This window comes from Varanus komodoensis, unplaced genomic scaffold (genome assembly GCF_004798865.1).
Source record: "Varanus komodoensis strain SLA01 unplaced genomic scaffold, ASM479886v1 scaffold11, whole genome shotgun sequence".
NCBI classification, from domain to species: Eukaryota; Metazoa; Chordata; class Lepidosauria; order Squamata; family Varanidae; genus Varanus; species Varanus komodoensis.
The window spans coordinates 4368684-4494799 of record NW_025335317.1 but is presented as its reverse complement, the minus strand read 5'-3'; the positions used below and the strand labels follow the sequence as shown (position 1 = coordinate 4494799).

Sequence of the window (126116 nt, the reverse complement as noted above, 5' to 3'; positions counted from 1 at the left end):
TGAGAATTTGCTTCTGGCCCCACATCCTGGCAGAAGTAGGGATGCCCTTCCTATGTGCAAGGGTACACGGTAGTTGGGGAAATGGGTTCGGGGTGGGGGGGCAGTAAAGAGTTCAGCAGGCTGGGCAGATGAATCGTCCCCAGATTTGAGCATTAGCTGGCAGGTGACTGCCCCATTCAGAATAGTCCAACACTTCCCGTGCACGAAGAGCTCTCAGTTGTCATGAGTCAGCACCGGTGTTTGCCACTCAGGACGCAAATGGCCAGATGAGTTTGTATTGCTGCCCTGGAGGGTTGCTCAGCTTCCGTTTGAACAAGGAGCCTTTTCCCACTCCATGCCTTCATGCTGCACGTTTTGATCCATGTTTCGCCTTTGTTTTCCGAGAAACGTCCAAGGGAAAGCAGTGTTAAACTGCCTTAATGGAAGTTGAAAATGGGATGCCTCCACTAAGAGGCATTACCCAAAGCATTAGTAGATCTCAAGCAGGCCTTCTCATTATTGTGCTCCACTGCATGGTGGCCACTTGAGACCACCGCTTCCTTGTATGGATTTTGTAATGGGCAACTAATAGAAAATCAGTTCAGCCAACACAAGACTGCATCTTTTGCGGTGCCATTTGCAACATCAGCTGACCAACACCGCCCATTTCCTAGGGCTTTTCAGGCACTGTTGGGATTCTTGCTCATTAAATGGGTACTTGTTACACCTAGCCTGCGTATCTTCCCTTGTGGCTTCGAGAATCATTTTTACACTACCCCCAGCAAGCTCGGCTCCCATTTATTCAGTGGAGCTTTTTCCACAAACTTAAAACTGCCAGACCATGCAAAAAGATGACAGTTCTTTCCCAGGCATCTAAGGGCTGGTCCACGTGTGGAAATTCCCCATTTGTCTGCATCAATGCCAAGTGAAGGCACGCATGTCGGAATGAGCACACAGGTCCAGCATCCCAACCTGAACGGTAATTCTGCCTCAAATACAGTGCTTTTCACCGCAGTTCACACACTGAGTGGCAAACCATCAGGTGTGAACATACCAACCTTTCTTCTGCTCAAAGTAGTTGCCATCACAGGAGTAGCTTAGATAATTTATCTGCTGCTAGAAATCAGGGCACCCAGATATATAGATATGGGACATCACCATTAAGAGGAGATGCATATATATATATAAACTATGTGTGTGTGTGTGTGTGTTTAGACTCTCAAACACACGATTTTGAAATGAATCTTTTGCCCCATCCCTACTTTTAGATTGGCTACTGCCTGCCATTGCCTGCTTTGGGGTTTAAAAAGAGATTTTCAAGCAATTCCTGAGTCTTCTCAGATAGCAATTGGAAGATGGGATAGTGGCAGCTCCTGCTCAGAGCCCGTCTACAGTACTGGCAGACACAAAGATCACATGCCGCCTTTGAACATCCTTCCTGCAGGGAAGAGGTGTTTGTTATGGAAATACAGCTTCCTGAGGCAGCATATGGAAATTAATTACATAATTAAATGAAACTTCACGTAAAGCCACCGAAATTTCTGAAAACTCCAGGAATGAAGTCCTTGGAGACAGTCAAAACGGATTCTGTGAGTTGTTCCTCAGAGATGTTATTCCTTGAAGGCCCGAAGGTGGTAAGAGCTGGGCTGGGTGCAAGGCTGATCCCAATTCTGGGGGCCCTTGAGCAAGAGACCCTTGACGCTGCCGCCTCTATTGCAGTATGTCTACCTTCCCGCTGCCATTCCCACCAGGTATGGCTGCTGCTCATTCTCTCACCCAAGCCAGTGAGCATCAGTCGTCCATAAGTCAGACAATGCCTGTACCGATGGTGACCTTTCACGGTAATTCTGATGTTTTCCTGAGCTGGGACTGCTCTGTGGATTTTGCAGGATTTGAACCGAGGGAGAAACATGCCGCTAGGCCTCAGGAACAGATGGGAGGGCAGTTGGAGGCTGAGTGAAAAAAGAGGCTTGCTATCTGTGTGTGTGCTGGATGTATTTTACTTGGCTTAGGAAAAACATGACCCATTCGGGTTACTTTATAAGAAAACAATACCGCTATTTATGGCTTAGTGGAGTTCTCCACCTTCTCAGTACCGCAGTGCTCTTGGCCAGAGCAAGTGATGGCTTCCCATGGTGAAAAGGAGCATCAAGGCCAAGGGGCTCTAAAGACTGGGCCCCTGCTGGGCCCTAGTCCCAAGCCAGATGCCCAAACATGCCTACCTTTGCTGCCAGCCCTGACAGATTGCTGCACCTTCAGGACAAACACCAACTCATGCCACAGTTCATCCCACAAACCAGCAAAACCATATTACCACTTTGCCGTTGTAAACGGCCCTTTAATGCCGTTTCAAGCCAGTGCCTCTGCTGGGCATGAAATAAATCGGTTCTACTCTGCAGGGAGAGAAACACTGCAATTGCATAGCGCCTGTACATGGTGCATCGGCACACGGCACGCTCGGTCCCCTGGTCGTTCTTCAGGGATGCTTCCCAGTCCTGCTTCCCATGCTCCTGCACAAACCATCTGTCCAGACACGGCATTTCTAACACAATCCCTTCCCATGCCCTCCAGTTCCCTGTTATATTTAGCCACCCCGCTCCCCACCCTTGGTGCTCACAGAGAACTATTCCACCCTCTGGGCCTGCCGTGCCCATCACTGGTACTGACAAGCCTTCCCCAGAGCGGGGTCACATCAACCACATCGTGCCACTGGCTGGCTTCAATTCAGCCGTGCGGGTTCGTGCTGAACTTGTTCACTCCGGGGTGATTTAACCACTCAAGGGGGGGCCGATTCGCCGTGCGCCAAGAAGTGGAACTTGACTGCCGTTGCAGCTGCGCCTGCGGACTCAAGCAGCTTCTGGCTGGAGACGACCTACTGAGCTGGCGACAGGGGCACATGCCAATGTGTGGCAAGATAGGAGCAGGGCTGTTCCTTGCTCATCCATGTCCCATTGCGGGCACTCCACACGGGCAGCGCTCGTTCAGAGAAGATGGAGAATGCACGGTGGTGTCATCTGTAACGTGGATGTTTGGGGCAGCTCCAGAATGAAGGGGCAGAGTCGCTGCTTTTGGGCCATCTCGATCTGATGTTCATTATGTTTTGCTTTATGTTATTTGGTTCTGCCCATTATCACTCTTAAGCCATACCGGCGGTGCAGAGTAAAGCTTAGAATAGTCTGTGATGCCCCCACCTCTTGAATCTTGCATGAATTTCCCTTCATGTTGAAGATTCTCTGGCCGGGATCTCCAGCGTGACAGCTCTGGACAGTCCGTTCAAAATGCCCATGAGGAACACCGGAGGGGCTCTCACCCGTCCCTTACCCCTTTCCGGTCTTTCTTAAAGAGCGTGCAAATGCTTGTGCGTGTTGTGCCTATGCGTTTGTGTGAGAACTCGTGTGCGGACCTGCAATGGTGAGTCTACCAAGGCAGTGTCTGGGAGGGGGGCACTGCAGCAACGCCACGATGGCGTGGCCCCCACGGGGCTGCGGAGAACCGCGCTTGGTTCTTTGCTTCCTCTCTGTAGCTGTCCAAAAGGGCCTTCCCAAGAGGAACCACCGCTGCGAGGCAGCCCTTTCGCAGGGGCTCAGAGCTTGGATGACGAGCTGCCAAGACGCTGGTTCTTCTGAAAACAGTGTAGGTTTTCTGACAGGGACAGATGCATTTATTCGAAACAAAACAAGTGATGGGAAGCTGCAGCAAACCCAGAAGGGTTTCTAATCACTGCAGGGTCGAGGAGACAGCGGGAGGACGGAAGGGAATGCGGGGAAAGGAAAGCGGGACAACCTCGGGGATTCAGAGAATCTGTCAGCCGCACTATCTCGTTTCTTCCTAAGGCGGGTTGATGCAGTGTATGAACCCAGCCACCACCGCGGTCAAGAACATCTGAGGACTTGGATACTCTCAGGCCCAATTCCCTAAGTTTCCACCCCAGCCAAATACCCTGGCAACCAGGTCCAGCTTTGTGCTACAGGCTGCCTTGGACACCCATGCGCCTTTCCCTTTATGGCAGGCTGCTTGGACGGTTTTTACTGGGTGCTTGTATCATCTTCCTCTGGCGAGTCCTGAGGGCCAGCTTCTGCACACAAGAGTGCCCCCTCTCCCCACCTTGACCCTCAGCACCCACCCAGAGTTACCCCATGGGGAAAGAATTGCTATTTGCGTTGCTCCTCAGCGTTTTCTTCGACCCCTTCACCTAATCACACACCAGCCAGAAAACTCTTCTCCCTCATGATTACCGTGGGCTAAACCTCACCTGTCATACTGTAGCTACCATTTCCGAATGGCTTCTTCCCACCACGCAGGAGCTCTCAACCCACCCGACTCAATCGACCTGATCTGAGGCCCCTCATACAACTGCTAATACGATTGTCTCACAGTCCCCATTTAGGATCTCACTGGGCAACTATTACGCAGGCCTGTCGGCGACAAAGCAAGCCCTCAAGCCTACGGAGATGCATTCTTGCCACCCAAGGCACCACTGTTTGTAGAAAAATTGGAATGAGTTAGCCTGACTTTGAAAGACAGGGCCTTGCATCAAATTAATATATTGACCTGAAGGCATTGCATATGTTTACTGCCAAATCCTCTTGCAATATTTATATATGCACATTTGAATTATGTACTTGCTTTCATAAATGACTGCCATATTAATCACACTGGCTTATTGCTATGAGCCAAGGTTGCTCTGAAAATAGAATGTGTATATTCTAACCCACCTCATTTCTGCTCTGATTTATTTGCATATCTCTTGCTCTGAACTTGTAGATGTGTTTATTTTATATAGCGATGAAAATGGGGTTTTGAAGAGTACCATAACCAAAGCGATGGGTCCTTGTCTGAAAGAGCTTACTGCCTAAATCAGGGGATGCCCCGGACAGCATCATTAGATACCTGGAATATGCCACAAAGGAAACCCTCTCCCCCAACCTTTTAATATACACACATGGATCGGTTTGAAATGTATGCAAGTTTCTAGTGATTATGCAGAGGATTCAACAAAAGAAGACCAAATAGCCTAGCAAGTATCTATTTGAAGTTGGCATCTATATGCTACTCATTCACATATTTCAAAATATTGTACATTCCTTAGTCCATAGAATTACAGGAGCAGAGTGTTTATCCTTCCAATTTAGAGACATGGGTTTTCTAGCTGTCCAAGACACAGGATCCATTTCCCCCTCCATTTATTCATTTCCACGAAACAGATGAATAATTTAAATAAGCATGTGCATCAGTGAATAGCGAAGGCTTTTCCAGTAGAAAGTTAATCCATGTAGCAACTTCCTCCCAAAAAAGAGGCAACTACTTCTTAAACATACATTTTAAAAAAGCATTGGGTGCATCGCTCTGCCAGCAATTAGCCAAAGTTGACGATCCCCTATTAGAGAGATATTGAAGCATCCAACAGGATGGCTGAATGAGAAGCCATAGATGGGACAGGGAGATAATGAAACCATGATCCACTGATTATGCACTTTGCAGTGGTGCTCACAGCAGTTTCTCAAATTGCCAGATGCGCCCAACAGGTCCAAGACCCGCTATAGGGCATGCATCATGATTTCTGTGGCCCCTGTCAAACACATATTCTAAACTACAAGTGGTTGGCTGTCGCCATACAGAAATCTGGGTAGTGCTAGTCCACATTTACCGCATGGTGGTGCATCCCTGTATCATGAGGCATTCTGAGTCTTCCTGCTTGTCTTAGGGCTACCTCTTCATGGTAATCCTCAAAGGTGTCCCATCTCTAAGCCTGTGGTCCAGGTATCACTGAGATGGCAAGCATGGGTCTGATTGCAACTTGAGGTTGAGGGAATACTGCTCCATGCAGGAATATTCCGTCTGCATCATTTTCTACAACAGGTGCTAGTCTAGCATCTTCCCAGAGGTCGTGGGATGGTTGAGCCCCTTCTGTCTCACCTGGAGAAGCAGCTGGGGGTTGGGAGTCTCTTGGTGCTTAACACTTCTTAGGGATTTTTGCATGCTAGTCATACAGTGGGGATATAACTAGCCTGGAGTTGCTACCAGAGGAGGAGAGGCAAAAAAAGTACTGTTTGTTAAAAAGCAGTAACCAGGAATAAGTGCCATCCCATTTCGCAATTGCAGGTACTTCTCTCACTGGAAGCATACACTGATATGAAAAGGAGGATGAGAGAAGGAGTCTCTTCCCTTGTTTACCTGCTCTGTGCATTATTGAGTAAAGTACCCCCCAATTGGAAATGAATGGGGAGAGTTCTCTGCAGAAGTAGCATCTTAGCGGAGCCAAGAGAGCTTCCGTAGATTAGCAACCTCAGTGGTGACGTGGTGGCTGCACACCGGTAATAATGTGTGGTCCTTGGGCTTATGCCGGCACCGGTGGACCTGCCAGCGATTTGCCTGAATTCACAGCACAAAGGATGGGAAGTGCATTACAGAGATGTGGCTGTTGGGAACCATCAGATGGGATCCTTGAAGAAGTCACGCTCTGCCCACTTAGTGCCTTCCAGAGGTTATGGGTTTCAGATCCCATCTGCCCCGGCCAGCAGAGCCAACAGTCAATAATCCCTTTGTGCTGCAAAGCATTGGTGTGGGAGAAGAGGAAAGCTGGAAAGTGATATATTGTGTGTAGCGTGACTCCAGAGGTTGTGTGTGTCTGGTCTACATACAAATGCCACCATCTCCACCTATGTATCTGAACTGATTTCAAAATCACACCCTTGAAATGCCTTCATTTTTTTTTTAATTTTCCACAAGAAGAGCTAAAAAACGGAACGACCTCCAGCCACGCGTCTGTCAGCTCCTGCAAGCAGAACAGGATATCAGTGTGTAATGTGCGGTAAGAGAAGAAGTCGTTCAAATGTCATTTGCAGGAGAGGGAAGTAATTCGGTGGCCAGGCACGCGTGTGACTTTGCGAACTCTCCGGTCACACGCCCAGCCATTCGCACCGGGTGCTGCTCAGGATGCGGTGCCTGTCCTGCTTGCTCTGGGCTTCCCAAGGTGGCATGGAAACATTGCTATGTCCAATCTCTTTCATCAGATTGCCCAGTAATGGGAAGGTGTTTCTCTTCTTGAGTGGCCAGTTTGGCCCATTAGGAAGCCGGATGCCACATCAGCCCAGAATCCTCTGACCACCTGCCTCCCTTGCTCTCCTAGAATGCTCCTGGCACTGTGGACCTTCTGGGGCAGCGAAGATGGAACGCCATTCCAGCAGCCTTCATGACTGCACCACTTGCGACACAGCACACGCTGCACCAGGATCCGTGCCTAACCGTGACTCCGGCTGCTCCCGCGGTCACACCTTGTCTAGTGCACACCTCACTCGCCCAGTCAGTCAATGATTCATACCACCAGGTACAACCTTCATATTTCAACTGCATCTGATCTAATGGAAGTCCACTGGAAAACCAATGAAAGATGTGAGATGCCATATTTATGGGGAAAGATCCACTGAGTTCAATTAAACATGAATGGATCACAGGGAGAGGTGTCGCTAGTATACAGTTATGCATGGAACAGAGGCAGTGGATACGTTTCCCATTCCCCTTCCTTGTGCTCATCATACTGGAATCTGCCCCCCCCCAAATGAAGTTGGGTGAAGTTGGGCCCCCACAAATGAAGTTAGCAGAGGATTCAAGATAGGATAAACAGCACCCTCCCTCAACACAATGCAGTCTAATTAACTTACTGAGATCGCTATCCCAAGATGTGATGCTAGACATTGGCTTAGCTCTCTTTAAAGGGGATTTGGATTAGAGATGGATAGATCTATCCACAGACATTAGCCATGATAGATAACGGGAACCTGGTTTGGTGGCAGTGCAGCTCTGGAGAACAGAGAACAACGGAGAAGGGCTGTTGGCTTCGTGAAAACATTTGACGCAACCACTGTTTGAAAGTGATACTGGGCCAGGTTTATCTTTGGTCCTCAATGAAGTATATCACTCATCGGCCACTATACAGTGGAGAGCTGGACACACCTAAGACCGAATGATATCAGCTGCCTTTGACGAAATATGTGTAGGATTGGAGTGTTCCTGTGAAACAGGAATGTGCACATACAGGTATCAAAACCAGAAGGCGTTTGGCATGGCCTCTCCATGCAGAAAGTCACCCTTAGTGCCTGCAATCAGACCAGAAGAGGATCAAATAGAACATTCGGATTATTCCTAATGTATGTGAAGGTGAAAAAAGAGAATTCTTTGCTTTGCTCTTGGGTTCAGCGTGTTTTACACCAAAACTAAGTGAGCATAAGATTGTCACTCTACTGTACCCCTAAAGCCAAAAGAGGAAACCAACATGTTTCTGTCATCTTATCTTGGCTGGGTCACCCCAACTGTGGAATCAGCTCTCCAGAGAGGAGCACCTGGCACCAACTTTGTATCTATAGGAACCAGTTTAAAACCTTTAAAAAAACTTTTCCCCAGCATTTCAATTGTTAAAGAATCCTGTCATTTTATACTGTCCTTGAATCACTTTGTACTCTTTATTGTTGTATTTGTTTATCTATGTACTTTGACTATTTGAGGTTGGTTTATGTTTATGCATATTATGTTACATTGTTCTAACGTATTGGGTTTTTTAAAACTTGGTTGTAAACCATTCCAAGAGCCTGTAGGCTAATCATGGACAGTACATAAAAACTTTAAATAAATAAGTAAAATCTATGCTCTGTTCTTTTTAACTAAATAGAAAGGAAGTTGTCATTCATGACAGCAGTCCTTTACATTCCTTTAAAAAGGGATTTAGCAAATTCATGAGGGCCAGATCTACCAAGATCTATTTGGCCACAACTGCAGAATGAAACCATTGTTCAGAGGCATAACCAGCTATGGGGCCAAGAGTGGACAGCTTCTGAGCTTCCAGATGTTTTCTGAATTGCCTTGTTGAGAGAAAAAGGAATGAGAGGGGCTTCCAGGATTTTCCTTGGAAGCAAAAATGACAAAACTTAAGCTGCCCTACTTTGGGCACATCATGAGAAGGCAAGACTCCCTGGAGAAGAGCATCAAGCTAAGGAAGGCTGAAGGCCGATGAAGATGACCCAGTCTGAAATGGACTGAAGCCGCAACCCCGAGTGTACAGGAGCTGAGCAGGGCTGTGAAGGAGGGACGGGGCACCGAGAGGGCTCTCCTTCACTGGCGTGCTGTAAGTTGGAGACGACCCGACAATTTTTGCAAACAGAATGCTGGGCTGGACCGCTCTGTGGTCTAATGCTGCAAATCATCTTTCCTTACATTCTTACGAACTTGTCCTTGGTTTAGCAAGTCACATATAGCAAAACCTATTTTTATCCTGATTGCCAACAGGCAATGGTTGGACAGCTTGGAAGAAATATATACTGCTCATTACTTGGGACCTCTGTGCATGATATTCGTTGCTGGTTTATGTGGACCAAAGAGAAATAGGGTCAGAACTAAACATGGGTGATATGCACTTGGTTGCCACCGTCTGCCTATCTAGGCCATGTCCGTTGCCCGGCCACAGGTAAGTTACCACGTGTCACATTACCTTGCCTGGGGGACCAGAGAGGGGGCTGCCATTTGCACGACACTGGCAGTCATCCACTTATTGCCACCTCAAAATGAGTGGGCACCGTTGTCAGAAGTGTCCACGGCATGCATGGCAAACTGGATTAATCAAGTAGTACCGCATATTCGACCACATATTCACTGGGTCACCGAGGATCTGCCTTCCCCATGGTTGGAACTGCAGCTCCTTTCAGCCCTGACCATGGCGACCAGGGCTAATGCGAGGTGTAGCCCAAAGCACCTGGACAGCACCTGGCCCGGAAAGGCCGCCTTGGCCAAGCCTGACCCCTTCCTCCGGCAAGCGGGGCTCACACAGATCCGCTCCTGCAGACTCGCGGGTGCGAGGCGCTGCAAACGCCTGGAAGCTCCGCAGAAGTGCCACGTACCTTCGGATCACTGGCTCAGCCGGTGGGTCTCGCTAACCCCGGCAGAGCTTCCCTGCAAAAGGTGAGGGCAGCGCTCGGGCTCGCGCCTCCAGCGACGAGAGAGGCGAACCGGGCGAAGTTCGCCCGGCGCGAACTTTCCTCCCGGGACGCCGTTCCGGGCGCGCTGCCGCACCTACGGGAAAGGTGGCGGCGGGGCGGACTCGCCGCCCGGCTCGGCGACTCCCGCGCGGAGGCAGGGAGCGGCCGGGAGCTCCTCCCCGCGCCGGCCTCCCTCGCCATTCGCCCAGGCCGGGGCGCTCGTGATTGACGGGCCGGGCGGGCTATGGCGGAGGCCGCTGCGGCGGCCAGCAGGCGAGGCGCAACTTAGGCGGGCGAGGCGCGGGCGCCAGCGGGCAGCGTCCCGGCATGGAGCGAGGCAGGGCCGCGGCGCCGGCGAGCCCCGGCGCCCTCTCCCGCGGGCGCGCCTGCTAGGGCCGTCGCGGCTGCAGCGGGCGCGGAGGCACCGCGGGCGTCCCGCTTGGCTCTGCCCCCGCTCTCTCCGCTCTTTCTCCCTCTCCCTCTCTCCATTGCTGGGAGGAGGCGGGCGGAGGCGGGCGGGAGGCGCACAGGGCTGGCTGGCTGGCTGCAAGATTTCCTCCCGCGGAGCCGAGGGGAGGCGGATACAGGCGCGCGGGGAAATGCATTTCCTGCACGCAGGAGAAGCTGCAGGAGCGGCCCCAGCCCAGCGCAGCAAACATGGCTGCGTGCGGCGGCGGCGGCGGCGACTCCTGAGACGCGGCCCTGGGCGCCACTGAAGCCTGCTCCCCGCCCGCCCCCGCGGACACCCAGCGCCGCCCGGCCCTGCGGACAACTCCGGGGCGGGGGAAGAAGTCGGGCCGAGCCTCCCGGGGGGCGATGCAGTGGGGAGCCCTTTGTCCCGGCCGGAGCCAAGTCGGCGCTTGCAGCTGAGCGCAGCCGGGAGGCGCCTGCCTGCGGCCGGGCTGGGGGCAAGCGGAGCAAGCGGGCGCGCTTCGGGAGGGCGCGCGGGATAGGCCCGGGGGTGCCCCCCGCTGGGCGGCGAGAGCGGCTCGCCCGGCGCAGCCGCCTTCCCAGGCGAGGCGCTCGCTGCTGGGGAGGCGCTTTGCGCCGCAGCGACCTGCCCGCTCCGGAGTTTGGGGCCGAGGCGGCGCAACAGTTGCTTCCCCTCCTGCCTAACTTTGCGCCGAGTGTACGCGGAGGGAGCCTCCCTGCCGCCCCCCGAGGTCGTCCGCGCCGGAGCGGCCGCCGCAGGGAAGCCATGTAGCCGCGCTTGGAGGGGTCGGGTCGCCGCCGCGCCGCCCGCCCGCCGCGCCGCCGGAGCCCTTTGTCTGGACGGGGAGGGCCGGCGCGGAGAAAAGTTGCCGAGCTCCCTTGGCTTGCGGGGGGCGGGGCCTGCGCGGGGGGGGAGGGGAGGGGAGGGGAGCGGCCCGCCTGCGCGGCGCGGCGCGGCATCCTCTCCCGCGGCGGCGCCCCGTGCGCGCCCGGCGGCGCGGCCATGGAGCCCAAGCATAAGGAGCTGCTGGCCCAGTGTCACCAGAGCCTGGCGCAGGCCATGACGGAGGTGGACCAGGTGATCGCGCTGCTGGAGGCGGCGGGCACCCTGAGCGCCCGCGACCTGCGCGAGCTGCACGAAGCCGGCGCGGCCAAGGCGGGCGGGGAGGGCGGCGACGCGGACGCCGGAGGAGGGGAGCGCGCCTCCGCCAGCGCCGGCAAGGCCGACCTGCTCATCCAGCTGCTCCTGGCCAAGGAGCGCGACCATTTCCAGGACCTGCGCGTGGCCCTGGAGAAGACGCAGCCGCACCTGCTCTCCATCCTCTACCTGAACAGCGGCGTGGCCGGCGCGCCGCCCGGCGAGACGGCGGGTGAGTGCGCCTGCGGGAGCGGAGCGGGGCGGCCCGGGGGCGCGGGCTGCCCGTGCAGGGACCGGGCGGGGAGGCGGGCCGGTGGGGCGCCGCGGGGCCCCGCGAGCCCCGAAAGTTCAGCCGGGGGCGTGGCGCTGCCGGCCTGCGGCTCGGAGAAGGGGACGCGCCGAGTCGCGGCGCAGCGGGGAGAGCGCCCTCGCCGCGCGCAGGGGCCGGTGCGCCACCGGGAATGCGGGGCCGCTTCAAGGTGTTGCCCTGCGGATGCGGCCTGCGCGCGGAACAAGGCGGGACATCGCCCCGGAGAGTCCTCGCTTGGCGGGCCGGGCGGGGGCAAAAGGGGCCGGCTTTGCGGAAGGCAGGGGCTTCCATCGGGCGACCCCCGATTGACTGCGGGAAGGGCTCGCGTGCCCCCTTCTTGCATCGGGGACAGGTACCGCCGCCAAATCGCCCGTCTTCTTAAAATTGCTGTTTCATGGGCGCGCTCTTGTTGGAAGCGGGGCAGCGTGCTTGTTGTGGGGAGGGAGACAGCTTGCAGGCGGGGTGCCACAGTGACCGTAGACGTGGCTTTAGGGCCCCCACTCAGGAGGCGCTTTAGCCCCTCTCCCGTTGCTGGCGAGCATGTGCAAATGACAAGCATCGAGTGTTCAAGAGGCTCGTCTCAGACTTTTCAATGCACTGCAGGCTGATTGATGCACACAAGCAGGGGCTTCCTGGTGCCTCCAGTGGAACAAATGGAGAGCTCTGGGGGAGGGGGGGGTTCTCATGCACCCCTCCACTGGAAGAAGGTGCCAGCGGTAAGGAGGCCTTGTTTGCCTCCTTTGCAGAAACTGAGCCCCAGGGCAACTGCCACCGCTGTTCCCAAGGCTCTGCCCATGCTGTAAAACTTGGCCAAGCCAGAACAGCCAAGCCCAAATTTGGTTCCCTGCCAGTAAGAGGAGGGGAGGTGACCCCGTGCCGGGTCTAGATGATTCTGGTGACATCGCTGTCCTTCTGCTACCTAGTGTGTTTTGTAATTACCTTTCCAATTAGGAATAATACCGGAAATATTTCAGAAAGTGCTTTTGCGTGTTTGAAGGCATTTCACACGCCTTCTCTCAGCCGTCTGAACAACCACAGTGGAAGGTAGGTCGGTATCGCCGTTCCCCTGCCGCCGGTGGAGGGCTAAGGCTGAGCGGGGGCTTGCTCGCCAAAGGCCTGCCGGAGAACTCGCGGCAGGAGTGAGTGAGTGACTCGGTTGTTCCCACCACTTGCTACGTCACCCAAACAGTGGATTAGTCCTCGATAAAGACATTTGTTGTTGTATGCAGCAGAAGTGTATTATTCGGAGATATAGGTCTTTAGATTTTTTGTTTCATTCCTTGCCTAAGAAAAACTGTGGCTAAGGTGCAGCCGTCTGTAGCATGTGCACGGAGACTTTGCAAGCTGCTCCCTCTGCAACATCGATGGCCAAGAAGGGGAAAGATGAGCATTTTTGGCTCCCACTTGCAAGTTTTTTGATCCTGACTGAAAACCAAACTGCTCCAGGAAACTGCTAGTACTGCTTTCAAGTAGTTTGTGCTTGGGGCATATTTGGGTCTTTGTTGCCATCAGCTTTTTGAGACCTGTATTTGACTTGCATCCTTACTTCATTTTTTAACCTGTTGATTTATTTTATTATTATGTAAGCCACCGTGAGAGATTCCTTTGTGAATTTGGGAAGGCAGGTGGTAGTTCCTTCTGATAAGTAACTCCAGGCGCTTCCTTTGCAAAGTCAGGTGACCATGATGAATGGAGGGTTTTTGGGCTGCTTTGGTAACATTGGAACTCGGGGTCACCTAGTGAGGAGGACCGGAAGAAAGTGGAGCCCTGACCAGAGAAGGTGCTTCTCATCAGTCACACCATTTATTTTATGGAATTGCCTGCCACAGGTGAGGGGGTGACTGCCCACGAGGATGGCGAGAAAAGCGATTTAGGCAGAATCAAGGAGGGTGCTCATCCAAGGCGCCTTTTCATGATGGCACTGAATCACCAGCTTTGTAGGTAGCATGCCTGGGACTTCCAGCGAGAGAGGGGCTTCTTGTCCTGTCCGTGGGCTTTGCAGAAGTGTCTGGCTGAGCAGGGTGCTGAACCAGGCCTTTGTCCTGTCCCAACAGGGCTCTTCTTAGGCCTTCAAGCTGCGTTTGTCGGGATGCATTTCCCCCCACCCTGGGTCATGCTTCAAAGTTGCGCTCCAAAGAGGCTGCTTTCTAAAGTGCAGTCTGTCGTTTCCTCCCTGGACAGGGAATTGGACTGCATTTCCTAATTGGAGTGACAGAATGATTCAGCTGCAAGCGATGCAGTTTAAGGCCCAAATTGCCCTCCAGCAGAGGAGGCTGGTAGAAAACAGGCTTGGCTAAAGTAGCAAACCCTGCAGAGATGCTGCAAGGAACCACCTCCGAGGAGGGCACTTCTCCCATTGGACTATGAGCCAACTGCTAGTGCTCGCGTTGGGAATTTGTAGAGTTGGCGAACTCTGTATCTGGCATGGTTTTTCTCTACTTACTCTGTGTCTTTCCGTCCCTACAATGTGGACAAGTGTGACATGCTTCTTTTCACCTCCGCCGCAACACCGGGCCTCTGCTTGCTGAGTAATTGCAGCTTGTATTGCGTTTCTAGCTGGTAAGCTCCATTTTTAATGAATGCCTTTACCATCTCTGGCATAGCAGAAACGGTGTGAGAATGTTGATCCCTGGAAAACTGAACAACAAACTTTGGTCCTCCTTCAAAAATTCCATGGCTGCCAATGACAATAAGCTGCTCAAATCTTTGGAGCTAATTGTAGTGGTGAGGTTGTTTCTGTTACAGCCTGACTGAGCAAAAAGCCTGACAGAATATGACAGGCATTGACTCTGTGGAGGGTTCGACTCATAACTCAGCCATCCTGCATGCTGAGACTCTTTCCTCTTGTGTCTAGTTATGAGTCTGTTAGAATGAAATTATCAGAGTATACCTTTTCCAGATTGTCTCTGTGCAGTAACTCTCTACCAGAGAAATTGGACAAAATGTTTATTTGCAGACTGTCTCAGAAAATCATGCTGCTTCTGTGGAGTTGTGTGGATGTAATGTTATCTACGGAGTGGCATAGGTCAGAGCCCAGTTTTGCATGCACAAGTGCACTGAACCCCTGCACAAAACAAAAAAGAAAAAAAAATCCTTCCCTGTTTGGAGCCAACAGTTTGCATTCGGTTTGCACATTCATTTTTAGCCATGGTTGCAGGCTCTGGTTAGTGCTGATTTGCTGTATCCATAGGATTGACCCTGGGTGCTGCTAAAAAGGGAAGGAGAAGAAAGGAGTGGAATTTATGAACTAGAGAAAGGAAGGACTGTGAGAAGCATCTCCCAGCCATGGTTTGGAGGCTGGACAGCACTGCTCCTGCCCTAGTCCAGTATCATTTCGATTATGTTGATTAAAATAGATTAGTGATTATTATTGTTCTTCTGGGATTCTTATATTGGTTTCCCCACCAGTTGTGAGGTCTTTGGGGATTCTCATAACTCAATTTCTAACCTTAAAAGCATTAGCCCCTTTCCTTGTCCTATCAAAAAAACCCCGTACTGTTGCATTTTTAGTTGCCTTCGGTGTCAGAAAGTACTTCCTGATGGTTAGGACTCCCAGGATATGGAATGGGCTTCCAAGGAAGGTGGCTGAGGCCCCATCAGGGAGGACATTCGGGGAAGGATGGACAGCCACATGTTGGGGATGACGTGAGCAGAGCCGGCTGGAGCTGGGGGTCCAATTAGATGGTCCAGGAGATGCCTTCTGACTCGCTTTGATTTTACGTTTCAGCAGGCAGGGAGCAATGACTGATGGCCCCCACAGTGGATAGTCATTTGTCATCTCATAAAACAGTTTTTGTTTGCATTGTCAGCTACAATAAATGTTTTGAAGAGCGTGGGTGTGCTGAGTGGGTCTTAAGGCGTTGTGGGCCAACACATCTGGAGAGCAACAGGTCGGGCAGGGCTGAAATGGAAGGAGACTTGAACCAAGACTGTATACAAACAACTAGTGGGAAAGCTACGTCTGGTTTCTAGGTCTCCTTCACACAAGGAGTGACAACTGCACATTTGGACTTGTATAAGTCTCTACTTCCTCACTCTTTGGATAGACATATCCATCTTGGGATGATTGCTTGTTTCATCAGCCAACTGTTTCATTCTTATATGTCATAAGATTTTGTGGACCATACCCTTTTCCTCAGATGGATGAGTGGTTATGCTCTGTTGGTAGATTATACAAGCATGCACACACACACTCTGACGAAATGGGCTCTCTATGCCAGAAAAGCGTATTAACAGATCAGATGTCTCAAGGCCCTTTGTTGATTTTGCTGTAGCAGACTAATCTGGCTCTCCTCCTCAACACTGCAATTGCAACTGCTGTGTGTATTAGCTTTGTGACACTTTTGCTTAGATTTGAGGTGAATTTTGTGTAAATAGATGGCACTTGTGCATTCAGTAGTTCAGACATGCCTAACTGATGGCACTTTTCCTCAAAGAACTCTGGGAACTGTAGTTCTCTGATGATTGTGAGTCTTCTCTGTGGGGCACACAAGCTGTCTCACAAACCACTAGGTTCTGGCATTCGTGGAAACCTTACCATCTCAGAACATCACACAGCTTGGATAACCAAGTCAGCTTCACTCGGTTGTCGTTGTGAATGAGGGCAGCTCTGTGCTCTTTCACGGCAATTCCCAAAGTGGAAACTTGTCTCTTAGTGTGATAAAGATTAAGTGCAAGCAAAGCATTTCTGTTTGTCTATAGGATGACGGAAATGCATACATTTGGCCTGTGTCACATTCGTTTCCATTTGGCTTGGCTTAAGGCACTTTTCCTCAACAAGCTTTTCCTTATTTAGAGTATAGTTAATGAAGGAATTTAGGGCAAACACAATTAAATTACAAGCTTGTTTGGCTGCAGCCAATCCTCTGTTTGAATATGCTTGCCGGAGTTTAAAGTGATAAACAGTTTGCTGTGCCTTGAATTCGTTGATGGGAACCAAAACGTTCTGGCTACTGCTCTCCCTTGTGAGTAATCTGTTAATATTTTAAGAGTTTTATTTCATTATTAATTTGTGTAATTGGCAGTCTGACATAGTACTATTTTAGGGAATCACCGTGCCTAAAAATTGTCATTAAATTATCAGGGCTGAATTCTTTGAATTTTGTATTTGTGGGACTACAGACATCCATTTTCACAGGAGAAAATTCTGCAGAAATCAATGTGGCAAGTGCTTGAGGAAGGATACGCAGACCTGGATTCCATGCCTCTTACAACTGCCGGGATTGTCTTGCCTTTGTTGTCATAGTGCTTGTAAAAGGCAGGAAGGAAAAGAGAAGGGACATTGACTGTTGTCTCACGTAAAATTATTTGGCTAGCCTAGAGAGACTTGTGCGTGTGTACACGCACACACTGGTACACGCATGAGAGTGAACCAGCTTCCAGTGCCAGGAATCCCCATTCACCCCCCCCCCAACTTAGAAGCGACAGTGTGGGCAAGCGGAGTCTTTCTCTTTGCCTTGGGTGCTTTGTTCATAGCGGGAACGGTGGCCCCTTTGCTCACTAGGAAGCACTTGCCGATCTCAGCCGCTCGCTTCATGGTAGGAAGGACACTCGGAAGTAGATGAATGCCATCTGTCCTTGCTTATATGACAAGGAGTATTTACTATTGATGCTGCACGGCCATTTGGGCTAGAAAGATGCCCTGCATCCTGTGGGCTGCCTCCTGCATTTTTGCAAGTGGAAGAGCAGGGAAGAAATGGCAGGGCTCTCTTCCTGTTCCGTACCCTTCGCAAATCCCGCTGCCATGAAGCAAAGGTCCCATCCGTCCCACCTGTGGGAGCACTTGGCTGCCGCAGAAGGTGTGACTTGGTGCTGGCTGGTAAACCAGGCCAGCTTTTGCGGGCACTGTGCCCCAGGCTTAGTTCTGGCTGTTCAGGTCTTCCAGTCCCAGCTGCTTCTTCTGACTGCCTTTGCACCTTGAATCCAAGCACAGAACTGGGAGCAAGATATTTTGCTTCAAAAACGCGTGGTTCCTGCCCCGACAGAGGGAAAGAAAAAAAGTAATAGGGGAAGGATGCGAGCAAATGCAGTTGAAGATGGGTTGCCCAGCAACAGTTATGACTTAAATATGTGCTAGAAATTCATAGCAAGCTTTTGGTGTTAGCTGACACATACTGTTGTGATAAAGAGCCTTAATGGGAATATGGACTCCTGAACCCAAGGTGCGTTATCAAACTGTCCCACTGTGCTCTAACAGCAATGCACTTCACTGGTGGCCTGAGGATTGCAACCTTCATTAATTGAGCTGAGCTGAATGTTAAAAAGTGTTTCTAAATTTAGAACATTGTATCTAAGAGTCTAGTAGGTCAGCTGTAAGGAAAACAACAATGGGAATTTTGTATCAGATGACACAGCAAAATAGGGCTCAACTTGCAGACTCTCTGGACTGTGTTTTCATGAATCACAGCAGCGATGCAGTGCAGCTGGCCAGATCACAAATTAGTGACTCAGGAAGACGGGATCTAAACCCGCTAAATCTTAGCATATTCTTCCAAGGCAGTGACGATTTTGACGCTCAAGTTTGTAGAGGAATGAAAGAAGAGCCCTCCTGGATTAGGGAGGCTCACCTCGTCCAGCATGCTGTTCACACAGGGGCCGATGAGATGACCCATGCCCAAGTTCCCTTCCATACCCATGTTCCCCAGCAACTGGCATGCCAAGGCGTGATACCAGAGGTCATATGTGGCTACCATGACCTGTAGCCATGGAAAGCCTTGTCCTCCATGAGTTGACCCAGTCTCTTGTAGCGTCTTCCAAGGTGGTGGCCATCACTACCCTTGCGGCAGGCAGTGACTGCCACTGTTGCACCATGCCCTGGGTGAAGAAGTCCTTCCCTTTGCCTTTCCTGAGTTGTCCTCTGTCCAGCTTCCCGGGATGTGACTCCAGGGCCTATTGCCTACTTCCTCTATGGCACAAGCAAGTTTGTGTTCCTCACGGTGTCCCCCTTCCATCACTCATCTTTTCTGTGCTCTAAATATTGCAGTCATTTCCCACAGGGGAATCTCGTTCAGCCCCTCTGTCATTTTGGTTGTTCTCTCTTTTTGTGGTAAAAGGTAAAGGTTTCCCCTTGACATTATGTCCAGTCATGTCTGACTCTTGGGAACGGTGCTCATCTCTGTTTCCTAGCCGAGGGAGCCAGCGCTTGTCCACAGACAGTCTCCGTGGTCATGTGGCCGGCATGGCTAAACACCAAGGTGCACGGAACGCTGTTACCTGCCCACCGAAGTGGTGCCTTTTTACCTACTTGCATTTGCATGCTTTCGAACTATGAGTTGCTTATTCCTAGCAGGGACTCTCTAGCTTTGCCTGCTTGCTCCCGATAGCCTTGGTCCACCTGCTGTGACCTGCACCACTAGAGGAAGCTTCAGGGGCTGGTGGAGTCGGAAGACCTGCCACTCCTCAACTAAAGAGGATGTCACGGGATCCATCAGCCAGTTAGTCGTGGGGAGGTGGGAGGAGGAACTTAAGTGGGGAAGATCAACTCAGTCGGTTGCCTGAAGTGGCATGCCACATACCTGCTAGCAGTTGAGGGGAAATTGAAGGTGTGGATGAAAGAGAGGGCATGGCATCCTGCAAGAGGGGATTTTGTGGCACTGGTGGAGCTGAATGCATGTGCCAGGACAAGGAAAAGATCTATCCCAGCCAGAGGACTAAGTGAGCTTGTTGGCATTCGGCATCCTTCCTTGGGCGATGAAGAAGAGACACCCCAAAGGCCTCCAACAGAGTCCAGGGCACAGTGTTGCAGGTTGATTGTAGAAAGGTCACGTGGCTCCTGCTTGATCAATTGTGAAGATCACCAGTGTGCATATTTGCAGCTCACTTTCTGGAGGTACCAACTGGAAGATGGCACTCAACTGGATTCTTCTGCACTTTTAATGGCAGGCGCCAATATGTGAGGAAGAACCCAGATTCTCTACTCCCTCCTCTGAGAGTTTTCAGGCTTTGGCTGTGCATTTTAATTTCTTTAAAAGTGTGCCTACATCTTTTTATTAATCACAAATTCATTCTCAGACTGTGGAACACTGTGCTGCCAAAGCAGTGCCTCTTTCACACACGAGGGAAGATATTAGCAGATCCGACGAAGTCCCAAGGTTTGCAGAAGTGCAAAACGCTGCGGAGGAGAGAGGAATGCCGGCTGGTCAGGGTGGTGGGAGGAGGGGAGGTAAGAAAAGCTGCCTCGAAAGAAAGCTTGACTGGCTGCAGTCTTGAACAAGAGCATCCCTCACACACCATCTTCTTGCAGGTCACTCTTGCTTAATTTATTTGCATTTTTGTTGTGCCTGTCAATGACTGGATTGCTGTCATTACCATGTTTATGGTTGTTTCTGTTATTGATTATTCAAATTCTTCTGCGGTTTGATTCGTTTTGATGATTCAGTTTGAACAAAAGTTCATCGTTATGGAATATTGCATTCAAAATTGAGAGGAACCCACTGTGAGCGAATTAACTGGGTTACTTGACTTAATTTAGAATCAGTGGTGCAGACAATGGGATCTTGCCTCAATATGGCTGGTTTTCATTTATCCCTGCAGCATTAGTGATGCTGCAGAAATCTGGGAGAAAACCTAGGAGTCATGGAGCAAGAGTTGGAGTGCAATATTTCTGGGAATATTCATACCCTTCCCTGCCCTCAATGGCACTAGAGCTGTGAAGGCCCAGGTAAAATAGAAGGAAAGCAACTGGGGACGGATCTGGTCCCCCTCCTATCACTTTTTTAAAAAAATATGAAATAAAGACCTATAAAATATTCTATCTTAAAATGATATCTGATGCATTGAAAGGTAGTTGTTAAAGGTATTGTTTTGGTTGACTTTACCAAAATATTTTCTAGATATGATGCAAAACTGGTAAGACTAAAATGTTGGGTAATTATAGTTGCTGATTAATATAAACATGGTACGTTTTCAAATGCTCTGACCTGCTTCGGATCCTTCAACTTCTATGCCATGTGAAAGGGACTGATCTGGGAGAAGAAGGACATGCACCAGTTCAAGGAATGGGGGAAGCCAGCCAAAGCAGAGAGAAGCCTCTTCCAGCCCCTGGAAAATGCTGGTTCTCTGAATTCTCCCCAGGACAATCATTTCGGAGCCTTTCTCTTTCAGAAACTAATTCTGATTGAAGAAGACTGTTGGAACGGAAGTCCTTTCAAGGGAATTGTCCCGATCCTTTAAATAACAGGGCACATGTTTCTTGTGACTAAGTTTGCATGGGCTTACTGTGCGGCTTATGGCATTTGGTAGCAGTATTGCTTTGGCAGTTGGTGTCACTCCAATGTTCAGCACATCATCCAGTTTCATGGATCATCCTGTTAGGTTGACACGGGAACTCGGTTGGGGTTACTCCATTGCTGACTCTGGGAAGGAGGTACAGCAGGAATCCTTAAAATTGCTGCTTCCGTATCTGGATGACACTGATTGTATGAATTTTGTTGAGGAATCCAGTACTGAAAAACTTCGTTTTGTTTACTGAAGCCTTGATGGTTTCTACTTGCAACTCTTATTTTATTTCCTCCTTCCTCACATGAATGTTCCCAACTGTCAAGAAGTCAATTTAGTTTGGTCTGTTTTAAGTTTATTGCTGCATCTGTGGCAATAAATAATTATTCCTTGAATGCAGTTAACGTAGTTACACTTTTCAGTTTTACCAATCAGTACTGCTTTCCGTGTGTATGTTGCATTATTATGCTCTTAAAATAGAAAAGTGAGTTTGGATGCTACGTATTCCATTTTTCAGCTTTTCCTCTTAAAAAAAGAAGCATGGGATGTGTTCTTCTTGTCCCTAGGCACCCAGTTTCTGAAACATCCGCAGATTTCTAAGTACTCTTCCCAATCTGTGGGATAGAAAGTCAAAAACCAGTCAAGATTTTCAAAAGCAGAACTGTTTGCTGACTAGCGTGCTTGAAATTTGCCATCCTTTCATTCAGTGCCATCTGAAACATCATGATAAAACAAGGAGTTGCTTTATAGATGGAGCTACTTTTTCAAACACTGCAAACAAAACATATCCTTGATTTTAGATATTCTGGCCCAGCACTGCCTTAGTTAATCTGAGCTATTCAAGCAGAAGACTTCTTTGGAGTCATGCTTTGCATCCTTGAAGGTATGCTTTTGGTTGCTTTACATTTCCTCAGATTTCTCTGCTCGGGAGTTAAAATGCCTCACGGGAAGTAGCTGTTAAAAATATGTAGTGTATGAATAGGTAGATGTGATTTAGGATATACAGATTCTCTTTTATAATCAATCATTTTATAATCAGATTCTCTTTTATAATCAATAAATAGATGAATGAGCCATGGATCGGTCACAGAGTAGGTGCATTGTATCAAAAGAGGCAACATGCTGTGTGTTCCAGTGTGAAATCAGGAAACACCATCCTTAAAATGTGGTCAGTTTTGGTATAATCAACAACTGATCGCTCCCAATATACAGGTTTTAGACACCTGCAGTGGTGGAAGTCCAGAGCTTGTTCAGGCATAGGCAATGCCAGTTTGGTCAAGGCAAAGTTTGTAAAGGTCTGGTGTAATGGCTAAGGATGCGGGGCTGGGCATTAAAATGTGCAGGCAACTGCTGCTGTGGCCTCTTGCTGCTTGTCTACTTGGATGCTGCTGCTGCTGCTGCTACTGGTGGTCTGCTCAGCTCTCCTCTTCTGTCCTGGTGGAGCATCCGTGGTTTGCTGGTTGCAGGCATCAAATTAAGCCAGTTCAGCTTCCCTTACCATAGGTGGCGCCATCATTCCTGTCCCAATGCAGAGGTCATTGCCCAAGGTTGGCTGCTTGCCCCCTCTGTTTCCAGCTCACAGAAGTAGGGTTGCGTGAGCCGCCCCGAGGCTTCGGCGAATGGGGCGGCATAGAACAGGCCACTAATAGATAATGCATGTAAGTCTTCAAGCAGTTTGTCTCCATGATGACAGTACTCATGGGATTGTTTGTGTGCCAGCCTTGCTAAATCCTGTAGGGTATATTTACCGGAGCAATTGCTGCAGTAGTCATTAACTGTGATAATAACTACAGGAGTGCTCAGCTACAGCTCAAGCACAACACTCTGTTCATTCATGCAAATCAACCCCAAGCATGGCTTAATTACAGCTGCTACTATGCAACTGATTGTATATCTGTGTTAGTATGCATGGAAGCAAAAAACGACCACTCTGCACATTTTTATGTAGCCAACAAGGGCCGGGAAGGCCGGAAATGCAACAGTATTTGAACCAGCGTTGACTTTTGACTGGAGGGTTTTGTATGCATAACAAAATATTGATCCACACAGTTGAAAATTTATTCCTTGCTGAACGTGTTTTTGCAAACTGGTGACAGGCTGACGTACGTGATCATTGCGTTTGTGTTAAAATGTACGCTGAGTCCTTCTGGTCAAGATGCTGCTGGCCCTTTGCCTAAGTGCGGAGTTCAGAAGTGAACTCTCCATTGAAGAGTACACGCATCCTGCAGAGTGTCACTCTTGATGGTTATGCCATCCCACGTGGCTGCCTTGACCTTCCAAACGCAGAGGTTTATGAGGATCAGCCGAGTGCAGGGGAAATGTGGGGCTAAGCGTTGCTTGCTTGGTGCTACTGCCCGGCAAGACACATGCCAGCTCACTTCAGCTGCCTTGGTCTACCCCTGCTTGTGATATCATGCCAGATACCCGGTCAGGGCATTGTCCTTCCTCGCCCTCCGGAATGTCCCTGTGCCAGCTCCAAAGTAGCCCTTGAGACTTTGGAGCGGCAACTGAAGGTGCAAGGACCATGCAGGGAGGGCTCAGTGCAGCTCAAGTCCCTGTTCCCACTCTGAAACACGTTTTCGAGGTTAGGGGTAGGACTGTGGCCTATCCTATGGTAGTCTTGGTAGCATCTAGAGGCCAAAGGATTGCAGCTCTTGCAGCTCAGTCCTATTCAGCTCTGTTCTCAGTGAAATAGGTATAGGGGTGTAGCCCTACTCATTCTTTAAAAGTAATAACTGATATGATTTGAAGCAGGGATGGGCAACTTCTGCTTTCTGGACATTTTAGCCTGCAGTTCCCATCATCTGTCACCACAGGTCATGCTGGCTAGGTTGATGGGGCTTTAGCCAAAATATCTGAAGAGCCACATGTTTGAGGCCATTTGTTTTAGGGACTTAAGAGCTCTTTGTATTATATTATATCTCCATCCCCACTTGTTTGCTAATCTTGATTATCATACTCTTTGGATTTGTCATGCTCAACCCCTGTCGGCCTGGGTTAAGTTGGACTCAGGAATGTCCCTGAAATTTCTTTGATAACTTTAATTAAAATTACTAAGGATTTTCCCCCTAAAACAGGTAGTGTGTGTGGAAACCACTGAGAAATTGTTGGACTGGGTTTATTAATATATCTGCTATCCTAATTTTCCTCCAAGCAAGCTATACAACCCAAAAAAGGAATTCAGAGTGATGGCTCCAGATTTTGTGAGTGTCAGTTCCCATCAGCCCCAGCCGGCACTTCTTATAGTCAGGGATGCTGGGAGCTGCAGTCCAGAACATCTGTAGAACACCTGATGGGGAAGGCCACTGTAGCCATTCCATCTCAGGTCATGGTGGCAGGGATGGGAAACAGTGGGTGGTGCTGTTAAGGAAAGAACTCTGCGGGTGGAGAGCTTTTAATAAGAAACCGGAGTTTTGGGCTTCCACTCCGAAGCAGTGATGTGATCCTTTTCTATTCAATTCCTGAAACATGCCAATAGTGCCCAGAAACCATGTTAGAGAATCTTCCCCTGCTTTGTTGGATGATTTATTGCTTGAAGTTGTAGCCGAACAACACGCTGTTGGTGTCCAAATGGGCATTCAGGCGCTCGCTTCATTACCGAGAAGTAAATTTGAATGCAGCTGGAGGTTTAAAAGGCACCTCTTGTTTCAAAGTTTCGTAGATGCCTAAGGAAATAGAGCATGTGTGAAGAAACCCCAATGCCAGGGTTGTTTATGGGCCATAGCACAGGGCTGTTGCAATGCAGCCGGTGACGCCAAGCTGGCAGTGCCATTAATTCCCTGCTGCATGTTTTATACCCTTGTAGCAAAGCAATATTTTATATAGCCTACCGTTAATGGATGGTACCATCAAGTATGGATTGATATTCAAATGTATTTATTTCAACATTTCATTATAAATTATGTTGTAACCAGGGGCAAGTTTTGTAATTATCCGGGGCTCTGGCACAGGGGATGAAAATTTGCACAATTTTGCATGTGCTCTTTTATCTATTCAAATATATGCATACAATGACAAATGGTTATTATAGCTGTAATGTTCACTTTGACTCCTGGCTTGCTTGTTTCAGGACAGGACAGAAGTGTGCAGTGCTTGCACCTGCTGGCTTTTTGCACTCTGGGCACACACGGTTCTCCTTGGTTTGCTGGCCCAGATCCAGACGGGGAGGCTGAAGTGCTGGGACCACCCAAGGGTGGGAAGGCATCTCACATGTCCACCTGTTGCCTGCAAATTGATCATGGCACTCAGGCAAGAGAGAATGAGGAATGCATTGCGGAGTGTAACAGCCCGTGCTCCCAGGTGGCACTCTTGCGCAAGTACTGGAGAGGAGCCCCCATTAAACCAGGCAGGGTAGACATCCGGGTAAATCCACATTGTCTTCCCATCTCCTCCATCACAAACAAGCCAACAGCACCAGACAGAGACCTTGGAGTTGGAGGAGGTTTCTTTCTTGGTACTGGTGCCCGGGACAAGATGGAGAGGCAGAGAGAGCCTCTACCAAGGCAGCGTCTTGTCTTATTCCAAAAACCTTATTTTGGTAGTTTCTGGGATTCCAGAACACGCCGCTGTTCCTGCTACCACCGTTCTTTAGTTCCAATGTCTTGAAAACCTAAAATTGACACCAGCTGCTGTTTTAGCAAGTTTCCAACAACCAGCTTTGGCTAGATGCAGATACTGGGAGAGTAAATCCCACTGAAGTCAATATGACTTACCTTGTGAGTTGACGTGTTTTGGATTACACAGCAAATTTGATGCAAGCATGTTTCTTTGTCTGCAGGCCTCTCCGTAGCTGTTGTGCTCCAAGTTTTCCTTCCTTTGCACATTCAAGGAAACAGACAGTTTCTTTGCAACTCCCCCCTCCTCCTTTATTCACCAGAGGAAACCCAAAAAGGCAACCCTTAGAAAACTTATCTCTCTGTATGAACAGAGCAGTTGGTTGAACACAATCTAAACAATGACTTCCGGAAACCCTCCATTTGAGTATACCTGGGCCTGATTCCTTCCGAAGGGCCTGCTTGGAAGCAAACACACCTGTTCTGTACATCTGTCCTCTAGTTGTCTTGCCCTCCTCTCCTGATGTCATGCCAATGGATTCCCACACAAAGATGGATCCCTCAGACATCCCTGTCTCCCCGTTTTGTCATACTAGTGTTATAGAGTGCTTATAGGAATGAGTGCTCATTAAGGAATGAGTGCTCATACCTTAACGTTACGTCCAGGCATGCCTGACTCTAGGGGGTGGTGCTCTTCTCCCGTTTCCTGGCCGAGGGAGCCAGCGTTTGTCCGCAGTCTCCGTGGTCATGTGGCCGGCATGGCTAAACACCGAAGTGCACGGAATGCTGTTACCTGCCCACCGAAGTGGTGCCTTTTTATCTACTTGAATTTGCATGCTTTCAAACTGCAAGGTTGGCAGGAGCTGGGCTCATACCTAGGCATATTACAAGTGTTTTTCAAACTGTATTCCAGACAGAGATGGAGGAGAAAATAGTTTAGTTCATCTTTTAATACAAACTTTCCTATTTCTGCTCTTTCAAATGACATGTAAGCCAAAACTTCGTTATTTTTCAAAATTTGTACTTCTCCAAATATTGCAGTGGGATTCGCCAATCCAAAAACACTCACAAAATATATATTTTGGGGGAAGTGCCTTTAGAAACAGATTTGTGCATTAGGAAGGATGTCTATATTAGAAGAACACTGCCCAAGTATGTAGATGAATTTTCAGGATGAGCTGAAGTAACATCGAAACAAAGCGAGTCGGAATGGGCCTCCCGGGCCACTTAGTAAGTAAGATTGGCAAGAGAGAGAGAAACCAAGATGGACGGCGTGGGCTGCTCCTCCAGCCAGGTAACACTGCGTCCCTCTGCTGGGAAGTGAGGACCAGCCTTCCTGGAGGCAGTTTCTGCACAGCAACAGCCCGTCTTCTTGTGCAGTGCGTGCACACCTGCTCAGCAGACCTTTGTGCGGTCAGCATGTAAGGGGGCTAGAATCTATTTCAGAATGCACTGGAACATGCTGGGGTTTTGTGGCAGATGCCCGGGGATTCTTTGGCAAGGCAGCTCCATGGGGAAAGGGGAGGCAAACTTTTGGGAAGGCAGACTCACCCGCTACCGTTTTGGTGACCTGCTAGAACTCAGTAACTCTACACCAACTTGCTAATTTTCCACTAAGGTCACAGCAAGCCTTTTTGTTGCCATGCAGGCCGGCCGGCAGCAGCAGGCCGACTGGTTCAACGGCCGGCCTGTCCCCGCTAATGTGGAACAAAAGCCCTTTGTTGCCTGCCCGGCTGTCCAAAGTGCATTGTCAGCAGGTTGCTATGTTTAATGGGTCTTTATTTTTTATTTTTTTTAACGTGTCAGCCGGTATCCCAGTGACTCAGACTTCAGTATGTTGTGCTGTTTATGATGAATTAATACTTAGAAATCAAGCTGTCCAGGAGCTGGTTTTGACTTGAATGAAATCAAGAACCATCTGGCAGATATTTCGTGCTTTGCGTGAAATAATGCTGCATTCTGTAGTCGGCATCTGTAGGCACTATTGGTTTGAAAACAGACATTTATTCATGTCTCATGAATTCTGCTGTTATTAGCACTAATCAAATAGACTTTTGTCTTTAAAATCTTCAGCTTCTGGTCTTACGTGTGGCCAGAGTTCCACTTGCAATATTAGTACAAGAAAAAGCTGACCTAGAAGTAAGAAAATGCATCCCTTCAAGATGTTCACCTCCTAGCAGCCTTCGCCATCATCTTGGCCCTGCCTTAAGCAATACGTTGATCTGTAACTTTTGTATTTTAGTGGTTCATCTGGTTACATCAGGGATAAAGCCCCTTATCCTCTGAGCTGTAGGGGAGGGCCTTGTGATGACTGATCATTCATGGAAGTCCTCTAAGTGCACCTGGTTCAGCCACCTGAAACCATGAAGTTCAGTAGATGTCCTGGCACTGGCTTTGCTGAGCTGAGCTTATTTCTTCGAAGATTAAACTGGATAAACCCACCTTTTGAACGAGAAACAAAAAAGAAATGAAATGATCTGTCTACATTTAAACCTCTCAGCTTTCTGAACGCCCAGCCTCTCAAATATGGGGGGTTGCCAGATGCACAAGCCTGCTACTGTGTTTGAATAGTCATCATCTTCCCCACCATCTTTCCTCCATGGCTGCTTTTCCTCATCCCGCTCAGTCTCTGGAGCTTGGGTTGAGAGCCCCATGGACTCTTCCTGGGGCGTTGGCAAGGCAAACAAGGGGCTTCCATCTTCGAAATGCTAAAGCAGGGAAGGGGTAGGGCCAATGGGCCCCACAGAAGCAGTGGATAGGTTCTCTCCTGCAAATTGCCCCCCTCCCAAGTCATTTTGGTTTGCTCACCTGGCTGATGGGAGATGTGCAGGGAGACGTTTGCAAGGAAGACTCCTTGGACTTGGAAGGTTTAGGGCTCCTCTGCTGCCTTCCTGCCTGTTTCCCCCAGCAATGGCGTCTGACTTCTGTAATGATGTCACTTCAGAGGCGGTAGCCAGTTTCATGGTTTGTTCCCACGGGTTTTAGCCCTCTTCAGCCACAGAAAGGAATGTGAGTACAGTATCAGTCCCTGTGGCTGGTAAGGATGGTCTCTTCCGCCCAATGGCCGGAGCTCTCCGGTTGGTTTGCACCACATTGGCTGAGCCTCAGGAGAAAAAGTACTGTAGGAATCCAGACTTTGAGCTTTGCCTGCCCCACTGAGCAGTCCCCATTTCCACACACCACTGGGTCTTTCTTCCCTGCCAAGGCAGCATGAGAACTGGGTCATACTCGTGTAGTTGAATCAAGCCGCCAAGCTGCTGTATGCGAAGGACTATTATGCTTAAATATCCCATCTCTTTAATGTCCGTTTTATTTGGGGATAATTTCCATGGAAGTGCTAATTGCTACAGGGCATCTAATGCAGGTGCATTTGAAATGTGTCATATTAGGCAGCATGAGGGTATAATTTCCGGTTTTGAAAATTATGCTCCCTGATGACTGCCTTGAAATTAAAAAGTACCTGGTGATTAATTGGCAATGAACAGGCCATTGAGGGATTATTGCATTACAGAAAATATGTGACTGTTTTAAAAAGTGCATTTCTTAAAAGTGAAGTTGCTTGGAGACCAGTTGACTTCTGTTTGTTTTCCTTTTTCCCTCCCCCTTCCCAGTCTGGTGTTTGTTTTTTACTGTTTCTTCCCACACTGGACAATAACAGAAGAGCAAGGACTGCCTAGTGTTTGTCTCACGGCTTTGTTTTTCAGTATGACTTGTTCAACAAAATATCCACCTTATATAATAACAAATCTAGCAGATCAGTTTAAGACCATGAAAATACTGGTTGCAAACTCCCATGTAAGGGTGTGGGCTGAGTAATTAGAACCCAAATTTGTAACAAAACAAAGAGCCTAATTACTGAAATTATCATATAAATCATGTATGACATGTATATACATGGAGTTAAATACAAATAAATAGAACATTGGTGAATATTCCATGAAGCCATGGTGCTGAGGATATGTGAAGAATTGGCCTTCTTTCTACAAGTGGATAAATTCAGCAATTTTGCTTTTAGAGTGGCTTCCACCACTCCTGCAACTGTGAAGCTTGTTTTGTCCTATTCTGGCATCAGTGTGCAATTTTTAAAAAATCCACATGACATTTGTAGAAACTTGACCTCTCACTGTGAAAAGTTATAATAATTCCTGGCATCTAAAAAAAAGGCCTAATGCAATTGTTTCACAACACAAGTTGTTAGCAACGTAGCTGTCAACGCTGTTTATGATTAAAGCGTCTTAACCAAGTTTATTTGACAATGTTTGGCGAGGCAGTCGACCAGACCTTTTTGACCGATCAAATGCTCAGCCCTGCCACTTTCATTTTAAATCTTGTTATAAAATGAGAGCTGCCCAGCATCAGGCAGAAGTGAGATGTCTCAAGGAAGCTGTCCAAGGCACATTTAATAGATAGGTGCATCTTGTCTGCACTGCTTGTTCTGGTCTGTGTACTATGTTTTCTTCCCAGTTGGCATTTCCCCTTGTCTATTTTTCAAGCAGTATTTTGGAAGGTTGCTGAAGAATGTCCCAGTCCAGGTGATCCATGATGATTGACCAAGCTGGTAGGGAAGTTGGGAGCTGCAGTCCAAAACATCTGGTTGGGCACAGGTTTCCTATCCCTGTTCTAGACAATTTTGCAAGGCAAAAGCAGGTATACTTTCTAATTCGATGCCACTGAGACTGTATATGTACATCATCATGTTTTGGTGGTACATGAAGGTTGTTTGGTTGTTGTTGATTCTTTAAAATACCGATCACATGGACTTCCAGTAAGAATTGCCCGGACAGAACAGACCCCCCAAAATCAGGCAGAGGTGCTTTGTGTCCTTGCATTGCAGGAGGGCAAATCTGGATCCAGTCCCAAAGTTGGGGTGGAAAAGAAGGGTGTGGTGTTCCACTGAAAGTTGGTGTTCTTCTCAGCTGGTGACCCAGTGCTGTAAGAGCTTCAGCTACTGGGCAGTATGGAAATGTAACACATATATAAAATTATATTAAATAACCACATTATATTAATTAAACTCTAGTTAATCTATATTTAAGTATATTAATTAACCAAAGCAGCAGTGCTGAGGTTCTTAATGTGAAGACAGATGCATTGCTGTAAGGAGGAGTCCAGGTGGAAGCATAACCCACAGAGCTAGGCTGAGTCTGAAGGACAGACGCCACCCTCTTGAGTGGCAGAGCTGGGTCAGTGACCAGCCTTTCACCTCCCTCAGAGCATCAGGTAGATTGTCCTCTTGTTTACATTTCAACCGCCATATGCACATTTGCTTATATGCATCTCCCTTTTACTGGTGGATGCATCTTGGTGATGCCATCAAGTAGGGCCTTCCATCGCCAGCTTGTCTCACTGATCTACAAAACCAGGTTTGCCTCACCAGAGCTTGATTCGGATGAGGAAATGGTGGGTTCATACTAACTCCAGTGAAAGCTTCCCTACATGCTGCTCTGAAGCTGGTGCAGCATGGGATTAAAGTTTTAGTCAAATCCACACCTTCTAACTTAGGGATGTGCAATCAGAAACACGTGTGCATGCGCTTACGTACTTGCACAATAAACCATGAGAACCTGCTGATGTTGCATACTTGAATTTTTGGAAAGATGTTTCTGTGATATGTTTCCTGGTAGCCATGAGAAAATAAGGATCTGACATGCTTTCATTGTGCATAGGAAGCTTTTTTCAACTGCAGGGTCAGTTCTGCAGGAAAGTTGTCCTGAAAAATGGAGTTAGTTGGAGACGTCAAGCTTTCTTTAATTCATTTAGACCAGCCACATAGTCTACGATGCTGAATCCAGTGAGAAGTCCCCTGGTTTTTTAATTCCATATCTTTAGTGTGGCTTTCATTTTAAGGGACTGTTTATTTTATAACTATATGCCCTTGGGAGGTGCTCAGTTAATCAGAAGAGTGAAGCTTAATGTGTGGGTACAGCTGTTTCCGTGGGAGGTTTCCAGCCAAATCAGTCGAATGCTAAAGATGGTTGACAAGGGTGTGAGATTCCTAGTTAACATTTTCTCCAGTTCAGTGGCTTTGTTCCATTCTTAGGGAACTCTGGGGTTCTTCTCAAGCTTCTCAGGTTAGATGATTAATAGGAGGAAGCCTGCCTGGGCATCTCCAGCGAGTCACTCCTGTGAGGGGCAACTTAGGGAAGAGCCCTTTCAGCAATGGTACCCCAGTTGAGGAGGGCTCTCCCTGGAGAGGGCTGCCCCAGCCTCTTCTGCGGACCTCTGGCATGGGCAGAATGCCATCTGGTTTATATATTTATATTATTTTATCCATTGTAGCTTCCAGCTCTTTCTATGCCCCACTGTTTATGTTTTTAGGCTGTGATGCCCTTTTATTGCTACCTTTAAAAAAACTGTTGATGTTGAATTCCTTTTATTCCCGCTTGCAACTTGCTCTGAGAATTCAGATAGAGGGTGCCTGTGAAAATGAAGACATCATAAAGGGTGTGCGAAGAGAGACCGAGGCAGCTGGGTCTTTTCATCCTGGAGAGGGGACCTGTTAGTGACATGCAGGTACATGAGGGGGTGCCACGCAGAGGTGGGTCACGACCTTTTCCCCCCTGCAGTGGAGGGCAGGACGTGTTCCAATGGAGCCAAGCTCAGGGAACCACAATTTAGGGTGGCTGCCAGGAAGTATTTCCTGATGGTTAGGACCCCGAGGGAATGGAATGGGCTTCCAGTGGAGGTGGTTGAAGCCCCAACAGTGAGGCTTTTCAAGAACAGGCTGGACATGCACATGGTGGGCATGTCATGAGCGGAGCCAGCTGGAGCTGGGGGTCAGACTAGATGACCCGGGAGACCCCTTCTGGCTCGCTCTTAGCCTATGTTTTTATGAGAGGCATGCTCTTGGTCAATGGGAGGAGGCATTAGTGAAGCCCAAGAAGTCTTTGATCCACACACACTGACTGTCCATCCTAGAACCTGCCCTCAAAACTTCTATCCCCTGCAGGGTCTCCTTGGAACTGGTCAAGTTCCTACAAGGAACAAAGTTGGAAAATTATTGCATCAGGTGGCTACTGGTTAGGAAGCCATTTCTGAAGAAGTCAGCCCAAATTGTGAGTATCCTTCCTATTCCTCTTAATGAAAAGCCTATTCCAAATAGCTCTTTTAGCCCTCAGTCCTGTAGTTGCAGCGTTAGCACATCTCTGCTTGGCGGATTTTTTTTTTTTTTAAAGAAGTCTAATTGTCCCTGAAAGAGGTTATTTTGCAATTTTTACTATTAAGTGCTGCAGTGGATTTGGTTTTACAGGGATGATGCAGATGTTTCTAGGACTCAGAACAGCCTCTTAAATGGAAATTGTTGCCTTCTCCCAGTGCAGCCTTTTCCATGGTTCTTAACTGTAATGGAATGGTATTCCATTTTGTTTATATCCCATCTTTCCAGAAATATTGTGCGCAACAGTGTGCACTGAAATGGCAGAAGAATATAAGTAGATCCGTGGCAGCATCTCTTGAGACGGGGCAGAAAAGCTTCCAGCACTGAGGACAGGTTGAAGAAGACCAAGCCATGGAAAACAGCAGTAGTGAAATTACACTGAAACTGTATGCTGACGACATCATCATCACATTTTATACTGCCCATAGCCAAAGCTCCCAGGGCAGTTTACAGCCATATATTTAAGTCACCCACCCAGATTCTAACCAGGCCTGACACTGCTTAGCTTCCGATAGAGGCACGTTCATTACATATATTACTTTAGTGCTTAGGAACTGCTCTGAATATGTAAAGGACACACGCCAAGTTCAGAGTGGAGAGCGGGGATGCCATGCACGCAAGATCCACCTTTGGGACTTTTGAGGAAGGCCAGGTAGTGTGCTTGTTCCTCTGCTACTGGCCAGCTCAAGGCCTGAACTGGACCTTGGTTAATCCAGAAGGAAATCGACAGAGTTCCATTAGCATGTCAAAATTATTTATTTATTTAGAAGGCTTCTATGCCGCCCCATTCGCCGAAGCCTCGGGGCGGCTCACAATAATAAATAAATAAGAACAGGATAAAACAATGTAATATTAGTCAACCTGGCCCGAAAAATAAAATAAATAACATTAACAATTAACAATTAAAATAGCGTTTGAATAAAAAGGTCTTCGCCTGGCGCCGAAAAACAAATAACGACGGTGCCAGGCGGACCTCTCTGGGGAGTGCATTCCATAGATTGGGCACCACTGCAGAGAAAGCCCTCCTACTTACTCTCCTAATACCCTTCACGGAGGGTTCCGGAGAAGGGCCGCTCCCGCTGATCTCAAGGGCGGACGGGCATATATGGACGCAAGCGCTCCTTCAGGTAACTGGGACCCAAGCCGGTAAGGGCTTTATAGGTCATAACCAACACCTTGAATTGGGCCTGGACTTCAATGGGAAGCCAGTGAAGCTGATGGAGAACTGGAGTCATGTGAACATAACGCCCAGTCCCCATCAGCAGCCTGACAGCTCTATTTTGAACCAATTGAAGTATTCGGACCGTCTTCAAGGGCAGCCCCACGTAGAGCGTGTTACAGAAGTCAAGTCGGGAAGTCACCAACGTGTGTGTCACCGTCACCAGGCAGTCGTCCTCCAGGTAGGGACACAGCTGATGGATCAGCCGAAGCTGAAGGAAAGTGCTCCTCTCCACTGCTGTCACCTGAGCTTCCAGTGAAAGCTCTGGGTCGAGGAGCACTCTCATGCTGCGGACCTTGTCCCTAAGAGGGAGTGCAACCCCATTCAGGACTAGGTTCAGGTCCCCTTCCCTGAAGCCCGATCTGCCAACCAACAGGACCTCTGTCTTGTCTTGATTGAGCTTTAGTTTATTGGCCTTTGTCCAGCCCATTACCTCGGCCAGGCACAGGTTCAGTACAGCCACTGTCTCACCTGGATTGGTAGAGAACGAGAGGTAGAGCTGGGTATCATCAGCGTGCTGATGATTCCGCAGCCCACAGCTCCTAATGACCTCTCCCAGTGGTTTCATGTAGACGTTAAACAGCAAAGGGAACAAAATGGATCCCTGCGGTACTCCATGGCATAGCTGCCATGGCGCAGAGCCATAGTCCCCAGCACCACCTTCTGGAATCGGCCATTGAGATAGGAGCAGAACCACTGCAAAGCAGTGCCTCTGACCCCCAATCCTGCTAGCCTATCCAGAAGGATACCATGGTCGATGGTATCGAAAGCTGCTGAGCGGTCCAGGAGAACCAACAGGGATGCACTCCCCCTGTCTTGCTCCCTGCACAGGTCATCGTACAGGGTGACCAAATTATAAGACATGATGCAGTTTCTGTGCGTGATAGATCTGTTAGATCTTAGAACTTAGTTCTGTGTCCCCCTACAAATAAAAAGTTGGAAAAATTAATTGCTCCAGTGTTTCCATAAACTTGTTGTGGACAACTCCTAGCTCAAACAAGAGTAAGGGGTACCCCTGTTGTCGCTATCACCTTGTTTTGAGAATGGATGTCTAGACTGGTTCATTGATGAACTGTATCATTGCTTAATGTACTAACTTTCAAGCCATGGTCCAAGAACCACTGAATTTCTTGGAAATGTAGTGGCTGTCCAGGAGAAGGTTACAGTGGTAGATCAGCTTCCCTGATTGATATGGAACCCATCACAACTGAGTTTTCCCTGCAGTGGTTAGCCGTAGGAACGTTATGAAGAGGTTAAGAAGTAAGGCATCTCCCATAACAGGCAACAATGACAACGCCTTCCCAGCATGCTGCATCACAAGCCCTGGAATATGCCCCCAAGTGAAAAGCAGAGCACAAAGGTTCTGAAATGTTCCTCAGAGGATGAGCCACTATGGATAGAGTTGCAAATCCACTGGGTTTCACAACACACTTTTGGGTGCAGTTCAGCGATCCAAGTCAGCCTTCTGAAGTCCTAATGGGGTTCTTTTCATATTCATCTTGTTTACACCTGTCCCATATACTCAGATAGAGGTGTCAGGTTTTCCTGTGGGATTTGTGCCAACTTCACTGCTAATTCAGAAGGCAATTGGATTCCATGGTGATAAGATTAACTTTCCCTTAAGAAAGTAAATACTGTGTGGCATCATACACTGGGCTCTTGCTCTTTGGCCCTGGCCCTTGCCTATTATGCTATATATGATGAGCTTTAGAGGCCCGCTCGCTTTCTCTAAGTAAGTGGCACCAACTGATTACCCCCACGGAAGCATGGCCTGTCCATCCCCATGGAACCGTGGCATAGAAGTCTTCACCTTCCCTCTGCTCCATTCTCAACAGCACGTTGGCTCATCCAGCCTTTCGTATAACGACCTGGACACTTTATACCTACTCAGTCTGGTCAAGGGATTAATATTCTGTTACTCACATGGAACAACATAAAAGGCTTCACTTCTGGACAATTCGTTTTCTTTTTAAAAATCTAATACATTATTTAAGAATCCAGATTGTTGAAGCAGTTTATATTTGTGAAAGAAGACTTTGGATCCCACCTTCTGAACTGCCCAGAGACCTTCAACTATTGGGCAGTCTATAAAATAAATAAATGTTTAGCCCGCCTTTTCTGCAATGAGAAAGCGTGAAAGTCAGAACATCTCATAGGGAAAGGGCTGGACTTGGGGCAACCTTTACCTCCCAGCGCCCCACCCCTGCTGTGAATGGCGCACGCCAGTGTTTCGGAAGTGTAAGAGCTGGTTGAACGACAGGCTGTCAAAGAGCCATGCTATACCAGCCAGGCTTGCTGAGGGACGTGACTGGCTACATCATGCATGCATGGTTGCAGATACTTTGCCAGCATGCACCATTCCTCCCATTGTGATAATATGGAGGGTTCCATGAATTTCATGGGGAAGATTGTCTTGAGCCCTTATCTGGAGCAGCATGGTTGGAGCACGATTGCTCTACAGGAGCGTCATATCCAGCCAAAATCACGAGAAGACTTGAGGGCCTGTAGAGTGACTGAGCCAGGTTTAGCAGGTGCAGCCGAGTGACCCAGCCACAGCTGGGTCTTTCTCCTCCTAAGCAGACAACTGCCCCAAATAAACCCTTCCTCATAAGCATGCCTGGGGCAAAGGAATCTTCTGGCATCCAGGAGGAACTCCAGTGATGGTTCTGAGCATTGCACCTGACCCACTGGCATCCTGCAGAAGACTCTGCCGTCACAGCTGGGCTTGGGACAGGGTTGAATTTAGGAGACTGAGATGGTGACATGACATAGTGGCTGCTGACATGGGGCCCATTAGGTTGCTCCTGGTTACTGTAGGAGAGGTGCTGAAGATCCTCCAAAGATGTCTTTCCTGGGCCTGGGTTGGCAAAGAACTTGACAGAGACCTACGGTCACTTTCTGGGGAGATCTTCATTACTTCTGTGTTGTTGCATGGGGCTGCTGTTCAGTGGGAAGAACAATACTGTGGGGAGAGTTTCCAACTTTCTTCCGTCTCAAATTCTCCTAATTTTAAGTTGTTATTTTTATTATTACATATGAATTGCTTAGAAGAGATTTTGTAAAAAGATTTTAAGAAACAAGTCCGTCTTGCTTGCAATCTTATAGACATGACATGAGGGGAAAGGGATGGAAAGGAAAGAGGAAAAAGAGATAGAGACTAAACATAAAAATAGAAACCCCAAAGCTTTTAATTAAAAATAAATAAAGTCATCTCACATAACCCACATCTTTTAATTTAATGACACTTTCTCCAACTGCTCTAGGAAGAGAGGTTTGCTAGATTTGTTGAACATCATTATCATCAACAGCAGCAACAACCTTTGATAGGATTCTCTTAGTTCTAAAGTCCCATCAAACTCTAGTGTAACAAGAAACTGCATTAGGGTGAGGCTGTGAAGTAAACAGGGTGCAAAAGCCCAGAGAATCTCAGCCTTCATTTTGAGCAGCTGATTGAATTCTGTGGGACAGAGTGAAAGAGCTGCAGTTTGGTTCACAATTAACCCCAAACCCGGCTCTCATTGTGGACAGGAAAGTAACCAGGAAATTGCTTTAGCATTTACCCCACTGTGACCTAGAAGTGTACCCCATAGCTTCCCTCACAGAGGCAGATGGTTGTCACTTAAGATAGTTAAGGAGCCAGGAAGCTGTGTGCAGGACAGCGAAGCTGGCTGTCTCCCTGAGCTCTGGACAGCAAGGCTCTTGCACTGGGGTGCAGCAAGGTGTCGGGCACGAAGGACACCAAAGCTTGCCTGTGCGTGCCAGCGATGATAGCAGCTGGCCCTTTTGCTAATATCCTGATAAATGACTACTTACTGGTAGGAAAGTCGGATTTGGACTTTGATTTAGGCTAACTCAAACATTTTTGAGGAGTTGTAAAGTTCTTTTCTTTTCTCCCTCCCCTGCCATTCAGGTTTGTTTTACCAAAGAATAGTCTGAGCCACACACGTGATAAACTTGCTGCAGCCAGCAGTTACGGACTTGCCCTCTGGCGTGTTTTGTGGTGGGAAATACCCAGTTCCCAGCATTTAATGAAAGGGCTGGATGCAGTAACTCACGAACAGCTTAATCTTAGAGAATTAATGTTTGCTTTTACGTAGCAGAGTTCTAGGCCTTCTAAATAGCAGTGTCGTCACTTTAAAACGGTGGAATCTGATCCCTTTGTTCCTCTGTCTGTGAGTTATACAGTATCAAATGAGTTTACAGAAATGAAAGGTTGAGTTCCCATTTCAGTTAAATGCACGCATTCCAAATGGATGAACAGATCATTTAAACAAGCAATTTGGGGCTTGTTTAGATAGGAAATATCCTTACACCTCCCAGCATTCCCCAACAGCCATGGGGAATGCTGGGAAGGGAACACTAGGAGTCATTTCCTGTCTATGTATGCACAGTGTGTGGTCTTACTGGGATATTTGTTGATCTTTGACACTTGCTATATGGAATTCAGCTGTCTTTGATATCAGAAATTGGTCACTGGGATGAAGGTTTTGTTCGGACTGTCTGTGAGGCAGAGAACTCCTCGGAGAACTAGGAATGGCTACAGCTCTCTGCTCACAGAGTTATATCAGAGATTCTTGAATATGAATTCCTGGGAATGTCCTGAAAATGCATGGCAGGTCCAAATTACACGTGAGGTCCCAAGAAACAGTCTAAAAGTACCTCATACAGTCTGCTTAGAATCATAGAGTTGGATGGGGCCAGAAGGTCATCAGGTCCAACTCCCTGCTCCATGAAGGGCTCCAAGATACACCATCCCTCTCAGAGGGCTGTCCAGCTGCATCGTGGATGCCTCCAGCGTGGGGGAGCCCACCACCTCCCTGGTCATGGGTTCCACTGCCATCCTGCTCTAACAGTCAGGAAGTTCTCCCTGATGTCAAGCCAGACTCCGGCTTCTGCTCACTTGAGCCCATTATTCCATATCCTGTACTCTGAAATGCTTGAGAAGAGATCTTGTCCTTCCTCTTTGTGACAGCCTTTCAAGGACTTGTAGAATGCTATCATGTCTCCACTCAGTCTTCTTGACGCTAAGCACGCTCAAGGAATGTCTTGGTAGGATTTTGAAGGGAAAATGACTGAGGGTCCAGACTGCAGGAAGCAAAAAACACTGAGTTTGCTGTTTAGCTTCGGGTACTGCACATCAGCCTAACAGGTTGAATCTGCTTCACTGAAGGCCATTTTTACTTTGAACTTGGGTATGATATGAGACATGTGAAGGAAGAGAAAAGAAGCTTGTGCCTTTTTCTTCTTGCTTCTTGGCACTTCAGATCCATGCTGTGAAGTGAGAAAATTCACACAGCAACTATTAAATTTGTTAGAATAAAAGGAGTTGGTTAACACTTTTCCTTCTGATCCAGTCGAGACACCCACAAACTGAAATTATGGAAGAAATAGGAGGGGAATCATGGCGACATCCTTGGGAAGTTTGCCTACTTCGTATGTTTGGTGTTCTGGACAGCTTAATAAGGAATCTTTGACAGGCCCAATCAAAATAAAGGATGCCACATGGGAAAATTATTAAAATACCTCTTTCTGTTACCACCTTGCTAATTTCTCATCCATAAAGTTGTCAGTGTAGAGCGTTCAAGACTTGATTAAGCCTCCCTTGATGGTGCACAGCTGAGACGAGCCGCCTCCCACCGAGGGCGAATATGTTTCAGCCAGTATGTGGTGATAGGAAAATGGTGCTGTGTGGTATGAGTTGCGCCTTGCGCATGGGCTCATCTCCAGAAGTTGCTTGTACCGAGCTCACTCCTGAATCCGGAGCTCTGAGGGGGAACTCAGAGCTCCGGATCTGCAGAAAAGACTCTCCTTATCCAGCAAAGTGGTTGCGACCTCCTTGCTTTATATAACAGGTTTTATCATTTATATTAATAACAGTGTGATTTTGTTTAAAAGATCACAAGAACCCTAAAGCTTATTTTAAAAGTAGCACGTTACTTTTCCCCTCCCCCTTTTCCCTTTGCTGTTGGCTTATCAAGTATTATCCGCCGAACAAACATGATCGTTTCTGAAAGCTTGCGCAATGCCATGGCCTCCCTTTTTCAGCCTTGAAGGAGATGACTTCTGCAAGTACCTGGCTGGCAAGCAAGATTTACTGCTCAGAGAAATTGAGCGCAAAATTTGTTGTGCTGTAAAGGTTAGATGCACATTTTACATTGAGCAAACAAAGAGGATTAACCCTCCAGTCCTTAGAAAAACAAAACAAAACAAAACAAGGTGGAAGGTTCCTCTTAACCCACTGTATATCCCTTCGCATTTCCCTGTTCAGACATCATGCCAAACCACGGTTAAGGAAGATGAGCTATGGGTGGCATGATGCCTGAAATGCCAGGCCATGGATACAGCAGTTAGCACTTTGCTGCAGAGCTTCAGAGAGAGGCATGAGGCAGCGGGACAAGGATATGGAAAAGGAAAGCAGGCACACGGTTCTGAATCAGGGTTGGGCTGCTGTATTAGATCTGTATCCCACCTTTTCCTTACAAAGCAGCTCCCATAACACTGCTCCTCTGTTCTCAATCGTTTCCCCACAACAACAGGTCAGGTAGGCTGGACTGAGTGTCTTTGACTGGCCCAAAGTCACCCAGTGGGCTCCGTGGCTGAGTGGGGATAAGAACTCAGATTACCTGCGTCCCAGCCCTCCACACTAAACCATGCTGCGCTCAGCATGACAAATTGCGATACGGAGACAACCCTTGTATTAACTCACCCAGCCATTGTCATTTGTTTGCAGCATAAATACGACTGTTGAGTGAAGACCCCTGTATAAGACTTTTCCTCAGCACCACCCGGTTTTTATTATAAATCTGTTCTCTCCTCTTGTAAAACATACACACAGTGTAAAACAATGTGCAATGACCACGTGCCCATTTTTTCCACGAGCCGGTATTGAAATCCTTCCTGTGGCAGCAGATTCCGCAGCCTCTGTTAGCCATGTGGAAATATTGATCAGCCAAGCACCCTTTCATACCACTGCAGCCTCGGGGAAGGCTCAGTTTCCCAGAAACAAGGCCATTTGTTAGACTGACAGCCGTTGCTCAATGTCCTTTGTCTTCTGACACACCAGTGGTGAGAGATGTTGCTGTGATCGCATTATCCATCATAGATCTTGGTTTCCAGCATGTTATCCATTGTATGGGGTAGAAGAGAACAAAAATGAAGGTCTTTTTTTCCTGGGCCTCATAGTGGTGAAAGTAGTGTTTACTTTGCCACTAAGGATTCTCGGGGGGATGTTACATTTTTCTCAGTGCTACTGGAAAGGACTCCCTCTCCAAGTACTCTTGAGCTCACCTTGCACAAAGGCAAACTGACTAACCGTAGTTTTAGCCATTGCATCAATGCCATTCATAGTTTTCTTTTTCCACAGATTGGTCTACTCCCCTTTTAACCACATCCAAATTGGCGGCCATCACTCCATTTTGAGGAAATGAATGGTTTTTGTGTTGAAATACTTTTTTTATCTGTCTGTACTCTCTCCATTTAGCTCCATGGGATATGTTTAGCAATATGTATTTGTTCTAGAAAATCAGTTGAGTGTTATGCATTAATTCTACTTTCTTAGAAGGGAGGAAAATGGCTCCCTTCCCACTTCCTTACACCTTTTGTATACCTCTAACCTGTTACTCAGTTTTCTTCGAAGCTGAATGATCTCAGATGTTCTCCTGCTTCTCAGTTACTGTCTTGGTTTGTAGTTTCTACTCCTTGAGGTGCATTGCCCCACAGGTGCACTTTCTTAACCTCATGCAATGGATATCGTTTCTGGGAAGTTCTCTTCCTCAGGACTGGGAAGCTGGTGCAGCAATCACACACATTTGCATATCCCACTTCCAATTACAGTGGCATGTAGTGTGTTTGGTTTCGGCCAAGAGGTTGGTATGCAAAATGCTTCTCATTATTTTTGAAAAGCGTCGTGGTGAAATTATCACCTTACAAAAAGAACTCATTAAACGTGACAAAGGTTAAGTGCATAGTTTCTTCTTTCTGCAAGACTTTCTTGTTCCTTCTACTCCTGATTTCTTTAAACTGTAGTGGCATTCCTGCATTGTCCTCTGGGTCAAGCACAACTGAGAATACTGCTGGAATGTTCCACATGTGCATCCATAGCATTGTTTTAAACACCTCAGCCAGCAACCAATATGAGCCCATTCTTGGGAAACTGCCACAGATGGTGTTAATATGTGCTCACCTGGGTTATGGACTGATATTTAGAACAAATATGTTAATGCTTGTGTCAGGCACATGAGCTAAGCTTACCATGGCATTCTTGGGTAGGTGAAATCTCTGGATTTCAGTTGTTAAAATGATGTTTAATTTGTTTGACCTGAGGGCTCCTGAACTTAAAATACACATTCATCTTCAAATTAGTTGCCGTAATACTCACACAACTCTTCCTGTTCACTGTTTCTGAACCTCACGCCACAGTTTGGAAACAGGCACAGAAAAGCACAAGTGAGCCAATTTTCAGACAGGCACCTTCCGGCACTCACTTTTGGCGCAGTTGCGGACGAGCAGGTCAAGCGAAACCTCCGGTGTTGGCAGGCCCTAATCCAGTGTCTGGTTTATGGGGCATGACGTGGGGAGCTCCGAAGCATACCGCAGTGTGCCCACCTGCCAATCCCTATTCATGTTTTCACACACTGGCTATTCCTGGTGGCTCTTGCGTCCAGATGTAGCAGCTGTGCAGTGTGCTCACCAGTTCAGAATGGAGCCCGGGGCTAAGTCATGGCTCTTCTTGCTGATCTTCAGTGGAGTCTGTAGTGTGAGGTTTTAGGAGTCTCAACTCAGAGCAGTTTTGCCACCTGCAAGTTTACAACTTGATCAGGCACCAGTGGAGGTTTTAGGATCTGGCGCTTTGAAATACCAAATAGTATTTGTATCCCGGGCCAATAGACTAAAGGGAGCTATAAAGGGCAACTATTACACCAGCTTGCGTGGTGGAATCCTTACCTCCATGTGCTTGGACTTGTTCCCACAGTTCCTGGTGAGTCCCATCCTGGGATGGAACTTGGTGCTTTTCCTCCAGTGGAACTCCGGTGATCAGATGGTGCATAGGACGAGTCCCATCCGTGTGGGCGCTCCCTCCTGCCTGTCACGTGTATTTAATATTCAGAAACATGCTAAGTCTCCAGTACAGTCTTTCCCGAAAAGGAAACGGATCCTGTAGAAGGCTCCCCTGAAATGCCCCCGTTTTTCCAGGTAGCAGGTCCATGAAACGGCATATTGGTTTAAGTCATGTCTGAAGAAAGCAGCCTCCAAACACCAGTGTGAAAATGGCCTGAGTGTCAAGCACTGTTTTGCAAGCAACTTTTACCTTGATGATCAGTGCACTTACCCAAAAGAAATAAAAAAGAATTTAACACTTGGAATTGCTGTGAATTTTACTGCTTCTGACAAATGTGGTAGCACAAGCTTTTAATGCAGTGTGGCGTGTCCATGTGAATATTCAGCTCCCGGGGCGGGGTTTTTTTTTTTCCCTGGTGATGTGAAAAGGAAGGGGAGCCTCATAAACTGGATCGCTTCCTGCGTTACTCAAACTTCTCCGGTTCTGCAGGGCCCTGCCAGTGTCAGTTCAGTTTTAGGACTGAGACGTGAATATCCGTTTGTCGTTCTGCCCCTCTTGTGACCCTTTTGTCAAGAGCAGTGGAAGAGCAGCAAGGGGTTTCCTGGCAAGAAGTCCAGTTTGCACAATCATGGAAGCTGAAGCAAGCCATCCTGCGTGCCGGCCACATCTCCCAAATTAGGCACACGGGCCTGGTTTGCCGCATCATGTGCACCTGGGTGACATAGCTCGTTCGGGGTGGGAAGCAACCGCAATGACCCACGGGTGGTGTGGGGCTATTTTCTGCCCACCCCAAACAAGCTCTGTGATTCCGGTTTAGGTGATGCAGCAGACCAAGCTGGTTGGACAGTAGGGGGAGTCCAGCTCACGCAAAGCAACAAGCCGTCATGGCCTTTTCCTGCTGCCTTGACGCTGCATACCAGCAACGAGTGGAAATGGTAGATGATCTAGGGAGAAATCCACCGAGTTCGTTTATCATTTGCTGAAGAGGTGTTGGCCAAGCTCACACAACCGTGGCAGCATGGAGCCCACAGTGGCTTCTCTGCCCAACTCCCTGTGTGCTTTCTGAGTATGGCGTGATTTGCGTAATGGCCCTCGCAACACACCGTCTTCCCTGGTGAGGTACATGGTGGGCCTGGCTCCAGAGCACCTCCCCAGAGCCCTATGGCAGGGCTTTGAGGATGCTTCAAAGCCACCCTTCTGCACACCTGGCGGCATTCAGATGCAACAGGATGCCACACAGCATGGGGGTAACTAAGCTGAGTGCACGGTGCGTGAACTGAGCTCAAGTGGAAAGGGAGCAGACGCTACTGTGACTTCTTTTTCTCCTGATTGCCTGAACGACAGTGAAACCCACCAGCTGCCTCCCTTACCGGGAGTTAATTCAGTCCCACGGAAGCTGACACAGAGGGGAGAAAGCAAGGGGAAGGGCTGTGACTGTGTGGCTCCCCAGAATCTGGCCCTTTTCTCCTTACCAGACCTCTTCCCAAGCTCGACCTTCACTCAGGAACTGAGCCGAGCCTAGAGGAAGTCCACAAACGCTCGCGGAACTCTGGTCGTGCAACCGACAACCTCCTCCTACCACGCTGTGTGGCTCAAACAAAAGTTGCAAGACACATGCAAGGAAGAAGGGTTCTGCTTGTGCGCCATTCACACATGCTTACTTCCTGGCACCTGCCCACACAAACACTGGGTGGATTTTTCACACCAAACACAGATTCCGCACAGGTCCCTCGCTAGGGCCTTGTAAGCCTCAACAGTTTGTGGTGGAAATGGCCAGCGAGGAGAGAGGTCTTTGGTTAAAGGTACTTGGTGTTGAAGCAACCCTTCTTTCTTCCCACTGCGGCTGTTTTTCCTTTTAGGATACATTAGTGGGAGATGGCTTAGTAGACCTCACGCATAGCGATGAAATCCCTTTCTGAATAACACTGCAGTTCCTGCCATTCATTGGCACGTGATTGGCTACAGCTGTTGCCTTACTCCATCCGCCCACAAAAGAATTGGCCACACTTTCTCATTTTCGGATGCATTTGACCAAATAGCTGACGCTGTCCAAAGCGTGGTTGTAACGGTTGCAGTGGGCCTTTTATGGCCAGAAGACACTGGAGGTTGACGCAACAGAAGGAAAGGAGCCCTTCCATTTAATTCCTTTTCGACTGCTGTGTTACTCGCTTCCCCCGGTCTCCAAAGCACTCTTCTCCTGGCTGCCATATGGGCTTTCTTTGCAGTTCTGTGCCACCAGCTGCTTGTGCTGGAGCCTGCCAGCTCTGAGTTGCCTGATGGCTGGGACTATGATCTGGCAGCATTAACGAGGGAGGGGAGGCATTTTAATGCTTGGCGTTGCTTTGGTGGCTCAGCTCAGGCATTAGGCTTCTCCTTCCTCTCTGCACTCATGCAATGAAAAGACCTGTGATCCCGTGACACGAGTAGAGCTGCAAACCTCTAAACGGCTTGAGCGCTGGATACCTGAAGGAGTGCCTTCCCTCCTGTGTGTCTGCCCACCCCTTGAGATTGGAGGCAGAGGCCCTTCCTTCTCTGGGAACCCTCTTTGAAGGAAATTAGGAGGGTGGCTACTCAAAGAAGGGCCTTTTCAGCGGTGGTGCCCCGACTGTGGCACATGCTCCCCAGGGAGGTTCACCTGGCACCGTCACTCTATTGTTTTCGGTGTCAGGCAAAGACCTTTTCATTTCCCCAGTATTTTAACATTTAATTGGTTTTATCCTTGTTTTTATCATTATTTATTGGATGCAGTATGTTGCTGTTGTTATGGTTTCTTTGTTCTTTGGCTTTTTGTTCTCTGTAAGCTGTCCGGAGACTTTTAGTAATGGGACGGCATAGAAGAACTTAAATAAATACATAAACCTACCGACAGAGAGAATTTATGAAGGGCAGTTGTAGCAACCACAGTGGCCTAGTGAGAGCTGGGGGTTTGCAGGGGCAGTGGATGGCTTGCAGTGCTCTGCCTTGGAGCAAGGGATGGGGAAACTACTCTTGGTAAAGTTCTCCTTTCTGTGAAGTTATGCTCATTGCTTCTGTGTTATGAATGAGTGCAAGCAACCAAGAGTCACACCAAATGGATACTCTACCTTGCTTTGTGCTTTTGCAAGGCTACTACAGAAATGGATCCTACGGTGGTTGGATCATATCATTGGGAATCTGTACAGGTGGATGGATGCACTTGGGTCAACCGAACAAAGCTTAAGTGGAGCGTTTGTGAGCCTAAGTCTTGCTCCTGCTCAGCTTCCCAGCCTGGTTGCCTGATGAAAATGGCTGCTTGCCATAGGTGACTAGGCGGGTGGCTGTTGAGAAGCAGTAGAAAGGGGCTTGGGCAGTGGGCGGAGAGGTTCCTAAGGCTGCCTGTGCTTGCAGACAGTGCAGTCCCATCATAAGGAGCAACCAAGTAACTCTTTTTTTCTCTCTTTTTCCAGGATCAACTTACAGTGTGCTGTCCATAATGCCGTCGGACTCTGAAAGTAGCAGTTCTCTTAGCAGTACTGGTAAGAAGAGTGCTGGTTTCATGGTGGCTGGGTTGTTTGTTTTGAAATGCATGTGAATCTTGCACAAACTTGTCTTCTCATTCATTATATATATAAATACAATACCCAGAAACTCTCTGCTCAGGTGCTTTAGTGTGATTAGGAGTGGTCATAGCACGCATGTATTTCTGTGTGTGTCTGTTCGAGCACCTTCCTTGTATTACTGTCTAATATTTCGGGCAAGTCATGGGACTCCACAGGATGTCTCTGAGCACCTGTTTTAGCTGGAGTAGAATTTCCAGGATGCAGGATTAGGGCTGGAACAGAACAGAGCTGGCTCATGAGTGCCTTCAAGAAGTCTGTGTGTGTGAGAGAAGGGAGGGCTGGACAACAGACCTTTCATTTTTCTTCTCTTCCTTTCCTCTGCAGTGGATTGATCCTTGGAAGGGGAGGTAGCTCAAAGGAAGGCTGTTTCTGAGTCTTATCCTCCCGTTACCCCATCTCCAGGATAGATTTGTTGGGGAATGAGCAGCTTCTCCATGCCTTCCCTTCCATCAGACCTTTTGGAGGAAGCAAGGAGGTTCAGACAAGAGCTCAAAGGACCCAAGTCTTCTCTCCCTCTTTGGAAGGAAGGGAAGACTCCTCCTTCTGCTGCTTCTTGAGTAACTGTAGTGAGGAACCAGACATTCATCAGATAGGAAAACCTCTGTGACTACTACAGGAAAGTGTGGGAGGGTTTGTTGGACAGGGCAACCCAGAAGGTGCTGTCGCTGTGGTCTGAGCTCATAGCAAAGGCTGGTGCCTTGGTTGTCCCACATGGTGATGCCTTATACTGCTTACGCCCGAGCGGTACCCTCACAGCCCAGCCAGGATTCTTCTGAAGACTTCAGACGAGGGTCTTTGAGTTGCTCTCTGCTTGTGGCTTGTTCCCCACTGCACAGTGTGCTTATGGGATGTTGGAAAGGAGGTTCAGGTTACTGCAGTAGAGGATTGCTGTCCGTCGAGGCTCCCACAATCCCTGCATGCAGACGTGGCCACTTTGGAAGTAGGTGGATCTGCCGAAATCCTGGGAACAGTACACTTGTCCCAAAAAGTCCCAGCTGTGAACTCGTCGGCTCCCTCTTTCCTTCTGTTTCACAGAACTGAAATTGAAATCTTGGAAGGGCAGTTCTTCCATTGAAACTTAACCAGTCACAGAACTGCAGGGCTTCTAGATAGCCTTCTACCAAAATGGAGGGAGAAGCATCTGCCCATGTACAGCGTGGAATCCAAACTGGAAACCCCCCTTCTGTCCCTCCATATTAGTCAAGCTTCTGACTGCACCTTCAGGGTGGCTCTCACTGCTTGAGGGCAAGAGGGCAGGAAAGCCAGAGACCCTCTAATGGGGCAGCTCACTTCTCTCCCTCCTGCCTCACTGAATCAGAGAGTTCTTCTTGCATGACTTCCCCTACCACCCTGAAAAGCCTTCCTCCCTTTGCAAAGCAGGCAGATTCTCATAGTCTGCCTGAGGCACTTCGCTAGGTAGCCCTGAATTGGTCGACTCCTCCAGCCCTTCCTCCTCCTCCGCCACCGCCTCCGAATTGGGCAGAACGGTCTGAGCAGGTTGCCACAAGCAAGAGACGGGCCCCCTCACCAGAACTCATCCCCTTCTCCCACCCCAGCGACACTGGTCACAGGAAAAAAAAAAAAATACCAGGCTGTGTTTTGAAATATTTGCAGTTTTGGATGTGCTCCAAATGCTGGAAGAATAGAGTGTAAATTTCAACAATTGATCCTGGAGATCATGAAACAGCAGGCCTTTGGAGTTCATTTTGTAAAACCTTTACACAGCTCTTCAGCTGTGTGAGCTCACAGCAGTGCCGTGGGATTGACAGCGCTGGTTTGGTGCTGTGTGAAGTTCACTTGCGTGCGAACCCTGACCCTAACCCTCCCCTCCCGCCCTCCCGCTCTGGCTGGAGGCACACCACTTCTCTGGTTTGGCCTAGTAAACTGTGGATTGCCTCAAACCAGGGAATGAGGGAGGAATTGCAACGGAGCAGCAGCCTGGAGCTGTCCAAATGCTCCTTCACATAGTGCCAAACCACGGTTTGGTGTAGCGTTGAACCACCTTAGTGATATCCCTGTACCTCGAAACAGTCATGGCAGGAGAGCATGAGACCTGTAACATGGTGGGCTTCAGTGTTCTGCAGAACCATGAGAAGTTTCTGTGGACTCTCAAATGGAAAATTTGCAATAACAGACAACCATCCTTGAAAGCCAGCTTGTCCTTGTTTACCCAGATTTTCTGGCAATATATAGAGACAGTAGGATACTGGGTACATTAAAGCAGAGGTTCCGAACCGCTTTTGCCTCTGTGGCCCTTCTCGTAGTCACTGGTAGCTAGAGGAAGGTACTTTACCATCTGCGTTCTGTCCCCCTTGAAATGTGGCATGACCGTATGGTGGGGCATATGGCCCATGTTGAGAACCACAGCAGTAGAAGGTCTCAGCTCATGCAGATGATGCTGAAGACCAGTAGACCTTGCCAAGGTCCTTTGTCCATGGCGCATTTGCTGATGAACGTGCTTGAGAATCACATGCAGCAGGTGCCGGAGATCTGTGGCAAACACATCCACGTGGAAGAAGGGGTTCCTTGTCCTGAAAATATTAAGGCATCCATGTAACGTTTTCTGTTAATGTAGGGAGGAAAACTTGTGGCCCTTCAGAGGTTTTGTCTTAGAACTCCCATCATTCTTAACTGTTGGCTATGCTTTCTGGGGCTGATGGGTGTTGAATGGAGTCTCTTGTCACATGCAGGATCCTAAGGGTGTTCAGTCTTTTCCTGTCCAAGGTCAGGGAGAGTGCCGGTGGAGACAGCGCTGTCTGAAGTTGCCTCTCCATGTTCTTTGACCATTGGGAAGAATCACTTCTAAAGAGATCTTTGCAAGCTCTAACATCTGAGAAACAGTCTGGGCTCTAACAGCTTGAAACTACCATGGCATGCACCCACTTTCCCTTCATTGCCATGAAGCCAAGCCCCTGCTATGCAACCAATATGTGAAGGGAAGGATATGAATTCTGAATAATACTCATTCGTTTAGCCTGCCCCATTAGCCACAAGGCTGCATAATACTGGAGCAGAATGCACACACACACACACGGTCCCTAAAGGAGACCTAGTTTGAAGTCAGTAGAATCCCTTTGCGGTTCTGGATAAGGTGCTCCCAGGCTGCCTAATGCCTGCACGCTGGATCGAGCAGTCAAGTAGGAGACGAAGGGCCAGCTTGCAGGAGCGCTGATCTGTCTGAATAGGGGCCCGTCCAAGCTGGTGTGTGTGATGGACTCCACAGGGTGCCTCTACACTGCTTCTCATGCAAACGTCCTCTTTGAATTTTGGCAGCTTATAGTGGACATTATCAGTTTCAGGCTGGCTGGCTGGCTGGCTGGCTGTCCATCCGTCTGTCCTTCCATCCTCCCTCCCTCCCTCCCTAACGAGAGAAACCATCCCTGCTTCTCAGCGTGCAACCCGTGCTCCTTGGAGATGTCATGTCTGCGTTCTGGATCTGTGCTGATTCTGGTGATGTCCTTTGCGGGGCTTCCTCCTCCCCACTGAAACTCTGCACTCCCTCAAAATCTGTTCCAGAGTTGTGGGGGCGGGGGGCAGTTACAGGAGATGCTAGAGAGGAGGGCATGATCCACTCGCATGGCATTGTCTTCCATTATCTAGCCTTATTTCAAATTTATGTCCCAAACCCTAATACTTTTTGAGAATAATCTTATGCCAGGAACTGAAAATCCTTGGTGAGAAAGGGCTTGAGCAGGTGCACTAAGTGGAGTCCAGCCCCGGGTTCTTTTTCCACCACCCACGTGCTTTGAACATACCTCTATTCCAGGTACTGTTCCTGCCCCTAAACCCAGGTTCAGAAACCAGGTAAAGTCACACCTGTCCTTTCTCTCCAAGATAAAAGGACTGTCCCCTTGATGGTTCTGTGTTTAATCAGAGAGGCTCTTCTTTATAGTCCTTTAAATATCAGGTAGAGATTTCTATTCCCAAGCCTTTCTATTCCCAATTCTATTCTATTCTATTCCCAAACCTGTGGATTTCTCTTGGCAGGTCCTCTATTTGTTAATTATCTCCTATCATTCTTTTCCATGCTGAAAATGTTTCTGCTGCAAATTGCTATTTTGTGGCATTTTAATTGTATTTTATGATTTTGTGCTGCAAGCTAAATGGAGAACAATGTTACTGGACGGCTTTGTATAAATACAATGACTGAAATATATGTTCAGCATTTTTGCAACAAGAACTGGTAACAAAGATTTTTATTTTTTTTAACCATCTGGCCCACAGCTGTGAAACTTGTAACTATGTTACACCAGTCAGAACATAATATGTAGAAGCTTCAGATCGTATTATTAAGGGGGCAATTGGTGGCCAGTGCCATTTTGAAAAAAAAGGGGGGTGCTTCACTTTGGTTGACCTCATGCAGAGGATAGTAATTAAGTGGCACTGTTTTAAACTCTGCACACTGTTTTGGCCTGTAATCCACTTGGATTCAAACCTCTTTGCTCCCTGTCCTCAGAAAGGGGGTGCAGCAGTTTCTTGTCCTCACTTCCAGCCCCTTTTGGGAACCAAGACATGTGCTGCATGGAAAGGAATGTCGCACTTTGAGTTTTAAGGTTTTGGCTCCCCATGGAAGATGTAGGAAGCAGTGGGGGAGCAAGGGCACTGGCAAGTCTTCCTCCGTGCTCAGGTGTTCATCTTGGGCTGCTGCGGGTCTTGGAGGCAGAGGACCCCCAACCCCAGAGCTGGCTGTCAAGACAGCCAGATGCTCCTCTCTCACAGGGTGGGGCTTCTGGGTCAGGGCTGCTGCCTGCCTCCATTCGTACAGGTGCGAGAGCAAAGGTCAGTCGGAGACCTGCCACAGTCCTCCGGTGTTGCGTCCTCCACTGTTAATTTCCGCTCCTTGTCTAGTAGGCAAGCAAGAAGACGTTTTTGGTAAGCACTTTCCAGATGAGGCTTGCACCTCTGGCTCCCCTCATCTGCCTTCCTTCTAGGGCTCAGCCATGGTGAAGAGGTGGCTGCCAGTGGTAGAACTAGCTGTGTGCCCACACGCCGTTGGGCACTATCGGTCCTGTAATCATGCCTAATTTTACCTGCCCCCTTTTTCAGGTACTTGCACTGGTTCACTGGCCCTCTCTGCTTTACCTATTGGGGGGCATTTTGTGGGTACTTTTTTAAACAGCTAGTATGAGTTTCTAGAGCTGCAGTCATTCAGTCTTCAGCTCCCCCGAAAGCTAAATTGTGCATGGGGGTGTGAATTTCATATCAAATACACTTTGTGGATAATAAATGTGCATGTAAATACATGGACATGAAAACCAGATGCATGCACTTTCTGACAGCTGCCAAACTGCAACTTAACTTCATTTTGAATTATTGATAACTTGACGGCTGTGTTCCGACCTTACACTAAAACCAATTTTAGAATAATGGGAATGAGCCTGGTGAGCGTCAGGTAACATCTGGAAGCATTCCCTTCCATTTTGCTGAACTGCAGCTGGTTGGGTTATCCACGCAGACAATCTATAGTCAGTATTAGCTGTCGTGCCTGTGAAAGAATCCAACTTGTGGTAATCAGCTCGTCACTCTCAGTCGGGACAACATCACAGACTGTGATTAAGCAGAACGGAAGCCAAAGTTTCCAAACTCCTACTTTCTGCAGTGCAGTCGTTATTTATCATAAATCTTCCTCCATCAGCTTTCCAAAGTTCTAGAAGGTGCTTGAAATATCACTGATCAAAAGTGCTCATGGCCGTGGTCCTACCTGATTCTCAAAAGGTAGTGCAGAACAGGGAAAGAACCTTGAAGCAGCACACCTGGCTCAACAGGTATGCTCTGGGTCATGTACTCATAAAACATCAGGACTTCCCATTAGCCTCAGTTCCATTTTGCCTTCATTCTCCAGTTGTCCTCATCTGCCCCCTCAAAGCATCTGTATTTACCTTGTCAGCCTGAACGTCCATGTCTTAGGCCTGCACATGTTGTATGCAAAATCACGTTCGCAAGTTAGAACAGTAAGAGAACTTCAGTGACTAGAGGGGAAACTCGCTTTCTGGAGGCCAGCCAAGAAGTACTCACGCCGATGGGGGCTCCCGCATGAGTGTGGAGACTAAAATATGAGTTGTGAAGTACTTATTGAAGTTGACAGACAAGCTGCACTTGGCAGCAGTTGGTAGTAAATAAGTTATGACAAATCCATTTTGTCTGAAAAGAGCCACGTTATTTAAAGGTGGGAGCTAATTTGGAAAATACAGCCTTGGTCTCCAGGCCCAGGCATGGTTGAAGGCATTTGACTGGCTGTAATAAAGGATGGAGAAGCTGTGGCGTGCAGATTAATTCAGGTGGAAAAAGGAAGACAGATCTCGACTGCACAGGTTGCTTCCTTTACAGTGCAGTGAGTTGTCAGACGATGTAAAAAAGCTGTTTAGCACTCGGCTAGAAATGTCCTTTGTAAGGGAAGTGATGAACAGTGCAAATCTCCCTACTCCCCCCGAAAAATTAAGCTAGAGGGCTACTTGTAGCATATGTCATGTCACACTTGATAAAGCTCCAAAACCTGTTGTGTTGTTGAAAAATGCAAGCTCCTGATTAAGATGAGCTGGGAGGAGCAAGTGGGCTAACTTTGGAGGGTAGGTAAGACCAAGACACGAGCGGTAACACTCATTTCACCTATGGAAAAAAGCAGGAACTGAAATGAATGGGCCCTGATTTTTAAAATGTGCTTCTGTCAGCATCGTGACTTCCATTTGTTCCATAATGCTGTTCCATCAGCATTTAACTTTTATAACCTTGAAAACCTGTGAGAATTTGTATAGCAAAGCAGGGAAGGCAGCAGCTTGATGGGAGAAGGCAAGTTTGCACATCTTTTTTTTCTGAATTATACACCCAAAGCTAGACAGGAAAATGTGTCAAATGTGTTTACCAATACCCGTGTTGTGCAGGAACAGTTGTCAGGATGCCAGAGGGTGTGTTCTCTGTGACAACCCAGGGTTAACCTCTGTGAAAAGGGCTAGCCCAGGATTCAGCACAAACTACAAGAAGAATGGCAGTTGTGGAAAGGAAACAGTCTTCAGAGAGTCGGGCTAAAACTTATCTGGTTGGATCACCTCTTTCCAGTTTGAGGATCATTAGATTGCACATGATCTTGAGAGCACGTGATAGACCAGAACTTCCCCTGCAAGCAAAAATGACCAAACTGAGCTGTCCTACATCAGGGCACATCTTGAGAAGATGAGACTCACTGGAGAAGTGATCATGCTTGGGAAAGCTGAAGGTAGAAGAAGAAAAGAAAGGCCAACGATGAGATGGATGGACTCCACAGAGGAAGCCACAGCAATGAATCTAGAAGTGATGAGTGGGGCTGTCATGAATAGGACATTTGGGAGAGCTTTGATTCATAGGGTCACCCTAAGTTGATGATGCCTTGACAGCACATGACAACAGCAACTGTAACAACCACCACAGCTCAGCAGTGTTCAGCCAACCATTAGTTTTGCTGTTAAAACTATAGTTCTTAGAATGTCATGATTTTGTAAATGGAGAGTGGTCATTTTGGGCAACTTCCTAAGCATGTATGGTAGTCACAGGTCCACCTGCTTTGCATCTGTACAGGAGGCAGCTTACAAGAGGTAGTCCTAGGAAATTCATAAATCACAGACTTGAAAATATGCCTACTGGCAGCATGTTGCCACCTTGGCTCACATGATAGATTGCTTTGAGTTTTGAAAACCTTTGTCCCAGTCTGTATCACTTGCACTGTTTTCTTCCTCGGCATCAGGTACGACAGGGAAAGCATCATCACCACCACCAGCAGCTGTGGATGTGAGGCAGATGAATGAGAAACTGGAGACCATCTTGTTTCAACTCCGCCAGGTTACCCGTGAGCGAGACGAGTTGCGGAAGCGACTTGCCCTCTCCTCTCCTGGGTCAACCTTTGATGACTGCAGGTAAAAGCATGAATTTTTGTCTCTTTCCTGGACAGCAGCTATTTATTTATTTTTTTAAAAAAACCCACAATTTTCTTTGTATACAATAGACCTGGGTGAAGCATCTAGTTCTTTCATCCATAGGTTAGCACTTTCCAAGACTTCTTGGATTAATCAGTTTCGTTTGTGCAATTAAGCAAGTTACTCTTACGTGTTATGGTGAATAAGGTAGTTCAAATCCTCATTCAGTCACCAGAGTCGCCCTCTCAGAGACTCTGAGCTAGCTAGTCTTTCCCATCTTTACATAACTCACAAGGAGCTTTCTCATGATCAGCAACCTGAGCTGACTGAAGGAGGAGCAGGATGCGAATGAAGGAAATAAAGTGGCATAGCAGGACTATGATAATGCTAGTTATGGTCCTTCACCAGTCACAATGGTGCAGGAAGACCTCCTGCAACAATACAGGAGAGGCTGTGACCAAGGCTGTGTGCCAAAAAGATGCAAAGATAAGAGGTAAAGCCAGCATATTTGGAGTAGACCCATGGAAACGAATGAGATTGTGGTTAGTGATGACTACTTTAAATCCAATTTACTGGGTCTGCTCTAAATAACAGTGGCACATTTTTCCTCTCTAGACATGCATGAGGAAAATGCTCCAAATGTGGATGCAGGCATGTTCCATCATTTTTTTTTTCAAATTGTTGAACAGATCCTTGCATTCATCTTGTTTCTGAATTCACCAGTTGCCCAGTTCAACCCCACTTTAGTGTATGGAGGAGATTTGTGCAAATTTTGGGAAATTTGGGGAAACGTGCAAGGCTAGCAGCAAAGTGATGTCCACGGAATCACACATAACACCTGTTCACCCATCCTTATGAAAAGCCAATGCAGGCAGATACTTGTGCCAATGACATCAGCGCTACAATTTGCATGTAATCCCCATTTCTTCATATGATACAGTGACCAGGCTGTCATACTGTCTATACTTACTTTGCTCGTACACTCTGGAGTGATCCGACATTGAGCCTGATAGCTTTTTCTACCCTTCGTTTATTTTTGTCTATTTACATTTTTAGCCAGTTGTCTGAAAGACAATTTAAATCAGAATTGCATTGATGCATTTCATGAAAAACAACAAGGTCACCTTTGTTTTTTCCAGGCCCGCTTCATTGGTTCTAGATTTTGTGTACAAATATGAACTGCTGTCCTGAAAAAGGACAGGTGGAATAATTCTGGTTGGAATTTATTTACAGTTACTGCCATGCAGTGCTGTGTCAGGAATCCGGTGTGTGTGTGGCGGGGGAGGGATATGTTGTGTTTCCTGGGCTCGGCTCCCCAGATTCCCGTTGCTTTCGTTTTGCCCTCACTCCGCATTGCACTGAGCTTTCACATGAGCATCCAAGCAGGAAGTCAGTCCAGGCGGGTCTGTGATGTTGGTTTGTGTGCAGCCGCCCATGCACTTGCTGTTCTGCTTGCACACCCAGTGGCTTATGGGCTTTACATCTTTTGCACAAAGGAACCACTAACATGCCCAGATGTTTGTGGATCCAGATTTCAGCCTGCTCTTCACATGTCTAGAGTTAAGTTCTTCTGGATGCCTTCACTTCACTGACGTGGTACTCCCCATCTGGTAAAAGTAGAGGTAGGCTGCGAATTAGTTAACATGTGACTGAATGTTTGCAGGTTGCCTGACCCTATAATTGTGGTTACTTCCACAAAATTAGGGATCTGGTTTCAATGTACATTTTTGCTCTGGATTCCTTGTGAGACCCTCTGTAATGCCTTCAGGTTTTATTTACACAAACTAGTTTGTCAGGAAACATTCTTAAAATATTTGGCTGTTATTAGTAAAAGCTAGAATTGTTTTATCCTGGTATCAAAAAAACTGAACAGTTCCTCTAGTGAAAGAATGGCTCTTTAAATCTTTAAAAATTGTACATATGGATAAATGTTTAGTGGGATGAATAGTGGTAATGATTTAGGTAAAAGAAGTGGGTTTGGGAGTTGTTTGTTTTCACTAAATTCCATCCTTTAGTTTTTATTTGGATATTCAGATTGAATGTTTGTATCTGATATTTTGTGTAGTCAGTATTGGTATACTTGTACCCTAAATCATGCTTAAGACCAACAAGAGAAGTTAATGGCTTCCTCTTGGCTTTGCCTTGATTAAGAAATCAGCAGCATTATGTCCACACACAGCCACTGAAATAAGAATCATTTAGAAAATGGTCGTTTTATTTTCTTGGTTTCTTGAGAGGGATACGCCAAGCTTATTATCCCTATGATTTCAGGTGATCCTTTTAAAGGCAAGAAAAGTGTAATACCTATCCTTGCTGAAGCTCAAAAACCTATATAGAAGACTTCTATGTGCTTCTTTCAATTAATACTTTAAATGTACCATACCAATTAACTTTACTTTTATTCTAGTGATTTTAAAAGCACAGGTTTATCTGACAGCTGCTCTCTTTTTCGTGGCAGGCCTAGTCCCAAGCCAAACCATGACTACGAAAGATTGAAGATACAGTGCATGAAAGCCATGTCCGACCTGCAGTCTCTACAGAACCAGCACACCAAGACGCTCAAAAGATGTGAAGAAGCGGCAAAGGAGGCCGACTTTTATCAGTAAGTAAAGGCGAGCAGCACCAACATAGAGGCGAGCAGCGTTCTAGCCCTGTGTATCAGGCGATTTGCTTTAGACGTGAATGTTCTTCTTCGCTGGTTTTAACATCAGTCAGGGGATAGTTTTCAAAGCTTTTGGTGCTGATGAAGGATTACATTGGTTTAATCTTTTCACATAGAGAATCAGCCTCTAAAAATGATGCAAGATTAATTCAATGTGGAATGATTTAGCAACTGATTTCTTGATGGGAAGTGCAATTTCTTGGATTCTAAAGTCACCTATTAGTACAAATGACATAGATCACGATCAGAAGAATTAACGTGATTGTTTTTGGTTTGATTTAGTGCAAAGCGAACAAATTGAAGCAAATGTTGTGCAGAATGGTTTTTAATAGTATTCTTATATAATAGATCGCATTGATCTTTGGCAGCCTTGTACCTGCTAAAATCCAGACTTACAGATTGCTGATTGCCTGGAGTATAAATCATTGTCCATGAGCAAACACCAACATAATCCACTAACTACAGTAGAGGACAACTCCATGCATGGCTGCTAGGTCTATAAAGATGCCATCTTATTTATGCAATAAAATGTATTCCATACGTATTTCTATAAATATTATCTAGAATGACCTGCAACATTAAACCACAAATCATAATAAAAATCCACATCACTGCAGTAATAATACCTTGCAACCTGTTAGTAAAGCCAACCACCCAGCCAGGTGCCCAGGAGCTTTTGCGGCCAAGTCCATGCTCTGAACGTCAGCTTGGCCTTCTCCAGCCTGGCAAACTGTAGATGCTTTGCAGGGCAGGACTCATAAGCTGATGGTCAGGGAGAAGAGATGCTGTGTTTCAAAGTATCTGGAAGGCGTCATGGTGGGAAAGGTTGCCCTCACGGTCCTTGGCCGTGCACGTGAGAGGGCACAGAACCGTGCAAAGGCGAGGGGAAAGGCTCGGCGGGAGCTGAGCTGCACTGCAGCCGATTCAGTACGGGCGGACAAGCTGCTGCGTGCTCAGCAGCAGAGGCAGCAATGTATGGCTGGGGATTGTGGCGGATGGCCCTTTCCATCCCCTCCATGCCTCTGGCCTAATAGGGAACGTTGGTTGCTGTCCTGAGGCCGATTCTGGGGCCCTGTGCATAGAAACCACTGGCCAAATATTTTGCAGAAACAAACAAAGAAGGCCTATCTTGCCAACGGTTGGTCAGGGAAGCCCTCCTCAGGCATGCAGGAGCTGACCCAGCACAGTGTGGGTATGTGATGTTTGCCTGCTGCTCCACATGCATCCACCCCCTGCCGCTGCTCAAGGGATATGTTCTACGGCAGAGTCTGCATGCAGGAACATCTGTTGCGTAGAATTCGCAGCAGGAATGGTTCCTCTGAATTGAAGTCCGAGCCCTATTTAAGGTGCTTGTGATGGTCTATGAAGCCCTAAACAGCTTGGGACCTGGGTGCCTGAAGGGGCGCCTTCTTCCCTGTGTGCCCTCCCATCCCTTGAGATCCGAGGCAGAGGCCCTGCTCCAGGAGCCCTACTTGAAGGGGATCAGATCCAGAGGAGGGCCGTCTTTGTGGTGGCACCCCAGTTACGGACCAAGCTCCCCAGAGAGGTTCACCTGGCGCTGACGTTATATTCTTTTCGGCATCCGGTGAAAACCCTTTTATCTTCCCATTCTTTTAACGTGTAGTTTGTTTTAACTGGGGCTTTTATCCTGATTTGCTGGATGCTGTGTCTGTTTTGCAGTTTTATTGTTCTTTATTGTAAGCCATTCCTAGATGTCAGCAGTGGACCGGGTACAAAAGTTTTCAATCAACGAATTAAATAATATAAATAAATAAGAACACCTCTGCTTTTCAAATGCCCGTGGAGCATGTTAATGAGCTGTGGACATTCCCGATCTCGCCAGCACGCTGCACAGCCGGCTGCTGAGTGACCAGTCGCAGCTGAAGGAGGACATGGACACCTTGAAGCGGAAGAACACCCAGCTGGTGCGAGAACACAACCACCTCCAGCAGTCCTGCGAGGAAATGAAGAGGCTTCACGATGAAGACCAGAAAGAGATCTCGGACTTGCGGACCCAGCAGCAGCAGGTAGTCTGTGCCGCCCCGACCCGCCCAGTTGGACTGCTCGCTCTGTTCCTTTTCTTTCCCCCGTGGTTCTGTAAGCACACGGGGGCACTGCAGGAGCGTCTCTCTTCACGCCAATTTTATAGCCTCTTTCTCTGCCTTAATTTCCATAGAGTACAGCACTGGCCATAAAAAGGCGGATTCCTCGCAAGGAAAAGCAAGTCTAGTTGCATAAATGACAACCCACTCCTTTTTCTGCCGTGTGACACCTAGTACAGTGAATGGGATGCTTAATTTGTATTTGTTGTTGTTGCTAAATCTAGATCACCCCCTGCCCTGTCAAATTTGCTGATCTGGAACATCTTTCACTAGAATGAAAATTGGTTGAGAAAAGTTAGGGAAGAAAATCAAATTCTTTGTACATAAAATATGGTATTTTGGTGTAGCAGAGAGTTATTGGTCCAGATGGTCTGAGTAAGTATTTGTTTTCTATATTCATTATTTATGTTTAACATTTACAAATTATTTCAAGCAAAGCTACTCTCATTATATAAAAAATACAATGCAGAGACAAAATAAATGGAGAAAATAATACAATAATTGCAAAATAATATTTATAAATTATCTTCATCATAATTTTTAAGGAGCTCTAGTTCCAAGTTACTTCTGTAGATTGAAATAGGTTAGCCAAAATTAAAAGATTTTATTGAAACAAAACTGTCATGAGTATTCGCACTCTCTCGCTCTCAAAAAAAAAGAAAAGAAAAGAAAAAAGAAAAAAAGCAAGCCAGTGTTTTCAGGTTGTGAGACTACTGCATAATCAAGGGAGTTAATTACTATTAATTAATACAATTAACTGTGTATTTCCACCCTGTGATACTTTAATTATTTTTATTATAAAAGTTCAACCAAAGAACTGAGAGAGGAAAAAATAAAGAAAAAATACAGCTACAGCGGTACCTCGGCTCACAAACGCCTCAGTTCATGACCAAATCGGGTTGTGAACAAAAATTTCATAACAATTTTGACTCAGGTGGTGAATGCCACATTGGGTGGTGACCATGATCGCGGCCGTCTCCCCACCCCCCCAAGTGGGGAGATGGCCGCGATCATGCTGGGGGCAGGGGTGGGGAGATGGCCGAGATCGCGCCCGTCTTTCCTGCAAGAGCACAACCGCAATCTTGGCCATCTCCACCCCCGCCCCGCTCAGCACAATCACGCCCGTCTCCCCCCTCCCCGAGCGAGCCTGCAATCGCACCTGTCTCCCCCTCTCAAGTGTGCCAGGATGACGGGCACGTGCAGGGATGAAAGGCGCGATCGCAGTCGTGCTGGCGGGGGGATGGGGAGATGACCCCGCTCGTGCTCGGGGTGAGGGGCGGGGAGATGGCCATGATTTTTGTTGTTCTTTGTCACTTTGCTTCACATTTTTCTGATTAAAAAAAATAGTTACTGAACGGATTAGCCTTATTTTCATTGAACCCTGTGGGGAAATTTAACTTGGCTCATGACCAATTTGGGTCATGACCAGAGTCCTGGAACAGATTAAGTTCATGAGCCAAGGTACCACTGTATATAGATTCAGGGGACACTTTCCAAATAGTAGATATTTTTATTATCTGTATTTCATATTGCATTTTCTTGTATTTTAACAGCTGTTGTGAATTGCTGAGAGAGCTTTGGCTATTAGGTGACACAGAAATATAGTTAATAATAACAGTAAAAACAAGAATAATAACAAACCTTTGAGTAACTATTCTCATATTCAACTTGAATCGACTGCATGCCAAATGCTCTGAGCAAATGATTTTTTTAAAGGAAACTCATTAGAATAGATTAGAATCTTACAAATATTCTACACTCTTGTTGGGGGAGACCGTATATTCTCTGATCTTAATAGTTACTCTCTTGATAACTCGTTGGTTTCCACCACCTGTATGATACCCCCAGGTATGAATTCCTACCATCTTGTGAGTATAAGCACCCTTGGCTTACCGTGAAGCCATGGTAGATGGAGAGAGAAAGGAAGTGAGTGGAGCATCCTGTGGACTCATCAATGGTGGGCAGAAGGTGGATCTTCAGATGTTCTAGGATTCTACTCCCTGAAGCTCCACAGGCATAGCCAGTGGTCAGAATGCCAGGTGATCAAGTCCAGAACCTCTGGAGGTCTGCTTTCTAGACACCTTTGCCATACACGCTCCTACAGGCCTCCTAGAAGTTCAGGGCATGCTCCTAGCGAAAGAATTTATATTCAGGGCACACACACAAACAAGTTCGTACTGCAAGGGCTAAACAGGCGCAAGTTTCGGGCCCTCTGGCATCTTTTCCTTCCTGAATTAAGGAATGAATGGTGCTGGGCAGCAAAGGATTTGGCTTTCAGTAGGAAAAATGGGCATGAGTCCAGCTCCTCTGTGATTACCCCATAAAGCCAAGCATCAGTTTTGTTGTGCTGGTGGGAGATGGACTGAGGCTGGTTCTGAGAGACTCACAAAGAACCCGTTACCTCAAAGTGGCTACTCTTGTGAGCCCAGTCCAAAACGATCCTTCTGTTTTGATGGGTAAAATCGCCCTGGGGCGATTCAATGAAGGAAACTCATGTTGTGTCATCTTGGAATTGGAGTGTAGCATGTGCATCCGAGCTGTGGTCCTCTCTTTGGGGATGCGATAGTGTGGGGCAGCCACTGTTGGGCGGTTCTGTCTGTGTGCCGATGCTTGTCATTGGTTTCGGCTTGTTCCAGGAGCGCAGCAGCTTGGAGGGACAGAAAGTCTGGATCAAATTACTTCCACCGACAGAGATGGCCATTGATTTTCTGTGCAGCAGCTGACTGGCTTAGGAGGCGGCCCAGCTCACGTACAAGTCTTGTGGTTGCCATGGCGGTACCCTTTGGCCCAGCTTGGATTATTTACTCTACTTCCTGCCAGGGAATTGAATGCGAGCGCTCCCTCCTTGTTGTGCCTCCTCGTCTTTTTCTCTACTGTTATTCCACTACTATTTTTTTGATTCTTTTTCAAGCGAACCATTTAAACTTTTAATTCTTGGAGATTACCTGGGTGTTGTTTTCAATATGCTCATTTGAATCTCACAAAACATTTTGAGGGCATCTAAATGTCCCTGCCCAAGATCTCAGCAGAAACAAATTTGACTTCTGTCTTTGCTCCCTGGGTAGGCACTTTTCAAGTGGAGTTGCTCTGTCTTTAAGGCTGAATCCCATACTCCTGGTACAGAAACGCATGTGTCATTGTCGTCATTTAATTTAGATGCCGCTTTTCCACCCAAAGTGGCTAACAAAACAACAAAATTGTAATGCACCCCAGTAGATTGTGTGTAATCTTGCACTCTGCAAGGTCCTAAGCCAATGGTGGACCTAGTCGGTAGTACATTGGGTATATTCTCACAGGTGCATTTGAGGTCTTGTGCATGTATACACACAGCCTGTTTCCCTCCTTGCAGTTGTATTTATGCATAATTGTGGCCATGTATGGATTTGAGAAAGGTGGGCACCATGTCCCCTCCTCTTGGCTGAGGCTCCTCTCTTGCTCGGTGTTTTACCAAAGCTCTGAGCACCATTCTTGTCAATCATGCATTGCCTTCTTTTCCTCTTTGGATGTTTGCTATTACTCTCTGGGAGCAGGTGCTTGCTGAGCAGCCAACCTCAGGCAAATGTCGAAAAATGTGCAAGCCAGATAAAACACCAAGTGTCAAGCAGCCAATGCCCCCCACTACTGGCAATTTAATTGCATTGCTTTAACTTGCTTTTATAACTTCTGTGCATTTTTGCAGAGGCTGCAATGGGCCCTGCAAACAGTGTGCCATCTTGTGGTGAACCAAATGTCATTTTCTTGTTGTCTCTTGAGTATGCAGCCTTTTCTTGATGCCTTGTTCAATATAGGCATGGTTTGATCAAACCAAGACAACTGCCTTGGTCTTCTAGGATAGTTATTTTGATACGGAGGAGCAGTCAATCAGGTGGACTGCTACCTCCCATCTGTGATTGTACAGTCAGCCTAGATTGGCCCCAGCCGTTGCCGTCCATGAGAACACAGCCAGGGTCTCAGCCCTGTTTAGACTTTTATTAGGAGATGGGAAGCTTTTCATGGGGAAGAGAAATGCCTTCTCTCACCCGTGTACCTAGGATAATGCTCAGTGTGCTGCTTGTATTATGCCCACTGGATTTGAGCACATCCTCTGTGTGGAGTTTCCATGTGGAGCACCTTCATCAGACCTGCAGGAGCCAGCTGAAGGGAGACGTTCATTGGCTGCCTCACCACACAAAACTTGCCCCCACCTGTTGATGCAGAGGCCAGAGGGAAGGTCCAAAGGCAGTTGAGGAAGAAAAGCAAAAGATCGTGCCGTGTCATTGATAACATTAAAAATCTAAGCAGCCTCTGCAATACGCATTTCATTCTAGGAAATAGAGAATGACTACCAGACAGAAGAATGGCTTATTTTATAAGCTCTGGGAAAGCAGAGAGCAATTTCCCATTCCAATTTAGAGAGGCTCATGTCTCGATTTAGAGAGGTGAGAGCATCAGCAACCTACCGTACGCTGGTTGCTGTGGACTGGCGGAAAGGGCCATGGTGTTCTCTCCCCTGCCCCCAGTAGCTTCAGCTGGTGATGAAGAAGAGGATAATCTGAGCCCTGAAACATGTTGGCAGGAAAACACGTGGGCATCAGAGATGTTGGGAGTAGCGAATGAAACAAAAATAGGGAGAATGTGTGAGATGTTGGTGTTGTTTGCGGAGGCGGCTGCAGTTTGTAAGTCTGAAAACTACTTTTTAGGGAACTGTGTGCAGATCCCGTAAGGGGCCGAAGGCACAACCCATCTGTTGTGCTGTCAGAGCCCATAAGTCTGTGTTCAGCAGCAAAGGTAATCCACACCTCCCTGCATCTCCTCCTCTGCTGCCCAGCTAGAGGAGCATTCGCTGCCAGCTAGCTGAGGTGCCTCGGGGGCAGGGAGAAGGAGCTTGGCGTGCTGTCGGGGTCCCTCATATCCTAGCAGCCCTGGTCCCTCACCTACCTGGGACACCCCCGTTCCTGATTGCCCAGCCTGGAGAGGTCCCAGCGTGGTCCTTCGGCACCAGCTGCAAAGGAGGGAGGCGGCAGCTTTGAGTCGGAGCACTGTCTGGGATTCAAAGTACCCATGTGCCCCAGGATGCTTTCTGGGGGGTTCAGACTCACTCCTCAGTGCCCCAAATGAGAGTGTTGCAGGTCTGACCGTATTTTATCCACACAGCTGTCCTCTGTGCGCTCTTCCTTGCATTTGGCCCTTTCGAAGGCCGCATGTGTTTCTTTTTGTTCTTGCTGAACTTTAGCAAGAGATTTCTCATTCAAAATAGATACGCGTGCCAACTTCTGTATGCTCCTGCAAGCAGCCTGAGTGCAAAAATTCCGGTGACCTGGAAGGCTGAATCTGCAAGAGCAGCCGAGATTGCCATGGAAAAGGGCACTGGGTGTGGACTGGAAGAGGGACAGGTTTTCTCTCCTCACGGGGTCCATTTAGAAAAGAGTGGACATACTGTACATTGTTACTGTTATTACACTGCATGTTTATCTTGCCTTTTTTCTCTTGCGAGGAACCCAAGTCTCTTACGTAGCTCCGTTTTATCCTCCCAACAACAACTCTGTGAGGTAGGCTGCGAGGGAGTGTACTGTACTCTCTCTGTGGAGTGTGTTTTTTCCTTGATTTTATGGTGATTTGCTATTTGTGTGATAACAGAGAAGGCATCCTCCGGGTGCAGGAGGGCTGGCTTTGAATCCTGCACTGGAATTGTAGGAGAAAAGAATGGCTGAATGTAAACAAATCTTTGTGTGCAGAAAGTTTTTGCTTGTCTGGAATTGTGTGATCTGTTATAGAAGAGGGATAGGAAATGTGGCACCCCAATGTATTTGGTCACCTGCCAGCATGGTCAATGGTCAGGGATGATGGGAGGTGTAGTCTGATAACCTCTGGAGGACCACCAGTTCCCTGCCTTGGACAGGAGGGGGAATTCCATGCCAGTTCTTTATGACACTCCACCAGCTTCTGTTTTCCTTCCTCTTGTCATTCTTGGATCCAGCCAGTGGCTGGTTGCTTTGCCATTTCCTGTTTATGTTGTGACTCTTTTCAGGAAGGGTGGAAAAATAGGCAAGATAAAAGGTAAACATAACTCAAACTCCCTGAGCTTTCCTGAGGTTGCCCTGCCTGGAGTTTTTACCCACAGCCCCTTTCCCAATCCTAGGTTATGAAGCAGAACGGGTCGTCGGAGATACTCAACAAACTCTACGACGCAGCCATGGACAAGCTCGAGGGTGTGAAGAAGGACTACGATGCGCTCAGGAAGCGGCACAACGAGAAGATTGCGAGCCACAACATGGATCTGAGCCGACTGGAGCAGACGGAGGAGGAGAACAGGCGGCTGCAGAAGCAGATCGACATGCTGATGAAGCAGCGGGACACGGCCGTGCATTTCCAGCAGCAGTACTCCTCCTCACTGAGAAGGTCGGAGGCATTTCCGGGCCGCTTGTCCTACCTTCCCTTTTGGCTCTAGACCCAACTAGCACAACTTCTTTGGTGTTTCTGGGCTCCCTTTTCCTATATTTGTCACTCCGGGCCAAGTAGGCCTGTCAGGAACTTCCAGACTCACCTGTCTGGCTTATCCATGCATAAATTGGAAACACTCCAATTATGATATCAAAAAGTGTGCACGGTGGGGCATGGGGGAACCTCCTGTCTTGCATCAACTCTTCCTCTCAGTCTGGTTCCGATCCCTGAAACGAGCTGGGCTTGAAAGTCCTCCATGGGGAGAACTCAGCACCTCTCACCAAACCCTCCCCCTTTGTGTTGACATTAGTCGTCTCTTCCCCACCCCTCACACGTGAATAGGACCAACACGTGTCCAAAGAAGCATGGCAGATGCTATTGCTTCGAGCGCTGTCCTTGAATTAGTTGAGCGCAGTGTCCTGAGCACAGAGAGGCCCTCTGGCAGTTTGTTGAAGGGGTCACTGTAACTTTATTCTCCGCAGATTTGAGAGTTTGCAGCAAGAACTGAGCAAAGCCACTGCCCAGAACAAGGAGCTGCAGCGAGAGATGGAGCGGCTCCAGTCCGAAGTGACAAGGTTTAAAACGATGCAGCTGAAGGCGGTGAAGGATGCCGAGAAGTACAAGGAGGAGAGGGACTCGGTTTTCAGCGAGTACCGACTCATAATGAGCGAGCGCGATCAAGTTATCAAAGAAGTGGATAAGCTGCAGACGGAGCTGGAGGTTGCGGAGTCCAAACTGAAAAATACGTCTTCGGAGAAGAGAGTAGCCAGTGAAGAAATGGAAGCTTTGAGACAGGTACAGTACCTCGAGGCACTTTCTGTCAGCGGGTGGTGCTGTGCCACAATGTGCAAGCTTCTAGGTAAGACACCTAAGAGGATTAGCTTCACCGGGGGGCTGCCCACGCCCTCTTCCAGAAGGAAGCAATTCCCTTTTGGAGACTGGATAATGGCAAGACTGCGTAGGTGGCTGCATCCTGCTCTCCCATGTTCGGCTGACAACTTCCAGTGGAACTCACCTGGAACGCTTCCCTGCAAGACCATTCTCCCTGCATAGAACCCATGGCATGGGAAGGGCTCCTAGCACAGCCGTAGTTCCATGGGTCCTGGGTTTTCCAGCACTGAGCTTCACTGATTGACTGTGTGCTGCCGAATTAGGTGAGGGGGGAGATCTCCCTTTGTGCCCTGTGTGATTTGATACACCTCACAGCTATCCACCCCTCACCTGCCTTGGCTTTTTTCTAGGCAAATAAGCTCTCTACTTCAGCTGCTCGGTCATGTGAGTGCCCCCTTTCTGCACATTCCCTGTTTGGTGTGCAAATGAAAGCAACTCTCCTCATTCAGATACGTCAGATTAGGAAGCCAGAGAAGCACCAGACTCAGGAGGGAGGCAGTACAAAAGGCCTGCCATCACGGTGAGCACTTGACCTCAGGAGACATCACAGAGGTCACGAGATGTTGCAAGTTGGGCCTGTTTGCCTGGATCAGCAGCTCCCTCAGCCGGATGGTGCTCCAGAGTGTGGTGTTCCCACCTTGAGGTCGCCAAATTTCACCAAATTCATCTGGCCAGCCCCTCCTGGGAAGTACCAAGGAAGCGGCCCAGACATGTGGAGGCCTCCATCACACCACAGCAGAACAAATTTCGTGATAAGTTCCCAGGTGTTCTTTTCAGGTCTGGTGACCAGTATTCCAAGTGTGGTTGCACTATAAATTTGTGCAAAGGCATTTGGATGTAGCAGCTTATATTCGGTTCCTAATGTTTCCCAAAAAATCCACCTTTTTCACATTGGCCACACAGAAAAGCAGCTCCGGAAAAGGGGAATCATGAAAAAGGGGAATGGTTAAGTGCTCTCTGATAGTTGTTGCTTCTCTTCCGCAAATTGTCACCTTCCACCGCAGATTTGCAGTTATTTGGCTAATTCAGTATTTGGATACTGTAGGAGGCTTAACTTTTAAGATGTTTATTAATGCATTTAGTGCAGGTTCATTCAGTGCCTTCTTTTTATTAACTGCACACACTTTACAAATGTCAGTGTCTACTCACTGAGAGAACGACTTGCATCAGTACTCAGTGGCCCTACCACTGACGGGCTCTAATTTTAGGAACTGAATTCTGCCCTGGTGGAACGCGATCGCGCGATCTGCGAAAGGAATGAGCTCTTAGAAAAGTACTGCCATGAAGTGAAGGACAAAGCCGAGGCCCAGAAGGAGCTGGACCAGGCGTGCAAGGACATTGAGACCGTGAAGGAGGAGAGGGATGTGGCCCGGAAGGAACGGACAGAAGCCATTATCCAGAGGGACCACCTGCTGAGAGAGTACTATCAAGCTCGCCAGGTACGGGCCAGGCAAAAGGTTGCACATTTATGCTATCGCATTTAAGCTATGCTTTTATAGGCCATCCAGAGACTCTGGAACTGGAAGGCATATAAAAATGGTAAATAAACAAACAAACAAACATAAATCAATCAATCCCCATGCATTTGAAGGTTTCTTCATAGCATCGGATATCACATGAAACCCTTTCATAAAAATTCTCAGTTTTACAGAAACCAAAGGAATCTTTGGAAAAGGATAAAAGGTAATGGTGATTGATTGAAAAATAAAATCACTTGATTTTAAATTGTAAAATTGGGTTCTGATCACTAGATTTTTCTTTCCTTTCCTACCCTATTCCAAATTGCATTCAGTCTCTGTTTCATATTTGAGTTATGGATAACTTAAAGTTCATTTTGTTTTGTTATTTTCTTATTTATAGGCCATTGAATAGCCCTCTAAGCACTCTCTAAGTGACTAACAACATTAAATTGATTTGATTTGATTTCAGTGTATCTTCTCTAAGTATAGCTAAGTCTGGATCCCCAATGAGACCCAGTATTATCTGAGTAGTATCTACATTGTACTAAGGTATACAGTCTGCAATGTGTGGATATTTAGGCACATGCACATTTTAAAATTAAAATGCTTAAATTCCATTAACCACATACAGTAGAAACTATCAACAGTGGGAACACCAGTAAAAGCCTGTTTCAATTTAAGGTCCTTTCCTAAGAATAGCTTCTGGTTCCTTTGGGGAAAGTCCTTTAATCAAATTCCAGCTTGAGCCACAAATGAGCTTTGGTGGAATAGCTTTCTAATAAAATCAGCCTGTGGGGTTTCCATCGGCCCGTCCTTTCCAGCTCCTATGACACACATCCATATTGCTTACTAGCATATGTGAAAGCATCCAAGCCAAATTACTACTGTCTACCAGTTTTGCTTTCATACCATAAACAAGCTGTTTGAAGACCACTCCTAAACATTGGTATTGATTGGTCGAACTGCGCATAATTCCCCTTTCTCAGATACAAGATTCTGCTACGCTGGATATAGAAAGAGCGAACAAGGAGATTGAGATGCTCCGGAAGCAGTACGAGGCAATGTCACAGGAGTTAAGAGAAGCAGTCCAGGAAGCAGAAGTAGCAAAATGCAGAAGAGACTGGGCCTTCCAAGAACGTGACAAGATTGTTGCAGAGCGAGAGAGCATCCGGTAAAATGCAGCTTATCCTAACTGTGCTAGCCAAGAGTTCATTTGCAGTGCAAAATTCCTATAGCGAAGTAACACAGTAAGACAAACTCTCAAAGCTGAGGGCCTAAAAATTTAAAATAAATGCATTAAATTACAAGCGATCCATCACAATGGAGCATGGTTAGCAAAGGGTGAAATCCTATACATGGTTAAATGCATTCCGCTGAAATTGACATTGGATATAATTTTGTGGTCCTGAATTAATCAACTGATTAGTAACTATGGGCTGAAAATAAATTTTTGCTTTTAAGTCAAAGAGAGCAAGCAATATACATCAAATGCAAACTATGGAGTTGGGAGGGGTGGAGTCAGGAAATTTCAGTTAAAAGTTGTAGAGGCTCTGGAAGATCAAGATAGACTTTGTCAGTGCCAATGAAAAGGTCAGCGGAGTTGTGGCAGGAGCCACCCTGCTGCACACTCACACTTGCCCGATTCATGTGTGCATTGGAAGCTGCACGTGGGCAGAGGGGCTGGGCCTCTCATCCTCCCACGTTTCCAGGTCCCGTCTGTAACTCGAGATTCATTTTCCCAGCTCCGTTTTAACATCAGCGATAGTTCAGTTTCTTGCCATCGGGGCAGCGTCTAATTCTTTGTCCAGCCATCTGCTGCCCTAAAAATGCAAGCCAGCCAATTGCTTCATAAATAGGGTCTTTAACCGAGGCCTCTTGGTTAAAGCTGAAAATGGACGACCCCCCCACAGGCACCTTCCATTGCCTGGGCATCTTGCGCAGCCTTTAATTTGCCTTTCTTTAAAAAGCAGGGAAACGACTGTTTTAGAGAAGGCTTTTAGGAAAGAATCTCCAGCTGTTCTAACTTTGTGGTAGGGATCCGCAACATGCACCCTCTTAAATGCTAAGATCTGGCTTTTTAAAGAGTTACCATCCAGCCTTCCAGATGCCAAATCAGAGGCAAGAGTATGTGTGGGGGAAACTCTAGCTTCAGGTTGGCCCTCCAAGAAGACTAGCTGCTGACTAGGGTGTCTTAGGCTCTTTTCCCCTCCTTATCCTGTCCTTCCACCATTCTGATGCTCCAGTGAAGATCCATGGGGCCATTCCTTGATCCTGCAGCTCTTTTGGGACTTCATTTCTCCCCCTTTGGTTCTGCAGGACTTTGTGTGACAACCTGAGGAGGGAGAGAGACCGAGCCGTGAGTGACCTGGCTGAGGCGCTTCGCAATCTGGATGATATGAGGAAGCAAAAGAATGATGCTGTGCGTGAATTGAAAGAGCTGAAGTGCGTTCTAGAAAACTCTTCCATGCCTATCTTTGTATCTTGCCATTGTATGTTGAATGTTCCGTGCCTAATATGCTGGGATAGGGCCAGCTGTATGCATACTACCATTTTTGCTCTTAAAATCACCATTCATCAGGGGACCTGGGGAGATACAAGAAGGATGGCAGTGCAAATGTATGGTTTCATGCGATGAACTGAGTCAGCTGGGGAATGGAGCAAACATTCAGCTCTCTCGCAAGAGCATTGTGGTCCTCTCCTCCAGAGCAGCCGTACCGTGCATTTCTTTTGAGGCAGCTAGCTAGGCCACTCTTTAAATTGCAAGGAGCATTCTCAGTAGTCACAACTGAGGACATTGGCCAGTTCACCATCTGCCACCACGGCCAGTGCCGTTCCCTGCTCATGAAGTGCACAGCTCAATTTTTCTGGGCCAACTTTTCAACCAAGGTGACTTCCAAAGAACACGAGCCTTGCACGGACATTTCTTCCTAGATGTGAAAGGCAGCAAAACTGCTCACGCTTTCTCGCGCGTGAGTCCCATGGAAGTAGGGCATACTTCAGGGAAAACTCACACATGAACTTCCACGGTTTGATTAGAAAAGTGAAGGAGAAGAAGTGGTGCCACTCGTGGTGGTGTTGACAAGCAGAACAGGGCGCAGGCGAGAGTCTCAGGATCGTGCCAGCCGGTTTTACATTTCCATTATGAAAAAGAGAGGCTGCAATTCCGGGCCTGTTCAGGTTACTGCAGTCACGTTTGACAGAAATGTCAGGATTGTCGCCAGAATCCCTCTATCTGTCAAAATATTCCAGTACCATTTTTAATAAATATAAAGGTACATCATTGATGTAACAAACATGCAGCACTTCGGAGAACATAAGATTTTTTTGAAAGTCTGCTACCGTCACTTGAAAGATGTCAATGTGGCTCTTCCCGCAGAGAGAAGATGGAGAATCAGTTGGAAAAGGAAGCAAGGTTCCGGCAGTTGATGGCCCACAGTTCGCATGATTCCGCGATTGACACGGATTCTCTAGAGTGGGAAACCGAAGTGGTGGAGTTTGAGAAAGACAGGGTAAGTCTGCACCTGTCTTGTCAGGCAGCTGTTGAAAACAGCTGTTTTTGCTGTTGAAAACTAGCAAAGGGGTGATCCAAGAACATATTAATTCACCTTGTTATCCTACTTGTATGTAACCGATCACTGCAGATAACATCAAGTGTTTCTTATCCATTAGGAAGATATGGATCTGAAAGCTCTTGGCTTTGATGTGGCTGAAGGTGTGAATGAGCCATATCTTCCCGGAGACTGTGGGATCTTTGTGACCAAAGTGGACAAGGGAAGTATTGCAGATGGTCGGTTAAGGTAAGGTACCTGCAGTTTGCCCATTCGTGGGAGTCCATGAAATGAGTCAACTTAACGAAAAATTGATGACTAGGAACAGGGGCGATTATCAAGTATGCATTCAGAGACTTCGTGCAGGGCATCAATGTGGTGGTCCCCCGGGCAGAAGCTAAAACCCACACCTAGAGGTGGAACTGGGCCTTCACAGGTTGTCCTGTTCTCTCTCCTGTGGATTTCTACTCTGTTTGACTTCTGCACAGGGCTTTTTATACTGTCCCTGCCTGCAACAATATCCTTAGAGGTGAGTGTATATTGTCTCCCCTTTTTCTGAAGGTTACTTGAAATTTTTGGATGCCTGGGTACATATGCCCTGCAGAGCACAATCTGTGAATAGATACAGTGCCCAGCTAGCTTGCCTCTCTCTCCCAGAATTTTCTCTGTATCCATTTGAATCCTAATTGGGATCAGGCACAAAATCGCAAATAGCCAATCACTCTAGCAGCAGCATCCACATAGCTTTGGGGGGAAATACAACTGTTTTGGAAGTTCGTAGTACATGCAATATCCAAATGCTGAATCAGAAAAAATATGAGACATTTTCTGAATGTGTGAAGAATATTGAAGCTGTCCCAGTCCTTCAGGTAGTCCTCAGAACGGCTCCCTGACAAGCACAGAGAGATTGCCATGTTTTCCCAACAAAAAGATTTGTTGAGCCTTGCTATTAGAAGGGGCTGCATTTCAGAAGTTAATGGCTGCTCACGCACACATGTAGAACAGACTAAAATTGAGTCTCTTGCTTCTCCTCTAATTAATCAGGGTGAATGATTGGCTGCTGAAGATAAATGATGTGGACCTTACCAACAAGGACAAGAAGCAAGTCATAAAGGCGGTGCTTAACGGTGGGGGAGTCATTAATATGGTTGTCCGCAGGAGGAAGTCCTTAGGAGGGAAGGTGATAACACCGCTGCACATCAGTCTCTCTGGCCACAAAGGTAAATGCTGCTGCACCCTTCGAACTCCGTGCTAACACGTTAGTGCACTCCGGGAGGGAATCTAGAACCTCCGGCTTCTACTCTGAAATGAATGGCGGCGGTTCTAGATTTTCCTAGTGTCCAGTGCTGCGTGCCCAAACTATCTGGTCACAAAGGGGGTGTTCCACTACGTTCTTGCATGATTCACTGCTCGGGCCTTAGAAACATAGAACAGAGAAACCGAGCGAGTCAGAGGGGGTCTCCCGGGTCATCTAGTCTGACCCCCGGCTCCAGCCGGCTCTGCTCACGACATGCTCACCGTGTGCATGTCCAGCCTATCCTTGAACACCCACACCGATGGGGCCTCAACGACCTCCCGTGGAAGCCCATTCCACACCCTCGGGGTCCCAACTGTCAGGAAGTGCTTCCTGGCATCCAAATGGAACCTTGGCTCCCTGAGACGGCATGCTTTGTCGAGCACTTTGTTCAGCATCCCAAACATTCTTTTGTTAAATTTGTAAAGAACCTGCTTTGAACCTGAACCCTGAACCCTGTTGGCCTTTTTCTTCATGCCTCGTAAAATTCCTTCTCAAGCCTGCTGGAATCTTGGGTGCCCTTTTTTTAAAAAAATGCAGAAATTCCCTTTACTTCTGGACTTTTCCTATAACAGCATCTGCATTTTGTAACTGGAAAGCCCCCACTTTGGCCGGCCACCACAGAGTAATATTCAACTACTACCATTCGCGGCACAGGGTAAATAAAACAGTCGCAAACCGAACGGTGGTCCAGGTGGCAGCATGCCAAGGATTCATGCCCTGAGCGTTCATGCACAAGCCACCTCTCGCGCTAATCCCAACGTTCTTCACCGTGGTCTTTGTGTGTCACATGCGTGGGCTTTGCCACACTCACCCAAATCCCACCATTCTCCGGCAGAATGCGAATACTTCCCTGTAACGTTCATGCGCATCCAGCTCTGACCCCAGTTTAACGGGGGCATTTGTGCACCTCTTGCCAAGGCTGAGCAGCAGGTGTGCGTGGCTTCCTGGACCTCAGGTATATCTCCTGGCCTAGGAGAAGGATGGTACATCTGGAATGATGTTTTGAAAGCACGGAGGAGGGACTTAATCGAAATCCAGAAGGGAAGCAGCTAGAGTAGCGCCATTAAAAATTCACCCTTCCATTCTGAAATTTAGACACAGAGGAATTTGGGAAGTAAGGTACCGTGCAGTTATTTACAAGAAGCATAAGTCCAAGCCATTTCCCATGGAGCTCTCAGGAGATGGAAGTGCACACCCTCCCACCAAAGAGGTGGCAATTTTAAGCCTGCCATAGGTGTGTGTAGGGTGTGGCTCATGGAGAGAGGAGGAGGTGTGTTAGGATGACTGCCATGGGACGATGGACTTCCCCAGCATTTAGCTTGACTGTAGTGAACCTGACCGCAATCCGCGAGCAGGCGTGGGACAAGCAGGGCACGCTGTGTGCACGGAATTACTGGATGACTTTGCTTCTCTGTCTTTCAGACAGTGGAATTGGCCTGGAAAATGGCGTGTTTGTTGCTACTGTCGTGCCTGGTGGTCCAGCTGCCAAAGAGGGGTCCCTTGCAGTGGGAGATAGGATAATCGCCGTAAGTCATACGCTTTAGTCTTCCTGGCTCGTGTGTGAGACTTGTTGCATAGGCTCAGTTCAGATACCAAGCCAAACTTGGGTATGTACTAACCAAATCTTGATTCGAGTTTCTACATGCAAGGCATGGACTTGCTAGTCTGCGTTTGTATTTCTTCTGTTCGTTGCTTCAGTCTCTAGGATACGCTGGTTTAATACCGTGTGCAGCAAAAACCGTGCTTTGCCAAACCACTCTTAACTGTTTCTCGGCTCTGATTTGCTGGCTGGTTACAAACCAGGGCTTATCAAATCAGACATCTTATAAACCATAATTGAGCTTCCTTAACCATGATTTTCTCTGCCACCAAAGAGGTATGCTATGTATTCTATAGCGTCCCTGCGTTTATGTAAGAAAAATGACATAGTCAGTCAGAAGAGTAGACTTCCTGGAACTTGCCATGGAACCCCATCTGTCAAGATTGCTCACTGTGTGTCTCTTTTCTCATAAAGGAATTTGATGCAGAAGCAGTGATGGGCCCCTCCTAAGCCATGGTTTACAGTTTAGGAGACACCTCAAATGAAGAGTAAATAAAATATTCTTGTAGCCATAGTTTATAGATATGATTCAAACTATGAGAGCCAGTGTGGTGTAGTGGTGAAGAGCGTGGGACTGGGACTCAGATGATATGGGTTCGAGTCCCCGCTCAGCCATGGAGCGAACTGGGTGACCTTGGGCCAGTCACAGGCTCTCAGCCCAACCTGCCTCACAGGGTTGTTGTTGTGGGGATAAGATGGAGGAGGAGAATGATGTAAGCTGCCTTGAGCCCTTTGTAGGAAAAAGGCAGGATATAAATCGGAAAATAAATAAATCAGAAAATAAAATAAACTATGGTTTTTCACATTTCCATGGGTTAAGTGTAGATGCATGCTTAGGCAGCAAAGGAACAGATGGGGGAACCTCTTTGTGGGTAGGAGACACATATTTGCAGGCAGTTGCTGAGATTGAAAGTAATGCTGCCATGAGAGGGTGAATTCTTGTAGCAGCCTGGTATTTATCTCTGTTGAATGCCAGCTGGCCGAAGCATTTAGTGGCTTTTGCGTTGCTAACATCTCCTCCTCTTGCTGCAGATCAATGGCATTGCACTAGATAATAAATCACTGACCGAATGTGAAGCTTTGCTGCGGAACTGTAGGGAGTCTCTCGCGCTTTCATTGATGAAGGTGAGTTTCGAAAGCATGGCGGGGAAAGAGCAGCCCTTCGTTTTGTGTCATGCATGGAACTTTTACATGATCCAATGATATTGCAGAGAGACCGTCTGTCGACCAAAGGATGGACTCCATCCAAATAGTGTTAACACCTTCCCCTGGCCAGCGGAACTGCTCATTAGCAGCATCTCCACCTTGTCTGTATTGAGCTTCAGGGTTTTAGCTTCATCCCGTCCCTGGCTGCACCAGGCATCAGTTTAGTACATCCACCTGCTTAAGGGTCTTGTCCAAGAAAGGGTTACCAGCCTAAAATTCTTGAGATCTTCCCATCCTGGACAGGGTTTCGTCATGAGTGTCTGTTTCAGGTGGCACAGGGCCAGTTCCTCTTGATTACCTCAGCAGCCCAGCCAGCCATTTTGAGTGTTTATAAGCCAAGAGGGGCAAGGATCCAGTCTGGACCTAGCTGCCCAAACCTGTCCAAGCACCTTGTCACCATCCTGAAGCTGTACCAACTAGAACTCCTCCAATAATACTTCATCAGGCTGTACTCTGAATACCTTGCCTTCTTAAACCACTATAACGTTGGGCTCTTAAGTCCTGGTGGATGCAAGATTTTTTTTGCATTGGCCCTTAAATGGTTCTAAGGAGTCTGGCCCCCAGCAAGCTATAGGTCCCAGAGGGTCCCAAAGAGCTCTGCTAGGCAGCAAGGACAGATCTGAATGGCAGCAGCGAGTTATCACTTCTTTGCCACTTGTGCTGCCCCTTGCGTACGTGATTACACGCACTTGCTAGGGCTCACCCGCATCCTCTGGTGTTTGTCTCCATCTGTGCTCAGGACATGAGCTCCACCACAGAAGGGGCACCAAGGAACCATTGCATTGTCGTCTCAGTATTTCAGAGATGGACCACAGGTTCAGTAGGGCCCGCTGGGAGCCACCCAGATCTGTCACTCATCGGGGCAGGCTGTTTTAACAGACTCCCATGCTTGCAAAGGGCTGACGTTGCCCTTCGTCTAAATCTCTGCAGGCAGTGATCTGACCAAGACAAATGGGCTGATTCAGAGTCCCTGCCTTTGCGTCATGATCCCCGTGCCCAGCTGAAGACAAATCGAGAGTGTGCCCTGCTCTCTGTGTTGGGCCAGTGAAATGCTGGAAAAATGCATGTCATGGAGTCCATGAAATCCTGAGCTGCCCCAGAGTAGGTGCCTTCAACATGGATCTTACCACCCTGAGGGCCAGCAGCCTGGGAAGCCTCAACATCAAAGCCAAGACAGCCTCTGTCAGCTCAGGCAGGGAGGCGGGGTGGGTGGTGCACCAGCAGGATCCCTAGCCCGTCCCACCGGCCCAGCACAAGATGCAAAAATGCCAGGCCATGATGGGTTAAGAGCATCGATCTGCTTCTTGTGGAACTCGCTCTCCAGAGAGGTTCACCAGGCACCGTCACTTTATTCTTTTTGGTGCCAGGCCAAAACCCTTTTTTTCTCCCAGTGTTTTAAGACCTAACTGTTTTAATTGGGTTTTATTATTTGTTAAATTTCAGGATGCCGTGTTTTTTTAAAAGAATTAAATTTTGTGTTGTTAAACCGTCCCGAGACTTCAGTAATGGGACGGTCTACAAAAGTTTTAAGTGAATACATGCATAAATACCTGGGCACATGTTTTTCTGATTTGTGTAGGATTGCGCTGTGGGCATCATTTAGAATGAAGGCAGGTGGAGTGTGTGTGGGGGATTGTGTGTACGCATGCACATATATAAACGCCAACGCTGCTCCAGTAGAACTCGGCTGAAGGCATGTCGTTGTCTCTCCCCCTAGTTCTTTCCTCAGAGCTCCAGCTCTTCCTGGAGTGGGCAAAACATATTTGAAAACCTCAAGGATTCGGAGAAGATGTCGAACTGTAGGGTCCATGCCTCTGAGGTGCAGGTCCAGAATAAAAGAAACTTAAAACACAACAGCTCCACCCAAACGGACATCTTCAGTCCAGACATCATGGATGTCAAGAAGGAGCAAGGAGACCAAGAAAGTGCCTTGTACTGTGACCTCAAGCCGTTCTCTGAAAGCCTCTTGCATGCCGATGCTCACCAGGCCGGGGTCCACGGGTGCCACAGCAACTCGGAGCACAGCCTTGGCTCCTTCAGTCCGGATGTGTATGAAGACCCAAGCTATGGGATGATGAACCTGGACAGCAGGAGGCTGCCCTTTGAGCCCGCCGTGGCCGACTGCATGGTGGTGGAGAGCACCTTGGACAAAGGCCCGGGAGGGAAGCACAGTGGTGGCACCTGGCCGAAAGTGGTGGTCAATATTGCCACCACGGAGACAGAAAAGTTCTCCGTGTACAAAAAGCCCAAGCAGAGAAAGTCCATCTTTGATCCGGACACTTTCAGAAGACCTCTGACTCCTCCCAAAATGGACTATCTGTCTCCCAACCAGGGCTTGGGGCATTCACCCCAGCCCTCCAAAACTGAAGCCATTTCCACCCCTCCCACCCCTCCCAAGAGAAGCGACTCTATTAAGTTTAAGCACAAGCCACAGCCCAGTTCCACCTCCGAATCGACAGTCACAACCGGCTCTCTGCCTACCAGTCCGGCTGCGGTCCAGCCCTCGGCATCCATCGAACTCCAACCAGACTGTGGTCTTCACAAGGGGCGCCATTATTACAGGGAAGATGGGGTGGACTCAGCACATTTGCCTTCAAGAAAGTCCGGTGAAGATGGCGTGGGCTTTCAAAGAGTGGAAGAGCCGGAGATTAAAAGACCAAGGCCCAAATCTGCTCCTGCCTTGAGACATAAACTAACCCCTGTGCCCATTGCTAATCCATCTCATCAGGTAGATATGAGAACCTGAAGGAGGGAACCTGGCCGCCACTCCCTAACGTGATTTAAATGTTTAGCATCCTTTTTCTGCACCCTTTCCTACACCAAAGGGAATCGCACCACAGAAGGGTTAATTGGTTGCGAAAGGCGTGTCATAACATCCAAGAAACTGATGGGTAAAATAAAGTGGGGTGGTTCCATCACCTGGTCATTACCTTCACGGGAAAATAATAGATCTTCCCTTCACAAAAAGATCAAGACAACTCTGGAATTAGTGCATGAGTTCAAGATGCTTTAAGGTTTGCCATGTGGCCAGGTGTTCCTGAAAGGAAGGTGGGGCAGTTTCAGGGGTATTTCTGATAAGATGCTTTGATTGAAATCCAGGTGACCTTACAACAAGTGAACCCACTGAACTGGCAAGAAACCTCGTTCTCCTTGGGGAGACTTCTGGTGTATAGAATTAGGCTGTAAATCAAGAGAGGGTACACACAGGCTTTGCTTCCACCCCTCCTTGCCCCAAAATCACAGTAAATGCATAAATAAATAGTTGGGGGAAGTTATGTCCCAAGCAGTTACGGAGCACCAAAAGTGTCAACATTAGCATGTTTGCAAGTATTTTTACCCTTTTTGCATTCCACAGCTGCTGTGGATAAAATTTCTTCTCCCATATATATGCGGGAGAAGAAATTCATTTATTCACTCAATTACACAGGTAAGGGGGGGCTGTTGTGGGGGGCAAGGCCTTCTGAGTTTGCCCACAGCTGCTGTAAGTTACGAATAATTTTAAATTGTCTATTCAAATTATATTTCCCTTTTGGTAATTCATTTATTTTCTGGGCAAATGTATATACTTCTTGATTTCTGTAACAATTATTAGTTTGATTATTGGTTTCTAACTCAATAGCACCTTTATATACTACCTAAGAACCGCAATAGATTCTGCGTTACTGAATTATCCCTGCTTAGAGAGACATCAGAGTGGGAAGGAGAGAACTGTTGTGAATCTAGTGGATTTCTGTCCACATGCAGGGACACTAAGCGAGATCACTTCTCTGTTGGGAACAGGCCTCCATCCTTTGCTTGCTTATTCAGAAGTAGTTTCCTGGTGCAGACTTCCTTGTCTGCTCAGGATCAAACTGAAAGTGCCCAGAATTTTGTCTGGCAAGTCTGGTGACAGAACAGTAAGAGCCTAAGAAAGGCCCTGCTGGATCAGAATGAAGGTCCATGCAGTCCAACACTTCATATATACGGTGGCAAACCAGCCATCTGAAGGATCCCTCCAGCAGGATGGATGCAGGGCCTCCTCCTGCCCAAGCTCCTCAGCCACTGGTCTATGGAGGCAGGCCAGCTTCGGTGGACGAGGTGGCACATAACCAGCAGGGCTAGTAGCCACTGGTCGCCTCCTCCTGCTCCTCCATGAATCTGCCGAATCCCCTTTTCAACTTATCCAAATTGGTGGCCATCACCTCTTGCCATGGCAGCAAATCCCATAATCTAACCCTACTAGGGTTGTATGAAGGAATGCTGCTTTTTGGCTGTCCTAAACCTCCCACCAGTCAGCTTCGTGGGATGACCCTGGATTTGAGTCTTACGGGAGAAGAAGAAAAATGTCAGATTTTCTCTAAGATCATGGCAGTTCTGTCCTCTATTCCATCCCTCATGATGCTGAGCATGGAGTTTGCCCTTCTCACAACAGCTCTGCACTGGGCTGACATTTTCATCATGCCGTCCACCACCGCCGCCAGATCCCTTTCTTGCCCAGTCACTGCTAGTCCAGATCCTATCAGCCTATACTTAAAAGCTGGGGGCTTTTTTTGCCCCAAGTAGCATTATTTTAGACTTTCTTACCTTGAATGTAGGTCAACAAAAGAAAAAGTGCTATTCTGTGCTGCCTTTTTGGGAGTCATAATGACCATAATACAATCAGCGAATAAGTGAAGGTAGTTAAAGGACATAAAGTAATGGAACTACAAGGTTACCTTGGTGGGCTTAGACCTTGGTGAGATGCAGAACGAAGACTCGTGAGTCCTAGCGGCTGTGTCCAGTAGGAGGCTCAAGAAAATAAATACAAACAACGCCTGATTTAGTGTGTCTTCTTTATCACGTTTGATTTCAAAGCTCCTTGTTTCCCACCACACCCACCCAATGGTTCTGTCTTTTACACAGAAAAGTAACCTTTAGCTCAATGTGTTTGTTCACTTGCTAGGCCCAAATGGAACAAGGCCCTGGGTTTACCACCCATGTTTTTGTGCAAGGGCAGTTAGCAGCTTCAGGAATAATTGAGATGGGACCTACACAACTGTCTTTAAAAAGTCTCCCTTTGCACTGTGTCCCCAATCTAAAGACACACAACTCACGCTCAGAGGAGGTCCTGTGATATATTTCCCAATGCCTCATCTAGTTTGGCTCTGAGTTTGGGGTTTAACGTTCCTATTAAACTGATATTTCATTTCAAACCAGTGTATCCTAAAAGTAGACACTTTCTATAACTAAATGTTTTAATATTTGAAAAATTTTCCAGCCTTGTTTTAGTGCATGGAGGACAGTAGTAGAACTTGGAGGGAAAAGTCCTGTTGAACTAAAGCCGGGCTTGCAGACTGTTAACTAATCCCTTCAGGCGGATGCCAGCACATGCATTGTTTCATTTATATACCACTTATCAAGCTTCCAGGGCCTCCAGAAGACATTAGAGGAGGAGGAGGAGTAATAGCTACTCCTGCTGCCCGGATGAGCTTCAGTTGTTGGCAGTATAGAAATAAAAATAATAACAATACTTAGACATATTCTCATTTAGCTGATAGATCCAAAACAGGTTGAATGGTGTTTGATTCATTTTTAATTATGATGCATGTATTTCCATTCATAGGCTTTGCAGAGCAGTAACAAAAGGGCAGCCCTCTGTGTAGTAGAGGTTTTGAACCCTGGAGGGGCAACTGTGAAGGCAGGGAAGGAAGGACAGAAGCTTTTCATAGGGCAGAGTAGTCATTCAACTCAAGTGACATGTGTTTAGACTGCAGCCCTGTACCCGGTGAGAGGGGAGCATGTCCCACTGAACTCAGTGGTGCTTGCTTTTGAATAGACCTGTCAAGGATTGCATTGCTGCGCTTTCGTTTCTGGAGGTGGGATTCACAGAAGATGTGGAGGAATTTGTGAGACGAGAGGAAGGTGGGCTAGTGGAGGTTTTTCAGGAGGGAGTCCTGAGAGCAACAGAGGAGAAAAGTCAGAGTTGGTGCCAGTTCTCTGTATCTTTTGCACTGATTTCTTGGTTGCCAGCCTTTCCAGTAATGGTTTCAGTTTGTCTTCTCTGGCTCTCAGCAAGGAGTGCTGAGCGATCCTGATAAAATGTAGATAGACAACATACAGAAGATGTGTAAAAAGAGCCAAACAGTTCTCTCTGTGATCCATATTCCACCAATGCTGGATTTGAGTGGGGGGAGGACCAAAGAGACGCCTTGGAAGAGTCACGTGAAGATTGCTAGGCTGAAAATGAGACTGTAACTGGGTGTGCAAGGATCAGTGGAAGGGGAAGATGCATAATCTAGATTGCAAGCTGAAATGGTCCCTTGGCAACCTGACTCCAGGGCAGTTGTCATCTAGCTCCTTGATGGCCGTTAGCACTGAGCAGAGGCCGTGCAACAAGGGACAAAGCTAAACCAGAAAAGAAAAGAGAGATGATCTGGACTTTCCCCGCAGGTACAAAAGTACACTCCCGCAAGCGAAGAGCTGCTTTCCCCCGAGCTGCAGGAGTGGCCCACCTACTCACCAAAATGGTCCAGTAGGCACAGCGATGGGCTCGTGCCGGCCTCTCTCTACTCTGGAAGCTTGTCGGCAGGTGAGTGGCAATGTCTGTGCGACTGTAATGATTCTGTTCTACAGGTGGGCTGATGCAGTGGGCAAGCATGGTGTGGTGGCTTGAAATCCAGCTTTTTTTGAAACCCAGAGGCTTAGCGTGTCAGCCATTATGCGGTGATGGACAGTTTTGGATCTATGTAGGGGAGATTCACTGGAGTGAATGGCGTTTCAGTTAGTCATCGCCAAGCTTGTCTCGAGTCAGCGAGTCTACGTCACGCAGGATTTGTACTGGGCGGTATCCCATGGGCTATAGAATACTGTTGAACTAAACTTCAGAAGCAAAAGCTACTCTTGGTATATGTTTTTCTCCACATTGTGGGTACAGTTGCTATGGGACATCAATATGGTGACGGCCCCTCAGAAAGTCCTGTCCTTGGCAACCCTGATCTGCTCTTGCCAAGTTGAGAAAGTGGCAACTCCTTTGTGGAGTTGACCCACCTCATAGTTGCTCTTCCCCTTCTGCCCTCAACTCTTCCTAACATGACGGTCTTCTCTGGGGAGTCGTGCCTTCACAGGATGATCCCAGCGTAGCACAGCCTCAGTTTTGTCATTTTTGCTTCTAGGCACAGTACCCAGAAACATTGCGCCATGTCCCGCAGTAACAGCTGTTATGAGAAATCCAGTTTACACAGCTTGGAGCCATAGAGTAAACTCTACCAACTGCCCATCTGTTGCTAGCCAGTACTGCCATCAGCACCTGCATCCCAGGTAGGTACCTGAGAAGAGCCGTGATGGATCAGGTGAAATGGCCACCTGATCCAGCATTCTCCTTCCAAGTGTGAGTCGGCAAAGAGGGGTTGGGAGGCCCACAAGCACAGTGTGGAAGCAATAGTTGTGTCCCTGTCCTTCCCTTGCTGCAGGAAGCAGTGTTCTAAGGATCAGTGGGGTGAACCTCTTCATTCCACAGCTGTGCGCTGTCTTTTTCGATCACATTCCTTGAGCCTGTTGTTAGGTGTGTAGCAGAGAATCTGTGTCGGCACTGATCTTCAGGCCCAGGGTCTTGATCCAGCCATCCTGTGTCCCAATCCAACCCTCTGAACTTCTGAACTCCCCTTCCCCTGGTCCCATCCCTTCTCCATTATCTGATGCCTTTCTGGGTTTTGTGCTCTTCTCCCACTCCCATTCTGAAACGTAGAAACGCCTCGCCAGCAATCAGAATGCTAGGCTGTAATATGTGGCTCTCTTCCGCACTTTGGCCCCACCCCATTTGCCTTCAGCCCCGCCCACCATGTGGAGGTGGCCCCCGAGGTCTTCCCACAATGGAATGCAGCTCTCGGGCTGAAGGAGGCTCAGCACCTCTGCTCTGAACTGCTCACAGCCAGCATTTCTGTCTCCACCATAGTGCCCAGCACCAAGGCCGGCTGAGTCTGGACCTGAGTCACAAGCACTCTGGGGACTGTTCTGAAAACTCACGCACAAGGTCATCCCACGGTTCAAATTCACTGCCTTCGAGCGCAAGACTTGGTAAGCGGCATTTCCAGCCGGACACTGCAGGCCATTTCTTTGGCCGGGAAGTGTCCTGCTTCTCTGTGGCCGATGGTTGCCAGTCAGGAGTCCAGACTCTGGCTCACTCCCAGCTTTGGCTGCTGGTGGACAGACTTCCAAAGCAAAGAAGGTTTGGCCCTGTCCAAAGGTGCAGTTTTGCTGTAGCTAAACAGAGAACTGCCCCAGTAATAGAGGAAAAGCTATCCCAGCTTGGAAGAGAAAGTCGTGTAGACCCTACTTAGATTGTTGTGGTCCCTCTCCCAATTCCAGGCTCAAAACTCAGCCTAAGAGACAAACAACCGAAGACAAAAGCAGCGTGGAGCTCAGCTGGAGTGGGTCTAGCGGGAGGAAGTGGCACTCCTTTCCCATTCACCACCTCGGTTCTAAGACTGGACCCCCATCCCGCTTCACATCATTGGATCCACACCATACTTCAACATGGAGCCGCCACCATCCAGTCTCTTGGCCCACTCCAAGTTGCAATATTTGTTGTAGGCTTTGCTAAGCAATACGAAAAGGGGCTGGAGAGAACTGTGCTTTCCTTTTGTTATAAAAGCTTTTGGCAGTTTTGTAAGATTCAGGACCTAAATAATTTTTCTTCCTTTTCTTATTGAATCTTATCCCCCCCTTCTCTGCTTTAAAGTAGGTTCGTCCAGCAACTTGCAATACAGAACAGAACGGATAAAAATACCTTTGACACCAAGATATCCAAGGTCCATCATTGGCTCCGACAGGGGTAAAAATATATATCTTCCAGACTGGGAATGATTCCATATGTTTAGAGTTGGATTCTGTGTTTCTAGTTTCTCTTTTGCATTGGGTGAAAACAGTAGACTTGTAGAAAAAATAGTATCCTTCCACCACCTGCTAATCTCTTATGCTCCAAAAGATGCTTTTTCATAGTTGGAGTTGATGCAGAGTCAGCAATTCTGCATCCATCTTAATGGAATATATTCAACTGGAGTATATTCTTATTCTGCATCATAGAACAACCTGCAATCCATGTGTTTCCACCACTCTGCACACTGTCTGGCTTTTCAAACAACTCTACGATTTAGCAATATGAAGCAGCAAGCCTAGGAGTCAACATCTTACTATATTTTCTGTCTTTTCCCACTTGCTCTGTTTAGTGACAAGGGGTGTATGAAAGCCCCTGGGAAATTCACTAGTTTGGTTAAACGCAAACATAAATTTTAGCTTGCTTTGGCATTTCTCATATGGCAAATCGGTACTGCCTTTCCCCACGGCAGACACTTTGATGTCTTGATGGGGTGCAAATGAAAAACCATGGAGGAAGGCGTGGCTGGACAGGTGTGTTCTGCACTACAACATTTTGTTGTGGCTTCCACTTGTAATGGGCATGGTTAACATCCACTGCAATTTAGAAGAGCCCTTACGTTGTGCTTCTTTGGAGTCCAGTATAAAAGCCCTCGAGACAAATCTCTAGGAATGCATGAGCTGCCCTGCTCATTGCTTGATGTGCTTGCAGCTGGCCCATGAGCATATGCCAGGGACACCCCTGTGTTATCCGTTGCAGGTTCCTTGTCACATTCCGAATGTAGCAGCCCAAGCCTGATCACTCCTCCACAGTCGCCGCTCAACCTGGAGACCTCATCCTTCGCCAGCAGCCAGTCTCAAAATTCCCTTTCCACACTGCCCAGAATCTCAGTGAGTCCAGTCTCGATAGGACAACGTCGAAAAGACAAGTAAGCTGCAGTCATTATGCTGTGACCATGTGTGTGGTTGTGGTTGGCGGGGGGAATTTAGGGGTGAAAGACAAATCAGCTGGTTAAATATTAGGTCAAGTTTTAAATCGATGTTTTGGAACATTAGTATTAAGGGAAATTAAAATTAGGCTAATGGCAGAAATTGCCAGCATCTTGAATGCTAACCCACCAGCCGTAGCTCAGTGGTGGTGCTCATCCCTAGTCCTTGGCTTCTTCAGGTAGAACAGGAGAAATACCTGCCTGAAGCCTTGCAAAGCTACCACTGCCAGGTAGTGCTGACAATCCTGAGGTAGGTGGACCAGTGATCTGCCTCTGTAGAGGACTGTTCTCCAACCTTTTCAGACAAGAACAAACCTTCAACTCAACCTGCTACAAAGGACCCCCTGTTGATGTCCAGCTTTCTGCTCCTCTCTCGTGCATCTTTCAACCACCTCTAGTCCTGCTAATTCCCCTTCCCCTTCCCCTTAAAGAAAAGGAGGTAGGAAAAGCCTAAAATGGCAGTTATACCCTGTGCAACCCATGACCCCCTGTGTGGGTTCCAACCCACTTGCTGAAGGTCACTGTTCTAGAAGACTGCAGGGAAGGATCCCATGAAATGTTGGCAGTTGGAACACATGAAGAGCATATGGAATAATGTGAGAGGGGGAGGGGGCAGCCAGCTCTCTGCAGAGTGCTGTGCAGAAGAACATTCCAGCTTCTAAATGAAGCTCATAGATGTTTTTGTGTCCCTAACTCTTGCAAAGCTGTACAGCAGGGGAGGAGAGGGAGCCTTCCAGATGCACTAGAGAAGGAGAATGTGGCCATCCCTGCCCTTGGTTGCAAGCAAAGGACACGAGATTAAGGACAAGAGGGTGCCAACTGACCAGTGCAACACAATGGCACCTCTTTCCAGCTTTAGGTTTCTCTACTGCAGAAGTGGGCAGGCCTGGCAACTTGAACCTGTTTTATCCTACAGACTTGAGGATAAGTAGAAGGATAGGTTAGGTTGTGCTAAATGTCGTTAGCCTATGTTTGCATGCCTGTGAATGGTTTTGTGGAGACTGGGTGTGCTTCTCTCAAAATACAATGCTCCAAGCTAGAAAACTGAGACTCTGAAGGTGAGCTAAATGAAGAAGTAGATGGGTTGGTAGGTGCCCATGAAATGCCAAGGTGAATGAGCGAGATTAGCCAAGGGGCTGCTGAGAACCAGAGCATCTCTGTTTTGCAGGGAGACAGTGTAGAACAAGGAGGGTCAGAGAGGGAAGGCTGTGAGTGCATCAACCCAGTGGGTCATCATCAAGCCAAAATAATGGACCAACTGCCCCGCATTCCTGCTGTCAGGCCCACCAGCAGCATGAACTTCCCTGAGGGTGAAGCCAGCCCCTTTTGGAAGAAAAGGGAGGAGACAATCAACTCCTGACCTAACTCCTGGCAAGAGCTAACTTTTCCCATCAAAGGGATCACCACAAGATGCTACTTACTAACAACTTTATTATGACTCAAAACCAGTCTGGTGTAATCAAGGACTATTTTTAGAAGCCTGCCACCTTGATTTGTTGGAAAGGGAAAAGGGAAGAGACATGCTGATGAGGGAATTGGCCAGTGGTCTTTCTGCCCACCCTTGCTATCCCAAAAGCTGCCTGTGATTGTTCACAGGTTATCATTCACTATCCAGCTTTATATTCAAAGGAAATCCAAAGAGAGATGCTGATGAAATTCACTCACCAAGTTAGTTTCAAAGTTCTAGAATTTTATTGTGTTATATATATTTAATTATTTGGGCCTCTAATGTTATTTGGACATCAGTGACACACTTTGCCTATGGCTTGGAATGGGTGGCAATATAACATGGACAAATTAAATTAGAACTGGTGAGTCCACATTCCCAAAGGTGTACTCCAGCTGTATTGCTGGAGAAGTTGGCAGTTTGCTAGTCAATTGCTTTTTTAGAACGGAAGTTTGGAACATCAATAACAGACTGAAATGCTGACGGCTAGAAGGGCAAAAGATAACAGAAGTAAAACGAAAGCTGAGTTGGATAGCTCTGTAGTACAGCAATGGGGATAAACTTTGAGATGTACAAAGTTCTTTCCCTGGGAACCTAATCCACCCGGAGCTTTCAAGAGCTGCCTAGTGTGGAGGTCTTTGGATGGGACCTGCCACGCAACTTGTACTGGCAGTTGCACCTGAAGGATTTAGCTGTGCTGCGTGGCCAGTTGAAGGCACCTTGCTGGCACCTTGACGCTCCTTGCCAGGAAAGCGACAGCCCGTGTTTGCAAGCAGTCATTACATACCTGATTTCCACAGCCTTCCCACCGCACTGTTAGGAATGGGAGCAGGTGCAGGAATGGTGTAGACCAGCTTTTCCTAGTCTTGTGCCCCCCAGTCAATGGCCCTGTCAGATGGGAATTCCAGGAGCTGCAGTCCGAATGCCTCTGAAGGCTGGGAAAGGCTGGACCAGCTCGCACAGGAGGCTAATGCACATGCCTCCAGCCAAGCCAAGCTTCCATCCAGAATGGCTCTTGGGCATTCCCAGGAATAGCAGCTGCAGCACTAGCTAGGAAGTAAGGTGTGCACAGTCCCCTCCTCTTCCTCCTCTGCAAAAGAATCTCAGTCCCGTAAGCAAGCCAGGCCTGCTTCCATGAGGAGGGCAGGTCACGCGTGTGGCTGCTGGTTGCCCTTGCTTTGACAAAGCCGAAGATGCCGCCCAGGCAGTTCCACTGCAAGCCCTGCAGGGTTCCTGGGGCGTTTTCCTCCTGCATCATTGACCCCTCTGCGGGCGCTAGGCAGAAGGGTGGGCGCCCTGCTTGGCGGAGATCAGAAGCTGGGTGCTCCTGGCCCCACACATGCTGGGGCCCCTCACTCCCATCAGCCCTGGACACTCTTGTGGGGTGGCTGATCCTGATGGAGGGTAGCCAGCAGAGCGGAGGGGAGAAGGGCTGTGCTGGCTCCCAAAGGAGAGCTAGGAATGCTGGGACCTTAAATGGTTACAGATAGATGGATGCTGCCAGGGTGTTTTTAATCCCTGCAAGGGCTAAGGCTTGATGGCTGGAGGACTAAGGGGACGTCTGGCCTGCACACTGCTGTATGTTCTTTCAGGCTTTCTCTGCCTCTGCTGTGTTTCCCAAAGCCCTAGCTCAATAGCCTGCTTTCCAGCTTCTTCTGAAGTCACATTTCCTTTTTCTCCCCCATTAGAGAAATTCAGAAAGAAACTGGACAGTCATCTGGGAGGGAGGGTGTAAACTGGTGTTGGACCTGATGGCTTTCTTGGCCCCTTCCAACTCTACTGTTCTATGATTCTATGACTCCTCTTATGCCTCCCCTAACTAAAGTGGGTCTCCTCTCAAATATATTTTGCACATCTGCAGAGACACTCCTACACTTTTCCAAAATGCTATCTTCAGACAAGCCGCTTTGCTAAAATGCACCCTCTTAGCATAGCTATTGCAGGACAGGGAGCCATCTAGGCTTTCCATTTGACAACCACAGATCTTTTACCTGACACTGCCAGTCCTTTTCCCTGTGTTTTGCTTCCTTGGTATAAGCCTTAACAGAAAGTTGTGACTAGATCATGTCTTGAGAAGTTCCTGCCACAGACTTGCAATCTGGATTTGAGCACATCACTTTCCTTCTGCCACAGATGCTTGAATAATAGGATCTGATGGTGACTTGGGGGGGGGGGTAGTTGCCATGGGAGGGGGCACAGCTCATGGAGCACCACCACTTGTGAGCTGAGGTTCCTCCTTCGAACCATCACCATCAAAGACCACTTTCCTTGCAACTTTCTGTATTGCTCCTTAGTGCCCCCAGAATGGATCTCTGAGCATGCACAGGGTGGTTTGTTGAGGCCAATCCGGTGTGTGCCTCCAGGAACCCTCCTTATGAACATGTCTGGGCACTGTCCCCTTGGGAGGGGCTCTCTGAAGGCGAGGAGGCCTCCTCGCTGTGCGTCACTCATTCTGCTGGGCCTCCTGTCTCTGCTGATGCCTCAAAAGGGGTCGATGGCAGTGCATGGGGCTGGTCTGCACCTGAGACCTCTTCATCCTCAGAGGCCGCTCCCACTGGCGGTGCATCTTGGCCATTCCCAGGAACTGCCTGGCTCAGCAAAGCACTGGCCTTGCAATGATCACCTCCACCTGCTGCATCTCAGAATCTTAACCTGACCTATCTTCCGCAATCTCACTGAAATAACATTTCACTTTCCCATTCCAAATCAGCATCTGGAATGCAGCCAGCAACCTGTGGAAACAAACACCCAAGACCAACTTCACTCTTACTCCCAGCATCCACTGCCCAGGCACCACGGTGGCCATCGACTGGCAGGCTTCACCTGAGAGGTGCTCACATGGACACCTTCATAACCTGTAATTGCTCAAAACCTCAAACATGCGCCAGCAAATGCAGCAAGTGGGGCCACCATTTATGCATCAGCCACATGGGGGCCACGGCTTCCACCGAGCCTGCCTCCTAGTGATCCTGCCACAGCCTCGCATGCTCTGCCAAAGGACGCAGTGATGGGCTGCTCTGTGTGGTCAGGGCCTCAGTGAAACCAACGGACCATCAAATCCAGAGTGGTGGCAGAGCTCAACCGAAGCTCTCCAGGTTTCCAGGCCAAGTTCTTTCTCAGCTGCCCTCTGGGATCTCTCACCTGGGGATGCCCAAAACAGAACTTTGCCTGGCAGGACCCACAGTTGCGTGACATGCCACTCACCCACCCCCTATGCTTAATTTGCCAGTCCTATGCTTGGTGCAAGCAGTGTTTCCTGCTCCCACGTCCTGGAATGAGCTTCTGGAAGCCACGCTTCCGCTGTGCTTGTGCTGCATCTTGGAGGGAGTAAAATAAAACAGAATAGAAGCCCAGTAGTTTGCTGCACAACCAAAGGCAAAACGGTAAACTCAGAGAGTGGAGGAAATTTGCGCCTTCATGTATTTCCTGACCAACAGTCAAAGCTGCTTGGTCCAGGGCACCATCCTATTACATGGAGAGAGTGCCGTGCGCAGGCTGTGCGTTGTCGGTCAACAACTAGGGTTGAGCTTCAAAGACAGACTGTCACATTTTAAGGGGCATGGTTTCCATTCTCGCTGTGGCTGTTGAGACTGTTGTTGTGCTCTCTCTTTCTAAGTGTTTTTCTTTTTCTCTTCTGCATCCCTCTGCACCTTTCAGATATTTGTTCCGTAATAGGTCTTTTCTGAGAATCCCTGTGGCTCCTAGGCCAAGGTTCTGTTCACTAAGGAGTTTGAGGTTGGCTTGATATTAAGGTTGTCCTTCCCAGCAGTATTTGCGCACCTTCCTTGTGCTATTTCTATGTTTGGATAATTCCTCCCCCGACGGAAAAATTGCATGGTGATTGCAATGCTGCCATGCAAGCCGCCATATTTAATGGCTTGAGTTTGTTTGTTTGTCGTACAGCTGCTTAATTTTTATTGACTAATGTTGTGCTTTCCTGCATACAAATATTACGTAGCAATGTTGTGCTTCCCCTTCTCCATCTCTGGAAATGTTTCCGTATATATATGTTACAACTATTGACCTTTAAGACTCCCAAAATTTTATAAGCAGATGTATGGCTTCCTGTGGGAATGTGCCCGAAATTGCATATTATATATGTTGATCTACCTATATATAATATGGATGAAGTTGTGTTTTGTTTCAAGCCCTTCTCACGATCACTGCATTTATACAGTACCGAGTTTAATTTGCCACCCCTTTTTTGCTCTCCTCCCCAAATGCACTTGAAATAGTCTTCCTCTTGTATCCTCTTGATTCCATACCTTGCATGATGACCTGAAAGGAATGCTGCTGTTCTCAGCATTTTAGCAACTGTTTTAAGGTGGTCCCTATTACTCTCTTAAGGGTGAGCAACTTGGGCATCGCTACTGCATGCCCTCTGTGCGATTCAGCCTCCGCGGTGCATGTCCGTGTTGCGAGTGTACAACTTTCTGCTCTTTTCCTCCCAAAGGCCATACATGGAAGAACCACGCCACGTCAAAGTGCAAAAGGGCTCTGAGCCACTTGGGATCTCCATTGTGTGCGGTGAAAACGGCGGGATATTTGTCTCCAAAGTGACCGGGGGAAGCATCGCTCACCAAGCTGGCCTGGAATACGGTGACCAGCTGTTGGAGGTAGCAACATGTGTGAATTGCAAGCATGCCTGGCATAGTCAGCTCCATTTATTTTCGCAAACGTGCCACAATACCGGGTGCTGCTATTTCTAGAGTATTCTAAAAGTGTCACCTGCAAAGGTGGGAAATGAGCCAGCCCCTGCAAAAAAGAAAAGAAAAAATCTGGTTGTGTGGAGAATTATGGAAAGGCAAACTAGAGTTTGTCCCTGGCCTGCTCAGCAGGAGCTACTATCAGTTGGTGGTCCTGGATTACTGAGCCTTGAAATGCCTTTCTTGTGTTACCTTCATATAAAAGCAGTCATGTACAAAATGCTGAATCTGCAAAATGCATCCTTTAAAAGCTCTTCAGAAAACACAGCTGTTTTACAGTAGGAGAGTAGGTTACCCACTTTTAAGTAGTCAAGTCAAATGGATCGATTTTATGATGGCACTGATCTTCTTTTCCCCAAAGAGGTAATAGAGAAACAGCAGGTATTGCTGTTATCTGCCCTACCAGAAACACGACACCACAGACCCAATAAATCAAGGGAAATCCAGTTCACTATGACATACAACGGGAAAATCTACAGTGATTTCATCAGTGAGAGTGGGATGCTGGATGTCCGTTTTCTTCTCCTCCATCCCCTAGTTTAACGGGATAAACCTGAGGAACGCTACCGAACAGCAAGCGCGGCTCATCATTGGGCAACAGTGTGACACCATCACCATTTTGGCACAGTACAACCCACACATGTTCCAGCTCGGCAATCACTCGCGATCGAGGTGAGAGACGTGACACGTCATTCATGCAGACCCCCAGTTTTCCCTCGACACAGTCCTGGCGTCACATCGCATCTCGTGCGACACTGATTCTGTACCAAACGTCACTGTGTGTGACATTCAACCAAACTCACAAACCAGACTCACAAATCTCGTTTCCAGATTGGTGGCACATGGTGTCTGTCCCCTCAACACTCCGCTTCCTCTCTCCCATCTCCAGGGTGCAGGTCAGGGAGTCTATCCGATAGACAGGTTTACGATTGGACAGTCCAGCTTCCTAAATCATGTCTTGGCATAATCTCAGAACTGAGCTACCAGGAAATAGATGAGGAGATGAAAAGCTGGCAGTGGGAAAGAACTTCAATGGGCCCTGATTGGGTGTGGGAACATGACAGATTTGGCTAGAAACGGTGGGGCCAGGGGCACATCCGCCTGCCAGCTCAAATGCTGCATTGGAGTCCACTGCCACTTGTAGTGAAATCCTGCGGAAAAGAGCACGCCCCCTTCCGCCAGCCCTGGGGAGGCAGCGTGCCTCCCATATTGCCTGGCCTGCGCGTAAATTAGAAAGGGTCCAGGGGAGGGCAGCAGAAATGATCCAGGGTTTGGAAACACTGCCCTGCGAGAGAGACTGAGAGAACTGGGCATGTTCAGCCTTGAGGAGAGAAGACTCGAGGGGGACATGATATCCCTCTGTAAGGACCTCAAAGGCAGTCACAAAGAGGAAGGGCAAGATCTCTTCTCACTAATAGCAGAGTGTAGGACACGGAATAATCAGCTCAAGTTGTGACAACCCCGATTCAGGCTGGGCATCAGGAGGAGCTTCCTCACTGCCAGAGCAATAGGACAGTGGAAGCAGCTGCCTGGAGAGGCTGTGGCTCTCCCACACTGGAGACATTCAGAAAGAAACTGGACCTTGAGTGGGATGGTGTAAATTGGTGTCCTGCAACAGCAGAAGGTTGGACCCGATGGCCTTCATGGCCCCTTCCAACTCTGCTATTCTGTGATTCTGTGAAAAAGGGGGGTTCTGCTGCCCCAGCGTCCCATCATTGCCCAGCCTCGACAGCCCTGCATGCTTTGGAATGGGAGGCCAGGGTGGTTGCTTTCTAGCAGCCTATTCTGTCATCAGCCAGCTTGGAAAAGCGGGGAAGTGAGGCAGCAGAGGTGCCGCTCACGCATTTTGGGAGCCATGTAGGGCATGCATGCGTTTCTTCTTGGGTTTTCCCCCTTAGACAAAATCTTGCTTGGGGTGGGAGGAAGTAGATGGGTCCTTTGCCTCTTAGACAGGGACCTACCACACCTGGGCCTGGGAATGGCCTGCACTGGGATGGGGAGGTTGGCTTAAAATCGATTTCTTGCCAAATCACCTCTGTAATCTGAGTAATCCGCTAAGTAGCTCAAGACCTGGAGTGTCCAGAGGATGCTTCCATGCGGTCATGTTCTAATGCTGCTGCTGCTGCCTCCTTTCTTTTTGAGCTCCCGGCTGGAACCTGTGAGCAGCCGCTCCACTCCGCAGGGCAGTGGAGCTGCCACCCCCGACAGCCATTCCATCATCGATACTGTGAGCGAGCAGGACGAAGGGACCATGACGCCTCCTTCCAAGCAGACCACCCCCACGACCAGTCCCCGCAACTCAATGAGGCAAGGGCAATTTCCCACTTTCTTCCGGCCACAATATACTGGTTTGGCTTTGAACTGGGACGTGTCGGGTGTCCTGTAATCTCATCCTCCAGTTCTACTCCAAATCATCTGCAAAGGAGTGGGGGGATGATGTCAGAAATACAGACGGCTTTATTCCAAGAAGAAGCCCTTTTCTTGAGAAGACAGCTCTTCCGCACCCCGAGACTGTCTCTTTACACCATTGGACCATTTTGGTTCTCTGGTTTTTCTTTCCCCTGACCACTTTTGGGAAACCTACTCTAGAGGGATGGGGAGTATGGGGTGGGCACCACTGGATTTGCAATCAGAACCTCCACTTCTGCAAGTAACATGGACCATGCCTTGCACTTTTCCACAGCCAAGCAATTCAGTGGGGCAGGGAGGGGGAGGGGGATTGAGAGGGCCCCAGTGAAACTTGGCATCCAGTAGGAAACAGTTGGCTTCTTCCTGGCAAATTTTGCCATAACAAACTTGAATTCTACTGTTGCAACATCTTTTGGGCTTCATCCCCTCCTGTGAGATCAAGAGCTAGTAAGGGGCGGCAACTCAGGCAGGGTGCAGAACCTTTTTCCACCTGGGGGCCACATTCCATTTCAGAGGAGCTCTTGGGGGCCACATTCCCAGGAGCAAAACAAACACAGTCGAAATCCCAGTATATTTTGGTTTAAGGCCAGTGGCTAAACCCGTAACTCGAGAGAGAATTCAGCTTCTGAAAACCAACAAAAGATCCATTGTTGGGAGAAAGCGGGTGAAGCCAGGAGAAGGGGTTGGAGCCTTCAAGAAACCCCAGAGGTCCAGATTGGGACTCCTGAGAGGGCAGATTTGGCCCCTGGTCCAGAGCCCTGTCTGGGTCTGAGGGACTGGAGGAGGAGAAGCTGGAGATGATCACCTGGTCAAACAAGTCATGGGTCTCTCTTGTCCCTTGCTATAATAAAGGAATTCTGTGGACACCAATAAGAGGACACCTGAGCCTAGAACAGTTCTCATTCAGAAGTCCCAAGTGGAACTTGGAATCCAGATCTGTGGTGGGAACCTGTATGGAATATTTGTGTCGGAGGTAGATGGTGAGAGCCCTGCCAACGGACCTGATGGCCTGGTGCCGGGCGACATGATCCTTGAGGTAAGTACAAAATGGTAGGGGGTGGTAGTGGCAGTGATGGAAATCCTTGCAGAATTCACAGATGCAAAACGCACCCGCAGCATTTGGCTGGAATGAAGGATTACGCTGAAGTGTTACAACAACGAGCCTAGCCTTCACTTCTGCTTTTAGTCAACCACAGTTTCCTGTATCATCCACACCAGGAAATGAGGCTAACCTAAACTATGGTTCTTGTAAAGCTGATTAGTTTCAGAACCCACGGTTTGAGGTTTGTTGTTCAGTTGCAAAGTTGAACCCGACTCTTTGTGACCCCATGGACAACATTCCTCCAGGATCTCCTGTCCTCCACCATCCCTTGAAGTCCACTCAAGCTCACACTCGCTGCCACAGTGACTCCATCCAACCACCTCATCCTCTTTCGTCCTCCTCTTCTTTTGCCGTCAATCATTCCCAACATCAGGGTCTTCTCCAGGGAGTCCTTTCTTCCCATTAGAAAGGCCAAAGTATTTGAGTTTCATCTTCAGGATCTGGCCTTCTAAAGCGCAGTCAGGGTTGATCTCCTCTAGGACTGACCGGTTTGATCGCCTTGCGGTCCAAGGGACTCGCAGGAGTCTCCTCCAGCACCACAGTTCAAAGGCCTCAGTCCTTCATCGCTCAGCCTTCCTTATGGTCCAACTTTCACAGCCATACATTGCAACTGGGAAAACCATAGCCTTGACTATACATACTTTACTCGACAGGGTGATGTCTCTGCTTTTTAGTATGCTGGGTTTGAGGTTAGTTGGTTTTAATTAACTATGATTAAAGCTATCTGTAGTTTCCTACTCCAGACAACATGCCAAACCATGGTTAAGAGAAAGTGAAAGCTGTCTGCCCGGTCCATGGCCACTTGATAGATAAAGCTGCAGCAGTCTCTTGATTTTCACGGTGATCTTTCTTAAGCTTAGGCCTTGCTGTGTATAAACATTTATTCTTCCCTCTTTTGCTCTGCTCACGCTCTCAATCCCACTTCCCACACCTTCTGTCGTTTTAATTTGCTGGAAGCACCTCTCACACTTGAGGTTTCAGGTATTCTTGTTTCTGTTGTTTTTATTTTTTTGCAGTATGGATCTGTTGACCTGCGGAATAAAACTGCTGAGGAAGCTTACCTCGAAATGCTCAAGCCAGGTGAAAATGTTAGAATAAAAGCTCAGTACAGAATAGAAGAATTCACCAAGATCAAAGAGCTACCTGGAGATGGATTCTATGTCAGGTATTTTAAACCCGGTTCAGAGCTGGTTTGAGAGCCACGAAGGCCTGCATGGGCACACGCTTCTCCTGATCTTTCAGCACTTGATGTGTGAACGAATGGCTTTGCCAAAGCGTTGGGTGCATTGTGTTTGACATGGCACAGGGTAGCAGAAAAGCTCTGTCTGAAGTCACTGGAATATGCATTGATTCACTGCCCATTTAACAAGTTGGCATTTGACCCTATTTCAGCGAGGTTAAACGTGCATCCATCCACCTTTAGGGTAAACTTAAATGGCCTATGTGGCATCAAGAATTCACACTCAAGAGATCAAACTACATTGTGGTAACTCCACACTTTCTTCTCCAAAGATAACTTTGCCGAATTAACTGGAGGATGTGAATCCTATGCACACAAAGAACAGGGAGGCCTAGATCTGAGCCATCTGTGTTTCAATTCCTGGCTCATCCACAGACTTGTTGGTTCTGCAGCCTGCAAAATGAGAATCATCATGCTCTCCCTGCCCACGTTTGGTGAAGTTGAATGAATACGTATTAAGGAGCCCTGAGGAAGGTTTTGAGACTTCTTTATCTGCTAGCTATATATACTGTGTGGGGGGAGTATGACAAAATCCCGGAGCAGAAGTTCTCTAGGCAAGGTCTGGTGAGCCTCCCTCAAGTCAGAAGGCTGCTAGTCCACACCCTGGTATCACAGGATCATAAAAGAGTAGAGGTGGAAGGGGCCACCAAGCCCAAGCCCCTGCTCAGTGCACCCCTTAAAGATGTCCGTTCAACAGCCTCTTGAATGCCTGCATGATACACACCAGCTTTCCCCAACCTGGTGGCCTTCAGAGGCATTTGGATCTCAACTCCCAGAATTCCCATCCAGCAGGGCTGTTGACTGGGAATTCTGGGTGCTGCAGTCCAAATAGGTCTAGGAGGCCCAAGGTTGGGGAAGGCTGATGTAGACCACAGTTAAAACATTTGAAAAGTGCTTTTTGTCTCCCTTGCTTTGCAGGGCACTTTATGACCGGATGGCCGAAGTAGAGCAAGACTTGAGCTTTAAGAAAGACGATATTCTGTATGTTGATGACACTCTCCCACAGGGCAACTTTGGCTGCTGGATGGCGTGGCAGCTGGATGAAAATGCCCAAAAGCTGGAAAGAGGACAGATTCCCAGCAAATACATGTAATTCAATCTCTGGGATATAAATGGCATGTATATCATGGCTAAAAGTAGAGGGATAGGATGAAGGATGAAGAAGAGCCAAGCTTCTTGCTCCCCAAACCTTTGTAGTTCATGCTGGGAGGGTATTCGATTTCCTAGTAAAGTTACTTGGGAGAGGTGGCATGTTTTTTAATAACACCCAATTAATGAAGTTATTCCAGCCAGTCATTTTTAGTGCTGTTGGTAATTGCCCACCGCCTAAAAATGGAAAGGACTTTGTATTTTGATTCAGACACTACATTAGCTGGGCTTTCCATGGCCATGTGGCAGCATTTCTAGACAGAGTTGGCATTTGTGCTTGATGTGGACACATGACGGCGCCACGTTCCCTCCGTTAATCCACTAAATGGATGCTAGCTTTTTCATCGAGATCAAAGAGCTGAAGATCAAGGGGCTGGAGCAGGCACCATTCCTCCAACCCAAGTCCTGATCGAAGTGATGGGGAAATTTTCCTTGTTTCTCATTGCCATCTCAGGCCTTTTGGTTCCAGCCCCTCTCAGGGCTGTCTTGATGGTTTGGTCCTGCCCGATCACACCCTGGCAATGGCTTTTCACTGGACCTTCCAATTTTGTTCCTTTGTTTTACCTTGGAAGTGTAGCTCTGCAAGATTCTAGTTCTACTCTTTTTTGTATCTCTTGGTCTTGTGGATTTCATATATTTTTAAAAACAACTGAACGAAAACGCCTTCTTTACCTCCAGTTTCTTCACCTGTCTGCCAAAGGGATCATTATGCATGACTCAGAGCGGTCCATGGTTTACAATACCCTGGTCTAGACGTCCCCCTGACATAGCCCAAAATTCATTGTGAGATGATGAGTGGCAAAAAGCTTCTGACTTTAACCAGATGGTCAGATAAAATAAAGAATCTTTCAAGATGCTTTTAATAATTGTTCTGTGATTTCAGGAAAGCATTCCTTCATCCTGGTTCAAAGATGCCGGGGTGAGGGGGTTCCTCCCCCTCAGGACTGCCAGTGGCAGAGTAGCAGAAACTTATTTATTTGTTTGTTTGTTTGTTTGTTTATTTAGGGAACTTCTATGCCGCCCCATTCACCGAAGCCTCGGGGCGGCTCACAACCATAAATAAATAGAAGCCAATAAAACAATATAAATTAACAATATAAATTAAGTCTCCCTGGCCAAAGAATAAAATGAATAAATAATATTAACAATTAAAATAACATTTGAATAAAAAGGTCTTCACCTGGCGCCGAAAAACAAATAACGATGGCGCCAGGCGGACCTCTCTGGGGAGTGCATTCCATAGATTTTTTAATGAAAGATTTAATGAAAGTTAATTGGAAACATGGGCTGGGTGCACAGGGAGGGGGGACATTTTCTAATTGGTTGCATAAAATTTGCATACATGTGCCTGGAGAGTCATACATCTCCATACTGAAGTAAATGGAGTGCCATATGGCTGGAAAGGTGGTTCTGGAAAATACATATATATAAACGGGTGAAACATGTTCACCTGCTGCAGAAGTTTTCAGACTTTCTGCCCCCGGGACACCTTTGGCACACGCTTGTCTGCCATGGAGCTCAGCTCAGCTATAGCATTCCAGGACACGGCAGTGTCTGAGCCACACACACACCATGTGGTCTGGCCCTCCCTCACCTAAGTGAATGATCAGGTCCCTTTTCTGTAGCTTCAGAATCTAGAGAAGATCAGAAGTGGTGAACCAGGGACACGTGCTTGGCATTATTGATCTCACCTTGGGGGACTCTGAGAGTTCTCCAGGACACAGCTTGAAAATTGGTGGGACTTCTTCACCTGGCACTTGACCCAAACTCTGGGAAGTGCAACCACAGGGAGCGGGCAGACGCACGCTGCCCACAGCCCCTTCCACCAGGTGCCAGCCCACTCTAAATGTTTCTGTTGCGAGGCTGCTCTCATGGATGCAGCAGAATTGGTTTCCATGGCCCCTGTGTGCAAGCCGTTCAGCTTTCGCCTGACTATCCACATTATCTCTTCGCAGGATGGAACAGGAATTTTATCGGAGGCACAGCATGTCGGAAGTGAAGGATGAGAACAGCTCCACAAAGACATCCTCGGCGGCGGCTCGAAGATCCTTCTTTCGGAGGAAGCATAAGCACAAACGCAGTGGGTCCAAAGATGGGAAAGATCTGCTGGCTCTTGACACCATCAGCACCGACTCCATCCCTTTCTTGGATGGCAAGTGCCTGTTTGGAATTGCCTATCTTTGTCTGCCCTCACGAAGCTCAAAAGTGGGGAGTGGGTGGGTCAGCAAACCTCAGCCCATCATGCCATGTGTCCTGCACCCTCCAAGCACACTTCTGTCCCCATGACCCCCTTCATCTTTCGTCTGCAGAGAAGAGTGTGGCTCACAAGCCCTTACTCAGCCAGGGAGAGGCCAGGGAAGCATGTCCCCAAATCTTTTTGTCTTCAGCTGAGTTTTGGGATCGTTAGATGTGGAATATGGAATTTTCTGAATAATTCTCAATATTCTGTTTCTTCAGTGAGTGGGTATATAAGCATGCACTGGCAAAGACCCCAGATTCATATAGCTTTCAGATAGCTCCTCAAACGCTTTAGGTGCCCTTCCTAAGCACATGCTGTTGAATGTCGTGTGACGAGAAAAAATAAATGGAACGCAACCAATTCTCCCTTTCTTTCTAGATACCGTGAGTCTTGCTTATCAAAGAGTCCAGAAAGTAGACTGCACTTCTCCTAGGCCTGTGCTTATTCTCGGACCATTGCTTGATGCTGTGAAGGACATGTTAGTCAAGGAATCTCCGGGGAAATTTTCCAGGTGTCCTCTTGGTAAGGCTGTCAACACTAGAAGGTTCTCTGATAATGAGGGAATTCTATTAAGACTCATCCATATGGAGTAGTAGAAACAGAATTGCTTGCCTACATCTTGTGGACCATTTCAGCTCTGGGTTTGAGGTCCCTTGGCCAGCACCTCCAGTGGGCCTCCTTCTTCATTGGGTCTCGCTTCTCGTCCGCACTGTAAATAGCCCCTTTGCTTCCTGTCTCACCTTTGCCACCACATGCATCCTAGACAGGTAAAGAGCCAGTGAGCAAATAGGCAAGGTCACCACCGCTGGTGGTAGAGCAGAGGAGAGGCGGCTGAATGAGCAGGGTCAAGTGAGTAAGCAGAGGAGCAACTCCAGGGGCACCTGCTCGAGTGCGGGCCCTTGGTGGGTGGCTGTCCAGCTCTGGTGACCCTTGACACGGGCCTCCGTTGGGTTAATCCAGATGCTGTACCTGATGCCAGAGTGTGGAAGTCACCACTGCAGATAACTGAGGTGCCATTTTTCATTCATTCCTGCACAGAATGATTTCTTTAAAAACCTTGGAAAGGAGACATGAGTGCATGGGATTGGGCCCAGCTCTCAACTTAGTTGTGCAGTTTCCTATGTGCAAAGATTGTTAAAATTGGGCAGAGGATGTCCGGAACTGGGACCACCTGCACTTTGAAGGTGTTCAGCTCCCTACTAACTCATTTCTTCTTTCTGAAGCTTGTATATGCTGAAGTTATGGAGAGCTTTTTCAGATCTTGGACCTTGCCCAGTGGATCCTTTGCAGATAGAAAAAGATTTCTGCTACTCCCAAATGGGAGGTGTAGGACTTTATTTTATTTGCTTAAACATGCACAGGAGTATGCCCAGGGACTGTTATTAATTTAAAAAATTAACAGTGATCTTCACTCATCATTGGATTACTGTAGCACCCAATAGCCAAAACATTCTGGGCAGTTTACAACAACTAAAACCATAATATACAATGTAAGATACACTATAACAATTTAAATCTACAATGTAAATAGAAGTTAAAAATAAAGTAAAATTGAACAGCAATACAAAAATTTAACATAGAGCAATATATTTAGAACAACAGAAACTGGAAGAATAAAATGCCTGGGAAAATAGGAAGTCTTCCCTAGTGCCGGAAAATCTCACTGGGAAAGTAACGCATCGGGATGCTTTCTGGGTTTTGTCTTCTGCCATGTTTTGCTTGTTGTCATTGTTACCATAATTAACTTTTAGTGATACCAAAGAGAAAACGAAACCACAGGGATGGTTTGCAGCCCAGGTATAAACAAGCCAAGGTCTACTTATGTGGATGCACCGAAAGCAGGATGTTGATTAGTTGTCTGTTTTCCTTTCTTTCCTGGACAAGTCTTTGAACATTTTCCTCTGTTGTGTAGGATTGTATTCCTTTTCAGAGAGGGCTCTCTTCTGGCTGTAGTTCCAAGGTGGGTGTGTTCATCTCGTAACGTGGTTCTTTGCAAGTGTCCCTTTGCCACCAGGCGCCTCTGTCAAATTTTGGAGCCAGCTGGGCAGCCGCCGCATCAAGTTACCCCAAATCTCTGCATCATCCGACATTTAATAAGGGCTGGGTAACGTTCTTGTCCCTGCTGCACAATGCGTGTGTGGACACACAGATAAAGAGTGACCTGGTTCAGCCAGGCACTTCCTGAACAGTTTAACCCAGAAATCGTGGGGCAAACAGACATGAGTTGCACGCTCATCTCTTCTGATTTTAATCCCAAACAGAGGCACACCTCCTTCCTGGTTTGTTTGGGGGCCATCTGAACCCAGAAACACTGTGCTGCATATGGGTTAAACCATGGGCAATTGTTGGGTTAAGTCTGGGTTGCTTAACCCATAAACAGCCTAGAATGTTCCAGACTTAGTCAATAAAGCATTCTCCCTGGAGTGATGCTCTGTGTCTTCTCAACTTGGCCCAGCCCATGCTGGGTAGCACAGCATGCTGTTACCTTCTGTTTATATTGTGCTGTGTACTCCTTGATGACCTACATAAGCCCTTTCATGTCCACCCTGCCAAACAATAGCATTTAATTGTTTTAAATGTCAGGATGGATGGGTGGAAACAGAACCACACTCAAGGCAGGGGACAGAAAAGCAGGTCAGACACATCTGTATACCCTCATTCTTTTCTCAGGCGAACGCTGAATACAGTGTTTGTTTTTGTGCTTCTTAAACAGAGGTGATGAAAGCTTCTCAGCAAGCCATCGAGCGGGGTGTGAAAGACTGCCTGTTCATAGACTATAAACGTAGGAGCGGACATTTTGACGTGACAACTGTTGCCTCGATCAAGGAGATAACAGAGAAGGTGCTGCTCTTCTCTCGTGGTATCCTCAGTGGGTTTTCTTTCCAAAAAAGGCACACGGCGGGAATCCTTCCGCCACAGCTGCGCAAGTTCGGTCCTGGAAGCGTCTTGGATGGGAAGCCATGTGGGAGCCACAGGGAAACTGCTCTGAGTTCTTTGGAGACCGTTCAGGGGAGCAGGGACATAGCAATCAAATCGAATCTGGCTCCTTCTCATTTGTGTCGAAGTGCTTGTCTTTTCAAATTGAATAGGCTCTGATAGAGTCATTTCTAGGATGAGGGCAGTGCAGCGGCTTAGAATGCATGCCAGGAAGTCTTGCTCCAGATATTTCTAGAGCACCCCTAAGTGGCTAGGAATTGTACAAAGGGCAAAGTTAAGTGATACAGACTGTTAAGTAGTCCGTGGCCAAACGTGAAAAGATGGGGCAGCAGTGGCGGTTTTGAAGTCAGCCCCGTTCCCATCTGAAAGAGTCCACACACAACTGAGGGAGCGACAGTCTTCACCACACCTGCCTCATATCTCCATGTTTGGTCACTAGAGGCACCTTTTCTTGGCCATGTGGAGTCTGGAGGAGATGCGCCTCCCCTCACCTGTCCACAGCTTTTCTAAAAAGCGAAGCACCCCCCTGGGCCATTTGAGAAATTCATGGCAGGAGACTCAAAGGTAAATGTATGTGACTGCTCCCAACACACCCGGTTCGGCCCTGAGAAAGTGGACAGGTGGGACAGGTAGAGGAACAAAGTGTATGGAGAGCATCAGGTGAAGGTGCTGCGCTTTTAACAGGCTATTAATGTACAGAATAGAAGAAGAAGAACAGGATTATAACTGCAAATGGGTTAGATTCATCATACTGAAAGCAGGGGGAGAAAAAGGGGGGGATATAAATCTAATAAATAAACTGCAGTTATGAACTTTCTGAACCCACCAGCGCTGATAAGACTGGCTTTCCTTGCAGAGATGCTTGTAAGGTTTATTGATAGACTGGCAAACTGATTCATGATTACTTTACTAGGACTGTCACTGTCTCCTGGATATCGCACCCCATGCCATCGAGCGGCTCCACAGCATCCACATCTATCCCATCGTCATCTTCATTCGCTACAAGAATGCCAAGCAAATCAAGTAGGTGTGGAATGCGGGCCGTGAGGCTTTAAGGGACTCTCCTCCACCTCGGCCAGCCCTGAATCCCGCTCCGGCTGGCATCTTGCCTCTCTCGTGCAAAAGCCGCTCCTCTTTGGGGGTTCCCTGCATCCAGGCATTTTGGGGGTCCTGTGGACACCCACGTCACTTCTCTGTCTCTTTGGTGCTGTGAATGGGGGGACCACACCACAGTTCATTTACTGAAATCATGCGCCCTGGACGTAGCCATGCAGGCTTGAGGCAAAGAGCAGAAGGCAAAGGTGTGAATTGCAGCAGTGGGAAAGCAGGCAGCCCTGGGTGCATCACCTCTGCCCCCCACCTGCCTCCACCCCATGCACAGAGTGCTTCTGTGCAAGAGAGCATGGCTGTCTATCAGACAAACAAGGTGCTTCCCAGAGAGGCCACAGCTGTTTGCCAGATAGACTGGGTTTGCATCAGACCCATCACTCGTGGCACTGCTAGTTAGTAAATAATAGTAAATGAATGGCTGCTATTATTTTTAAATGCCCCAGGGCGTAGGTGTAGAGGAATCACTTTTGGAGCAAATGCTGCACTCATCGACTTGCCGTCTAAAGAAGATGAGGCAATGGAGAAGAGGTACAAAGAAAGGGAAAGGCGAGCAGTTGTAAGAACCCGCGGCTGAAATGAGGGAGCCAGCAAAGCAGAGATGGCAAGAGGGCCAATAAAGAGAAAGGAGAAGGGGGCAGAGGGTAAAGTAGTCAAAGCAGGGATTGAAATTGACTTGGGGAAGAAAATGGTGCTGCGGATGTGATCTGAAGGGTCTCTGCAGGTGCAAGCCCGGTCCAGGTGGGGACAGGTAGGGTGGGGAGAATGTGGCGTAGAGTGAGCTGCTGTATTCCTGCTGCCCAGCTCGGGAAAGGAAACCTTGGGGAGCTTACTTTCTGGCAACCCTCATCCACATAGGCGCTCAGCCATTGCAGAAAAAGTAACAACAATTTGGAATGCTAAGAAATGTGTCTAGAAGGTGCTGTCCATACCGAGGGGCGTTGGCCAGCCACCAGAGGCCTTCCGCAGGGCAAGATGGTTTTCTTGCAGTCCTTGTCTGCGTTGCCCTGTGTGGTTACTTGCTCCTGTTAGCAAGGCTGCCTTTCCGAGACTGAGCAGCTCTCTCTTCTGCGTGCAGGTCCCACGTTCCTTGCCATGCTGGACGACAGAGGGCAGTCTCTACCCACTCTTGTATTTGTTCGCAGCTCAGATTTGGCTTCAAAGCTTCCTGTCTCCTGAAAAATTAAGCTTTTAATAAGCGGTTTCTGTTTGTGCCTTGCAGAGAACAGAAAGACCCCGTCTTCCTGAGGGACAAAGTTACGCAGAAACATTCCAAAGAACAATTTGAAACTGCTCAAAAAATCGAGCAGGAATACAGCAAGTTCTTCACAGGTTTGTATTCAACTGATTACAGATACTCTAGCAAAAGAGAAGGCCGGCTGTGGGATCCAGCGTCTGGTTGCATGTTGGGGTGTCTTTTTTTCTTGTGTCACTGCACATCACTTAATCCAGCCCAGCAGTAGAAGAATGGGAACCATCTAAAATTGTTGTTCCTATACAATAATCTCCAGGACAGCTTTGGGCATTCCAAGTCAGCCACTTCTGCCTTCAGGCAGGACAGCTTTTAAATGCAGAATTGGTTTCTGGTATCTGCAAACAAGGATGTCAAGAAGAAGCTTTGAAAATGGCTAATGGCACGTCCTCATCACATCCGAAGCCTTGCTTTCTTCTCATGTAAACTCTGCTTTCTCTGGCTACTTGGGAATGTGTTTGGTTATCGGTTCATCCTTTTACTGTTTATAGGATTTGGAAACAAAACAAACATGGCTGATGAGTAAAACATCTGGCAGTCGTATTCAAAGTAGCAGTAAATATGTATGTCGGTGAAAAGTGTTATCAAATTAAACATTCCAAGATGCATTTGAGTCCAGTTCCAAGCTTTTCTGAGCATTCTGAGCAGATTCTGGGCATTCCTTGCTTTACCTCCCTCTAAGGAAATTCATGCGTGCCAGGCAAATGACAGCTCGCCTAGGCATGTGTGGTTGCCACGGCCATCTATGGCATTGTTCAGGAACAGTCTGAATGAATAGCCCCACCAAAGCATCAGTTCTCGCTGGGCTCTGTGCAGTCTGACATGGAGGAATGTGGAAGAGCTTTCTGAACTGATGAGGACTGCATGCCGCCGCCTTCTCACCCAGGCATGGCAAGTTCCTGAATTCCTTCAGGCAAGTTCCTGAATGGGCTGAAGGATCTTGGCTGTTTCCAGTTGTAGTTTGATAGCTTCTACATTTCTCCCATCTTGGGACAGAGGGCAGCAAGGAGGAGAGGAGAGGAGGAGAGAGGAGAGGAGAGGACTATAAGGCCATCGAGGCCAACCCCCTCCATTTCCACAGGTGGTCACCCATCTGGCTGCTGGCCTGTGCCTTCTCCAACTTAGCCAAGGTAACTTGACGTGCTAGCACGATGTCTAGCTATGCGTGTCCTTCTCCAAGGTGATGAAGACACCCTGTCCCTTGTGTCCGGGGAGGCCGTCACCTCCAGCCCTGGCTGATCTCCCTCCTTCATGGGCAGACAGACTCCAGCCGTGTTTCCAGTTTTGTGAGCCCTGCGTTCACACACCCTCACCTCAAAATAGGCAGAGGAGAAGTGAAAGATTCTGGTAAGCAGGGAGTGTCATTGAATTAGGTCCTTGTCCCAGCCCACTTAGCAGAAGGAGGACACACACAGGAGTGAAAGGAACCAAAGAAACCCAATGCAAAGGGTTCAAATGCCATCCATTTTATTTATTTGCTCCACAGTCTGTGAGTGCACCTTCAATTGGATGAGCAGAAGCCTAGAAAAGTTACCATTTCTACATGCAATTGGGACAAAGTAAATATCTAGAAATGTTGCTGAAATTTTCAGAAAAATCAATATGGGAATAGAAATGGTATATTCCATCTCAGTCTTAGGAGAAAAGGGTTTCTGTTGAGCAGAAACATGTTAGGTAGGGATATCTTTGAATTGGAACAGGATATTGGACAAAATTCCGCTTGAAAAGGAGGCCTTGCAAAAGTATTCTTAACTTGTACTTGCTTGCTAGATTGCTGTTTTTCTGCAGTGTTGTTGCTGCTGGTAGAACAAGGCAATCATGACAGGCCTTTATAAAATGCATCACATTTTCTGAGTGTTATTCTGTTTTGCTTTGTTTTTTCCGAGTAACATTCTTCTAGCATATCTTTTAAATGTGAGCCTTCACAATAGAAACAACAATGGCATCTATTGCTATTATCTTCTAGCAGAAACCAGTTCTAATGGAACCTTCCCCACCGCATTTTTAGGTCTGAACTATCCAGAATGGGGATGATAGGACTTTCCTGACAGATCCCCGATTGTTGCCTGGCCCAGAACCTGACTTGCATGAGCCTTAAAATGTTTAACTTGGTACACCTTTTCACTGATGTGTGTTTTATTGCTGTTAGGAGCCCCTGAATACAACTGCTGGGTGGTTTACCCATCAGCTGTCCTTGTTGTATTCACGAAACCCACCAACAACCATCTTCCACGGCTTGTTTTAATCATTGTAAATAGTAGCTTGTTGCTATGCCCATCTTCTCTGTGTATCTTGCCTGACTACTAAACTTAGCCTCCTCAGCCATGTGAGGGTTCATTATGCTATTGCAAGACCCCTCTGACCATATTTAGATTTCATGTGTAAACTTTGTCACCCGATCCCACCGAAAATAGCTTTCGGAGGGCTCAGTAACAAAACAGTTGTCTTAGGGGATCATCAGCGCAGGGCCTTGACTGCTTCCTGCCCCTGCCATTTTTATTTAGTTAGTTTGTTTGTTAGCTGAAGCATTGCTTGCGCATCAAATGTCGCTCTGTGTGTGTCCTTCTGTTTGTCTTTCTGGCTGCCTGTCTCTTTCTAAGAAGAATTTATCAAAATCAAGACGCCTGCCTCTTTCCCTGTGTCCTGTCGGGACCTCAGGGGGTGAATCTGTCTTCAGATTATGGTCCTTCACTGGAGGACCAAGCACACACGATCAAGGGAAAACCTTATAGAAAACAGAATGTAGTGTGGGGCAGTTTTGCTGCAGCGATCCCAAGACTGCCTAGAAAGTGCGGTTTTCAGCCTTTGTGGGCCCTCTTTTCATGCATGAACAGGGAATAGGGAGTCTCGGCACAGGATTCCTTGGTCGATGGAACACATCAGGATTCCATTATGCATGTCTTCAGATGCTCCCTCAGCTATGCCAAGAATTGGTACATCGAATCCATGTGCCTAGGGCAACTTAAGAAGCACACAGCTGCTGCTCCACACAGATGGGCATCCCTGCCTTATCCTGGCCCAAAGCAAAACCCAAAGCCAAAGCCTAGTTCAGTCCATGCCCTGGACTACTTTGCAAGATCCAAATGGATGCTTGCCGGGAAACACTTCTGAGTGCCCTTTTCATAAGCATCATCGAGTGGGTATAATGAGAAAAATCGGGCACCAGTGTACGTGCCATGCAAGCACCCCCGTTGCGGTTAGGCCAAAGAGGTGGGGTGGCAGTGAACGGCACCCTGGGCTCCTTAGAGAAGGGGTAGGAGACCAGTGAAATGGGCTTTCCAAATGGGAAGGGTCGCACTTTTGCCTCTGCCTTCTCCTTATTTTGGGACGATGTGATTTCCTGGCGCTTGCTCATATTGCATGTTCTTCTGAAACTGAACTGGCCTGCAATGCTCCTTTTTGCAGGAGTGGTCCAGGGAGGCCCTCTTTCCATCATTTGCACTCAGATCATGACGACCGTCGACCAAGAGCAAAACAAAGTCCTGTGGATTCCAGCTGGCCCTCTATAGCTACGTGCTGTGAAATGACTGAACCTTCTTCAACAGATTGTAAGTGGACAGTTGATGGGGGATTTGGGTCCATTTATCGTTGCCGGAGTGGTGAGTACAAATCAGAGTTCCTCATGAGCAGCGTGCCTGGAAGATGGTGATTGCTTCGTTGGCAGAACCCTTCCACATTGTTTCTGTGCAAACGGACAGATACAGAACTTGCTTTTTCATATGAAGACTCTGTGATGCTGCAAGAGAGAGAAAGAAGCCCTTTAGCATACGTTTACAAAACCTCCCCTGCTATTTGGTGGTTCGTGTTTACTTGAATCTTCTTCTGGTTTTGGCTTTTCTTTTCCTTTTTTTACAAACGAGCTGTTCAGGTTTCCCCTTCCCCTGCGTCTTTCTCCTCTGCTTCCAATTCACAACAGCCACATGCGACAGAGTGGAGTTTCTGCGCATGAGTGAGGATGACTTGTACACGGAGGTGCGTGGATCTGCCTTTCCATAGCAGCCATTTCACTTCTGGATTAGGCGCGTGAATTGTGAATGGGTTTTCTCATCGGTACTCCTCTTGAGAGTGAATCCTGGAGGAAGACGCACACCTCCGACGCATGGCTCAGGCCACTGTTTGTATTTCATGAACTCTTTGTCTGTTAAAAGTTATTGGCTTCCTTTATGCATGAATTTAATATTTAAATGTCAGGATGTATCCGATCAAACTGTGCGCATTGTATATTCCAAAATAATAATTTTGGGTTGCTGTGTGTCTGTTGAACAGTAAATCGGAAGGGTTGAGAGCTGGGTCTGGACCTTCTTATTTTATCACGTGTAAATAGTCTGTAATTGGAGTCTTGCATATTCAAGCTTTGTTCTTTGGAGTGTAACGGCCATAAGGATTTTTATTTAATTAGAAGTATAGTCTGTAGGGATTTGACAATTCTAGTGTGATCCTGTAACTGTACGTTTTGCCACTGTCGACAAATGGGGTGTGTGTGCATTGTTTCATTTTTTCGTTTTGTTACAATTTGTATTTCTTGACTGTACCAAATTCCATTGTCTGTTTCTTTTTTGCACTTCCGACTTTGTTTTCCAACTGTATATTTTTATTTTTCCTTTGTAAAAAAGAATGCATGTCATGTTTTGTAGGTACTGTAACTTTATTGTTAAAGTATCCTTAAATAGCCTTTGTGATTTCCTTTCCTAACATTTCATTATGTAGAATGATGTTTTCTTTTGTTTTTGCCCTTCGGTTTTTAGTTTTTTTCCTTTTTATTTCCATTAATTAAAAAAGGGATTCTTCTTGCACAGTTGCTCAAAGACAAAATTTGGTTGGACATTTTAACCTCTGTTTTGCAGATAATATTTTATAGCTCAAAATACGGGAAAGAGAAGAAAAAAATGTAGAAAGACTATTGATAAATTCTTAGGTGAAATACTGTTTATAAGTTGAAGGACAGCAGTTATATATATTTTTTAAAGAGGGAGGCCAAGTTGGACTTCAGCGGTACAATTGAGACAAACTGGTACTGTTGCAACATTAATTTTCTGTACTAAAAAGTCACTTTGTATTAAAGCAAAAAAAGTTAAAGAAACTGAGTATGGTGTTAAATAAAGGTCAATTTGTATAACTTGACTTTGTATGGAAGTGTTGTGGTTGGCCTGTGCCAACTTCGTTGTTCAGTTTATTGCTGTCAACCAGATAAAATGACCAAAAGCAAAGAGTTGCAGGATAAATTCATAATCCAAACAATTCTAGGATATCTGGAATAGTTGTTTGGCACAAAGAATATTTGTGCCCTTCTGGGGGGCAAAAGGAATGCTCCAAATCATATTTCATTGATACAATGCTTTATCCTTAATAAAAAATAGTTCAAGAAATATTAGGACTATAGAAGAAAAATCAGAGTTAAGTTCCACTTAAGTTTTGACAGCCACTGTTACAAAAGATGCTAACCAGGCTTGTGTGATGGGGCAACCCATTTCTGAGCATCCCTGGGAAGCTGTTTTCTGCTGAAAAGTCCCTGCAAGTCCAGGAAACTGGGAATCGGAGTTTGGCCCTCATCTTCAGGAGCATGGAGGGGAAGTTTTGGTGCTCCGAAATTCCACAGCCCCCATCAGCCCAACACATCTGGAAAACCATGCGAGAAAGCAGGAATAAACTTGCATGGCACAGAAGAGAGACAGACGTTTTACCCAAGTGCAGAGATAAAGCTGGGGGGGGGAGGGGGGCAACCGAGCCAGTGAAAGCCAGTGTGGAGGGGGACTCCAGAGTTGGGAGTGCATAGTCATGCTCTCAGCCCAACCTACCTTGCAGGGTTGTTGTGACAGTAAAGCCAGGAGGAGGAGGGCCACATAAGCTGTCTTGGGTACCAACAAGAGGGAAAAGCAGGTTCCACGACTTGAATGATCAAATAAAAGCCACAATAGGCAAAGAAAACAGGCTGAATTGTAGACCTAGCGGTTGAGGATATTTTTAGCAGAGTGTTTTACCTATATGCCGGTTGTCCGGGCCTTGTGAGATTTGCCAGAGCTGAGCAGGAGCAGTGTTAGAGCAAACCAGGCAAGAGAGACTGTGCAGATGAACTCCGAGCGGCTTTGCGTTTTGTCTTAGTGACACTTGAGATTAGATGTGTGGAGTGGGATCAGAGTCTGTGTGGGCAGGAACGGCACAGGCAACGGAGACCACCCAAAATAGTGCTTCAGCCTGAACTAGGCAAACACAGAGGCTTATAACATAGTCCAGACTAAGACCCTGGGAGACAAACAGCTTGGAAAGGGGATGATTCGCGACCTTCTCTCATGCCAATATGCAGTGGGGCAGCAGAAGCATTTTCCGGACTTATGAGAAATCTTAAAATTGCAACATCAGGGCAACCCCTCACGAACTTACCCATATGGATCTTGGCCCAGGCAAGTCAGGCTGGCATCATAGCCTGTATCCAGCATCTGAGGAGTCAGCCCTTCCTCCAGTAATTATGGGGAGACTTGCCTGGTTGATGCAAGTAGACTTGGCAGGTAACGGGACTTGACCCGGGCCTGGAACACAAGCGGAGCTCACGGAATCAGACGGGAAGCCATGCTCACCTACTCCGTTCTGGTGCCATGGCAGGCAACCCACAGGCAAGACGTGGTTGTGGAGCCACTCGGCCACTCGAGTTCTTCCAACAGCTTACTTATTTTTTCAACTGCCCAATAGCCAGAGCTCTCTTGTGCCCAGAAGCAAACCAGAGTGCTCTAAGGAGCTGGTTTGAGCTCCATGCTTGGCTTAAACCCTCTTTAAAGCCAAGGCTTTAATTAATCAATTCATATATTTATAGGCCACGTATAACTGCCGAAGCAATACAATTTTGAAGACAGACCTGCTTTTCCCGAGAGAGGAGCACTGCACAGTGAATAGGGATATGTGAGGGATCCATTTTGGGAATGGGAATCCATCGGATCCTGTGGGCTCAGCTGCCTGGGCTCAGGTCTGCTTGGATCCAGCCCTGAGTCCAAGCATTCCAGCACGGACACCACCTTTGCCACAGGTTGAGCACCGCGCAAGCAGCACCCCCCCCCCCCCCCTCCTCCCATCTTTGTTTCGGCTGCTGCACTTCACATGCAAGAAGGGTTGCTGGCCATGGCTGGAGAAACGGGACTTGGCTTAGATTTAAAGATGTCTTTAAATTTTTATAAATCGATTTGAATTTGATTATAGAATGTTAAAAAGATACGTTATGGGGGGCTGACCCAGTACGTCCGATGTATTTGATGATTGATTTTTTTACTGCCTTCCATCGCCATCAGTTGCCTGCCATGTGAACACTTCCACCTTGCTATTCTATATTTTCAAAAACTGTATTTTATTCCTCACTTAAAGAAAAACAGTTAAATAGAAAATTCTCCTTTTTGGCAATTCCTGCCTTTGCATCCCTGTAAATCCACTTCCTATAAACAGTCCCTTTACGAATGCACACCATGCAATTTATGTTCCTTTTATTTATTATTTTATTAAACATTTTTTACACTGACCTTCACCTTATGATACCAGTGCAGAATACCAAATGTGATAAAAATCCTAATGTGATACAGAATGCAATAATACATTCAGCTGCAGCTGCAACAGTAAAAGGCAGCAAATAAAATAAGCCACTATATTATTAATAAAATATTGTCTGAGTTGAATAATCAGCCATTTAAAGCAGAACTTTGGGTATGATGTGATCCCATAACAAGCCTGGAAGTAGCATAATGTAGCTTTTTAAGAATCTCCAATCATTTTTTGAACATGATTCTGGCCTTGTGGACTTGCAGAAACACTTTCTGGACAAGGACAACCTTTTTTCACTAATATAGAGAGCCAGTGTGGTGTAGTGGTTAAAAGCATGGGACTGGAACTCAGAGGATCTGGGTTCTAGTCCCCGCTCAGCCATGGAGCCAACTGGGTGACTTTGGGCCAGTCACAGACTCTCAGCCCAACCTACCTCACAGAGTTGTTGTTGTGGGGATAAGATGGAGGAGGAGAGATGATGTAAGCTGCCTTGAGCCCTTTGTAGGAAAAAGGCAGGATATAAATAGCAATATAAATAAATAAATATATGCTCTCGTAATCCTTAAATTGGATTTAAGGATTTAAACTACTGCAGTGCACTTGACATGGGGCTGCCCTTGGAGACTGTTCAGAAGCTGCAGCTTATGCAAAATCAGCAGCCAGATCAACAGCTGGGACCCCCTAGGTCTGAACATATCAGACCAGTTCTGGCTTCCTTGCATTGGCTCTCTGTTTGCCACTAAGCCAGCGCAAGGTGCTGATTTTAGCCTGTGCAAACTTACACAGCTTGGGACCATAAGACTTGTGGTGCCCCCTCTCAACCGCGGTCTGCTCAGGCTCTTTGCTAACAAACGTGGCCTTCCTCACAGTTCCAATTGAGGGTGAAGTGTGGGGGGCCTCAGAGGGCTGCAGCAAGAGGGAAGGTTTCTCTTCTATGGGACGGCCTTCCACCGAGGTCCAGCTGGCCTCAAGCTTGTCATCTTTTCAGCACCAGGTTACGATGGCTCTTCATCGCAAGGTTTTTAAAATAAACTTGGACTGAAGGAAGTACCCATCCCAGGGCTGCCCTTCCTTAGACATTGGTTTAGCTGTTCTTTGTTTCCTGTTCTAAAATATTTGCATTTTGATAAGATTCGTTTATTTGAATATTTTGTTTTTAGGAACGGTTGTGAACTCCCCAGAGAACTTGGATATTGGGCAGTATAGAAAAGAGGTAAGTAAATAATGAAAAGGAAGGAAGGAAGGAAGGAAATTATTTCTGGAAATAGTTTCATACTGGCTTAATTTGATCAGTTCATACATACCTGTCAGATTTTTCTTCTTTCTTTCTTGTACCTATTTTTTATCTTTAATTATTTTTATGCAGATGACACATCTCTCTGATCCAAGGCTAATTGTTATGTACAAAACTTTTCCATGCAGATTTGCTATATCTGTGTTCTTTGCTGTTGACTCTTTATATAATTTATGCAGTTTAGGCAGACACTGGAATGCTCAATGAAGATAGAGACAATAATAAGCCGCATTTCTGAAGATAGGATTTCATGCATCATAAGAGGCACGGTAAAAATCCAATGAATAAGCACATGGTCATTCAACATGCATCCCGTTAATTTTACAGCATCCTCAGCCATGGAGGCAGGCATGGTTTGAGTATCAAGTGCCTGAACAAAGGAAGAAAATAGATCGGTCTTTCTTTTTTTCTCTCTCTAACCAACTGAAAATCTGCCATGACAATACGTGACAATTTACTTCTGTATTTATTGCAGAATACTTTTTTCCCTTAATTACTAGAAGCTCTTTGGGCAAATTAAAAATCTTGTAACAGATTCTTCATTGCCCTTTCTTGGGATAGTAAAATACAAATAGGCAATCTATTATATACAATTTTGGGGTGAGGGTGGCTGGGAATGGGGTTGAGAGCTGCCAAATGTTTTCTTTTTGTTTTGTTTTGCTTTGTTTTGTAAGCTGTCCAGAGACTTTTAATATTCAACGGCATATAAAAACTTCAAACAAACAAATAAAATTCCTTGTATGTGAAAACACAAAAATCTTACCTGCATCAGTTAACCCCCTACCCAGCCTGTGCCATCAGGGCAAACAGCCATCGCCTCCCATCCTGCTGTTCTTCAGAGATGTCTGGCAGGGCATTATCAGCTCATGTCTTCTGCTGATTCTCACCTTCCCAGCAATAATTCTGGTGCTGCTTGGCCTTTTCCTTGCCCCCTTGGGGCCTCCATGCCCCTGGGTCCACTGGGCTCAGGTTGGCTGCCATTGTCCATCAAGACCACCCTAATCACGCAGCACATCCCAAGGCACGAGGCCCATTTTGAGGTGTCCCCTGTTGGTTCGTCCGATGCAACAGGAGACACTCCGCTGAAGGCCGGCGGAGAACCCAGGTGCAAGTTCCCATTGCTCCGCCGGATGGCGTAGTAGGAATCCTTTGTGGGAGCCAGAAAAGAGAGCGCTGGTATGGATATGGCGGCCTTCCATGCCAGCCCCTTTAGTTACCCTTCCTTGCGCTCCCTGTTCATTGTCCTGCGCAGACACGCCCCAGCTGCTGCTCCCAGTGAAAGCACCATTTCTCTCTCTCCCACTACCCTTCTCCTTTTCTAACTGACCTTGTCATGGGAGAGCTAGATCGCCACCCCGTGATCGCAGTTGGAAGGACGGCCAAAGAGGCTGGTGTGTGTAAGGGGCTGCATTGCTTGCCCCCTATGGGCACCCCCCCCCCACCTGCACCAAAAGCAAGGCCTCCCACTAAATCATCCATTCCTGCAATTATTTATATCCCACCAACACCCCGGAATAGATGGACCTTTGCTCTGATCCAGCCCGGATTTCTTATGTTCTCATCACGTTGGACTCTTGCAGGAGTTTAAAACAGGACACAGTAGCAGGGAATGTGAAAGTCCCCGTGGTGAGGATGGCGACGAAGCCAGTGTCCAAAGCAAAACTAGACTTGTGGTGCTGGAAATGCGCCAGTGTGGCAAACAAACATCCCGACAGAGGACATGAGAATGGCTTGTACTGGTGAAGACTGTGCCCCAGTGTTGGGAAAGGGAATGGATTATCGCAGGAAGGATGCCAATGAGACTGGAATAGAGGAATTTCACAGAAAGAAGCCTTCCTGGGGCCCGGCTTATTCTGCTACTACGGCAGCACCCCTTGTGCCAGGATGCACCAAAGGAGTGAACCATTATTCGGCTTGCAAGAAGTTCTAGCAATAAAGCTGTTCACGAAGAGGCACCGGGAAGACACCGCATGATAATACAAAGCAACCTCCCATTGAAGTGGCAGAAGCTGCTGTATGTTGCGGTGCAGTAAGCTTTTCTAATGATAGCAATTAGGTACAGAGGCTGTGAAGCATCACTAAATGCATTCAGGAAGTGAGTGCATCACATTTGGGTGGAAAATTAATGAGCTGCTATTCATGTGCAAGGAGAAAGGCATTAGGAGCAGAATTAAAAGATAAAGCGGGAAGCAGCTTCGGCTGGGTTCTGGTTGTGCTCACATCTCCTTTAATTAGAAGCAGGCAGCCATTGGAGGAATGTCGCAACACACATAAGACTGAACTTTAATAACTGGAGTGTCACTGAGAAGAAGTCAGATGGGATGCAGCTGCAGCAACTGGGTTCCAAATTACAGCCACTTGCCATCTCGTAGCCTTGAGCTGCCACTGTGTTCTGCTTCACCGTTATGGATTTGCTTGCACTGCGGCCAGTAATGACTTTAAAAAAATTAATCAGAGCCTTTAAGGAGTAGAAGCACTTGGCCGTGAAGCTGGGAGCAGCAGGAATCGCCCTTCGGTGGAAGAGGAATCAGCGGGGTGCTTGCACCATGTCGGCTTCTCACATTGGGGGGGTGGGCTCAGTGGCGGCTGAAATGGCCTCTTGCCCCTTGAACAGCAGTGGCGCTGGACACCCCTGGGCTGGTGGGAAGCACCAAGCTAAAATTCAAAGATGCTCCAGCGATTTAGGGCTGGCACATCCAGCGAGGTCGTGTGGGCATCGGTGTACTTGCGGACACATTTCTTGCGCCTGCAAGACTCCCTGCTCCTCCCGTGTCCTTTTTGGCTCCTCCAGAATTTGACGAATGCATTTTGACGGTGCCATGCTTGGAGGCAGAGCAGAGCTCTCCAGCACCTGTTCTGTTTGGCTTCCAGAGAGGGGCTTCTTGCTTTGGAGATCAGACCCCACCTTTGCCTTATCCTTCGTTCATTGTTATTATTTGTTACCTCTTAGCAGTTTGGCTTTTGGGAAAAGAATGTTTTGTGACCGGTTGTGCCCACCCTGGCATCCATTTCATGAATGAGTTCCTTCTCCATGGTAGCCATTTTGTGAGTGTGCCCACCAGTCCACCAGCCTAAAAGGGCTGGGGACCTTGTCTCCAGGTTTCAAAGGGCAACTGCAGAGGTCACTTCTACCCCGATTTTGAGCTGTGCTTCTTTGTTCAAAGATTGAGTGAGGAACAAACATGGTGTAGATAAAGTACTTTATTCCTTGGCTCTGCTTATTTCATGGCATCACCAGTTAGTCTTTGACTATCTTTGCTGGCAATTCTTTTCTTGAAACTCCTGAGAAGTCAAAAGCTCTGTGCCGCTCCAGAATCTGAGCTCATTTTGCAACTACAACATTGTTCAGTTGCTAAGTCGTGCCCGACCCATCACAACCCCATGGACAACATTCCTCCAGGCTCTCCTGTCCTCCACCATCCCCAGAGTCCACCCAAGCCCATACCCACTGCCCCAGGGACTCCATCCAGCCACCTCATCCTCTGCCTTCCTTATGGCCCTGCTCTCACAGACATACATTACAACTGGGAAAACCATAGCTTTGACTATATGAATTTTTCAATATTCCAGCACCAAAGATGGAATAGGAGTTCTCCTTCTCCACACCCACACCCACTAATTCAGCATCACCCATCCTCAAACTAAACAGCGAGAGAACTTCCCCCATCCCTTTCTGTAGCTATTAAATAACTGCCTGTCTTGTGTTACAACTGGGAATAGTTCCCAAGTCCTGGCAACAGAAGCAAGCGAACCCTTTGAGTGAAATGCCTGAACCTTTTAATGGAGAAGTATAATTTGTAAGAATGGTCACTAAATGGAAAGTCCATGTCCAGGAGTAGTTTGGGCCACTGAATATCAGCGGTTAGAAACAGCGGTTAGAAACAAACAACTGGGGAGGACTTTGTTGCCTTCATGCCTTGATGAATGAACTTCCCAGAAGTAACTGGCTGGCAGCTGATGGGAGCAAAATGAAGGATTGGAATTTAGCCATTAGATGGATGTACCACCCAGTCCAGCTGGGTTCTTTTGGTGGCATTCATCCTCCAGCACCCCATTTCCTTAGCTACAGAATCTGCTCTCCCTCGGCTGGGAGGAGAATGGAATTGGAACCCACGATCTCTCTGTATGTGGGTAGAATGTGCTATTACCCAAAATTCAGACAACAGCAGGCTAGTCCTCATAATGCCTATGGACTTCCACAACAGAGCTCTTCTCTGGAGCATCTGCAATGAAAAACGAATCATGTGAGAGCAGACTTCATCAGCAGACCTTTTCCTTTTACAGTCATACCTTCATGAGGGTAAAATTGACACCCAGCCAGTTGGTGTTGTGATCTTAGGAACTTTCTGCATACTTTAATCATGGCATATGAGGACTTTGAAGATCTCTGCTGCAGCCTTTTGCCATATAAGGATTAATGGACTTTAGCACTCTCCCTCTCTTTCTCCCTCTCTTTCCTTTTAGGAACTTCAGCTTCAAAACAGCCCAATTCTGGCTTCATGTTGACCTGCTGTATTTGAGATAATGGACATTCACATAAACAGTATGGGTTTTATGCACACATTAACAGCTTGTTTGAATTTTCTTGGACCTCAAACTCTTAACCTCAGTCCTATTTCATTTATTTCTAAACAGGGAATTCCAGAAGCTCGCCTCTTTCCTGTTTGGACACTTGTTTTTCCAGTCTTCTCAGCAGGAACCTTCTGAGGAGGGCAAGTATCTGAGATCTGCTTGTGAACCTCATGTTGTCCTCTCCTGACTGCAAGGGGGTCCCTGTGCACCATCTTCAAGAGCTGTGGGGCAAATGCCATTTCTCTGGGGAGACCGATGGAGCTGCATTCACCAAGAGTGAACATGCCGGCTGGGGTTGTCTTGTAGACCACCCAGCTCGCAGGTGGTCAGGACAGAACAGCATCCATAAGCAGCAACGATGGCAGAATATTCCGGGATGAAGAAGCACAAAAAGGGTTAGCTGCTTGTGTGGGAGCAAAGAATGGGATTTATAGGTACTTTTATAGCATATTTTAGTTGCTTTGTACATTTATATGTCTATAGTATGGTTTTAAGCTTGCACACTGCATGGATGTGTTGCACATGACAGGGTGACAGAGAACATTTTAAGAAACAAAATAAATTACAAATGCACAACATTTTATAGAACCGTCACTTTGCATAAGTTATATTAAAAGCAAGAGACTGATCTCTGAGTGGAAGGTGCAAAAGCAGTTTGTTAGTTAGAAAGCATAAATTAGCTTTAGGGCATACGATCGGAGCACGTTTGAAGGAAAATCAACCAACACGAGCATTTCCTTGTAGAAAGAGGCCTTCAGCTTCCAGGTATGTACTCAGAATTTCCACCTGTTTTCCGGCTACCCTTTTTCCTTGTAAATGAGAAGAAAGATCCTAGCAAAGGGGTTCTTAGGGCCTCACTGGTCTCTTCCAGCTCTACTGTTCTAGGATTCTGTGTCTGAATTAGGTTTAAGGTTACCCCACATTTAGGCATCCAAACACTGGTAGAGTGCCATGCTTAGCAGATTAGGTAATGATTTCTATTCTGCTCCAAGGGGGTTTGTTTTCAGCACCTCTTGTACTAGGCTGAGTCAAGACTGGAAGGAAAAGGCATGTGTACTTTTTAATAGGTAACCTAAGTGCGAATTTCTGTGTTCTAAGCCAGGATAGACGTTCCTGCTGGTGGTGAATGTGTCCACTGTTTTGCTTGCAGGATAACTCTCTAGACAAAGGTGGCCATTTTGGGGCACCTTCGGAATTCTGTGAGAAGACCGTGGGCATCCTCACAAAATGGCTGCCATGGGGTGGTGCACTTGTTGCTTATAAAGAAGCTACCATGGAGGGCATTGCTAGTCACAAGTATGCATTTCCCGGAAATCAAACTGCTAAGACTATAGCAAAGGTAGCTCATCCACAACTCTAAGTACAAAGCAGATGGTGTGGTCTAACTCCAAAACATGAAGCCGCTCCTCAAAAAGGTGGGGCTAGAGGGTAGCCCTTGGTTTGCAGCATACTATCCCCCTAGTGAATTACAAAATGAGGAATAAAATTAACAAAGAGACCCAGGAGCCTGGCAGATGCCTAGAGAAGTGTCCGTAGGGGGCACTGGAGCTGTGGACACCCATGTTGGTGACTCCAGATCCTGAGCAGAAGGTTCTGTGCCATGTGACGTTAGCCGAGCAGCCTAGACCCAAAACCCAAGGAGACGGTTCCTATCTATTTTCTGGCCTTTACATGGCACCACCTCCTCCTGCCAGAAGCAACTGGGGTGGGACACCCCCCCCCCATTTCAGGCTCCTTCCAGGAGCCAAAAACCACACCTGAGGTTGTTCCACCCGTGTAAATCCCAAATTCTTCCAAAGGATCTGCTTCCTTCGGACGGCAACAAAAAGGAGAAGCTAACACATGAAAAATGCCAGATAAACAAGATGGACCTTAGAAGGAGAACCCCCACAATTGGCATGTTTTGCTATTTTTACACTTGAGAAATTGCCACTCTGTTTGTACATGTTTGCTTTTCTTCTTTTCAGGGGAGGTGAGAAAGAAGTTCTACGAGATCCATTACAAATGTCAGTGCAGAGTCAGCCAAGGTTGCCTCTTCAAAATTCCTCCTTTATGGTATTTTTAGCCATGGTTACAGTAAGCAGCTCACCTTGCAGCGGCTTGTGCTGCACCTAATTATCACCACCGCTGTTAAGAGCGTGTGTTGTGGGGAAGACGCTAGAAACGTCTATTTTGAGAAGGGCTGTAAGCACATGGCGGCTTCTGCCAGACGCCTTACAACTCCCCCAGCAGGCAGCTTTTCCTCTCGGGCAGAGGAGGTCTTCCTCGTCTCCCGGATAGCTGCCATCCTTTTAATCAGAGATGCCAGCTGTGGATGCCTTCCACTGCAGCATTAGCCATCTGCCCCGCGCTTGAACGTGGAGGTTCCCTTCCCCAGCTCAGGGCCATGCAAGATGTGTTCGTTTGTGAATGCAGTCAATGATGTGAGGCAGCCCCTAAGAACTGGGCCAAGGCTCCATCTACTCCAGCATTTTGTTCACAGGGCGGCCCACCAGCTGCCTGTGGGAAGCCCACAGGTGGGACGGGAGTGCCACCAATTTTGTTCTCTAGCAACTTGTGCAAAGGAAGAAAAGGCACAGTGCCTTTTGCTCTTTCGTGCTGAGCTGCTTCCATCTGGAAGCACCCTTCCAGGTCCTCAGCCAAGGAAATTTGCCTCGTAAGTGGGAATGGTAGGACAGCACTCTAAAGAATTTGCATTGCTGTTGATGGTGGGGAACTGAGCTAACTTGGCTGGTTTAATTTTGCTAACTGCATATCGGTGACTTTATGTGCTTTATGCTACCTTGGTCCCTCCCCACCCCATGCTTTGTAGAATTAAAAAGAGAAATCCAAATACCTTCCCCAAACAAAGGGAACAGAGTTTTGGAAGAGTGAACTGCACCGAATTGGCTAGTCAAACCAAGTCAGGCTGCAATTCTTTGGCCTCCTGATGCTGTTGCTGGCAACACAGGGCTCTCCTGAGTCCCCAAGCTCTTGCAGCGGGAACTGCAAAGGCCAAGCTTGGCCCCTGCACATCCAGCAGGGAAAGAGCTGCTGGCTGCCCCTTCAACGCTGCTAACGGGCCTTGGTGAGAAGTAAAAAGGGCGTGCCGGGCAGGAGAGAAGAAGCTGGGTGGTGGCTCAGATCCATGCCAGCTGATCCATGCCCTTCTGTCCCCACCGTCTAGGGACAAAGCAGGGCATGAGGCATGGGGACCGGGCAAGATTCCCGTTGCTGAACTCTGCTCCAGGCTCTGTATGCACATCAGCTTCCGGATTTGAAAACCTCTGCGCCTGAGGCAGAAGACTTTGGATGGTGCCCTGAAAGTGTTTAGTGAGAATTTGCTAGCACTCAGTACAATTACTTTGCCATCTCTCTGCTTCTCCCTCTCCCTCTCTTTCTCTCTTCCAGTGTGTAAAAAGGAATTTATATCGATGGCATAAAAATTGCTGATACATTTCCTCTCCCTTCTAATCAAATAAATAGCATTTTCTTTCCAGGAAAAAGTGGTTAATCAGGAAAAGAGATTAACACAGCCCACTGTGTTCTGCAATCTCTTCAGATCCAACAAATTAAGCACCACTTGGACAGATTAATATTTTTATGGGAGCTTCTGCAGAAGAGACCTTTTAATTCAAAATGGATCCTCCTTTCAGGAGAGTGCTGGTGCCTTGATCAGCATCCCGCTATTTGGAGGGGGCCATGGTTCTCCTCTGGGCATCCTCAGCATTTTTGGGTGCTAGGACAGTGAGCGTTCGGACCAAAATGTGTTTGTCCCACTGCAAAGTCCTGCAGCTGCCACAGGCAGCCATCGTGACTGCCTTTGACTGAGAAATAAACCAAGCCCGCTTTTCTCCCTGGGCAAATGTGTCACTTGAATTCTCAAACTGTGACTTTGCGAGTGAGGTCTCCAAGCCTCATCCGCTCATGCAAAGTGATCTAGCTGGCAACGAAAGGGCGAAGACAGGTGTCCACGCAAGGAGAACTTCAGCCAGTCCTCCCCTGGCACAAGCCTGGCTTTACAACTAAAAGGAGAGGTATTCATATGGCTCAAATGTCACCTTCACCCTTCTTCTGCGTTCCTTTTGGACAGCCCATCTTTAATAAACAAATCAAGAAAAGCTGTATTTATGTTTTATTAATGTTAATATAAAAAGGAAATGCCATTCAAAAGTGAAAATTTCCTTGAGGGATGGAGGTTGATGTTCCTTGATGACTTTGAGTCAGCAAGCCTGTTAGCTAACTTCTCTTGCAAATTTGCAGAACTCTGGGAAAAAAGGATCATCTGGATTGAAATTGTTGCTCAAACCATTTTATGACTTCAAAAAACTTCTGCCTTTCGCCCTACTTTAATTCAGTGGCAAAAGTTTGGGGGTTTGACCCTGAGAGATCATTGGTGGGGTTCATCTTATATAAACCTTGAAAACATCTGGCACAGTCAGCTTCAACACTGTGGGGAAGGCCATGGGAGAAGCCAGCAGAAGACTGCATGCCCACTCACCCCAGCAGACACTGTGTAACTGCAACTCAATGGACACATTGGTGCCATGATGGTAGCCCAGTGGGAAGAGTTGGCAATAGCAATGAGCCACCAATCCAGAGACACCGTACAGCTGTTCTGTCTTTCCATCCTTACAGATCCTCTGTGGTAGAAAAAGGCCAACAGAAGCATTAAGGAAGGGCCATGAATGGCAGGCGTCATTGCTTGGAGGACCCCAGTAGGATTCCCTGCATGAGGCAGGACAATTGCACAGGAATGCCCTTTTCGGGAGACACTCCTCATCCGTCACAGAATGCTTGAACATCATTTGTAAATGTTCAGATAAGTTCTCTAGCTCAGGGAAGAATTCTATGATTGTTATTGTTCCTATCATCATTATTAATTCCACTTGTATACCATACCCATTGCCCATATGACTGCACATCTGTAACTGGTGTTCAGCCTGTGCCTGCACTTTTGTAGGCACATGGGTGAAGGGTCTTAACAAAACCCCGTACCTCCATTGTGAACTCCACATCCAGACAACTCAACCGAGCAGCCTTTTGCTGGCTTAGCAGTTTCGTTGCTTGAGTTGACTTTCTCCATCGCTTCTTGCAAAGTTTGTGCGCGTGCACGGGGGGGGGGGGGGGGTGGTGTCTTTCCTCCACTGGGCCCCAAAAGTGGCCTCTTGGTTGTAGGCAGGACGAGGAGAAGCTGTGAAGCATAAGTCCCAGGATGAGGACTGGTGGGCAGCACCATCCGTGTGCATGCATCTACGTGATGAGCTGGAGGAAAACTTGAAGAAAGACACAAACATTTTTCCAGTGCTTGCTGAGAAAGCTCACAAAGACCCAGCCAATTCTGAACTGAGCTATGGAGAGCATCATCCATCGCTTCTTTTCAACTGTGTGACCAGGCCAAGGCAGTAGTTTAGCTGATTTGTGTCAGGCTGTCTAAACAAGAGGTGATGTGTGGAGCTTCGCTTCTACGTGCGCTTCCCGCTGCCATGACGCCCTGTCCAGATTATAAATATAGCTGGATGTGTTTGATTTGCAGCCGTTCCACATGAAACAATAAGCATTCGGTTAAATATAGAATCCTGGGAGAGTAGGGTTGGAAGGGGCCAAGAAGGCCATCAGGTCCAACCCACTGCTCAGAGCCATGATCCAGAAGAGGTCCCAGCCTTCCTCTTGGTGGCAGCCTTTCAAGGACTTGCAGAAGGCCATCATATCTCCCCTCAGTCCTCTCTTCTCCAGGCAGAACAGGCCCAGTTCTTTCAATCCCTCCTCCTGGGGCTTTGCTTCCAGTCCCCTGGGGCATCCTTGTTGCCCTCGTCTGAACCCTTTCCAGCTTCTGAAGTTTTCTTAAACTGTGGCACCCAGCACTGGATGCACTACTCAAGGGGAGGCCTAACCAGTGCTAAGTAAAGGGGCACTGGTACTTCACAGGATTTGGAAGCGATCCTTCTCTCAATGCTGCCCAAAACAGCATTTGCCCTTTTTGCAGCCACATCTTGTTGCTGACTTGTATTTGGCTTGCGATCCACAGCAGTTCCAAGATCCTTCTCACTTGCAGTATTATTGAGCCAGTATTCCCCATCCTGTAATGATGCACTGGTTTTCCTCTTCCTAAGGGAAGAACCTGGCATTCCTCCCTATTAAATCAGGTTCTTTAGTTTCCAGGCCAGCGTTCCAACTTCTGAAGATCATTCTGAATCTTGTTTCTGTCTTAACTCGAGTTTCAAGAAGACTGTTCATTTGCAAGCTCACCATCCTTCATCATAAGTGAGTGCAAGACAGATTACTTCAGAGTAAATGAACAGAGCTTTTGTGAGTCAGAGAAAAGCATTAAACAAACCACAACAGTGGGGAGGGTGGGGGCTGAAAATAGAGTTGCCATAACTTGAGACTACCCCTGTTTTCACCTGTGAAACCTTTGCAGGAATAATTCCTAAATTCCAGAGGGTCTTTATGTGAGTGTGAGGTCAGGTAATGCTGCTTCTCCACTTCCAAATGTGTGCATCTTCAGGCCAAAACACACACACACACACACACACACACACACACACACACACTAGTTTTATGTCATTACTGTTGGGAATAACTGTTGGAGAACATAGCCACACCAGAGTAATACAATAAATGATACCATGCACACTATCCCAGCCTCTTGTACATGGAACCTGGCTTTTTCATGCATATACTCCCAGTTTTTTATCAGCTGCTTTGTAGACCTACTTGGTCCAAATTCCAGGAGGAAACACCTTAAATGGATAAAGAAAGGGTTGGGGAGTGATGGTTGCCTCCAGAGGTGTCATTCTGGGGTCTGCTGGAGTGCAGAACCCCTCCTCCATGGGCCACATGAGGCCCCCAAGGCTTGTGGGAGCTCCCTCTCTCCTTGCTAAGGGCAGGAGGGAAGCAGCTCTCCCACCGGGGTCACTGAATGGGGACTAGGCTGGAGCGCCTCCCCTTCCTCACCAATCTCGACGCCTCCTCCCTGGCAAGCTTCTTTGTGCAAGGATGGTAGATCCTTCCCCAGCTGCCACGAGGATGAGCTTCCCTGCATCTCTCTGTGCGAGAGACCCAGATGTGGCTCTTGGGGCTGGACCAGCTGTGCACTCTTAGTGCAATTCTGCAGCCATTTACGGAAACCCTGCTTCATGCCTGTGCAAGCATCAAATCCAATATTCTGCACTGTCCCAGCCCTTACTCTGTTGTTGCACCAGATGCTGTGTATGATGATACCATTATTCAATGCTTTGCTGGCTGCTACGCTGCCTTTTCATGTAAGCTGAGTCAGAGAACTAACCTCTCTACTAATGGAAGCTGTGGAGTGGGTCAAGAGGATAGCATATGCATGGGCCCTGGAACTACTCACACAGCTATTCGTAAGTGGGTTTGCGTGGACAAGGATGCCTATTTCTGCTCAGAAATGGGATCCGGTCTAAAAGTTGATATCGACAGTTCTGACCATTGGTCCAAGCTGAGGGAAGAAAGCAAAACATGGCTGGGCCAAAACTTTTCTGATCATTTGGCCATCCTAGCTGCCACGTGCTAATCCATGTTTCTGTCCCATCTTTGGCCAGATGCTTTCAAACCCCTGTGGGATGTGGCAGAATCAGCCCCAGGAAAGAAGGTCAGATATCCCAGAGAAGAGCTGCCTTTGTCTACCAGTTGACAGATTATGCAAGGAAA

The 126116-nt window shown here is 47.5% G+C and overlaps 1 protein-coding gene across 4 annotated transcripts; it reads left to right on the top strand.

Annotated features, from left to right (window-relative positions):
- Nucleotides 1-11379: 11379 nt before the first annotated feature.
- On the top strand, nucleotides 11380-110195 carry DLG5 (discs large MAGUK scaffold protein 5). 4 transcript variants are annotated; one of them, XM_044420277.1, is made up of 33 exons: nucleotides 11380-11746; nucleotides 46452-46520; nucleotides 54319-54487; nucleotides 56946-57089; nucleotides 58993-59176; nucleotides 65370-65629; nucleotides 66154-66466; nucleotides 67771-68001; nucleotides 69009-69193; nucleotides 70339-70464; nucleotides 71399-71531; nucleotides 71692-71819; nucleotides 72615-72790; nucleotides 74290-74393; nucleotides 75500-75592; nucleotides 77391-78401; nucleotides 82082-82220; nucleotides 82804-82948; nucleotides 83583-83704; nucleotides 84372-84461; nucleotides 85263-85431; nucleotides 91392-91554; nucleotides 92183-92316; nucleotides 93787-93951; nucleotides 94906-95089; nucleotides 96172-96320; nucleotides 97314-97484; nucleotides 99500-99696; nucleotides 100162-100305; nucleotides 102497-102624; nucleotides 103634-103743; nucleotides 105050-105159; nucleotides 108485-110195. In XM_044420277.1, exons 1-33 carry the CDS (start codon nucleotides 11380-11382, stop codon nucleotides 108586-108588), a joined length of 6117 nt encoding a protein of 2038 aa, XP_044276212.1. In that variant the 3' UTR covers nucleotides 108589-110195. The 4 variants fall into 4 exon arrangements, with proteins under 4 accessions (XP_044276212.1, XP_044276211.1, XP_044276213.1 ...); XM_044420276.1 differs by having other exon boundaries at nucleotides 84369-84461; XM_044420278.1 differs by lacking the exon at nucleotides 11380-11746 and adding an exon at nucleotides 32463-32648 and having other exon boundaries at nucleotides 84369-84461.
- Nucleotides 110196-126116: the final 15921 nt, after the last annotated feature.

Excerpts from the sequence above, each read along its gene's own strand:
- DLG5 (XM_044420276.1), top strand. The coding sequence starts at position 11,380 with ATGGAGCCCAAGCATAAGGAGCTGCTGGCCCAGTGTCACCAGAGCCTG. Across the intron at positions 71,532-71,691 it reads TGGAGTTTGAGAAAGACAGG|GAAGATATGGATCTGAAAGC; the intron begins GTAAGTCTGCAC and ends CTTATCCATTAG. Across the intron at positions 84,462-85,262 it reads CATCATTGGCTCCGACAGGG|GTTCCTTGTCACATTCCGAA; the intron begins GTAAAAATATAT and ends TATCCGTTGCAG.